At 38.4% G+C, this 144,179-nt stretch overlaps 1 protein-coding gene across 1 annotated transcript; it reads left to right on the top strand.

Annotated features, from left to right (window-relative positions):
- Positions 1-24,658: 24,658 nt before the first annotated feature.
- Positions 24,659-57,642, top strand: SLC38A4 (solute carrier family 38 member 4; the record flags this gene model as incomplete). Its single annotated transcript, XM_080705183.1, has 15 exons — positions 24,659-24,777; positions 32,941-33,031; positions 33,511-33,626; positions 37,006-37,079; positions 37,817-37,909; positions 42,954-43,035; positions 43,126-43,208; positions 43,318-43,376; positions 44,601-44,876; positions 45,009-45,088; positions 46,589-46,689; positions 48,337-48,461; positions 54,010-54,154; positions 55,667-55,764; positions 57,541-57,642. 15 exons carry the CDS (start codon positions 24,659-24,661, stop codon positions 57,640-57,642), a joined length of 1,644 nt encoding a protein of 547 aa, XP_080561309.1.
- Between the last annotated feature and the right edge of the window lie 86,537 nt (positions 57,643-144,179).

Below are 144,179 nucleotides of genomic sequence, written 5' to 3' on the forward strand. Positions count from 1 at the left end.
CCCCTAGCCAAGGTCTCACTGAGTTGCTGAGAGCCTCACTAAATTGCTAAGGCTGGCTTCACACCTGTGAGCTTCCTGTGTCAGCTTCCCAAGTACTGGGATTATAATTGTGTACCACCACACCCGGCGTGTCCAACATACATCTAATAGACAACCACTTTATTTCTTTGACCACTATATAAGTATAGTTTCCACTGACTTACATTGCTAGAATTTTTAGTCCGAATAGTGGCTAAAGGGACTCCATGGAAAGAAATTGTTGGATAAGTTTGAACTTCCATTGAGCTTATTGTGTATTTTAGTTATAAATTTCATGTTTTTATGTATTAAAATTGCCCCCGCACATAATAAGCCTGCAGGAAATAAGCATGTGAATTCCACTTCTCCCCCAGTGGTCTGTGGTAGCTCTAGGAATCATATATTTTTTTGTGAATGAGGGAAGGAAGGCTCAGGGAGTTTATTGACTTGACAGCCATCTAGTAACTGGGAGAGCGGGAGTCAAAGCCCGGGTCCAACGCTGAGTGTCGGCATGGCAAGGGGAGAACTCGCGCGGGCATTCGGCTCCTTACACAGCCGGGGGAGCCTCTCCTGACAGTAGAAGGGGTGAACAGAGGCAGTCTCAGAACCAAAGCACTGGAGCGCCTCTCAGTCGTCATCAGAAAAAGTTAATGCTGAAAATTTTGGGGTGAACTTTAAAGGAAATGCCAACAGGCTTTTAAAGAGGAAGGTAAGACACAATGTAAACTATGTGAGTGAATGTGATTGTCTTTTGCACATGTAAAAATATGATCACCCATTCCGAAAAAGGAGGTGTCAGTCATCCAGTTAGTACTCATCATATTATGCTATGTCTCATAAAAAAGGATAAAAGCTTGGCATGGTGACACACTCCTGTCATCCTGTAATCTCAGTTCTTGAGGAGGCTGAGGCAGGAGGATTGCAGATTTAAGACCAGTCTCAGCAAAACAGTGAGACTCTCAGCTACCTAGAGAGACCCTGTTTCAAAACAAAAATTTTAAAAAGCTGAGGATGTAGCTTAGAGTTAGATAGCTCCTGGGTTAAATCCCTAGTACCACAGAGGAAAGAAAGAAAGAAAGAAAGAAAGAAAGAAAGAAAGAAAGAAAGAAAGAAAGAAAGAAAGAAAGAAAGAAAGAAAGAAGGAAGAGAGAGAGAGAGAAAGGGGTACTGATGTTTGTAAAGTAAAACACTAATGCTACTAGATAAATTATTCATATAATGTACTTAGGCATCAATATTTAGGTAAGTTTTAAAATAAATTGGAAAAGCTTAAATATGTGGAATCTTAGATTCTTGAAAAATAATCTTCAATTATCTAGGAAGAAATAGTCATAATATCTGTCATTGAATATTCAGTTCTTGCAAGACTTGTAATTAGCTCCTTTTAGTATATAATATTTTACTTTTTTATTACAATGGTGTAAAAGGGATGTACATTTTGTAGAAACCATACGTCTTTGTTCTTGTCCCAGACTAGCAACCTATGCAATGACACTCTTAGAATGGCCTAACTGTAAGCCAGAGTATGTGTTCTGAGCATATTTAAGGTCAGTGCAGCTAAGCTATGATAGTTGGTATGTTAAGTGTATTAAATGCATTTTCAATATACTGTACTTTTGTAAGGATCTGACTCATAATTCAAGAAGCACATGTACCTACCTCATGATCCTGAACTTTCTATCCTTAGCCAAATTTTAGTCCAATAATCCCTCCGGTCCATTTCTTTCCAAAGATGCACAGCAGGGACAAATTACCCCATGCTACCCTACATGATGTTTACTGTTGGCAGGAACCTTTATTATTATAATTTCTAACAAAACCAAAGCACATTTTCTTGATTTCTTGATTTGGTACTATTAACCTTTATTATCACAATTTCTAGCAAAGCCAAAGCACTTTTTTCTTTAATGTGACACTGGTGGGTGCTTTTTGTTGTTGTTGTTCCTGATTTGCCTGTTTGTTTGTTTGTTTGTTTGTTTGTTTTTAAGAATTCCTTTTAGTTGAGAAAAGAAAGGACATGCTATCCAAATCCACTCCAGTAGCCGGGCATGATGGCGCATGCTTGCAATCCCAGCATTTGAGAGGTTGAGACGGGAGGGTCACGGTCCAAAGACAGCCTCAGCTACTACTTAGTGAGACCCTTTGCAACTCAGTGAGACCCTGTTTCAAAATAAAAAATAAAGAATAGGGCTGGGGGTGTAGCTTGGAGGTAGAATGGCTCTGAGTTCTATTCCCAGTATCATAAATAAATAAATAAATAAATAAATAAATAAATAAATAAATAAATCCACTCCAGTGACCTCTCCCTTTCCATGTCTCATTCCAGGAACACCCTTGCCTCCTGGCCTTGCTGGTGCTTCTTCTCTAAGGTCTGCTCTCTATCCCATTTCTCCTGCCATGCCCTGTTTACTTTTTCAGCTTGAGCCCATCTGTCACCTCTTCTAGAAAGTCTTGCCCATTCATTCAAGCAAGATTGGGCACCATGTTTCCCTCACCCCTCAGATTCCATGGGCATCTCACACAGCGCTCTATGTCATCATGACCTGTTTAATAATGGATTCACTTGAGAGACCAGGTCTGGAGCGCAGGAACTGCTTTGTGTTTTGTTTTGCTCTTTAAAAAAAAAATCTCTGTTATGTTAGCCCCTGGCATAGAGTATGGCACATGTAGAATAATATTAATCTTATTTATTGAATGAATTCATAGAGATGTCTCTGTCTTATGCCATAACTGAAATTTATTTTCTTGCAACATTATGAAAAAAATGACTTCCACTTTTCTCAACAATACTTTGAGATTTTGTAAAGAAATAATCTATCCTTTCAGAAAAAACTAGATATGTATAATTTTATCTAGACTCTAAATAGCTCATAAGTGCCACTTGGAATCCAAGAATGTTTAAGAGAGTTGATGGCTTACTAGTTAAATACCCCAAATATTCTCACTAAAAATAGAGATTTTAGCCAGTGGCTGATGGCTATGATGGATTAACAATTGTCAACAAAACTAAAAGAGGAGCTCTTTGTTTTTGTTGCTTTTGTTTCTAATTGTCTTTATTGCTTTTTTAAAAATAAAAGTAATTTATATGTTTAAAAGGTCTGTCAACAAATACAGATGAGAAAAGATTATCTACCTTTCTACAGTCTGAAAATAACTACTAGTGATATTTTGAAATTTGTTATTTCAGGCTCTTTTCCTTTGTATATATATTTTATTTTGTATATATAATTTTTAAAACAACATAGAGTCATGTTATTATTAGGTTTTGGCTCTTGCCTTTTACCACTTATAATTCCTCATGTACACATGATTTTTTAATGATTGCTTAATATTCCAGGAAGGCACCCTTCTTTAGAAAAACTAATGAGTCCTTGCCATATAAGCATGAGTGTTTACCCTTTCACAATTGGTTCTGCATATATATAAGGGATCTACTGTGTTTTAATATGACAGGACCCATCAATTAGAGTAATTATTAGAATGTCTTGTAGCAACCTTATAAATAAGTTCTAAAGAAAGGTTTTGGACACATACTTTGAGTCAGTGTTTTTAATAAACACTTAATCCATTCAGCATTTATACAGTACTTCCTATGAACTAGACATAGTTTAATATTAATCAAGGTAAACAAACAAGACAGACTTTTTAAACTGATTTAAATTGGCTGTCTAGACATACCTTGAATCTGTTCTCAACCTAAATATACCATCTGCCTGAATGTCTCCCTTCTGCTGTTGTTCCTCTGAATAAGGTCAAGACATTCATTCTTTTCTGAGTCAGCTTTGCCATATTTTAAAAAAGACTGGCGCTACCATTTTTATACCCAGCCCTCCAGGAATTACAATTTCCAACTAAAGAAAGTCACAAAGCACAAAAATCTGAGCTAATTTGCCAGGTGGGGCATTGCCAACTTTTATAGCAAAGAACATGTACATCAGCCAACAAGTAGCGCTATGGAGAGCTCTAGGTGGGCCAGGTCCCCACACAGGAGATGCTTGGAGTCTAATAGGAGAAGCGAGCTCCCTGCCCAGAAAGCTGTCCTCTCCTCTCCTTTGCTGAAAAGAGCTGACTCAGGAAGCCCTAAATTCACTAGAAAATGACCGAGGTAATGCCAATGATACTATTATTTATCTATCTCTGCTCAGATTTCTTTAAAGAATGCTTTCTGGTGAGCAAGTTTTCCTTATTTCAGCATTTCATTAGGTTGCTAAGAAGACCAGCCTGAGTGTATCTTTGGTTAATAGGAATGCTGATTCTTTTACAAACTGTGTTGTTACCATCTCATCTAGAATAGGCCCTTCTTTTAAAAGCCCTGCCAAGCGATCCCAGTCTAGCTACTCAATAACAGTTTTTTGGGTTACAGAGTTCAAATTCAAGCCAGATGACACCAAGCTTGCAAAGTCCAATCACTAATAAAGTTACAAAATCAAAATTGCTCTGGTACAAAATTTGGTTTTTAAAGAAAGAGGACAGGTGGGACTCTAAAAGGGAATGATGAGAATTAATATATTGTGATCCAAGAAGAATACAAATTTTATAAACCATCAATTGCAACTCATTAGAAAAGCAGTCGACTCAACCAGCACTGTATTCATTCATATTGCATTCAGTATGAAGAACTGAAATTGACAAGGTGGTTTAGCTCTTTAGGACATGTCACTATAAATATCAGTATAATTATACATCTTAGCCATGCTATTTTTCTCTAGTAGGCATCTTAAAAGATGGCAGTTATTCTTTAAAGCAAAATTTTATGAGCTTTAAGTTAACATTTACAATTTCAGTATTTTAAAATATGCTTTTAATGGTGCTAATGTCTCACATCATAACATAAATCATGTTGACAGGGACATACATGCACACAGCAATTGGTGGGTGACCTCCTCTGGCGGCCTCCCCATCTTTCCCCTTTCCCTGTACAGAGTACTAAGATTTTTTTGAAGTCTTTTTATTTTCTTGTTTCTTTTTTTTTTAAGGTGAAACTATCATACATTAATTTATTTTTTCAGAAAAAAATCTATCCTAATATGAAATATGAACTCTAAGCAACCAAAACAATCTTGAAAAAGAACACAGCTAGAAGATGTACATTTTCTGATTTCAAACCTTATAAAGCTACAATAATTGAAACAGTGTAGTACTGCTATAAAGGCAGATATATAAACCAGTGGAGTAAAATAAAAAAGCCTAGAAATAAATTCTTCCATATATGGTCAAGTTATTTTTGACAAGGTTTCCAAGGACATTTGGTGAAGGAAATAATAATTTTTTCTCTTAGTATTGTTGCAAAATAATAATTACATGAAAAAGAATAAAATTGGACTCTTACCTAACACCATATACACATATTAACTCAAAATAGATAAAAGACCTAAATGTAAATTTTAAGGCTATAAACTTTTAGAGAAAACCTGGGTCATAAAACTTCACAACATTGAAATTGGCAGTGATTTTTTGGATATGACTCCAAAGGAACAGGCAACAAAAGAATAAACAAACAAACTTCCTAAAAAATAAAAAAAACATTGTACATCCAAAGAAAATGTAAACAGAATTAAAAGTTACTGATAGAATGGGATAAAATATTTCCAAATGCTATATCTGAAGGTATATTAATATTCCAAATAGAAATCCTAAAAATTAGCAACAATAAAAGCAAACAATACAATTTAGATATAGATAAAAGACTAAAATTGATAATGAATCTCCAAAGATTTTTATATGACAATAAACACATGAATATCACTCATCATTATCATATTATAACTAACCATTAAGTAAATACAAATAAAAACTATAGTGAAATACTACTTCATGTTTGTTAGGATGGCTATTTAACATGAATTATCTTGCTCCAGCTCTTTACCTTGAGTTTGTTACTATCTTTACTTGTAAAGTGTGTTTCTTATAAGCAGCAGATGGATGGATTCTGGTTTTTAATCCATTTTGTCACTGAATTGAGGCCATTTACATTCAGTGTGATTATTGAGAGATAACTTTTAATTCCTAACATGTTAAGATTTTATTCCTGTTTGAAATATTGTTTATTCTTCTTTGCTTAGTTGTCTGCTGGATGGAAACTCTTATTTCTCTGGTTCTGGTGTGTATTACCTATTTCTTCTTTGTAGTTAATCTCCTTGAGTATTTTCTCTAGCGCTGGTTTTGAAGACATAAATTCCTTCAGTTTCTGTTTGTCATGGAAGCTTCTTATTTCCCCATCTAATGTGATAGATAGTTGGGTAGAAAATTATTGGCTGGAAATTGTTTTCTTTCAGAGTTTGGAATATGTTACTTCAAGCCCTTCTGGCTTTCATGACTCGGTTTAGGAAGTCTGGAGTGATTCTAATTGGTTTGCCTCTGAATGTCACTTGGCCTTTTGTTTTTGTTGCCTTTAAGATTCTCTGCTTGGCTTCTACATTGATCATTTTGACAGTTATGTGGTGTGGGGAACCTCTTCTCTGATCCTGTCTAAAGGGAGTTCCCTAAGTTTCCTGTACCTGTGTATCGACCTCTTGCTCTATGTTTGGAAAATTTTCTGCTATTACTTCTTTGAAGAGATTATTGATCCCTTTAGTTTCACCTTCTTTCCCCTCCTCTATTCCAATTATTCTCAGGTTAGCTCTCTTAAAATGCCCCCATATTTCTTCAATGTCAGATCCTGCTATCTGAGTTTTTTTATACGTTATAAATTATGCATTTGTTTTTGGAGTGATCATTTTCTAGGAGCAAGATTCTATTCTCCATGTGGTCTAATTGATTGTTTATAGTTTGAATTTATGCCTTTACTTCAATGATTGCATCCTTTATTTCTTTTAGACTCTTTCTAATTCTTTTTGAAGGTCCTGTATTATTTCTACAGTTATTTTCCTGATTTGATCTTCTGGAGATCTCTGAATTTCTGTGTTATCAGGTTCTGATATTATGGGGTTGTGGACATTCATTGCTCTATTGTTGTTCCTCTTTCCCATGATTTCAGAAGTTTGTGCCTTCTCTGGGTTCTTCCCCGGGTCACCACGACTTCACTTAGGTTGCTCTGTCTAGAGTTTGTGGTAATCTCAGCCGCCACTACTCCTTTACTAGGTTGTATCATAAAGTCTCAGACCCAGGGAGTTAATCGAGGCTGTGCAAGACCATGGGGCTGCTGAGCTGGGTGTTTTTCCACGGGGAGCTGTGACTAGGGTGTGGTATCTTTGCCACCACTACTCCTTCATGGGTTGAACTTCAAGATCTCAGACCCTGGGAGATTATCAAAGCTGCGCAAGTCCCTGGAGGTGCAGCGCTGGAATTTCTCCTTTATGCACTGCAATTTCACTTACAATTATTGTGCGGGCTGATCTGGAGCTGTCATGAGCATGGTGAACTAGCCACTGCTGCTGGCAATATGGCACCTTTGCCACGCCCTCGACCTTGAGGCTGGTGTATTTCTTTTCTGGTTTTGAGCTCTGTTCTGAGTCCCTGGAAGGCGTGATGAGCTTGGCCACTGGGAATTTTAAATGTTTTTTACACTGAAGGAACTGCTGAATTATACCTGAATGATCTGCAGCTGCTCACTTCAGTTCCTTGTTTACCTTTCCTCTCTGGAGCCTGGTGCTGTGAGGCAAGATGGCGCAAGTGCAGCTCCGCTGCCACAATGCAGACTGGTTTCTTTTCTGGCCTATGGCCGTTCTTATAGTCTTCTTCTTTGTCCCTTGTGTTTACATTTTTTTATTTCTCTACTGATAGTGTTTTCTGGCTATGAAATGCACTGACTTTGTGGCAATAGAGATCGAGTGTTAGCAGGACTTGTAAACACTGCTTTTCTTGGTCACCATCTTACTGGAAATCCCAGAGTACTAAGATTGACACTGGTATTTTCACATATGTACACATAGCCGATGGTAGTAGTTCCTTCAATGGACCTCACTCGTACCCCTCCCCTCCCTTAGAGCTCCTCCTTGGCTCCACTGAGGTTTCTCCTCCATCATCTGGGGACCCTTTGGTATCCCAGTTACTCCCTAGCTTTCGCAGTTTCACAGATTGCATAATCCTTCTCCACCATAATATACCTGCTTAGACAGAAGCATGACATGTGCTTATGACACTTTCCTTTGCAACATTTCAATGTGGGATCAAGAAATGATATGGACCCAGACGGCTCCATTTCAAAGAAGAAAGGCAGAGACAAAATAACATTGTCATGGGTTAATAAAAAAAAAATTTTGTTTCTTGGTCAACTGAAGCAAATGTAATTTTCTATCTGGGTCTATGATGGAAAAGTCAGTAAATTTATCAACTGTTTGTTTGCTAATTTTGCAACAGAGTAGTTGACTATTCAAACAGTTCCCAAATGTGCCATTGTATAACTATAGAGGTGGTTTCGATTGAGTGAAGGGAGAGGCGTGCCACCGAAAATTTCCTTAGAACTAATGGATCATTGCATTTACCTTACCCTGGGTGAACAGCCTTTTGGGGGCTCATATTTGGAAGGATCTTAAATTTAGGTTTTTTTTTTTTAAGTATCAACAGTTGTGGCTATTTATATAGTCATTTTAGTACATATGTGTTTAGATCTTATTTTAAAAGCATTGATGTAGCCAGGTATAGTGGTACATGCCTATAATCTCTGTACTTGGGAGGTTGAAGCAGTAGAATCACGGGTTCGAGGCCAGTCTCAGCTAGCTAGTGAAACCCTATTTCAAAGTAAAAATGACTGGGAATGCAGCTCAGTGGTAGAGCGCCCCTGGTTTCAATCCCCAGTACCACAAAAAAAGGGGAAGAAGCCATTGATGTAGATGAAAGTATTATAGGCTCATTCTTGGTTTCTGCCTAAGCAGATATAGTCTGGTAAGGAAGGATATAACAAGGTTGTGTGTTATAACTTATGTGTTTGATAACAATTTAAATCATGTACAGAAATTCTAAATCTCAAATGAAACCTTTAAAATACACTTCAGTTTTGAAATCTTATTTTAGATTTTTAAAATGTTAAATAAAGTCTGCTGTGGTGGCACATATCTGTAATTCTCCTTGGGCATCTGAGACAGGAGGGTCACAGGTTCAAGGCCAGCCTCAGCAACTTAGCAAAAACATGTTTTAAAATAAAAAGGTCCAAAGTTCAACCTTGAGCACAATATGTGTGTGTGTGTGTGTGTGTGTGTAAATATGTATATGTATATAAATATGTATATATAAATACGTATATATATTTGGTGCCTTAAAAAATAGAAGTGACCCAAGTTTCCATGGACATCTCAAAGGTTCTGCTGAAGAAGAGTTAGACAATTATTAAAACTATTCTCTTTACAATTGACTTAATATGTAGCTCTTTGGGGGGTACTATCTATTCAATTTTATCTTATTTGGCTTCTTTTTTATTTTGTTTAACTGGGAATTGAACCCAGGGATCTTCTTCTACCTCTTAGCCACACCAGAGCCCTTTGTTTTGAAACAGTCTTGCTAGGATGCTGAGAGTATCCTTTGCTGGGGCTGCTTTGAAGCTGAGATCTTCCTGTCTCAGCTTTTCAAGCACTAGTATTACAGGCCTGCACCATTGTGCCTATCTTGATTTTTATTTTTTATCCTGTAAGTTGAGACAAATAATTGCAGAACCATGAAGAGAGATCCCCATAGTATACAGAAGCTTTCATCACTCTGCTTAGGATGCAGAGAATGTGGAGCATGAGTATGAAACTTTTCTGTTGGAATAATTTAGGAAGATTTGGGTAACATTTCTCTATGGATTTTTTCTTTTGTATGAATCAATAGTTTAAAAGAGATAATATAAAGAATTTGTAGTGCCTAAGTTATGACATCCAAAAACAATCACAAAATCTTTTTAACACTGTATGCCAGAAAACCCAAAGACAGACAGTAAGTCCTCTGTTCAAAAGAAGTATTCAAAATGTTGTTTCTAATAGCAGTTCATCCATGTTTTTAAAAAGACCTGATGTGTCAGACATTTACCTACATTACTATAAAAATCAGTGGAATTAATGTGTTTTCCATATTTGGAAGCACAAATATTACTTGTAAAATGACAACAGACATGGAGTCTAGGGACTTGATCTACTTTCTTAGATCTGAGTTTATAAGTCTAAGAACTGAGAATAGGTAACTCTTTTTGGAGAATAAGGCACCATAAACGAAGTGCAATGTAGGGAAGTTAAAAAGAAACAGAAGCAAGAGAAAAAGTAGCTAAGTAAAGGGAACTTAAAATGAAAGCAAAGAAAGCAAGCAACTGCAGAAATAAAGGCAGTATAAAATCACTAAAATTTGGTTATTTGTTTTCCACGTTGCCACTATTTCTACACATTTTCTTCCCATTTGGCTGTAACCACGTTTTCTATTTCCAAGTGTTATTTTGTCCCATGACTAAAACCAGAGATTTGGGGACAGTCAAGATGAGAACAAGAGGTTATCTTTTCCAGCACCATTGCAAAATGCCATGCTGATCTGACTAAGGATTTTTCTTTTAATTGTTGACTAACTTTAACTTGATCCAGGTGCTGGTTTCTCATTGAGGACATCACTGCTGAAGGTAGGAATAGGCAGGATGACCAGTGATTTTAAATATGAATGAGAAAAATTCTAATTCAATGGATAGGTAAGTGCACGGGTACTTTGAGGCAGCAGTTTTATACTGTAAAACGGAGCAATCATTCCAAGGGCGCTCTACACCTCCAGCTGTTCTGTTTTGTGAAACAGGGTCTTGCTAAGCTGCTGCTGAGGATCTGGGGCTGGCCTGGGAACTACAATCTCCTATCTCAGCCTCACAGGTACTGGGATTACAGGTATGTACCTCCATGCCCAGAAGTCTTATGCTTAGAATAGATAACATAGTAGGACCTTCTCTATACTATTTGAAGATGATAACCAGACATTGAGGGAAAGGTGCTTGCTGAAATGAATGAATGATCACATTTTCTCTTTCTCTAAATAAAGAAAAGTGAAGATTTTCAGACAAGTTTCTTGTTTCTCATTAAGTGATCACATAAGAGTTAATAGCATGTATCGTAGGCTACTGGAAGTGATGAGAAGTAGTAGTAACGCAAGAAAAAGGCTCTAGCTGTCTGCCTTTCCTTCAGCCATCACTGGCAAGTATTCCCAAGCCTCCTCCCCATCCTCCCCTGCTGCATCCCTGTCCTGCTTGTTGCATAAGTTTCTTCAGAAACTTTAAAGAGATCCTCATTACTGAAAATCTGTGTCCCAGAGCCAGGCATGGTGGTGCATGCCTGTAATTCCAGTACTTGGGAGGCTGAGACAGGAGGGTCACAGGTTCAAGGACAGCCTCAGAAGTGTACAGAGACTCTCAGTAACTTAGTGAGAGACCTGTTTCAAAACAAGCAAAAATAAAATAAAGTTCTGAGGCTGTGGCATGGAGGTAAAATGCCTCCCGGGTTCCATCCCCAGGAAAGAAAGAAAGAGAAAGAAAGAAAGAAAGAAAGAAAGAAAGAAAGAAAGAAAGAAAGAAAGAAAGAGGGAGAAGTCTCTAGCCCTATGCATACACAAGTCCAAATCTTACACACTATTTGTGGTGGTATTTATTTGAATTTCTCCTATGAAAGATCAGGTAAAGTGTATATCATCTAATTGCCTAAAGTTCCTTTCATTATTCACTACCTGTTTTTTATTTTATTCATATTATTTAATTAATTACTATCTTTCAGCTATAGGGGTTGAACCCAGGGACATTCCACCTCTAAGCTATATCCTCAGTCCTTTATATTTTTTATATTTATTTATTTTTGGTGATACTGGGATGGAACCCAGGAGCTTTCTACCTCCAGGATACAATCCCAGACCTATTTCATATTTAATTGGAAACAGAGTCTCACTAAGTTGCTGAGAGCCTCACTAAGTAGCTGTGGCTGGCTTCAAACCTGTGCGATCCTCCTGTCTCAGCCTCCCAAGTACTGGGATTACAAGCATGCGCCACCATGCCAGCTTTTTATATCTTTTACTTTTAAAACAGGGTCTCATGCTGGGTGTAGTGGTACACACTTGTAATCCCTGCACTTGGGAGGCAGAGACAGGAGGATCACGCAGGTTTGAAGCCAGCCGCGCTGGCTTAAGAGACCCTGTTTCCAAATAAAAAAGTATAAAAAATAGGTCTGGGAGTGTGTAGCCCAGAGGTAGAATGGTTTCCAGGAACCCCAGTACCATTAAAAAAAAAAAAAAAAAAAAAAAAAAAACAGGGTCTCACTAAGTCGCTGAGGCTGGACTCTTGTCTCAACCTCTCAGGTACCAGGATTACAAGCATACACTCCTATGCCCAGGTATTTTATTTATTTATTTTTTGAGGCTGTGTATATTGTGGACCATTTCCTCTTTCTATAGTGATACTTGAACCAAATTAGAGTCTGACTAAGTAAGTTGCATTTGCTGTGCTTTAAAACTCAAACGAGCATAAATCTATTGCCAAATATATGTGGAACTAATAATGGAATGTTTTTAGGAAATATTCAGGACATTAAATTATCATGTTTGAGCCTGTGTTTTTCTTATGGAGAATTACTGTGAGATTGGTGAAGACCAGATTGTATGTTTCTTCATTAATTTTGCCCATGCCAAAATGATTGAGGATAAAAAAAAAGAATCCAACAACAAATCAGTATCTTAGCTATTTGAATTTATTTAACTTTTGTCAAATTATTTTTCATGTGTATATATATATTATATACATATATATGTATATATACACATGAAATATATGTATACACATGAAATATGTATATATATGTGTATATATATATATAATTTTGAATCACTGTTAAGAAATTTTTGTGATAAAAGAATTTTGTTATGTAGAATAGGTTCAAAACAAATAGGAGACCTTTCACAGAAATATTTTATGTGTTTTAATTTTAATCTTGCATGCTAATTTAGAACAATTATTTATTGTACTTGAAGATCAGAATAACAAGAAAGATAATCTTAAAATTTTTAAAAAGGTAAAAGTTTCTAAGTATTTATGCACTTATCTCCTCCCTATTTAATATGAAGATGTTTTAGAATAAAATTCACATATATCCATATATCAATTTTGGTTCCGTTGACCCACCATTAACTGTAATTTTGCCAGAAGTATTTAATTTTCTAAAAATTATGGAAAATTTTTATGGTTCAATCTCATACTTGCCAGGTAGTTTTGCAGACTGAATAAAATATTAAATTAGAAAGATCACAACTAAATGATGGGAAGAGTAACTTTTATATATACTTTTATGTGCATTGTGGTCTCACATAATAATGCAGTTCAGAGTGCTAGGAGCATCCGCAGGCACAGCACGTGGTGAGCTCCCCTCTGCTCCACCCACCACCTCCCCTTCCCCATACGTGATCATGAGATTGGCATTCAGAAATTCACATATGTAGATAACATCGGTGGAAGTTGGAAAAAGTAATTTGAGAAGGAGTATTCTTTCCCTTTCTCTGAAATTAAAGTTAGTACATTTGTCGCTACCATTCTTTTCTCTAGACCATAATAATTTTCTTCTGAGAAAAGACAAAAACCACCAGATAACTCTAAAAACTGAGAACAGGCTGAGAGACAAAAAGTAAACATACACACTGTAGTTAATAGACCAAGTGGCCACAGTTTGGAAAGGAGAGGTGACTAGACATTTTGTTTAACATTTAATGTATTACGGCCACTTAAGAATTTCTTACTGCCGGGCGTGGTGGCGCACGCTTGTAATCCCCGTGCTTGGGAGGCAGAGACAGGAGGATCGCGCTGGTTCGGAGCCAGCCTCGCTGGCTTAAGAGACCCTGTTTCCACATAAAGTTAAAAAATAGGTCTGGGAGTGTAGCCCGTGGGAGTGTAGCCCGGAGGTAGAAGGGCTTCCAGGAACCCCAGTACCACCACCAAAAAAGAAAAAAAGAATTTCTTACTGAGATTAGCCAATCACAGAGAGTGAAGGGTCAGATGTTTTCTTTAATATGTGCAGGATAGGAAGTAATTGGGATGCAAGAGAGACTCCAGATGATGATGAGAAACCTCTGGGGAGCTAGGGAGGAGATAGAAGGGTAGGTAGGGGTGGAGGAAGACTTAGGTTCATTAATAGAAATACTACCATAGACTATGTGTATACCTGTGAGTATATACCAACGTCAATCTGGATATTCTGAACTGGAGAGAAGGAAATGGGGAGAGGAGGACACCGAGAGTGTGCGCGTGTCTGTCTTTGTCAACATGATGGACATCATGATGCGAGGCTCTAAGGCACCAATAAAGGCACACAAAAAAGAATTTCTTAATCAAAGAACATTTGTTTTTTATATATGGAAATAGGAATTGACCATAACCATGGTGACCTAGCATTGTTTCTGATTGGTTATCAGATTGTTCATTCATGTCATAAATATTTAAAAGGCAAAGAATACTTAATTTTAGATGGATTTCTAATATGTTTTTCTCACCTTACTTTCAGAATAGTTTCTAGTTGACAAATTTTCCTAGCAGAATAGATTTTTGGGGGGAGGGGAGGCAGCACATTTTAACTCATCCTTGGATGTGTGGAGAGCTAAGCAGGTATTTTTTTTATCTTAAGAGGAGAAAATATCCATTTGGAAATTCTCTAAAAACACCAAACAACCTTTTGCTTACTCACCACACTGCCTTCGAAGTGGTAGCTGTGGCTGACAGTGGCATGTGCTTTCCAGCCTCCCACTATCTTGAATAACTTCGTATCATCTGAAGTGTCTATCATTCTGTCGAAATTTCCTCTGAACAAGTCCACGATTCTAAAGAAAATAACTCTTCCACGATATAATCAATATTTTCTATACATTCTGATTATGATATTTCATTAAATAATCTGACTTAATCAGTTGGCTTGTTTTATGCTGACTTCAATTCATAATCTCCTGAAGAATGACCATTTCTCGCTTTGCCAGTGAACCGACTTACAGGATCTTGGTACAGAACATCACCACAGCAAAACTGTGTATTTTGTCATGTTAAAGCCAAAATTCTAAAAGCAAATAGAAATTGGTGTGACCAATGTTTAATCCAAATGAACAAGAGTTAACTAACTTAGCTTCTCTCTTTTTAAAAAAAAAAAAAAAAAAAAAGCTTACGCAAGTTGTAGAGAGAGAAGTGTTGGGGGAGGTAGTGGTGGTGATTGGCTTGGTTGTTCACGCCCACTGGTCTTTAAATCATTGCCTAGATTTCCAAAAGTTCAAATGAGCCTACTCTGTTCCAGAAGCCTGCCATGCCAAACAAGTCAGGAAAGACTGCACAGGACTGGATAAACAAGTAAGGTACAGCTGTCTTTACATAAATGTTCACAGGGTTAAAACAGTGCTTTCTTTTTTTTATTGTGTTGATTTTTTTAATTCCAAATTAAAATATTTGAAAATACTACTTGGCTAACTTCTCTAAATTTTTAGAAAAGACCATTCAGTGTCAAACACTAATATACTTACCCAGATCCTGACTTCAGTTTTTTGTTTTTTGTTTTTGTTTTTGCAGATAATTTGAGGTTTGACATAAAATTAGTCCAATTTATAATGGGAAAAGGAAACATTACAAAGACAGTGGGTTTAGATTTAGTTATTTATGTCCTTGGGTTTATCATTGAATGTAATAAAGAGTTGACATAATCTGACTTAGGAAGAAAAATGAAGTTACAGAAGTATAGTCTCAGTATTATACCATTAAATATTTTTCCACATATTGAAAACAAAACAAAAGGTCCAAACAAAAAAATCGGAAGAAGAAACGTACCATGAATACAGAAGATGTGAATGGCTGAGGGTTTGTGTTGTTGTGTTATTGAAGGAAGAAAGCCTTATCTTACCTGTCTTCTTAATTTGACCATTTTAAAGCAGTACATTTAGAGCAAAGTTACTAGAAGAAACTGGGGGATTAAATAGAGTATAAACATTGACTTGCATTTTGAAGGACTAGAATCAGTTATCTAAAGGTCCTCTTCAAATTTATTAATCACACACAGGGAGAATTCCTACTGGCTTAAGTATACTTATATCTTGAGCATCATACAGAGCATATGCTGATGGTTTTTATTAAAGCGCATATACAAAAAAACTAAGTGTTTTGTAATTAAGTGGGAAGATATTTGAACTAAGAAAGATATCCATGGACACTGATTTACAATGTTCTCTTTTGACAAACTAAAGAAATTTAGATGTGTATGTTTGGTGTTTTTTAACAGATTGCCATTATTTTACAGTTCAAGATTCTTCAGTTCAGAATTATATTTAGATTACATTCTGGGATTTTCTTGATAGCATTTACATGTACATAACTAAGAAGTATATCAGCAATAATTTATGTCCTGAAAATGTGGTTTTGACGACCAAACTCTAGCATTTTCTCCTTAACCATGATATACCTTATACAATATGATTTACATGTTATTGAAGTGATTATTTTTACTATATGAATTACTTTTAAAGAGAATAGCAATAATTTATCTTAAAAAAAAACTAATGCTTCCGAGATGACCCAGTCTCTATTCTGTATAGTGTAGACATATTGGAATTTACTGCATCCACAGTGCATGGCAGGTTATTGAGTATCATGCATTAAGATCAAGAGCAGAAAGAATTCTCTTTGATAGTATCGTATATGGTATGTATCCCTGTATGTTCTGCAAGCCAACTACTGTTTAAGAAAACATGAAGTCAATGGAGTGATGGAGAGGGCTTAGGGGACAAAAGAGGGAGGATAGAGATGTAAAGAAGGTAGAAGCTTAAATAATACTGTGTATGTATATGAAACTACCAATGTCAACATCAATGACATGTATGGGAAAGGGAAGGGAGGGGTGGGATCCAGTGTACAAGTATACTCCTATCACTCTATACCTTAGTATGATGTCTAATTACAATGCACCAATAAAAGTACATAAAAAGAAAATATGAAGTCAAATTTATTTGGAAATTTGTGTTTAAAATGACTAGAGAGCCAGGCGTGGTGGCACACGCTTGTGATCCCCTCGCCTGGGAGGCAGAGACAGGAGGATCGCGCAGGTTTGAAGCCAGCTGTGCGCGCTGGCTTAGGAGACCCTGTTTCCAAATAAAAATGTAAATATAGGTCTGGGAGTGTAGCCCGGAGGTAGAAGGGCTTCCAGGAACCCCATATCACCAAAAAAATAAAAAAATTAAAAAATAAAATAAAATGACTAGTGAATGAATGTCTTCTAAGAACAGAGGTAGAAAATGCATGTATGCCTCTACCATCTTGTACTCTATTAAGATGTATGACTACAATATACCAATAATAAAAGAATAGTCCTTCATACCTCATAAAATAATTGCTTAAGAATGTAATATTATTAGCTTAGAGAAAGGACCTCAGCATAAGGTTATTTGTTATACCTCTTCTAGTTCTTCTTAGATGTTATTTCTAAGCTATGTCTTAGTAGAGAAAAGAAACGGAAAAGTTAAATATTAACACGAGCACTAAGAAATAGTCATGTGAACATGATTCTATTGTTATTGGCAATTTCTTCTTTAAGAGGTAAATGTCTTAAATTTTACATATGTTACAAAGACATTCAGATTGAATGTCTTTATGGCTAATTTTTATGAAAATCCATGCCATAGACTAACAGTCTGCCTTCCTGTTGAAGTGTAACTAGAATGGTATTGTTGGGAAATGAGAGTTTAATACAAAGGTCATATTAGTTCTTTTTTTTTAGGTTAAATCTATAGTTACCTATCTCAAGTGAATTTAATGTGTGGCTTTAAATCAGTCCCTTGGATATAAGATAATTTAACATTTGAAGTTGCAAGACATGCTTCTACTCACTTTTTTAAAGGGCAAATGCCCTGTGAGGCTGGCTACTCCCTAAACCCAGATGTCAGAGTAGATTCACCAGTGTTGGGTTAGCATAGAAGACCAGACCAATAGGGATGTGGAGAATCTGCTCTGATGATGTTAACTTCCTTTCCACTTTTACTTATCAGATAAAATAAATGTCTGCAGTATTGATATAAGGTCATAACTTCTGCTTTTTGACTCAAGGACAGTTTTGCTTACCAGATTGGATGTCTCTCTTTGAAGTTGAGCCATCTATGTAAAATTTGAGAAATAAACTGTTTTGAGTATCTTCTATTTTGAGTGTCTTAGGTAACCATGCAAAGAATGAGACATTAAGATGTTTAATAACTAAAATCTAGATGTAAAGTCGGGCATGGTGGCGCACACTTGTAATCCCAGCACTTGGGAGACGGAGACAGGAGGATTGCCCAGGTTCGAAGCCATCCTCAGCTACTTAGTGAGGCTCTCAGCAACTTAGTGAGACCTTGTTCCAATAAAATATAAAATAGGTCTGGGAGCGTAGCCTAGGGGTAGAAAGCCTCTGGGTTCCATCCCAGTACTGTGTGGTGTTTGGAATGGAACCCAGGCCTTCACACATGCTAGGCCAGTGCCCCACCACTAAGCAACATCCCGAGCCCCTAGATTACTCTTTATAAGTGTGATGAAACTTTCTAAAACTTTCGAGTTTGATTTTGTATTCTCATGACTGACTGAATTGAATTAATGGTACTATTGAACACTGCACTGGACTATCCAGTCTGTTTCTATAAGACCTCTTTGTTTCGCTGAGAACTTAACTTCAGTGAGCAGGAAGGCTGAACTACAGTTCTATCAAAACAAATCTGATTTTTCTTTTAGAAACATTTTGAACATAATTTGGGCAAGAGAATTATTCTTATTTCCTGATAAACAGAGGAGAACATTTCCACTTCATTTTGAAATATTAACCCCTAAAATAATAACAGGAATGGAGCTCATATCAAGTTGATGATGAAACTGGAGGAGTTTTTGGTACATGTATCAATCAGGGTACTCTAGAGGAGCAGAATAAATGGGAGATAGATGACAGACAAATAGATATAAAGTCAAGATGTCTTATGGGCACTGGCTTATGTGATTATGGAGGCCTAGAGGCCACACAATTTGTCATCTTCAAGCCAGAGAACCCGGAAAGTTGTTGGTAAAATAAACCAGTCTAAAGCTGAAAGCCTCAGGATGTAAGCCCCTGGATCTGAATTCCTGAGAACCAGGAACTCCAATGTCCAAGTGCAAAAAAGGGAGGTCCCAGCTTAAGAGGAAAGAGTGGTTTGCCCTTGCTCCCCCGTTTTGTTCTGTTCAGGCCCTCGGTGCATTCAGTGGGCGATGCCTATCCACACTGTGAGGCTGGGTCTTCTTTACTCAGTCTACTGATTCGAATGCCCATCTCTCAGAACACCCTCACAGACTCATGCAGCAATAATGTCTTACCTGCTTTCTGGCCATCCCTTACCTCGGTCAAGTTGACACGTAAAATTAACCATCACAGTATATAAAGTCTTGGAAGTAGATTGAGAGAAGAGTGCCTGGTCTCTAGCCTTGAGGAAGTCAAACAGTGAAACTTCAAACAAAATTATGCTTTTTAAAAGGACAGAGCCACAAAAACTGTGAAAAATAATAACTGTCATCAACAAAAACCAGAAACCAGAAAGCGTTTAAGTTTAGAAAATTTGAGACAAAGAAATGGAACCAGGGTGTTTGTTTTTGTTTCTGTTTTCTTGTGGTACAAGGGATAGAACCCAAGGGCATTCTACCTCTGAGCTATACTTCCAGTCCAACTTTATTTTTTTATTTTATTTTATTTTTTTGCAGTACCGGGGCTGGAACCCAGTGGCACTGTACCTCCAAGCTACACCCCAGCCCTATTTTTTAGTCTTTTTATCTTTGAAACAGGGTCTCACTGAGTTGCGAAGGGCATTACTAAGTAGCCGAGGATGTCTGTGAACCACGATCCTCTGATCTCCGTCTCCTGAATGCTGAGATTACAAGTGTGTGCCACCTCACCTGGCTTATTATTTTTAATTTTGAAAGAGTGTCTCACTAAATTTCAGAGGGCCTCACTAAGTTGCTCAGGCTGGCTACAAACCTGTGATCCTCCTGTCTCAACCTTCGCAAGTACTAGATTAAAAGTATGAACCACCACACCCAGCTTGTTTTTAAGATGGAGCTCTACAGCAGCTCTGAATTAAGTCAGTATATTCAAAGAGGAGGCGTAGGTCGTGAGTACCCAGTGGCAGTTCCATCAAGGAGGTCCTGGTTTGTTTGGGCTGCCATCTTGTTCCATAAGATAAACTGGGATCTAGTCTGTGAAGAAAGTCTGAGAAGAAACTCTACAATAAGCATTAGGGCCTCTAATCAAGCAAGAATGGAAACCCCAGGAAAACAAAGTTCACCCCCAGAATTACCTGCTAGTGTGGCAGCTATGCCTGGTAGTGGGGTCCTGCAGAATACACCTAAATCAAGCACAAGTCACAAAGGAGCCACATAGGCAGACCTGAATGACAGCAGTCTATCAGTGAAATGGTCTGACACAATGTCAGAGAAGCCCTGGGCACTGACTATCTAAGCTAACCTTCACTCCGCCACTCATGTGTATGAATGGGCAGCTTAGGAGCACAAGAATTTAAGGAAAGTCAGTAGCGTGAGGGAGAAGGACCAAGATAAGCAAAGAGAGTAAACCACCTCCAGAAAAAAACACATAATTTAGAGAACAAAAGAAACTTCCGAAAACCCCGATTTAATATTCTTAGATTTGGGAAAATACGCATCAATGAAACAAAACAACAATGGTGACATGAAGAGACAATAATATGAATTATTAGTAGGAATTAAAAACATGATTAAAAATTATTTGAATAGTTAGATTGAAAAGTAAACTGGAGATAGCTAAAAATAAATTTGTTATTTTGGAAGTGATGTGGAGGATTTTCCCTGAACAGGGATCAGTAAGAAAAAGAGACAAAAGATATAGCTGCTCCTTGACTTACAGAGGAGCTACATCTTGGTAAACCCACCATCAGCTGAAAATATCATTATTAAAGATTAATACATTTAACCTACTATGCTAGTCAATTTTGTTTCTGTCACAAAATGCCTGAGGTAATGAACTTAAAAGAGGAAATGTTCTCTGGCTCAGTTTCAGTCCATAGTCACTTGGCTCTATTGCTTTGGGCCTATGGTAGCATATTACATCATGTTGGGATCATATGGCAGAGGCCTGTTTACCTCATGGTAGCCAGGAAGCAAAAAGAAAGACAAGAAGAGGCTAGGGTCCTAATATTCCCTTCAAGGCACACCTCTAATGATCCAGCTTCTTTCTATTAGGTTCTGCCGACTAAAAATTCCACCATATGCCAATAGCACCATAGGCTGGGGACCAAGCTCACTCAACACATGGACCTTTGGGGGATAGTCAGTATCCAAGCTACGACACCAATCAAACTTGGCAACACAGTGCACTGTAGAGCAATGGTCCTTTACTTTTCCTGATTGCATGGCTGCCTGGAAGCTGTGCTTAGTGCATCGGTGCAGTGTCTCAAGAGACTGTCTTATCAATAGCCTGGGAAAAGATCAAAATTCAAAGTATAGTTTCTACTGAATACATATCAATTTTGCATCATCTTGAAGTAAAAAAAAAAAAAAGGTCAGGAAGAAATTTAGCAATATGGATCAAAAGATTCAACACCTGATTAATAAATTTTAGCAGTAATTATAGGGAAATAAATAGTTTTAGAAAACACTAGCCGGGCGTGGTGGCGCACGCTTGTAATCCCCGCGCTTGGGAGGCAGAAACAGGAGGATCGCGCAGGTTCGAAGCCAGCCTCGCTGGCTTAGGAGACCCTGTTTCCAAATAAAAATGCAAAAATAGGTCTGGGAGTGTAGCCCGGAGGTAGAAGGGCTTCCAGGAACCCCAGTACCACCAAAAAAAAAAAAAAAAAAAAAAAAAAAAAGAAAAGAAAACACTAGAGCATTTTTCTGGCTTTCTGGCTTGAAGAAAACCACTAGATTTTTTTTTTTTTTTTTTGTACTGGGGTTCCTGGAAACCCTTCTACCTCTGGACTACACTCCCAGACCTATTTTATATTTTTATTTGGAAACAGGGTCTCTTAAGCCAGCGAGGCTGGCTTCGAACCAGCGTGATCCTCCTATCTCTGCCTCCCCAGCCTACCAGTAGACTTTTGATTGAATAGATTCTCCATATAATGAGTAAGGTGAATTTTATTTTTCCCTTACTGGGGATGGAACCCAGGTGCATTCTACCTCCAAACTATACCCTTAGCCCTATTTTTTATTCTTTATTTTGAGACAGGGTCTCACTGAGTTGCAAAGGGCCTCACTAAGTAGCTGAGGCTGTCTGAGAACCTCGATCCTCCTGTCTCAGCCTCCCAAGTGCTGGGATTACAAGCGTGCGCCACCACGTCCAATGAGTAAGGTGAATTTAAAAAGCTATTCACATCTACTTGCATACTGGTGAAATTTCTGAGAAAAATCCTAAAATCTTTCAGAGCCTATATTTAGCTATGAGGAAGTGAGAATCAGCCTCATCCGAATCATCAGTAGAAGATGGAAATCAGGGGGAAAGTATCTTAAACACTGAGAGAAAATGGTTCTGAATCTAGAATTCAAGCAATCCACAAAGTTTGAAGGCAAAATACAAACTTTTTTTCAACATGAAACAACAAAGACATTCTGTTTGTAACTGCACTTTGGAGAAAAAAAATCATTCAAGATGGTATTTCAGGACAATGCCAAATGAATGGAAAAAGGAGGATGAAATAAATAGCTGAGTGAGATCAGGAGTTGGAGGGGGAGCCATTCAGGAAGTTAAAGAGCATAGAAAATTTGCCTTCAAAGTCTTGGTAATATGGGGTAGTATTTAGTTGGATAGTTACATACGCCATTTGGTTCTTTGGGGCATGCTGTTCACACCCTCATAGTATAAATGCTGATTATTAGCTGGGTGTGGTGGCGCACACCTGTGATCCCAACACTCGACAGGCTGAGACAGGAGGATCACAGATTTGAGACCAGCCTCAGCGACTTAGCAAGACTCCCGGCAACCTAGCGAGGCCCTGTTTCCAAACAAAAAATACAATGGACGTGGGATGTAGCTCAGAGGTATGAGCATGCCCCTGGGTTTGGTACCCAATATCAGAAAGAAAAAAAATGTCCATTATTGATTTTCTTTGTTTAGAAACAGTCTACAAGTGATGGATTTAATTGTTTTACACAACAGTATTTTTATAACTTTTTATTATGCAAATTAAACATTCTCTTTTAAATCGCTTAGCTATTATAATCATACAGGAGTTTCCATGTGTGTAACTTTTGCAACTTGCGTAATTTGGGGATTGTGAACTCATCTCAGGTGTGAGCTGCCTCCAGGTGCACCCCCTGGAGCTGCATTGTAGAGAGTCCTCATTTGGGAGTGTTGTGTTTGTCAGAGGAAGTGGGAGGTTCTGGAGTATGGTTTTTTTTATGTAAGTTTCTCTAATTTAGGATTTATCACATGGGAAGTGCACATTTCAGATCTACTCCTTTCAGTGGTGTCTATATATATATATGTGTGTGTATGTATGTATGTATGTATATGTATATACATATATATACACACACATATATATGTATATTTGTTTTGCACCATATGGTGCAAAACAAATGGAATGAATCCAATAGCAAAAATTTCAGAAGAAATTGTAGCAGTAATATATGTAAAAGACACCTGGTGTTTTAAAAAACCATAAAGCCAGTCCCCCCTCTTTAACCTTACAGTTGAGGAAAATGTGGCCCCAAATTTAGATGACTTTGCTGATGGCCAATGAATATAAAGCAGAGCAGAGCCTAAAAGCTGAATCTCAGCCAGGTATGGTAGGTAGTACACACCAGTCATTTCAGTACTGGGGAGGTTGAGATAGGAGAATCGCAAGCTTGAGGCCAGCCTCAGCAACTTAGTGAGACCTTATTTTAAAACAAAAAATATTGCTGAGAGTGTAGCTCAGAGGTAGAAAACTCCTGGATTCAATCTCCAATTACCTCCCTCCAAAAAAAAGCCCCAAACTGCATGTCTTTGTTGTTAAATACACCTTAACAGAACTAAAGTAAAATACACCTTAACTAACTTTCATTGGCTATGGATGGCGACTACCGCGGATCCACGGGTAATCCTTGCTTATGTTGCTGGTCTTCACTTTGGCTTCGGGATCCAGGTTCCTAGAGAGTGTTTTCCTGACCGTTTTGCTACCCTGCCTTGCATAGTATCAAGCATCTGGGTGGTTTCATTCTTTCATGCCCAATTAAATCAAAGCAGTAATTTTCTTTCTAGTTACTACAGCCGAGACGCTTGGCAGATCCTTTGTCAACAATTTACTTTCATTTCCCCTTCTTTGAAATCATGCAGTCTGCTTGCAGATTGCTAAATCTTTGTGACAACTGCTGCCACATCTTGATTTCTTTTTCCTCCCATGGTTAACTAGCAAAGCATCTGACATCTTCATTATGTTATGCACTTTATAAATATCTACTGGTTTAGCAATTTTTAGTAATATGTTTTGTTTTTCTTATTTGTATGGAATAAGGGAAACTTTCAGAACACATTTCAGCAAAGTTTTTTAGGTGTTTACTTCCTTTTCATATTTTATAGAAAGCATATGCAACATAGTTGATTGGTATTCATTTATTCAATTTAAAGAAATGTATCGTGATTTATTTTGTGTTCTGTTTGCAGAACAGAGTGTTCTGAACATCAACAGGAAGTTAGAAGCACCTTAGGCTAAAGGGACAGTATATTGTTTACACTGAAGGAGCTCGCGTGTGGACGGGAAAGCGCTGACAGGTCAAATGGATCCCATGGAGATGAGAAATGTCAACATGGAGCCTGAAGAGGAGAGTAGCAGTGGGGAGAGTGTGCAAGACAGCTACACAGGCATGAGGAGTTCTGAAAAGGCAGCGATCAGCAGGTATGGGGTTAAGAACCACCAGGGTCCATGGGAAAATGGAACAAGCTCTGGATGCAGAAACGATGGGTCTAATTGGAGAGAACTGGATTTGTTACCGATAAACCAGAGATAACAGTGACATTGATGCTAACACACCAATTCCCTGATCCTGAAATTCAGTAATAATGTCAGTATTTTGTGTGACTAACTTGGGATCAAGGTTGCAATGTTATTGTCTCCGTTAACAATGTGGCCTGTGATTTAATTATATTAGCCTACTGTTTCTTTGCTTTTTGGACTATGCTTTCTCAGATTTCTTTTCCTTTGACTGACTTTTGGATTTGCAAACCTCCAGGCCTCTCTAGTGGCACTTTTCTTTCTAACTGTCCTCCGAGCAAGCTCATTACAACTCTTATGAGATCAGCCGCTTACATGGCATATCCTCAGTCTCTTAGTTTCAGATCATTATATCCAACAGTCTGCCGCATATCTCTACTAGAGGACTAATATGTCTGAATCACCTCATTTCTAAAGTCAAACTTGTAAATCTAATATTGAATTTCTATTATTCCCTTCAAAATCCACTCCCCTTCTGGTTATCCTCATCCTAGTAAAAATCATCATCATTCACAATTCAATCAAAAGACCATGTCGTCTTTGACTCATACTTTCTCACAACCCACCCATCCAATGCACTCTATAAATAGTTGTTTTTTACCTTATTACTGTTTCAGATCCACCTTCTTCTGTTTATCCATTCTATCTCCATCTTTAGGCCTTCATCCTCCCTCACTTGTTTATTAGAACACCTCTGATTTGTCTACCTATTTGACATTTGGTTCTCCTCTGTCTAGCCCTCTATACTTTTACAATAGGATTCTTTTATATTTGCAAATTAAATCCCATCCCATCCCTGGACAAAACTCTTCCATGAGTGTACATTAATGTTAGGTACAGATTAGACTCTACATTGCTTGGCACGTAAGACCCTTCCCAGTCTGTCCCTGACCTACCTTACCTGCTCTGTTCTCACCTGGCTCCCTTTCTGTACTCTTGCCTTCACTCTTTCTGCTCCATCTGCTAGAATCACCAGATCTTTCCCTTTTTCTCTCTATTTATATGGTTCATCTTTCCAGAATGAGCTCAATGTCAAGTCTCCTACTCTCCGAGAGCACCCTCCTCTGTGCTCCCTTTCCTGCTCAGGTGTGGATCATACCACTAGCACAGATGAATGGCCTCTGCTGACCATTCACTGCCTGGGGCGTAGCAGGTGCACTGCAGTTATGTGAAAAGTTAGTTAATTTTTCACAAAATGTTATACAACACAAATTGTGCATTATTAAAGATGCTCAGAAGGAAACTTTTTTTTACCAAATATAGGCCCGGAGTAAAAAATGTTAACCTCAAATAAGGACTTCTCATCTCATTCACATCATCCTAGAAGGGCTTTCTGGAGGAAGCACTGCTCTTCTTCCAAGCAGATCAATGCAATGAATCAGAGGGTTGGTAAACTGGAAAGGCCATGGAGATAGAAATCGCACCAGCTTCCGAATTGGGTATCACTTAAGGAAACAAAATATAGTAGAGCACAAGTCGGTGGAGTCTGCTGAGTGATTTGACTGCAAAATATTTATCTTCTTTGAACTTTAGTAAAAAATGTAGAACGGCAAACCAACATCTACTTTCCTAGGGATTAAGTGAGTGCATGGAATGTCGAATATCAATACATTTTTGTTCTTTCTCCACCACGTCATCACCCTTAGTAAACTGATTCAAATCTGAAGGCATTTTTGGTTCTGAGTGACACATACACAAATACGAACTCCACAGAGGTTGGCAGAGCTGAAGGGGACGCTTCTCAAAAACAGTCCTAGAGTGATTCAGTTGGCCCTCGAAAAGCTGCAATAGAACGAGCGACAATACTTTTGTTAAGCTTTATACAAGGTCTTTTGGACCACACACAATGACCAACCTTTTAATTCCTGGCTCGAACACAGGTCCTCATTTTGCAATTTTATAATCACTTTAAAAGAACGGGTTTTAATTGTGTGTGATTTGGCTTGAAATTTTACATGTAATTTTTTTTTTTAGAAATTCAGCATATTGCATTTATTTGGAATAATTTTACCCATGTTTTTAATACATTCTGGGTTTAATATCAAAACATGTAGTACACTGGGGACATTTCTCATATATTTTATGTAATCTTGGCATGCTTTAGGCCTATAACTCATCCATGCCAAAATAAACCATCCAAATGTCTAAAAGAACAAAGACAATCTGTTTACTTTCATATCCTAAAATTTTTAATTTATTTATTTATTTGGTGGTACTGGGGTTCCTGGAAGCCCTTCTACCTCCGGGCTATACTCCCAGACCTACTTTTTTTTAATATATTTTTATTTGGAAACAGGGTCTCTTAAGCCAGTGCGGCTGGCTTTGAACCTATGCGATCCTCCTGTCTCCGCCTCCCAAGTGCAGGGATTACAAGCGTGTGCCACCACGCCCGGCCCGTATTCTAAATTTTAAAAATTACTCATAAAATAGAAATTCAGTTGATTTACTGTAGTGAAAAATAGAGGGCTGGATATCCCCGAGTGTAGATCCCCCCCCCTTTTTTTTCGGTATCAGGAATGGAACCTAGGGGCATTGTACCTCAGAGCTACACAAACTGTAGATTCCACTTTCTTTTAATTTTTTTTTATTGGTGCACTGTATTCATACATCATAATGAAATAAAAAATCTTTTGTAGACATACATGCACACATCGCCCAGTTAGCCCCTACCCAAACCCCACCCCACTTCCTCCCCATCCCTCCTTCCTGTGCTTGGCTTAGTGGTTGACATCTAGTATTAAAGCAATTTATCCAAAATTAACAATGATAATCTCACATAACAGATTCATTTGTCTGATACCAAGCTTTTGATGACTTAGAGATAACATTTCAATATTTCTTTTTGCTTTCTTTCTTACCAGAGGATATTTTTTTCTTTTTTTTAAGGTGAAACTATTATACATTTATTTATTTATTTTTCAGAAAAAATCTATCCTAACATGAAATATGAACTCTAAGCAACCAAAACAATCTCGAAAAAGAACACAGCTAGAAGATGTACATTTTCTGATTTCAAACCTTATAAAGCTACAAAAATTGAAACAGTGGAGATATATAAACCAGTGGAGTAAAATAAAAAGCCTAGAAATAAATTCTTCCAGATAAGGTCAAGTTATTTTTGACAAGGTTTCCAAGAACATTTGGTGAAGGAAATAATAATCTTTTCACTAAATATTGTTGAAAAATAATAATTACATGGAAAAGAATAAAGTTGGACCGTTACCTAACACCATATACAAATATTAACTCAAAATAGATAAAAGACCTAAATATAAATCTTAAGACTATAAACTTTTAGAAGAAAATCTGGGTCATAAAACTTCACAGCACTAAAATTGGCAGTGATTTCTTGGATATGATTTTAAAGGCACAAGCAACAAAAGGGTAAACAAACTTTCTAAAAAATAAAAAAAATATTGTATATCCAAAGACAATGTAAACCAAGTTAAAAGTTACTGATAGAATGGGATAAAATATTTCCAAATGCTATATCTGAAGGTATATTAATATTCCAAATAGAAATCCTAAAAATTAGCAACAATAAAAGCAAACAATACAATTTAGATATAGGTAAAAGACTAAAATAGATAATGAATCTCCCAAGATAACCAGTTTCAGTTGTCTGTTGGATGGAAAATCTTGTTTCTCTGGTTCTGGTGTATTACCTATTTCTTCTTTGTAGTTAATCTCTTTGAGTATTTTCTCTAGTGCTGGTTTTGAAGACATAAATTCCCTCAGTTTCTGTTTGTCATGGAAGCTTCTTGTTTCCCTATCTAATTTGATAGAAAGTTTTGCTGGGTAGGAAATTTTTGGCTGGGAGTTGTTTTCTTTGTTTGGAATATGTTACGCCAAGCCCTTCTGGCTCTCATGACTTGGTTTGGGAAGTCTGGAGTGATTCTAATTGGTTTGCCTCTGAATGTCACTTGGCCCTTTGTTTTTGTTGCCTTTAAGATTCTTTGCTTGGCTTCCACATTGGTCATTTTGACAGTTATGTGCTGTGGGGAACCTCTTCTCTGATCCTGTCTAAAGGGAGTTCTATAAGTTTCCTGGACCTGTGTATTGACCTCTTGCTCTATGTTTGGAAAATTTTCTGTTATTACTTCCTTGTAGAGATTGTTGATCCCTTTGGTTTCACCTTCTTTCCCCTCCTCTATTCCGATTATTCTTAGGTTAGCTCTCTTAAAATGGGCCTATATTTCTTTAATGTCAGATTCCTGCTGTCTGATTTTTTTTTTCAACATTATAAATTATGCATTCGTTTCTGGAGTGATCATCTTCTAGGAGCGAGATTCTATTCTCCATGTGGTCTAATTGATTGTTTATACTTTGAATTGAGACCTTTACCTCAATGATTGCATCCTTTATGTCTTTTAAAGTCTCTCTAAATTCTTTTAGAAGGTCCTGTATTATTTCTACAGTTATTTTCCTGATTTGATCTTCTAGAGATCTCTGAATTTCTTTGTTATCAGGTTCTGATAATATGGGGTTGTGGGCATTCATTGTTCTATTGTTGTTCCTCTTTCCCATGATTTCAGAATTTTGTGCCTTCCCTAGGTCACTACGACTTCACTTAGGGTGCTCTGGATCTCGAGTCTGTGGTAATCTCAGTCATCACTACTCCTTTACTAGGTTGTATCTCAAAGTCTCTGACCCATGGAGTTAATCGAGGCTATGCTAGACCGTGGGGGTGCCGGGCTGGGTGTTTTCCCACGGGGAGCTGTTACTAGAGTGTGGTATCTCTGCTACTGCTACTCCTTCACTGAGTTGGACTGCAAAATCTCAAACCCAGGGAGATTATCAAAGTCCCTGGGCATGCAGTACAGGATTTTTTTCCTTTAGGGGCTGCAATTTCACTCACAGTTATTGTGCATGTTGATCAGGAGCTGTTGAGGGCACGGTGAACTCGCTGTCTGCTGCTGGCAATATGGCGCTTGTGCCACGCCCTCGGCCGTGAGGCTGGAGCTGCTGGCAATATGGTGCCGCTGCCACACCCTCAGCTGTGAGGCTGGTGTATTTCTTTTCTGGTTTTGAGCTCTGTTCTGAGACCCTGGAAGGCGTAATGAACTTGTCCACTGGGAGTTTTAGACGTTCGTTGCACTGAAAGAACTGCTGAATTACACCCAATTGATCCGCAGATGCTCACTTCAGCTCCTTGTTTACCTTTCCTCTCTGGATCCTGGTGCTGTGAGGGAAGATGGTGCCACCGTAGCCCCACTGCTGCATTGTGGGCTTGATTTTTGGTCTCTGGTTGTTCTTCTAGTCTTTTTTTCCTCTGTCCTTTGTGTTTACATTTTTTATTTCTCTGCTGATGGAGTTTTCTGGCTATGAAAAGCGCTGATTTTGTGACAATAGAGATCGAGTTTTAGCAGGGCTTGTAAACGCCGCTTTTCTCAGTCACCATCTTCCTGGAGGTCTTCTAGATTCCACTTTTAAGTGACACTGCTTTCACAGTCCTTAGTCCCATTTTATCCTATCGTCTCAGTTTTCAACTATGTACATGATGTCCCAGTCCTCACATAGCAAGTATATTAACTACAGGCTATTAAAGTAAATCTCAAAAAGGTGATAGAAGGAGTGTGGAAATGCAAGAGACCACAAGTGTGGGGGCATTATGTTTCCTATGAGAAATACAGGTGCCAGGAAATGCTTTTAACTTGAATATTGAGAACTGTTTATTCCTTGAGTTCTAAAAAAGCACATAAAAACATGTGATTTGGCCTGTAGTTTCTATCTACACCTTATATTGCTCTTTATTCTCAAGGAATGATCATGCCATCCTTCTTCTTCATCAGGTTATTTTCAGGATTAGCTCCTATGAAGAAAGATAATTTGTAGCTGGGCATGGTGGTACACGCCTATGATCATAGTACTTCAGTACATGGGAGGCTGAGACAAGAGAATCACAGGTTTGAGGGCAGCCTCAGGAATACAGCGAGATTCTCAGCAACCTAGTGACATCTTTTTTCAAAGCAAAACACTAAAAAAAGGCTGAAGGTTTAGCTCAGAAGTAGAATACCCTAGGTTAAATCCCCAGTACCACCACCACCAAAAAACAGATAATTTGTACATGTTCCTCTATAATAATTTATCCCACTTTATTTCTAAAGATTATTTAAGTAAAAGGTAGAAGATTCATACAATCTTAAGGTTTATTTTAATAAAATGCTCCCAATTATTTTATCTAACTCTTAATTGCAATCTATCTATTTAGAAAGTACTTTTAAGATGCATGTGTAGAGCCGGGCGTGGTGGCGCATGCTTTTAATCCCCGCGCTTGGGAGGCTGAAACAAGATCGCACAAGTTCGAAGCCAGCCTCAGCTACTTAGTGAGGCTCTCAGCAACTTAGTGAGATCCTGTTTCCAAATAAAATATAAAATGGGTTTGGGAGTATAAACTGGAAGTAGAAAGCCTCTGGGTTCCACGCCCAGTAGCCCCCCCAAAAAATGATGCATGCGTAGTTGAGTATTTTATATAACAGCAACAAAAAGCCTGTGTAATATCTTACTGGGTAAAAATACAACTCTGTACTATATAAATGTCTGCATAACCATGCTTGTAGCAGCATAATTTACAATATCCAAGTTATGGAACCAATCTAGGAATCCACCAAAAGATTAATGGATAAAGAAAATGTGATACACACACACACACACACACACACACACACACACACACACACCCCACACGTGCACGCGTGCGAAGGAATTTTATCTAGTCATAAAGAATAACAAAATCATATAATTTACAGAAAAATGGATGGAACTGGAGAGCATTATCTTAAGTAAAATAAGCCAGACTAAGAAAGCCAAGGGTCATATGTTTCCTCTCATATGTGATACTAGAGATTGAATTGGATAAAAATAAAAACACAGTGCTGGCAACTTATCTCACTAGTTAACCTTTGGGGACTCTGGCTGGCCCTCCGTCCCTAGTTCAAAGCTCCTTCCAGGTAACTGCAGGCGTTGTGAGTTACGGTCTAAGCTGGCACTCTGACCAATTTGTGCAGCTTCCAGCCTGTGCCCCAGTAGACCACAGTCACAATGTTCTGTGATAGTGATGTTTTGATACCCCTCTCTCTCCCAACTCTCGAGCCAATTCATTGCGTTTCTTTAACAATTTTCTTAGTTTCATCCACTAGTAGTAACCCAGGTACATTTGTCATGAACACACATACGCATAAAAGCACCCAAACATAACACAGAGATACCATTAAAGTAGGAGTATGTCTAAATGGAACCAGAAAAGAGGAATCACCAACTACAGGACTGCCTGAGATGCCCCAATGCCAAGGAAGACCATGGGCTTGGAGTCTGGCAGGTGGAACAGGCTTCTTTGCATTTCTGAGTCACTGATATCTCATCTTACAGTAGAACCATGAAAATACCCCGTATGGGGCAATTTTGAGCGTCAAACGAGATGAGTATCACAGAGCCTAGGCATTTAACAAATATTTTTCAAATTCATACAATCATCTGTTTATGGCATGGTAATGGATTAGAAATTTTAGAGTCATGATCCCATATCGTTTATGTGGAAGGGATATATATAAGCAGGAACAAAATTAGTTTCAATTAGTCTCTTCCATGCATAATGTGGAAAAGAAGAAATGTGGCACAATTTTTCAACTAAAAGTATTATTTTCTTTATAACATCTGCCCTTCTAAAGTCTCTTCATAAATGGAGCATGGTAACTGGTCTGAAAGGAACACTAGTATGAAGGAGGAGAAGAAAAACAGTTTTAGAGCCGGGAGCAGAGGTACCTACCTGTAATCCCAGTACTTGGGAGGCTGAGACAGGAGGATCACAAGTTTAAAGCCAGCCTCAGCAACTTAACAAGATGCTGTTTTAAAAATATAAAATAAGGCTGGGGAAAGTAGCTCAGGGGCAGAATGCCCCTGGATTCAATCCCTAGTATCACGTGTCCGTGCACAGTTTAGCGTTTTTTTCCCCTAAGTTAGTTTTTGCTTCTCTAAATCAGTTACTTAGAGAATCTGAAACATAAATATAATATACAGCATTGCCTTAGATGTTCTTAATTCTTATTTTACTTTTGTGCATGTGTTCAGTCAATTTGCTAATGAAGATGCAGAAAGCCAAAAGTTCCTGACAAATGGATTTCTGGGGGGAAAAAAGCTGGCCGATTATGATGAGGAACATGTAAGTGAATCTATGCTTTCAAGCAATAAACAGGGTGTCTGATCAGGTCTCTGTGGGAAAACAATGTGACTGAAATTTTCCAAGCCTCAATCAGCACATTCTCTGTTTATTCAGGCCCTTACTGGAATAAGGGCTTGTTTTTCCTGTTCGCCATATGGCTGCATAAATCATTTATGAAATTTATTTGTTTTCTGGAGAAATTCTAACCCCAATTTAATCTGTAGCCATACATGTTTTTCCCTTCTTTATATTACTCTACCTGTATTTTTTTTATTTATACCAAGATCTATGTTGAAATCAAGCACTAAATTCCATCGAAAATTACATGCTTGTGTTTAAGTTGAGTAATGTTTTTACTCCCTATGATTTTCCCTTAATCTTTTTTGGACTGTAATCTTCAGGAGAGATAATGTGAGAATAAGAAAAGCTTGGTCCTTTGACAAATGATGACTTATATAGAGCACCTCTTTTTCTTTCAGCATCCTGGAACTACTTCCTTCGGGATGTCTTCATTCAACCTCAGTAATGCTATCATGGGCAGTGGAATTCTGGGCTTATCCTATGCCATGGCCAACACAGGGATCATACTTTTTATGTAAGTAAACATACATACCTGTGTTTGGTGATGAAGTCCATTGGTAGCCTGTGCCTTTTCAGTTAACATTCTTTGTGAACAGGAAGAATTTGGGAATATTCATAAATTCCTCTTGCTTTTAGATAAAACAGCAACCTCTGGGGTAACTAGAGGAGTCTAATGATGGCACTTTCTTACCCAACCACCTAGAGAACCAAGTGGTAGTTTATGCTCAACTATCTACAGTGTTGGAGCAGCCCCATCTGTCCACAGAAACCAACTTACAAAGTATCTCAGTGTTTAATAGATGCTTAAAATAATTTAGCATCCAGTAGTGAAAAAGATCTTTCCCAAAAGCATATCTGATTTTATCACACCTTTAGAGAACATAACCCTTTTTATCCAGGCTCAAGAGCTCTGTGTGCCCTATTTTCATCTCAGGTGCTGTTCTCAAGTCCCCTGGAGGTCAGATAGACTGAGCGCCCTGGCCTTTTTCCCATCCCACAAGGAGCCATGTTCCCCTCACTACTGGGCCTTTGAACATGGTGTTGGGCCCCTTCTTCATCGAGTTCACTCTTCCCGTCTCACTTCAGCCTCACCTTAGTGCTGCCTTCCCTGACCTTCACGCTCAGGACAAATATGCTGTATATTTACTGCAGTTTTGATATTTTAGTATGCTTATCTGACCCATTTGAGTAATGTCCGTCTCCCTATCCCCAAGATCTAGCGCTGTGCCTGACACAGAGAATCTTTGTTGACTGACCACATCATCTGTGACAGACAACCACAGATGGTTTGTGTGCATTACGTACAGCCTGGTATTTTCTAGACACAGCTGGCAGCAGTGAATTCTTCACAAAAATTAAGTCTAATGTTGGACTTTGATGCCAAACAGATCCTGAACCCAAATGCACCGCTAGAGAGTTAAATAACTGTCAAAGAATGCAACATTTATATTATAAATATATGCTATTTATGTTCCAAATAACAGGTATGATTAGATAATCACACAGCTATTTGAGGGCTGAGGATCAAGACTATAAATATTTATCTTGTGTCAGCACTCTGATTGAATTGTTTTATGCATATTATTCTTTAGCTGAATGGATATTTATATCAACTTTACTTTTATAAGCCATATTTAGAAAAAACTAGCTTTTTAATTTTCTGATTCTTACTAGCTAGAAATGTATTTCTATATTTGAATGCTTTTACAATGTGTGTTACCTCTGAGGCCAAAAAGACTGCCTTTTCCTTATTTATTTATACATCCCACTAAAATTAATTAGAAACTTGGCATAGAATACTGATGAGTAGAGATAAGGAAACACTTCTTGTCCTAAAGCCATAGATCATTTTCATGGAAGGAAAATACTACACTTTTAAACAAGGGCCTCATTTCAGGCCCATAAACATTTAGAAAAAATTTGGCCAGAGCAATTAAATCACTGAACACAATAGATGCACTGCTTATGTCTAAGCAGCAAGAATGGGTTTCACTATTGCCCTCAATTCACAGCAAGTGATGCAATATTACATTCATTTTGCTCTTAGTATTTTTCTGCCAAAGTAAATACGTGTTTAGAATACAGGGAATGCTTATTATTTTTCCAGGGAACAAAATCATATAATCCTAATTATCTAATTCTTTAAAAAACAGGTAAGCTCACAAGGCATTTGGGAACTATGTGAATAATTCATTGAATAAACAATTTTGGTAGGCATTTTCTGGAAAATAAGAACACCAATAGAGCTAACATAGTTATAAAATGTATAATTCATGGGCCCAATGCAGCATTGATTTCATTAGAATTACCAAAGGATTAGATCAATTGTGGGGAAAATGTTTGATGTGTTCTCATCATACAAAATAAGCTAAAATATATTTTTCAAATTTTAGGTAAAGATTAGTGTTATCCCTTCATTTATAATGCAGATGCTTATATGCTTATTTTTGTATTCTAATTCTTGTTTTTAGAGAAATACTGATCGATCAGCATACACATAAAGAAACTATACATGTATGTGGACTTGCAGGAGTCCTGATATCAGAAATGGCTCTCAAATTACAAAAAAGGAATTTTTCTGCCCCCTATATTTCTCTTTCTCTGCTTTCTCTATTACACACGCAACTGCCTGATGCTCTGGTTGACAAAGCAGGCTTCCCTTCTAAAATAAGATCAATAGTAACAAAACTGATACTGCATGCTTTGGTTTCAGGATTCCTAAGTTTTAGATTGAGGTCTAGAAAGATTTTTTGAATAGTCCTTCAATTCTAAATGTTGATGCAAATATTATGTATAAGACAGACATGGTGGCACATGCCTGTAATCCCAGTATTCAGGAGGCTGAGATAGGAAAATTGCAGGTTCAAGGCAGCCTTAGCAACTTATTGAAACCCTTAGCAACTTAGTGAGACTCAAGGGCTGGGGAGAGTAGCTTGAAAGTAACAGCGTCTAGGTTCAATTCCCAGTACCCTTCACCCCCCCAAAAAAGAAAGATAAAACAAATATTATATATATATATATATATATATATATATATATATATATATATATATATTTTACACTAAGTAAGTAGATGTAATATTTACTTTTTTTATTGTTGTTGTTGGTACTGAAGGTTAAACCCAGGGGCAGTCTACCTCTAAGCTATACCCCCAGCCCTATTTTATGTATGTATGTATGTATGTACATATGTATGTTGGTATGTATGTATGTATTTTGCAGTACTAGGGATGGAACCCAGGAGCATTGTACTTTTGAGACACACTCCTACCCCTATTTTTTAGTCTTTTTATTCTTGAAACAGGGTCTCACTGAGTTGCAAAGGGCCTCACTAAGTAGCTGAGGCTGTCCATGAACCGTGATCCTCTGGTCTCAGCCTCCCGAATGCTGGGATTACAAGCATGCGACACCATGCCTGGCTTCCTATTTTATTTTTTTATTTTGAAACAGTAAGGGTCTTAGTAAGTTGCAGAGTGCCTTGCTAAATTGCTGAGACTGGCCATGAACTTGCAAGCCTCCAGTCTCAGCCTCCCAAGTACTGATATTACGAGCATGCACCACCACACCTTGCTGTATTTGCTAATTTTGTTGTATCCTTAGCATCTAAGTTATAAAACAGATTCCATAACTGTGTAATCCTTAAAGAAGATGTTAGGAACTTCAGGTAGTAGATTAGACATATAAAAGAGAGAAAATTCTAGTCCTGTGACATAAAAGGATACATGTGGCTTTCTGAAAAGATTTTCTCAGCCTTCCTGAATATACATACTTTTGGAAAGTTAATGATTAAAAGGACTGATGTATCACTTATTTTCACATCTAACATTATGATGTATTACTTCTTATTACTTTTTAATAGAAATTTTATTTTCTACTCTCTGTTCCTTTTATAGAATCATGCTGTTTGCTGTGGCAATATTATCACTCTATTCAGTACACCTTTTACTAAAGACGGCCAAGGAAGGAGGTATGCTATCCATTAAGTCCATATCTTAAAATAATGTCTTCCCTTTTTTTTTTTTTTTGCAGTTCCAGAGATCAAACCCAAGGGTATTCTACCTCTAAGCTATACCTCCAGCCTTATTTTTTATTCTTTATTTTGAAACAGGGTCTCACTAAGTTGCAAAGAGCCTCACAAAGTAGCTAAAGCTGGCTGCGAACCTGTGATCCTCCTATCTCAGCCTCCCGAAGGCTGGAATTACAAGCATGTACCACCACGCCTGGCTCCTATCTTTTTAAAATATGCTTTTATTGGTGCTAGTCTCACATCATAATGTAATATCTTTTTATCTTGATTATCAGATGAGTATTTCAGTCTATGTAGCTTTCAGGCCTGAGGATGATTTTGTTCTGTTTCATATTTCATTTCACTGGCCACAGCAACTTGGTCTCTAAAGGCTTTGAGTTATTTGGACAAGTGAGAAGCAGGAATAAAAGCTGACTGGCTCTAGTCCAAGCCAAATAAGAAAAGAGATTTTTGGTAGATGATAGAAATAACTCCATCTCCTGCTACAAGGAGATCAAATAAAGCCTTTGCTTCCTGTCTGGAGAAATTTTTACTATATTGATTATTGGCTTTTAGATCTATAATTTCTATGCAATGTCTATCTACGTGATTGAGACTTCAATTGAAGAATTATATAACAGAAGTATTTTAGTCATTAAAACAATCCTGTAAAATGGTTATTTTATCTTTCATTGTAGGGTCGTTGATTTATGAAAAATTAGGGGAAAAGGCATTTGGATGGCCTGGAAAATTTGGAGCTTTTTTTTCCATTACAATACAGAACATTGGAGGTAAGGAGATACGGGTTTCAATGGACCACTTAAACTTTCTATAGAGTGTTCAATAGCTAAGAAACTTTTTATGGTAATAGAAAGCGGTTTAAATGCAGAAAAAATAAGTACTTTATGGTTATTAAATTTTAGAAAGTCTTAAATAGCTTTGTTGTGAGTCCATAATTAAAAATTCCAACACACACACACAAAATGAAGTAATATATAAAGCCCCACCACATAAATTCTGAAATTGAAATATAGGGTAAAACCTTTGTCAATTTCCAATGCTATTATAGCATTAATTATTGCCTCAGAAATAAAAGTATTTGTGCTGATTCCTGTGAGCACCAGAACAGTTCATTTTTCATAGCTATGATTGTTCATTTCATAAAGTTGAAAAGTAAGGGGGATGGCACAGCCTGCACGGAGCCAGCCCACTGGAGAGGCCGTCTAGAAGTTGTTCTAGGGCTGTCTAGACATCAGAAGCACTTTAAACCACACCTTCCTTGGTTCTACAGAATTTTATAATTCCTACTGAATTCTAATTTCCATAGAAGAGCCCAGTAGCAGTGTTCTAGGTGGCTCCCACTAGCCACATATAGCTCTATTATGTTTGACCCACAGAAGGTCCTCACCAGATTTCACACAAGTCTCCTGTGTGCCCCGCGCAGTGGCTCTCATTTCCTCGCCTCTCACGCAGTCCTCTAATCTACAGTTTTAATGCTCTGTTCTCTCTTCTCTCTGTGAGTACTACCAGTGGCCATCCAGCTTCTTAAGCCAGAAAGATTATACTTTTCCCTCTTTTTCTAATACTGAACGTCCAAATCTTGTTTACGCGGCCTCCTACTCATTGAGTCTCTCCTGTCCTTCTATCCTCATGACAAAAGCTCAGATGACACCATTTTTCAGCTCAGGCTATTGCAGTCGTTCTCTGATCTCCCAGCCTTGAGTTTCCCATCCTCCATGTCTAACACATCCTCCAGACACTTTCTCAAATACAAATTGAGTCCTGCTTCTCTCGTGTATGAAATTCATCAGCACGCCTCCATTATTTTCAAGGAAAAATTTAAAAGTCATGAACCTCAACACCAGAATCCTCATCACACATCATATTCCTCTGCCTACCTTTCTATATCTTTTCTACAAATACCTAAATCTATTTATCAGTCACCAACCCCATACATGTCCTGCATCCGTCAAGTTACATTCATTACAAATTGCATTCATTCCCTAATTATTTTAAATTTTTTAAAAATCCTCTATGCCGCCAGGCGTGGCGGCGCACGCTTGTAATCCCCGCGCTTGGGAGGCAGAGACAGGAGGATCGCGCAGGTTCGAAGCCAGCCGCGCGCGCTGGCTTAGGAGACCCTGTTTCCAAATAAAAATGTAAAAATAGGTCTGGGAGTGTAGCCTGGAGGTCAAGGGCTTCCAGGAACCCCAGTACCACCAAAAAAAAAAAAAAAAATCCTCTATGCCTTCTTTGCAAATGCTATTTTCACCCCTTGAATGTCTCTCAAAAACCTCCAATCCTACCACAAATTCTTTCTTTCTCCCCCATTGCTAATCTAGATGGTAAGGTTTCTTTGGACTCTCTTCAATACATCCACATTTGTTTTATATGTATGTTACTCTTTTAAAAGGTATTTTAAAACCCTTAAGTAAAGATAAGTTTTTGGAGTCTGTTGTATCTGAACCTGAGTCTGTTCCCATCATTGTCTGTGGCCTTGAGAAAATAATTTTATTCCTTTGAGTCTAATTTTTCCATCTATAAATCTGAGAGTAATGCTGTACCCTCAGGAGGCCATCCTAAGGAGGAGATGTGATAACACCTGGCACACAGCAAGAATGGAGGGCTAGCTGCATTCCTCCCCGGTTCGTAGCTTCAACAGTCACATCTCTGGAGCCCCCCTTCCCGTTATTTTTAAATGGCCACTTTTACAGTTACAAAAACAAATATATGTTCATTGAGAATAACTAAAACTCATCCTCAGTACCACTATATATATATTTGTGGTAGGATTGGAGGTTTTTGAGAGACATTCAAGGGGTGAAAAGAGCATTTGCAAAGAAGGCATAGAGGATTTAAAAAAAAATATATATATATATATATATATATATATATATATATATATATATATATATATATATATATATCTCCAAGAAAAGTTTATATAAGTCACCCTCAGCAATAATGTTCTGGGTTTTCCTCAATGCCAAACTTAACAAATATATTGATGTTATTAAAACTGGGTAATCCTATACTACTGATTTGTAGCTTGCTTTTTGTTTTTTTTAGCAATGCACTTTGAGCCAGGTATAGTGGCACATGCATTTAATCCCAGTACTTGAGAGGCTGAGACAGGAGGATCAAATGTTTAAAGCTAGCCTCAGCAACTTAATGAGACCCTGTTTCTAAAGAAAAAAAATATATATAAATAAAAAGGGCTGGGGATGTAGCTCAGAGGTAGACTGCCTCTGGGTTCAATTTCCAACACCCCACACACACACACACACACTTTAGTGCATTTACATGTTATTTTTTAGTGGCTTTAAAGTTTTCCATTATAAATATTACCATTATTGATTTACCACAGTCTTATTGGTGAATAGTTGGATCGTTTCCAGTATTTCATATTACCAATAATGCTGCAATAAATAAACTTGCACGGAGACCTTGAAAGAAGGCAACCCCGTTGATAAATGAACTCTCTGAAGTTATCTGGGATTTCTGCAATTCTATTAATAACTTTACCTACCTATACTTGCCCTTGATAATGGATAGTTGGTAAGCAGATAAATCAAGTTTAGTCCTATCTTAATTATTTGTCTTTTTCTTTTTGATGATGAGGATTGAACCCAGGGCCTTATACATGCGAAGCACACACTCTACCACTGAGCTACAACCCAGACCCCGATTTGTGTTTGTTTCTCTTCATATTTTTGCAGGTTAAAATTGCAGTCTTAGGTCAAATTTGGCGTTAACATCAAGATAGTCTCATTCATTTTACTGAATTTGAGCTACAGACATCAAAGCCCCTGAATCTCACTAAATAGGCTACCTTACTTTTGATTCAAAGATTCTCCCTTATCAAGATGTAAAGTATCAAGCATTTCACGGAATCAACTCATAGTTGATCTCGTTTACTTGTTTTGATAACTAAAGCATCCAGACATAAGCCTATTTAGCTATGAACTCACTCTGCTGCGTTCTGTGGCTTATAGACACAAAGGCAGACATACTTGGCCAGCAGCACTGGTTGTTCAAAGTGTAATCCACAATTACGCTTCTGATATGGAATAAACTATAAACCGGGCTATGTGTCAAGCCATGCACAAGTAAGAAATGTAGCCTTAAGGGAATTAGATGAAATTTGACAATACCAGATGTTCTTCCTCCTATTAATTTTATATGATCGGTGACTATTTGCATAGGGGAAACTACTTGTATTTCTTGATTAAGCACCTCTACATTTCTCAACCCCCTGAAAACTCAACGTTCACTATGAATGTTTTAACATTAGTGGAATAATGTTGACATTACCCAAAGAGGGCTGGATAATTCTCAACTTTCAAAGACCAAACACATTAACAGTGGTGACATCATGAAAGTCAGCAATTAATAGCTCTAAAATCAAATGGCACCTCACTGAGCCAATTAATCAGAAATATCTCCTGGTTATGATCTGTAAGATTCAGCTATAGCCAAGGTCTTTGTAAAGATTAACCAAATAATATGTACAGAAGATGTCTCAGGTAGCATAGAAATCATCCCTCTTTGACAACATAGAAGCATTGGTCCAGCAGTCAGGGAACTAGCATTTTAGATATGGTCTGCCCTTTTCAAGCCGGATGATCTTGGCCACGCCATTGGACTTTCAAAATCTCCATGTCATTAGCTGTGGGAGAGGATAAATGTCATACACTTCTTCATCTCAGGGGACTCTTCAGATCAGCAAATGAAGTAATATACGGAACTAAACAATGCAAGGAGTTTTTATCACCAATATTACTTTCATTTGAAGTTAAGGAAATATTTTTAAACTATTAGTCCAACTTATAACTTAGATACCTGTTTCAAATGCCTGTTAACAAAATATTCACCAAAAGGGAATAGCGTGCACTTAATGCTTCCTTATAAAATTTGTCATTTCGTTTTTAATTGAGCCCTTTAACCATGTGTCAAATAACAGATTAGCATTATACTTCACCGAATGGATGACTGGTCCTGGCCAAAAAAAAAAAAAAAAAAAAAAAAAAAAAAAAAAAAAAAAATTGCAGAAATCCCTGTAATTGTAGCAAAGCTGTAATGTTATGCAAATGTATACATGCTCATTTTTTTAAGAAGAGAGTTTATAGATTTCATCAGATTTTAAAACAGTATTTTATTACCCATTATATTACTTACCAAGATGCTCATAAAGTTTTGCCACTTTGTGTAATTGCTTAGTTGAACAAAGGGAGATTAGAATATTGAGGGGGAAAAGCAAAAAACTTAATTGACAAAGATGGGGGAGAAGTTGTCATTGCTTGTATTCTTCTATCGATTCAAGAAGACTCCAGTTTTAACAACCAGCAGTCAGAGACTTTGTGTGCACCTTGAGCAGATTACACAGGACCAGATGGGTGCTCACTTGAGGAAAGACAGGTGATGTAGAATCTACTCAGCTCTGCCCTACAATTCTGCCTTCTCTCTTTGGGCCTGTGCTTTTTGTTGCCAGAATGTGGCCTATAGACACAAAAAGAGGCACACTCAATACAGGCCATGATGATTTATAACAATGAGGGTAAAACTTTGAAACTGAAATTTTCCTGAAAACTTGGGAGCTGGACCCAACATTGCTACCATTAGAAACTGTCCACATATAAGAAGTAAAAGGCCGTGTCTATTTTTAAAAGGAACTTGGAAGTGTTGCAGAATACAGGATGGCTTCCCTTTCTGCTTAGGGGATTAGATGCTCATCTTACCAAGAAGAAGGCATGTTCCAAATGTCATGAGTTCTTGCAACTTGCACATGACTTTAGTGTTATGTACACCACTAAACTGTCAAATTTTCCATTTTAGCCATGTCCAGCTACCTCTTTATCATTAAATATGAACTACCTGAAGTAATCAGAGCATTTATGGGGCTTGAAGAAAATTCTGGGTATGTTTTATGTTCTTTCTATAATATCAAGTGATTGATTCCTTTCCATCTTTTCTGATCTTAACATTCTTGTCTCCTTTTGTCTCCTAGAGAATGGTACCTCAATGGCAACTACCTCGTCATATTTGTGTCTGTTGGGATTATTCTTCCACTTTCTCTTCTTAAAAATTTAGGTAAAGTAATTTTTTAACTGAAATACTTTTTCAAAAATTTCATATCCTAATAGCTGAGCTGTTTGTAGATGCCATCTCTACCTTCTGAAATATTTTTGCTAACTTCTAGGTTACCTTGGTTATACCAGTGGATTTTCTCTAATCTGCATGGTGTTTTTTGTAAGTGTGGTAAGTAAGTAATTTGTGGACATGACCCTTGTAGCTTGGTGAACATGATTTTAGTGCTGAATTCATGTCCTTGTTTTTGTGTGAGCAGATCACTAGCAAGAAATAGTTCTTGCATCACAAACAATTCTATTGTATTCCAATTTGGAATGAGGAAAGAATAGTCAAGGGTTTAAAAATAGTCAAGTAAGAATCTCAAGGCCATTGTTAATAGTGTGTTCTAGGCTAACTGGGTGAATATTAGGACAAGCAAAGATGGCAATAATCTAGTATTTAGAGCAAGGAAAGAAGAAATAAAGAGGCCCAGAAGAGACATGAGTGTGTAGCAACCATATCCACACCAAGCAGCTACTTTATTTTCCACACTCTACCCAGTCAGAGAGGGCAACTACAATGAGATTAAAGAAGTTCTACCTTTTACCAAGAAAGAAGAAATTTCTTGCAATATCATGAATGAAAAACTTGCAAAGCATTTTCCCCTCATAAAAGCAAAGGAGGAGGGAATTTTTGATGATCTATGTCATCAGTTTGAACACATACAAGATAAGAAATGTAGCAAGGAAATGATCACCTCCGTCCATCATTGAGATGGACCTACAGTCCTGTTGATGCTATGGGACAGCACTGCCAAACATCGTGTCCACCTTCCCTTAGAAGAGAGGCTAAGCCGGTCATGGTGGTGCACGCTTGTAATCCCAGCACTTGAGAGCCTGAGACAGGAGGATTGTGCAGGTTCGAAACCAGCCTCAGCTACTTCGTGAGGCTCTCAGCAACTTAGTGAGACCCTGCTTCCAAATAAAATATAAAATAGGTCTGGAAGTGTATCACAGGGGTAGAAATCCCCTGGGTTCCATCTCCAGTACTACATACACACAAAAATAAAATAAAATAAAATAAAATAAAATAAAATAAAATAAAATGAAAGCAAGCAAAATTAAAATGCTAAAAACAATAGGGCTGGAGGTATAGCTCAGAGGTACAATGACCCTGGGTTCCATCTCCAGTACTGCGAGAGAGAGAGAGAGAGAGAGAGAGAGAGAGAGAGAGAGAGAGGCTAGATGGTAGATGGTAGATGGTAGATGGTAGATGGAGCCTCTGTGGTCTGCTAGTCTAAAAAGAATCTTCATTTGAATTCCTTCACCTTCACTCCATGAACCACACATACAGACTTTGATTTCATTGTTCTTCCTCAATAGCTTGGCTTTTTTTTTTTTTAACTGGGTCTAGGTGATTTACAAGAAATTTCAAATACCTTGCCCTCTGCCTGTTCTGGATCACGATGTTGGAAATCTGACATTTAACAATACGCTTCCGATGCATGTGATCATGCTACCCAACAACTCCGAAATTGCTGATGTGAACTTCATGATGGATTACACCCACCGCAGTCCCTCAGGAATGGATGAGAACCAAGCCAAGGGCTCTCTTCATGGCAGCGGTGTAGAGTATGAAGCCCACAGTGATGACAAGTGTCAGCCCAAATACTTTGTATTCAACTCCCGGGTGAGTGAGAGACCCAGGCCTCTCATGAGCCCAGTATTGTAGCCTCTGAGTTTTTATTTCATGAGGTGAGGTGGCCTGGGATTGCCATCTCTGCTGAAATGCTAACTGTATGGTATTATCTTTGTTTTGCAGACGGCCTATACAATTCCCATCCTAGCATTTGCTTTTGTCTGCCACCCTGAGGTCCTTCCCATCTACAGTGAACTTAAAGAGTAAGATGGATGTCCTTCTAGCATCCTAATTTGCTTTGAAAATGTGCTCCTATGTTCGAGGGTGCTATATGAAGAAGCACAGTCTTATAGCTTTCTCTTTAAAGAAAGTCAGTGTTATAACCACTCATCAGTAACGTGCTTTACATGGCAAAGTATCAACACAAATGCTATGTTGCCTTATTTGCTTCCTTGTCTCCTAGCCCTCCTAGCTCAGAGGAGGGGTTGGGTGGATAGAGGAGGAGCCAATAGGTGCGATGATCTTGGCAGGTACAGGGAATCTGAATGAGAATTTTAGTGGGAAGAAAGGTATCACCTAGATGGGAATGGCAATACCTTGCTCAGCCATGGAGGCCACTGTGATCAGTGATCAGTTCTTAACCTTTGTCTAAAACATATTCACCATGAGAGATGACCGATATCTGTAAACCACGATCTCCCTGTCTCAGCCTCCCAAATTCTGGGATTACAAGCATGCACCACCACGCCCGGATGATTCTCAACTTTTTTTTAACTCAGACAATAGCAATACCTTTGTCCGTAAATTCTAATTTCCCTCATAATGTTGTCTTTTATTTAATTTGAAAATCACATGTAACACATACTTCAGAAGCTTGATAATTCACCATAGGCAGGTGGGTGCCCTCCAGAAGGTATCCAGGTAACAGTATCAAGCTTTCTAGTAGTCTGAACTCTTGACAATAGTGTTTTACTAATTCTAATAGGTTCTTTTCCTCATAAAACCCATCTCACTGTGTAATATAAAAAGGGCCACTTTTGCCAGACATGGTGGTGCACACTTGTAATCCCAGCATTTGGGAGGCTGAGACCAGAGGTTCATGGTTCACAGACAGCCTCAGCTACTTAGTGAGGCCCTCTGCAACTTAGTGAGACCCTGTTTCAAAATTATGAATAAAAAACAGGGCAGGGGGTGTATGTAGCTCAGAGGTCAAATGCCCCTGGGTTCCATCCCCAGACTCACACACACAAAAGAAGAGCCTGTTTGATCCTTATGTTAATTATATTCTTTTTTTCTTAGTGATGGGGATTGAACCCAGAGGCACCTCTGAGATACAACCCCCACCTTTTTACTTTGAAACGAGGTCTCACTAAGTTGCTAAGAGTCTTGCTAAGTTGCTGAGATTGTCCTCAAACCTGCACCCCTCCTGTCAGCCTCCCCAGTACAGGAATTACAGGCATATGCCACATTGCCCAGCTCTTTATTTTAATTGCATTCTTAATTATTCAGTAGATAAGCTTACTTATTGATGTGAAATTGACTGTTCCTCTTCTAGGGAAATGATTTTTTTAAGACTAAAAGAATAGTGTTTAAGAAAAATAGAAACAATACCTTAGCTCTTTAAATGTAAATCAGCTCTATGTTTATGTTCAAGAAATGTGGTTATGGAATGAACAACAGATATATTCCCTCCTTGATTCTTATTTTAAAACATGACGTTTTCGTGTTTATAAAATAAAATGAAATGCTCTCCTTATTTTCAGTCGGTCCCGGAGGAAGATGCAAACAGTGTCAAATCTTTCCATCACAGGAATGCTTGTCATGTACCTGATTGCTTCCCTCTTTGGTTACCTAACCTTTTATGGTAGGTCATTCTGTCAATGTCATTCTCTTTGGGGAAATCCTGGTTAGACTAATAATTTACATAGATAGATAGAATTATTTTTAATTACCCTCTTATAAGCAGTCTGATCTATAGATGACATATATCTAACATGCACTATATCTTTGTCACTTGACCTAAAGAAATGAGCCCTGAACCAGCCTGACTAACAGGTTACAACACTTTGGGAGTTCATGTGTATTTTGTTTTTTAAAGTTCCTCAAATCAGTTTTCTTCAAATACAGGTTGTATTTCTTTGGCTCAATATTCCCTGGTGCATCTCAGGCTAAAAGCAATGAGAATGAATCCATTGCATGTGATGTCGCTCTGTTGCTGGAATAACTGCCAAGCAAAGAGCAAAAAAAAAATTCACAAATCCTCAAGTTTAAACTTTATTTGAAGCTTCTTATTTATCAGACAAGTCAAATCTGGGGGTTTGGAGCATTAAGTTAAATTTCTGGTTAATCATATTCTATTTTGTTATAGTGAATGGTTTCCTATGAAAGAGAAGAATATAGAATTTCCTTCAATCTGAGAATGTTCTACAAAAAATAAAAAGCTGATTATATTCTGCATTGCACATTTTCTCTCTGGTATCTTAATAATACACAAAAGGAGTAGCATTGTTGTATTCCTTGTATTCCTCACATAAAGTGTGGATCAACAGATGTCCTAACATTGGATCTTTTTGTTTTTTTGTTTTTCCTGGCTGACTTATTAAACTAAATTGATTGCATGATGATCTGGGGTCATGCAGGTGAAGGAAGGTGACTCAGGAATAGGCCACCATTTGCTTAGGTTTGTTTTCTGTTTAAGAGATATTTGATTCTTAATCAAGCACTTGCTTTAGGTTGTGCATTAACTTAATGTTGGTTATGGGTTGATAAAAGTCAAGGTCAATACCATTAAAGATATTTTTTACCCTTTTTTATCCTTTTTTGTCTGATTTTGGGAGAGATAGTGGGAAGATCTAAGTTCATCTGTTTCCATAATTATCTCCTCACCATTTGCATATAGAATTCTGTTTGAATGTGTTTTCAAGGGCGGCATTGTCTGAATCTTAGAGCAATATTCGTTGGCAACCCTATAAAAATGTTATACTTATTCATACCTAAATGTTGCTACTTGGTGAGTTTAAGACAACAAAAACTTGAAAAACTCCAAGAGAAGGTATTTCATTGTCAAGATGGAGTTAACTAGTGAGTGTGAGACTATGTTAGAGCTCACTAGTCCTGGAATCTCCATACTGGGTTTAGAAAAATTGAATCAAGGATAGCTGGGCAGATGAGGTCAGAGGGGGATGGGGTAGGATGGGAGGGTCATTGTGGTGGGGCTTGGACCTTTCCTCCCCTCTAACGTGAGCACCTCAGTCTGGTTTGTGATACTTCTCTATCGTAGAGATAGATTTATTATTATGAAAAGTAGCTTGCTGAGCATATTAACAATTTTCTGTTAGATCCTGCAACATTCATAACTGATAAGTTCAGAGATTAGATAAGAAACAGAGGTGTCCAGGTTCCCAGAACTGAGTCTTTTCCATTCTCCTATGTTTCCTCCATAAAATGTTTCTATAAGTAATCAGTGCCAAGGAGGCCACACCAAGTCAGCTCATTCTTCCCTCTCTTGTAGGAGAAGTTGAGGATGAATTGCTTCATGCTTACAGCAAAGTGTATACATTCGACATCCCTCTTCTTATGGTTCGTCTGGCAGTCCTGGTAGCAGTAACACTAACTGTGCCCATTGTCCTGTTCCCAGTAAGTATATAAGTCTCCAATAAAAGAAACCTATTTAACTCGTAGATTCACACTGTTGTGACTTGATGTGAATCCAATTATAATGTAAGTTATGTTTGCAATGCCCAAGTACATTATTATTTTCACATAGCATTTTGGAGACACTTAAAACTGATCACTTACTAGGTAGATATAGCAAGTTTTTTCAAGTGATATTTTTAAAGTGTAGGAAGGAAATCACAAAATGTCTTCTTAAATTCAAATTTAAAACTCAGAGCTCAAACTGCTATCTTGTGGGTAGTAAAAATGAATAGGCATTCATATAATGTCTAAAGCTTGAAGGCCACGTCACTTTAACTTGCCATCATATTGTCACGGTTTTGAAGCTATTTCATTTTCTCTTTTGCAGTTTGTTGCACTGGAATAGCATCAAAAGTCATCTTATTTAATATGATGTCTGGAAGGCTAATGAGAAGGGGATTAGTGTAAAGTAAAAACAAAACAAGATTTCTGAAAAAAATCACAATTAGCTGTGTTATCCATCATACATCTCTTCTACACTTCCCCCACCAAAATGATACATGCCTTGTGGCTGACTCAGACCATCTCTGCTTGGCATCTGCCATTGGCATCGATGTTCTGGGGGACCCCAGAGCCAAGCTGGCAGTGAAGATTTGGGATGCATGAGCTAAAACCAACATGTATGGGTAAACACAGGTCTTTGCCAGCCAGCCCACTCTTCTTTTATAAACACAATTTATTCATTCATTTAGAGCAAAAAACTAACACAGTAACCAGCACTGTTATATACAAAATGTTCCATCCAGGGCCCAGGCATATGAGAACCACTTTTATAATGACACTGTGGTTGCTTTAAATGCAGCTTCTGTGATAAAATATATTTGGGCACATTCCTTTTTCATGACTGCATGAAATCAGATCGTTCTTGCTAGGGTGGCTAATAATTTACTCTTAAGTAATGTCTTGCCTTTAATGTATCTGAAAGTATTTCAAATGACGTACACATAGCTTTAGCCTAACATCAGCCCCAGAGTGGGTACAAGACAGAAGACAGCTGTAAACCAGAAGGTGTACTGTGCGATCAAATGTCTAAGCAAGCAGTTTCACTAAGAATATCTGGTTTTCCTCTTCTTGCAGGGCCAGATATCACTAACTAAATTTTGGGAGGTAGGAGCACTCACATCATTGTTAAATCAAAGCATTTTATGAAGGATATCTGTGATGTGCTTCTGTATTGCTTTATTCCTAAGGCCTAAATATAGGGTTTTCAAGCCAGTTTCAAGAGGTTGATGGATTTTGGTTGTGGCCACACAGCTAGTAAGCAGGACTGACTCATACATGATAACACTGATGGCGACCACCTTGGGAGGGAAGTAAAGCCAACCTTTCAGTTAATGATGTGTATTTTACCTCAATTTCAAATCCAAGTCTTCCTTTAGAAACTCCTACCCTATGTGAGAAAGTCCTGGAAGAATTCTAATCATGAGAAATAGCAATAGTTTTTAAACATCAGAATCCAAATTGACCACAAGAATCAAAATTGAGAAAAATAACTGCTATTCATCCCATGTATTTTCACTCAATATTAGCATCCAATGAAACATTTTGTGCATAACACTGCCTTTACCCTTCCAGTGTTGTCTGCATAAGTGCCCCCTTCCTCACTGCCTTGTAAGTCCCTGGAGGCTGCATATGTGCTTGGCTACCAGCACGTAAGATAAACCCAGTAATGCCTGCTAAGAAATAATGGTCTTTAACCTTGTATTTTCTTGAAATGCATATATTTCTTTTCTCACAAAAGCACAAGCTATTTCCCTTGCCATGTGCCATAAATTTGATTTGGGTGAGGATCTGGGCTATATGAATAGAGTCTTCATGCATGTGATGGATATATCCATGAGTGGTGGTGACAAGTATCCCAATCAAGTCCTACAAGGCTAAATTCAGATACCTTTTTGCCAAAGTGATAGAAGTTGTTAGTGAGTGGTGTCATTGTTTGATTCTGCAATGATTCTGAACTAATTAAAAACAATGATTCTTATAATTCAGAGCCAAGATTTTCAGTACGTCAAATGCTGAGTCACAGCTTGGTTCTCCTGATAGATTTCTTTGCATTAAGAAACACTTGACCAGCTGAGCCTGATGGCACATGCCTAAGATCCCAGTACTTGGGAGGCTGGGATAGGAGAATCTTGAGCTGAAGGCCAGCCTTAGCAACTCAGTGAGACACTGTTTCAAAATAGAAAAATAAAATGTGGCTGAGTTTAGCTCAGAGATAAAATGCCCCTTGGTTCAATCCCCATTACCACCAGAAAGAAAGAAAGGAAAAGAAGAGACTTGACCACTAAGAAGTTTATTCTTTTATATTCCCATGTACAAATAATATAACAAATAAGCCCTGTCTGAATTGAAATCTGTCATTTTTAACTATTATTTTGCATTTCCCTTCACCAGCAAATGATAACTAGGTTGTCTTTCTTAGGAGCTCAAAAAGATACGATAAAGGCTTATTTGCTTTTTCCTTTGACTGTATTCATTATCTTTTCTCCTGTTAGATTGGTTTCTTTTTCCTTCTAAGTCAAAGGCATATAGTAACTCACTGGTATAATATTTGTTAAACAGATGTGTAAGTGAAGGGAAAGGAGGTGATCTTTTCCCCAGCAGTCCAACATTTATTTCCTTAGCAGTTTGGGGGTCTATTATGGAACTTCATTTCCAGAGGACCCATAGCAGAGGACATTATCCGAAAGCTGATAATGCCATTTTCAGCTTGTGCCTCTTTTTATGTTGTAAAGTTCATATATCACCATGAAAAGAAAAAACACTGCATAATCCTTATGGTTGATCGTGAACATACAGACTCCAATTCCACTTTCTGTGCCTTTTGAAAAAGCAAGCCAATGCCTCAGATTTTTTTTTTTTTTTTTTTTTTGCTGCTTCTATTTCTTATTCCCCTAGTAAAAATCGCTCATCTCACTTGGATTGCCCCCAACCTCCCATTTTGAAGCAGACATGGACATAGGTATAGAAATATGGCAGAGGTGGCCATGAACCGCAGTACAGTAGATATTTCTAACACCCTCGCCTGAAGCAGTCTTGCACCTTGGAAGAGTTTCCAAGTCATTTCTCAGCAATGAAGGAATTAACTAATTTATTTATACAGAGCTCAGCGTTAAGGCTCTCACTTCCTCCCCTGCCTCCATTCAGTCCACATGGGAACCAGCATCTCCTAACAACCTGTGTCCAGGACACTCTCTGGAAATAGCCTGCTTTCACCAGCAATACATAGAACCTTTCTGGAATAAAGCTGGGTCAGAGGCCCTGGCTGTCACTGGGAACTTCCCCCACCCACCACATCTGCCCCACATTTCCAGATTCTTATCAGTTTGTGTATGAAAAGGAAAGGGCACGTGGACAAGTGAGCACGCGACAAGCTTTGTGGGTCATAAGCTAGAGTCGTCGCCTCTGTCCTGACTTGGGGGATTAGAGCTGCTGAGGTCCGTCTGATCCCAGGCTCAGCCCTAAGACAGCACCTTAACTTGGAATGCACTGCAAGATTCCTTCTTCCGCTCTTCCGGGGCCAGGCCACCGCAGACTCCCTCCATCTTTGCTCTGTTGCCCTCTTCAGGAATGTTTTGGCAACAGTACATTCTGTTTGGGATTTTCTTAATCCTTATTTACCGTGAGGGCAGAGCTTTCCCATTTACTCCAAGCATTCTACCTATTATTCCTCAAATCTTCTTTTACATCAATTAGCAAAACTTTAGTCTTTCCAGAAGCCATGATATCTTAGGAAATTGTGTTTCCCCTGAGAGGTCCCTTACATACAGGATCACCTCTAACTCAGCTTACTGAATTAAATGCACCATTTTATCAAAGGGCTAAATAGTGCATAAGTGTGAGATCTGCCTGAAAAATGAACCTGTCTTCGACTTACTTATTCCATAAGTCTAGCACTGTCAGACGAGCCCTTAAATGCAATGTATGTATCATAGAAGGCTTGTGTTAAGACCACTTCAAACAATACTGAATAAACCCTAATTGTAGGTCATAATAAAAAAAAAAAAACAACTTAGAGGCTGCTGGGAGTAACATCAAACCATTTGCATTCCTTGGAATCCTTTTCAAAATGAGTTTCATAATTTTCATTAATCCAATTTTTCAAATCTTTTAGAAAGTCATCATTAAACCTTTTTCAGGTCCTATCTGGTTTGCCGTTCCAGAAATGAAATTCCCTTTTCAACCTAAGCAGATGGTTTTAATTTGTTGGTGGAGTGGTATGAAAGGAATGTGACAGGAGAACTGCAAGCAATTTGCAGGCGTGTTTTGGTGATCATACATGTTTCACAATAAATCTTATGCTTTGCTCTTTTAAATGGTTCCCATCTCTGCACCACTAAGAGACCTCAGAGCTAATATCTTAAAATAAAAATCAAACCCAGCATTTCTAAAAATGTGAAGTATTTGCTTATTGAAAAGCCAATGGAGTAATTCCACTAAGTAAAAAAAAGTAAAAAAAAAAAAAAAGTGTCTTCCAACAGATAAGCGTGTGCTTAGAGCACCCCCTCCCTCTGCCCAAGGGATCTCTATCGGGTTACAGCACCAGAAACTTGAGAAGCTGCTGCAAAGGCAGCCTCTCTGGACCCTTCACCTACTTATGTTAGCTACTAAACCCGGGCTAAAATCTGCCAAGGACTTGAAGCAGAAAAAAGAATCTTATCAATTTGATTCAAAAGTTACATTTGCCTGCTATTTAAGATATAACACTAGCAACTCTGAGGGATGTTGAAATGATTAAATTCAATTTCTTGCCCTTTGTGGATTTATAATCTATTGGTGGGGAAAGTAAAAGGGGAAGAAGAGAAAGGAATAAAACAAAAAGTGTCATATTGCTTTATATATCTAGTGGGAGGATATAGAGAGTGAGAAATTAAGAAGGACCCAGGTTTGTAGCCAAAAAACCTAAAAACTAAGCAAATGAACATATAATATACTACCCAGGAAAAATGACACTATCTCAGACATCAAAAATCAGCATGAAAATTGCACAGCAACCTTCATGAATGAATCACTTTATGAGTGAATTAACTTAATACTACTTAAATAAGGTTAATACCATTAAAAATGGATACAGTGGCAAATTATGCGAGTGTGTGTGTGTGTGTGTGTGTGTGTGTGTGTGTGTGTGTGTATGTTACTGGGGATTGAATCCAGAAGCATTCTACCTCTGAGCTACACCCCCAGCCCTTTTGGTTTTGATTTTGAAACAGTGTCTCATTAAGTTGGTGAGAGTCTAGCTAAATTGCTGAGGCTGGCCTCAAGCCTGTGATTCTCCTGCCTCAGCATCCCAAATATGGGATTATAAGCATGTATCACCACACCCACCTGTTATGTGTGTTTTAACACAAAAAATATTGGGGAAAAGCATCAAGATCTTTTGGGGGCATCAAAAAAGAAAGAAAATACTATAGAAGGATGAGAATATAAAGAATAATACGAAAAGTCAAAAACAAAGTAGTGACCTCACCCTTGTGTGTCCGTGTTGCAGATCCGCACATCAGTGATCACGCTGTTATTTCCCAGAAGACCCTTCAGCTGGATCAGACATTTCCTGATTGCAGCTGTGATTATTGCATTTAATAATGTCCTGGTCATCCTTGTGCCAACTATAAAATACATCTTTGGATTCATAGGTAAGTTTCAAAGAGTCTCTTATTCAGCCAAATCCTACTTCCTTGAGTGGTTGTCAAGGAGCCACTGCTGGGTAGTCAGGACCTTCCCTCCCTCTTAAATCACATTGGGAGCTGCCTTGAAGGTCAGTTAGTTCAAATTGCCCTTTTTTGTTGGGGGGAGGGGTCAGGAGAACTGGAGCTGGAACATAAGAGAATTCTACCTCCAATCTACATCCCAGCTTTTTTTTTTTTTTTTTTCTGATACAAAATTCTGAGAGTCTTTCTCACTTGTTACTGATGATGCTACCCACACTACTCTACCATCACCCTGTCTCAGCTTCCCAAGCACTGGGATTATAGGCATGCGCCACTACTCCCAGCTTCAGCTTCTTTTTCTGACAGATGAGGAAACTGAGCTCAAAGAAGTCAAGTGAAATACCTTGGGGCATACCCAAATTTTGGAAGTGAGTCATACCTCTGTCATTAAGGAGTCAGGAAAAAGCCATGCATGGTGGCACATGCTTGTAATCCCAGCATTTGGGAGGCTGAGATAGGAGGATTGTAGTTTGTGGATGGCCTCAGCTCTTTAGTGAGGCCCTTTGCAACTAAGTGAGACCCTGTTTCAAAAATAAAGAATAAAAAATAAGGCTGGGGTATAGCTTGAAGGCAGAATGCCTCTGGGTTCCATCCCCAGTACTGAAAAAAAAAAAAAAAAAAAACAAGAGTCAGGAAGACAAGAGGAATGCAGTGGTATACCCCTCTAATCCTAGTACTTGGGAGGCTGTGACCAAAGGATCATAGGTTCAAGGGTAGCCTCAGCAACTTACCAAGATCCTCAATGACTTAGCAGCCAGACCTTGTTTCAAAATAAAAAAACAAAAAGGATTGGGGGTATAGCTTGGAGGTAGAATGCCCCTGGGTTCAATTCCAAGTACCACCCCCACCAAGAAGATAAAAAAAGAGGAAGACAGATTTTACCTACCAAAAGTTCTCTCAGTTCTGAGTCTTAACTGAGAATTAAAAGATATATTTGAAGGAATGCGGGGTTTATTTTAAAAACATTTTCTTTCTCTTAACTACATGATCTACTAAGGTATTTAATTTTTCATCCTACTGATTGAGGATTTACTTACATTTTTAACACAATGCAAAACTTTCAAAAGAATCGGCCAGGTATAGGCAACCTGAAAAGTAAGAGGTGGCTAGGAAGAGTATGCGATGGGTTTGAACTTCTTAGTAAGCACTTATATTACTAATGTTTTCTATATTTGTGTTATTTGGGGCTTTTAATGCTTATTTTACAACAGTATAATTATGCAGATATGATGTTGTGTGTGTTTTAATTTTCTCTATAAACATACTTACTATGAATAGTTAGACAAGCTCAGCTTATGGGATCTCAGTATGTGCTTTTAGTGCTAAGAAGAGTAGGATCGCTTTGTGTCTGGTTCCTCTGAGGTGCATGGTCTCTGGTGCTATTCTGGAAAGACTTACCATGCACAACATTGACCTGCCCTGCATCTCTCTCCTCAGGAGCTTCTTCTGCCACTATGCTGGTTTTCATCCTTCCAGCCGCTTTTTATCTGAAGCTTGTCAAGAAAGAACCTCTGAGGTCACCCCAAAAGGTTGGGGTAAGTAAGACTTGCAGTTTCTCCCGTTAGAAGTTGCACTTCCACTACTTAGAGTGAACCAGACAATACACATGCTTCAGAAAAATGAAATGATTATGAATTGTGCTATTATCCACCAGTAAAAGATTAATAAAAGCAAAATGAAATGAAAGAGAAATGAAACAATGAGCAAAAACCAAAATCCAAAGATGGGCTAGAGCTCTTTGATAGAATTAAAAAGGGCTGATTTCTGGAACTTGGATAATTTTAGGATTTCTTCTCTTCAAATAGCAAATGTTTTGCATTGAGTCCTCTTGTATCAAATGCTAATGTTTTTCCCCCCACAGGCTTGTGCATTAGGTGCATCCTAGTCTCCAGTGCCAAGCTCTAGCTGTTCAATCTGTGTGGAATTATCAGGAAGGACTTAGGCTCCCTACCAGAGTTACAGAATGTGCAAGCACTTTGGTCCAACTAGTTAGGTTTACAAGGGCAAAGGGCTGCTCTGATTTTGCTCTTCCACCATACCCTGCAGTCTCCTAGTTTGGACTGAGATCCAGAACAGAACTACTTATATTCCAGTTAACTACTTTAAGATATAAAATATCTTATTAAATAACAAAATACATATTTCTCTTCCATACTAATACGACAGAACCATACATTAGAAATAATTATTCCTCCAATAAATAAATATTACTAGTGACTGCTTAGGAAGGTCTTTTTATTAAGGCTTACAAAGAATGCTTCTTCCTAAGACTGAGGTTCATTAATGGAAATACTAGCATCAAATGTGTGTACATATGTGACTATACCAACATCAGTCTTCCCAATAGGAACTAGTTTGTATTGGGAAGGGGGAAAATGGTGAGGTAGGGTGCACCAAGTGCTGTGTGCATATATGTCACATGATTTATATTATGATGTGAAACCATAATGTACCAATAAAAACATAGTATATATAAAAAAGAATGTTTCATCCTAAATTACTCTGAATTTTTACCTTGAAGTTAATCACCTCTTCAGATAATTCAGGGATTTCAGGATAATTTGATAGCAAAATCTCTTCCCATTATATTGCCCCAGGCCTTTCACTCCAACCCATCTTGTCTGGACTCCTATAGCAATGTGACGTGGTCAAGTGCCTTGTCCTGTTTATGATCCATTATTTCTTTGGTCAGTTGTAAAATTCTCTCTTAGACTCTCGCTAGTAAAAAATATGAGCCTTATTTCTCATATATAGAATTAGAGCAATATGATAATTAATGCTTCTAGTATTAAAATTCTAAAGTATTATATATACTATACATATAGTATGTATATATAAATTTCATATATACAAAGATGTATATTACACCTTTTTTGTCTTTTTTCAGAAATGTGCAATATATATTAGGCTTTTCTGTTTATTTTTATTTTTATTTATTTACCTTATAAAATTAGAGTAATATACACTACTGTTCTATGGCTAGCACTTTTTCACCTAAAAGATTGTATTTCATAGGTTATTAGATCTCTTCCTATCACTTAATTTTTTTAAAGATCACAAGGCATTCATTTTGAGGTACCAAATCAATTAACCATTACTCTATTGTTGAAATTTTAGATTATATTTCTCCACTGTATTCCCCCTCTTTTCCCAACTTGGGTTAAAAATTGACTGATTTGTTGGATATCTGAGTTATTAAGAATGTTATAATTTAATATGAAGGTGGGATTGTCATCTTACATAAATAACTTATAAAACAAACTGTGAAGCATGGTCTCGGTGTTCCCTAACAAGTTCTCCCTGAATTACAGGCTTTGATATTTCTTGTGATTGGAATTATCTTCATGATTGGAAGTATGACACTCATTATAATGGACTGGATTTACGATCCTCCCAATTCCAAGCATCATTAACTCAAGGGAAAATGCTTTCTTTTCCTGTTGGAAATGGTTGCAAGTTGTGCCCCAAAAGACAATTGAGTTATTGTGATGGGAATGTTATTCATAGAAAATAACAGCAAGATTCCAAAGACATTTGCTAGTAATATCACTAGACACCTACAAAAGAGAAAATCATGGCTTTTGTCAAAATGGCTGTTGATGTATTTAGAATCTTCTGTGCACATTTCCACCCAGGTTTTAATAAGACAGTGTGAGATGACCAAGGTGCATTTTTGCTGCTGTACAAGCAGAATCAGGATGGCTGCGTGTAATGATCCTCAGTGCCTGCTGACTCCCCATCTTCCACTTTCTAAAAAAAGTAACAAGTAGTTGTATTCTCAAAACATCAAATAAAGTGCCCTGGTGGCTGTTACTACTTAATAACTTTCCCCAGCATGCACCAAATACTCTGGGGCCATTGACCAACAGAGGCAAAAGACGTGGCCTGTAACTTGTCTCCATACGGTTATGAATGATCAGACAGCAGGAATTGTAGGTTTGAAGCCAGCCTCAGCAATTTACTGTCAACGCTAAAGGAATATTTTGCCCATTCTGTTTTTTATGTTGAATTAGTGACTTCTTCATTCAACGGATTTTTTTTGTAAATGTTAAAACATTATATAAAACTCAGAGAGGGGCTTTATTTAAATTTTCAGCAACAACAACCACGAAAAATAATGCTTATAGCTAAGCTGCCTGTCACTGAAGCATCTGCTTTTTAGTGTTGTTTCTAGTCCTCTTCTCATACTTCTGTCCCTGAGCAAGGGCCTCCCTCTCGTCTTCCAGTCTCACTCAACAGAACGTCTAGAAGACCATAGGTCACTTGGAGATGCACTACCCAGTATTGTCTGGTACATTTTTATTTGATAAATATTCAGTGCAGGAAACTGTGATTTGCTCTGTGTTTATGTACATAATCGTATTCTCTGGTCATCAGAATGTTAACATATGGTACATTTGATTTTTATTTTTTACATGTGTAGTTTTCTTTCTTCACAGTCAAAGCATTTACATTATTGGGATGGGAGCAGGGAATTGAGTTGGTGGGCTCAAAAATCCATTTGTATGTATCTGTCTACCGAGGATATCTTAATTTTGAAACCTAAGTTATATATAGTTTAGTAATGCTCTTCTTCAATGTTTACAATAATATAATCATCTTAAGAAAACAAGTACTTTATTCATGAATAATTATCAGTGCTGAGGTGGTTCTTTTAATTTAGCATGCTTAAAATAGAATTTAGTTCATTTTAGCTTGACAGTTGTTTGCTGGCATTTATTTGTCATTTAATAAAATGTTGAGTGATTCTCCATTAAAATAAAAGTGCTAGCGCTACAAAGAAATGCAAACTATCATTCTCTCTTATTTCTAAAACATACTTACATGGGAAAGATTTAAAAGTGACTACTCAACGCCTGGGATTTCTGGAGTTCACAACTTCCTTGTCAACTCAGTAGCAAGATCATTTGCTGTATATTTTATATTTTAGTAAAGCCAAATATGAAACATAATTATTATACAAATATGACATACTAAATCATATTTCAGTAGTTTGGGGGATTATGCCTAAGAAAATACATATTTCTTTTATGTATTATTTTCTAGAGACATAATGCTGTAAAATGGTGCACTTTGTTATGAAAATTGAGCATTACTAGAAACTATCATAACTTTTAAGTTACTATTATTTGGAAAAATCTTGCCAAATGTCATTTTTAAGATACACATCTATTTCATTTATCTAAAAAGTATATCAAAATAGGAAGTAAATAAAGGTAGCTTCTTAATGTTAGAAATGTTTAATCTAAATGTAATTATACGTACAGATTAAAGACTAATCAAAAATATTGGAAAACTGTAAAATCTGTATATGTTTTGAATTCTTCACATTTAAAATACTAACTTGAACATATCAGTGTAATACTATAAATATTCAAGAGCAATACTACAGTGCCACAAATAAAGCACCATTTTTTTCTCACAGACATTTTCAGGATTCAAATTTATGTGTACCGCAGGGCAGACATACAGATGGTATCTTGTGCTGGTTAGTTTAACCCCATTTGTAAACAGATGAAAAGTTTATTTTCTTATTTCATTTATAAGATGGTTCGATGTGTTGGGAGGCTTTTTTATTACAGAAAGTGTGTATTGGTATATAATAAAAGAATTTTTCAAATGTCCATGATATTTTTTGTAATGTTAAAAATAGGCTGTGAGTTATTTGTATATAAAGCAAAACTTAAGATCTGATTATCACCTCTCTTGTATCATTTGGTAGTGTCGTATATTCATTGTATACAAGCACAAAGGCATGATTCCTCTACCCTGTATGCACACAAACACATAGGCACATTCACCACACACACACCCTGCATTATATCCTATTGCAGCTGTAACAAATCACCACCAACTTGGTGGTGGAATAGAACACAAATGATCTATCACCTTACAGTGCTGGAGGTCAGAAGTTCCCAAATCAAGGTGTTGGTAGGGCGGCCTTCTTTCTAGAAGCTCTAAGAAAGAATCTGTTTCTTTGCCTTTTTCCTTCTTTAACAGGCCACTTAATTCTTTGGCTCATAGCTCTTTCTCCATCTTCAGAGTTAACAGTACAGCATCATTAAATTCAAATGTCTCTCCTTCTCTGACTCTCTTGCCTCCCTCTTGTACTTTTAAGGATTCCTGTGATTACCTGGGGTCCACCCAGATAATAAATAATAATCTCCCCTTGCAAAGGCCCTTGATCACACCTATGTAGTCCCTTTTTCTTCATAAGGTTACATGTTGACAGGTTTCCAGGATCAGAACATGAACATCTTTGGTGGGGCCTTTATTCTATCTATGTACCACATGCACACCACACATCACAAGCACATAGGCCACCACACACACATTCGCATTCACATATGCTCATACCACTTGACACATGATCCCAGAGGCAGCGGATGCCATGAAAGAAAAAGTGAAAGAGAGAGAAGGAAAGGAAGGAAGAAGGGGGAGAAAGCAGACAGGCAGTCATTAAAAACAGTTGGCATTTGGTGAGCCATGAAGTACATCAAGAGCAATTATTCTAATTCCTTCATTCTGTTTTAAATTGGATTCTCTAATTTTTTTAGTAATTTTCCAGAGATATTTTTCTAGAATATTTCATATTTAATGCATATTTGTTTAAAATTATAATTAAACTGAAGGAAGAAACAAACTAATATAAGAATAACACATATGACCTGAGCATGGTGATGCACAGTTGTAATCCCAGCATTCGGGAGGCTGAGACCAGAGGATTGCAGTTTGCGGACAGCCTCAGCCAATTAGTGAGGCCCTCTGCAATGTAGTGAGACCCTGGTTCAAAATAAAGAATAAAAAATAGGGCAGGGGGTGTAGCTCAGAGGTAGAATGCCCCTGGATTCCATCCACAGACCCACCAAAAAAAAAAAAAAAAAAAAAAGAAGAAGAATACATATGAGTCTAAGCACTATTTTTCACATTTTAACATCTTGGAAATTGGGAGACATCTTACAGTGACTTTTGGCAAGTGGCACTTATGACACAGTCATCACAACTATCTCTAAATGTGTACCCAAACTTGTAAAGTGGCTTGGAAGAAAATCTTAGTGATTAGTGATAACTGTGTGGTGTGTGTGTGTGTGTGTGTGTGTGTGTGTGTGTGTGTGTGTACACATGTGCAGGCATGTGCACTGTATGGAAGATTGACTTTAAGGGCATTATACCTCTGAGCTATACTCCCAGAACTTTTTTTTTTTTCAAATATGACCTTTTTTTTTTTTTATGTGGATCATATTGAAAATGGCATACATTCAGACTGTGCTTGGTGCCCTCTCCTTTCTGCACTACCCTTCTCCCTCCCCAACAAAGAGTGTCCAGGTCAACCATGTTATATTCATACTTTTTTTACATAATCAAATGTAGCTCTTCCATTTTTATTTTGAAATAGAGCCTTTTGTGGGAAGCACTCTCTGACCTCTGCAAACAGCCAGAAAAGTTCCATGGATTTGGAGCCTCTCCAGTGGGAACCTCTAACAGGCACACAGAACTTGCATGAGGGACCCAACCACTGGAAACTGCCATGCCCAAAAGTCTTTGCCTGCCAGGGAGCCTGAGACACCCCTCCTCTGGCAAGAGACACTGAAGGATCTGGGGTTCAGCCACAGGGGAGATCCTGTTACAACATGCTCCCACATAGAAAACCCCCTTAATTCTTGGAGGCTAGAAATATCCTTCCCAACTAAGGCACCTGCATCCTGGCTTAGAAAAGCAGCAGGATCAGTGGATGCCCCAGCTAAGCGATATAAACCCATCAGAGCAAATAACACAACAAAGATTCCAAAACTAAACTGTAGTTAGTACTACACCCCACAAAGAAGGCCAAGAACTATGTGCTGAATCTAAGAGAGTGATTATTTGCTACAATAAAGATTTAAATAGGTGTACAGGTACTTGGGATACTGAGACAGAAGGATGGCAGGCTCAAGGCCAGTGCACAGTAACTTAGTGAGACTTTGTTTCAAATTTAAAAAAATAAAAAGGGCCTGGGGTATAGCTAAGAGGAAGTACTCCCCTGGGTTCAATCTCTGGTACAACATGCAAAAAATAAGCAAAATTTAAATAGACATATTGTGAGGCAGGACCCTCAGCTTCATCCTTAAAACTATTTTTGTCTAAAAGCAAAATGAAAAATATAAAGCTTTTCACATTTCCCCCTCAGATGTAAGCAAGCAGGCAGATAAGACACATTCTCCCTCACACATAAACAGAGTCACCCTGTTTCCAAGAACAGGCCCTCTCAAATAGAAACAAAGCAGTGCTGAAAAGAAAAACAATATAATGATTAACATGATTAATTGCTTGGGCGGCTTCCATCATCATACTTACCCTGGGAAATGCACGCCTCATGCCTACCCCTCCTCTCCTAATAGCACAAAACCAGATGCCTAAAAGAGCTCATATTTTCAGTAATGGGGCTCAGACCCAAAGCTGAGCCTTCACTAGTGAATAAAGTAACCTGCTTCCAACTCCTATCCCTGTCTCCTGACTTCAGTGACCTAAATTCCTGCAACAATTGGACAGAATGTCCAGCATATAATTGAAAATTATCCATCATATCAAGAACCAGTAAGTCAGGTGTAGTGGTTACACACTTATATTCCCAGTATTTGGGGGATTGAGATAGGAGGATCGCATTTTGAGGACAGCCTCAGCTACTTACTTAGTGAGGCCCTTTGCAATTCAGTGAACCCCTGTTTCAAATAAAAAATAGGACCGGGGATGTAGCTCAGAGGTAGAATGCCCCTGGGTTCCATCTCCAATGTTGCAAAAATAAATGAATGAATAAATAAATACACAAATTAATAAGTAAAATTACAACTTGAAAAGACAATCAACTGATGCTAACACCAAGATGAAGCAAATGGTATTATAAGAATTTTAAGCCAGGTGTGGTGGTGCACACTTGTAATCCCCCCACTTGGGAAGCTGAGACAGGAGGATCACACAGGTTCAAAGCCAGCCTCAGCTACTTAGTGAGGCTCTCAGCAACTTAGTGAGACCCTGTTTCCAAATAAAATATAAAAACAATAGGTCTGGGAGTATATCCCAGAGGTAGAAAGCCCCCCTGGGCTCTACTCCCAGTACCACCAAAAAAAAAAGAAAAAAAGAATTTTAAAGTAACTATCCTAAAAATGCTTCAACAACTAATTACAAATTTAATTTAAAAAAAGAAAAAACATTTTAGCAAAGATATAAAAAATAGAAATTATAGAACTGAAACATGCAATAACATAATTTTAAAGATAAAATCATTGGATGTGTTTAATAGTAATAGGTGGAGATGTAGAAGGATAAAATCAGTGAAGTTGAGTAAGTAGTATTATAATTCTATCTGCACAATAGAAAGGAGATAAAAAAAATAAAATAAAATAAAATAAAATTTCTCCAAAATGCAACAGTGCTATGTGCCTGTGGGATAAAAACTAAAATAATAAATAAATTAAAACTTTTAGTATGACATTACCAGAAGGAAAAGAGATTTAAGCTGAAAGATAATTTGAAGCAATCATGCTAAAAATGTTTCCAATTTGGCAAAAGACACAAAGCCACATACTCAAAAAGCTAAGTATATCCCAAATAGTAAAAACCCAAAGAACTCCATGGTTAAGCCTCTCAGAAGTAAAAAGAAAAAGTTTTGAAAGTATCCTGAAAAAAACAAACAAACAAAAAAGCACATTACCTATCGGGGAACAAATGTCAGAGGATTTCTCATAAAAAAAAAAAAAAAACAATGCAGATCAGAGCCAGACGTGGTAGCACATACCTGTAATCCCAGTACTTGGGAGACCTAGAAAGGAAGATTGCACACAGGTTTGAGGCTAACCTCAGGAATTTAGCAAGGCCCCCAGCAACTTAGTGAGACTCTGTTTCAAAATAAAAAATAAAATGGCGCTGTGGGTGTAGCTCTGAAGTAGAATGCTCCTGAGTCCAATCCTTGGTACAACCACACAAAAAATATAGAGATAGAAAAGAACTAACACAGCATTTTTCAAGTGTTGAAAGAAAAAACTGTCAACCACAAATTCTATATCTAGCAAAACTATATTTTAGAGAAGAAAGTAGAATAATTGCACTCCCGGACAAAGAAAACTAAAAGAACTTGTTGCAGACCTCAAATAATTTGTTTAAGGAAAATGATAAAGAACAAATGTTGGGACTTTAGAAAAGAAGTAGAAACAGAAGAAAGATTGGAAATATGAGGCATTGTAATAGAGTATCCTTTTTTTATTAATTTTATAAACACATTTTTAATTAAAAAATAATTCGATACTCCAGGCACATATTTTTGTTTGTTTGTTTAATGGGGAAGGTAAAGGACCTGAACAGAAGTGCTACATCCAGAGCTCTTCCGGGAAGATGGCAACCTAGAAAAGCAGCGTTTACGAGTCCTGCTAAAACTCGATCTCTGTTGCCACAAAATCAGTGCTTTTCATAGCCAGAACACACCATTAGCAGAAAAATAAAAAATGTAAACACAAGGGACAGAGAAAAAAAAGACTAGAAGAACAACCAGAGACCAGAAATCAAGCCCGCGATGCAGCAGCGGAGCCGCACTGGCGCCATCTTCCCTCACATCAGCAGGCTCCAGAGAGGAAAGGTAAACAAGGAGCTGAAGTGAGCAGCTGCAGATCACTTGGGTGTAATTCAGCAGTTCTTTCAGTGCAATGAACTTCTAAAACTCCCAGTGGCCAAGCTCATCACGCCATCCAGGGACTCAGAACAGAGCTCAAAACAAGAAAAGAAATATGCCAGCCTCACGGCCGAGGGTGTAACAGCAGCACCATATTGCCAGCAGCAACGGTGAGTTCTCCACACCGTGCCACAGCTCCAGATCTGTACACACAATGGTGAGTGTAATTGCAGCTCCTAAAGGAGAAATCCCTGTACTGTACTCCCAGGGACTTGAGTAGCTTTGATAATCTCCTTGGGTGAGATATTTTGCAGTCCAACCCAGTGAAGGAGTAGCAGTGGCAGAGATACCACACCGTAGCTGCAGCTCCCTGTGGGAAAACGCCCAGCCCAGCACCCCCACAGTCTCGCGCAGCCTCAGTTAACTTCCTGGATATAAGACTTTGCAATAAAACCCAGTAAAGGAGTAGTGGCGGCTGAGATTACAACAGACTAAAGATACAGAGCACCCTAAGTGAGATCGTAGTGACCCAGGGAAGGCACAAAATTCTGAAATCATGGGAAAGAGGAACAACAATAGAGCAATGAATGCCCACAACCCCATAATATCAGAACCTGATAACACAGAAATTCAGAGATCTCCAAAAGGTCAAATCAGGAATATAACTGTAGAAATAATACAGGACCTTCTAAAAGAATTTAGAGAGAGTTTAAAAAAAATAAAGGAAGCAATCACTGAGGTAAAGGCCTCAATTCAAAGTATAAACAATCAATTAGACAACATGGAGAATAGAATCTCGCTCCTAGAAGATGATCACTCAAAAAACAAATGCATAATTTATAACATTGAAAAAAAAATCAGACAGCAGGAATCTGACATTGAAAAAATATGGGCCCATTTTAAGAGAGCTAACCTAAGAATAATTGGAATAGAGGAGGGAAAAGAAAGTGAAACCAAAGGGATCAACAATCTCTTCAAAGAAATAATAGCAGAAAATTTTCAAAACATAGAGCAAAAGGTTGATACACAGGTCCAGGAAACTTATAGAACTCCCTTTAGACAGGATCAGAGAAGAGGTTCTTCACACCACATAATCGTCAAAATGACCAATGTGGAAGCCAAGCAGAGAATCTTAAAGGCAACAAAAACAAAGGGCCAGGTGACATTCAGAGGCAAATGAATTAGAATCACTCCAGACTTCCCAAACTGAGTCATGAAAGCCAGAAGGGCTTGGCATAACATATTCCAAACTCTGAAAGAAAACAACTTCCAGCCAAAAATTTCCTATCCAGCAAAGCTATCTATCAAATTAGATGGGGAAATAAGAAGCTTCCATGACAAACAGAAACTGAAGGAATTTATGTCTTCAAAACCAGCGCTAGAGAAAATACTCAAAGAGATTAACTACAAAGAAGAAATAGGTAATACACACCAGAACCAGAGAAACAAGATTTTCTATCCAGCAGACAACTAAGCAAAGAAAAATATATTCATGTGTTTATAGGTTAAAACCTATGGAGATTCATTATTTATTTTAGTCTTTTACCTATTTTTAAATTGTATTGTTTGCTTTTATTGTTGCTAATTTTTAGGATTTCTATTTAGAATATTAATATACCTTCAGATATAGCATTTGGAAATATTTTATCCCATTCTATCAGTAACTTTTAACTCTGTTTACATTGCACAATTTTTTTATTTTTTTAGGAAGTTTGTTTATTCTTTTGTTGCCTGTACCTTTGAAATCATATCCAGGAAATCACTGCCAATTTCAATGTTGTGAAGTGTTATGACCCAGGTTTTCTTCTAAAAGTTTATAGTCTTAAGACTTACAGTTAGATCTTTTATCTAGTTTGAGTTAATATTTGTATATGGTGTTAGGTAAGGGTCCAATCTTATTATTTTTCATGTAATTATCATCGTTTAACTATTTAGTGAAAAGATTACTATTTCCTTCACCAAATGTTCTTGGAAACTTTGTCAAAAATAGCTTGACCATATATGGAAGAATTTATTTCTAGGCTTTTTATTTTACTCCACTGGTTTATATATCTGCCTCTATAGCAGTACCACACTGTTTCAATTATCGTAGCTCTAAAAGGTTTGAAATCAGAAAATGTACATCTTCTAGCTTTCTTCTTCTTCTTCTTCTTCTTCTTCTTCTTCTTCTTCTTCTTCTTCTTCTTCTTCTTCTTCTTCTTCTTCTTCTTCTTTTGGTGGTACTGGGGTTCCTGGAAGCCCTTCTACCTCTGGGCTACACTCCCAGACCTATTTTTACATTTTTATTTGGAAACAGGGTCTCCTAAGCCAGCGTGTGCGACTGGCTTCAAACCTACATGATCCTCCTGTCTCTGCCTCCCAAGCACGGGGATTACAAGCATGCCCCACCACACCCATCTCAGCTTTATTATATTTTGAGATTGTTTGGGGTATTTAAAGTTCATATGTCATCTTAGGACAGACTTTTTCTGGAAAAAAAATGTACGATAGTTTTACCTTAAAAAAATATCCTCTGGTAAGAAAGAAAGCAAAAAGAAATACTTTAATGTTATCTCTAAGTGATCAGAAGTTTGATATCAGACAGATGAATCTGTTATGTGAGATTATCATTGTTAATTTTGGATAAATTGCTATATTAGATGTCAACCACTAAGCCAAGCATGGGAAGGAGGGATGGGGAGGGAATTGGGTGAGGATTGGGTAGTGGCTAACTGGGTGATATGTGCATGTATGTCTACATAAGTTTTTATCCCATTATAATGTATGAATACAGTGCACCAATAAAAAAATTTTTTTAAAAGAAGTGCTACAGCCGGGCGTGGTGGCGCACGCTTGTAATCCCCGAGCTTGGGAGGCGGAGACAGGAGGATCGCGCAGGTTCGAAGCCAGCCGCGCACGCTGGCTTAGGAGACCCTGTTTCTAAATAAAAATATAAAAATAGGTCTGGGAGTGTAGCCCAGAGGTAGAAGGGCTTCCAGGAACCCCAGTACCACCAAAAAAAAAAAAAAAAAGAAGTGCTACATCCACTCCAAGTGGTTAAACTTTGATTCCATTAGACCTTGATAAGTCACATGTGGATAATGTAATATTTATCATATCCACCATAACAAATATAGAAAGAGATATATTCAACAACACTATAAATAAATTAAGAGGAACTTACAAAAATACATTCAAGTAATCCACTAGAACCCGAGAAAACGAAAAACTGAGGAATAAGAAACAAAGAAAATAAATAATGAAGTAGCAGACTTAAGAATGGATATATCAATAATTACTTATAGGCAGTATGGCTTAAATACATAGAACAATCAACAGACACTGGAAGAGTAAAAACCATGACTTAACTGTAAGCTGTTCATAAGACACTCACTTTAAACTCAACAATATAGATAAATCAAAAGCAAAACATATACATATAAATATTAATAATATTAATAACAGAAAAGGGGTGGCTATATTAATGTCAGATTAAGGAGACTTAAAAGAACAGAAAATAACTAGAGCTAATATATGTCCTTTTGTCTACATCATGTAAACAATGACAAAATAATCTAGTAAGAAGAGATAAGTTTTAAGTATGTACACACTCAATAACAGACCTTCAAAATACATGAAATAAGAACCAACAGAGGTGAAAAGATAAATTAATGAACCTATAATTATATTTGGAAACTTCAACACTTAACTTTTGGAATGGACAAAACTACTATCCACAGAACACCAGCAAAGTTACAGAAGATATGAACAACACAATCAACCAACAGGTTCTAATTGATATATGTAGGACATTCTCCTGTAAATAGTAAACAATAAATAAGAAAGAAAGAAAAAAGGAAAAACTGATTTTTTAATTTCCCATGGTAGATTTACCAACCATATCCTGGGAAATAAAACAAATTTGAAAGGATTGAAATCATATACAATGTGTTTTCTAACAATAATAATGGAATTAATTAGAAATCAATAGCAGAAAGGCAATAGAAAAATTTCTAAATAACAAATAAATGAAAATTAAACATCACTCTATATAATCCATGGGTCAAAGAAAAAGGATCAAAGGAAATTTAAAAATATAAAGAACTGAATGAAAATTTAAAAACAAGCCAAAATTGGTGAGATGCATCTAGTGCAGTGCTCAGAGAGAAGTTTATAGCACTAAGATTCACTAGAAATAAGGAAAAGTCTTAAGTCAATAATCTATATTCTAGCATCAAGAAACTAAAAGAAGAGCAAAATAAACCTAATGTAAGCATAAGAAAACTAATGAGTTAATGGGACTGAAAATAGAGAAAATCAGTGAAATGAAAGCAGATTCTTAAAATTTTAAATAATATTAATAAACTTTAGCAAGACTAAAATAAATTTTAAGACAAAAATAAAGAGACCACTGTGTCTATTTAACTGGCAGAAGTTTTTTTCTTCTAAATCTTTAATTCAACAAAATGTTGTTTTTTTAAAAAAACAAAACAATGTTCTGTGGTTAAAAGGATATGGTCCCCACTTCTACGGGGTGTGTGTGTGTGTGTGTGTGTGTGTGTGTGTGTGTTGTGTGTGTGTGTTGTGTGGTGCTGGGGATTGAACCCAGAGGCATTCTATTCCCAAGATACACCCCAATCCCAATTTTTAAAAATTTTTTCCCCAGTACTGGGGATAGAACCCAGGGGCATTCTACCTCCAAGCTACACCCCCAGTATTATTCTTTCTTTTTGAAACAGAGTCTCACTAAGTTGTGGAGGGCCTAAGTAATTGAGGCTGGCCTCCAACCCGGATCTTCCTATCTCAGCCTCTCAAGAACTGGAATTACAAGCGTGCACCACCATGCCCAGCACTTCTACAGTTTTTTCATGAATGGTCATACAAAATGGTATGGTTATCATCATTCAGATGGTAATATGTCTGTTTTGGAGGTAAGATGATGTGAAACCTAAATAACTCCATTTTGTTTTCTCCACCATTTTGTAACTATGGAGTTGAGAATCAAGACATGTGGTTCTTGTTGTCTAGCTAACCGCAATATTCTGGTTGGCCTCAGTAATCACCATATATGGCTTGCAGCTCTGTATTCCCACCCTAACCCCCTGTTAATGGCTAACTGGCTTCTGTATAGCTCTTGTGGTGATTGGGTTAATCTGATTGGTCCTCTGTTATTATAAAAGGTTACTGTTGCCTGGCTTTGGGTTGCCCCTCCAGTAAGATTTCTAGACTGAGGGTACCACCTCTGGCAGGCTAATAAAGGCTTCAGTTGCCATATACCCCCCTAGACTCTCGAGTCTCTCATTTCTCACTAAACCTGCATACAACATTTTGGAGACCCCAGCAAGACTTTTGAGGAAAATTCAGAGTTCCCAGTGGGATCAAATTTTGCTTCCTCTCATGGTTCTCTGGGCTGGCCAAGGGGGTAGAAGGGAGCTCCTGAGAAGACGTTCCTCAGCCTAACTCTCCAACGCCACCCTGTGCCCACGATCGGATGCCCTCTGGTGAAGCCACCTGGATTTCTGGTAAATTGACCATCTGGGGAGTCTGGCAGGCTGGACGCGGCCACTCAGTCTGACTCCAGGGACAGGACAAGACATCATCCTGGCCCTATGTCAGGACTGTCTAGTCTTCCATGTTGTTCAAATATCTGTTGTATCTCTGTGTTTGTCCTAATTCTTATTTTGTGGTTTGTTTTCATCCTGGTCTGTGATCTCACTTTGCTCAGCTTTATACCCTATTTTTTAATTATGGGTTAGACTCAGTCCATGACTTCACAATGTCCAAACATCTTCAATGTTTTCTTGATCACCTTCAGGACTTCTATCTTGATCGCTCATTCAAAAACCAAGGAGAAATCCCCTTCACCTGTTTAGACCCACCTTCTCCCCCTACTGCCCCTGTTCTACTGGAAGCTCTCTCCTCACCTTTTGACTCCATGTCCTCCTCACTCCCCTCCCCTCCCCATACCCACACGGGATCCTCTTATGGACTCCATTCTCCCTTTACACCAGGCCCCTTTAGCGGCTCATCCCTTTATGGTTTATATACCTTTTACTACCAGCGACTTGTATAATTGGAAAAACTTGTATAATTGGAAAAACCCTTCTTTCTCCAAGTCCTCCCAGGGTCTCATCTCCCTCCTCAAGTTTGTCTTTTTCACCCATCAGCATACTTGGGATGAATGCCAGCAGCTCCTCCAGATTCTATGACCTCCAAAGAGCACAAGCGGATCATCACTAGGCGCATTGAGAAGTCCTTGGCCCTGATGGCCACCCTACTGCCAACCCTGCCCAACTAGAGAATGTCTTTCCAAGTGCCTAGCCCAATTGGGACCCCAATGAGGATGAACGTAAAGAGTCTTTAGACCGGTACCACTAGACTCTCTTGCAAGGGGTCTGGGCAGCCGTCCATAAGCCCACAAATTTGTCCAAGGTGAGTGAAACTATCCAAGCCCTTCAGAAGCACCCAGTGCTTTCTTGGAGTGCCTTCTGGAGGCCTACCAGGTTTATACTCCCAAAGATCCCAAGGCCCCCCAAAATAGGCCATAAATCTGGCTTTTGTTTCTCAGTCAGCCCCAGATATCAGGAAATGTTACAGAAATTAGAAGGATTTGAGAGTAAGGTACTGTTGGAATTAGTAGAAATTGCTCAGTAAGTCTTTAATAACTGGGACCCCCACCCCAGAAGACAGACAAGCAAAGCACCTGGCTAAAATTCTCGCTGATTTGGGGGCAGCCCCTAGTTACAAAAATTCTCTCCCTAAAGGAAAACAGAGGTCCCAGGAAAAACCTCCGCTAGGAAGGAACCAGTGTGCCTACTGTAAGGAAGAAGGCCATTGGAAAAGTGAATGTCCTAACAGAAAGAAGGGCTCAATAACTGTACTCCAGTTACAAAATTAAGAGGACTGAGGAAGTCAGGGCTCCTTTGTAATGAGACCCCGGGAACCCAGGATAACTTTGAATATAGGGGGCACACCTGTCAATTTTCTGGTGAACACTAGAGCCACTTTCTCAGTTCTAACCTAGCCTTCTGGGCCTTTGTCAAAGGATAAAGTGCCTATCCAGGGAGCAATGTGAAAAACTACCCATGGACAAAAGTGAGAATTACTAACCTAGAAAAAGGAATGATCACCCGCTCATTGTTGGTGATTCCAGAGTGTCCCTACCCTCTGCTGGAGCATGATTTGTTGCAGAAACCTCAGGCCACCATTTCCTTCCAAGAGAATGAGGCTTCTTTGAGCTGGCAAGCCTCATTACATATCTTAGTGACTTGTTCCTTGGGGGAAGAATATTTGTTAAATGACTTTTCAAGTAAATTAGATAGACAAGAACAGACTGATCTTTTGGCTGAACTAAAACTCAAGGTCCCTCATGTCTGAATGGACGACAATACCCCAGGATTGGTGAAACATCAGCCCCCTATTGTGGTTCAGTTAGCCAGTAATGCCACCCCAATAAGAATAAGACAATACCCGATTAATAAAAGCCCAGAAGGGAATAACTAAACATATTAATAGACTTCTCAAGGCTGGTATTTTAACTCAGTTCAAGTTTCCATGGAACACTCCTCTACTGCCTGTACAAAAGCCAGGCACTGATGACTATTGACCAGCCCAGATCTGAGGGAAATAAAAGAGTGGAAACTCTATATCCCACTGTGCCCAATCCCTATACTCTTCTCAGCCTCCTGCTGCCAAGCCATGTCATCTACAGTGTTCTAGACTTAAAGGATGTGTTCTTTAGCCTGCCTTTGGCTGAGGGAGTCTGCCCCTCTTTGCCTTTGAATGGATGGATCCTGAAGGGGGATTCTCAGGACCGCTCACATGGATGAGGCTGCTCCAGTGGTTTAAAATCTCACCAACTCTGTTCAATGAAGCACTAAGCCAAGACTTACAACCTTTTAGGCATGCCCATTCAGAAGTTATACTACTTCAGTATGTAGATGATTGCTTTGGCAGCTAGGACTGTGTCTGAGTGCCACACAGCTACTCTGAACCTGTTGAAGACTCTTCAAGAACTGGGTTACCAAGTCTCTGCCAAAAAGGCCCAGATCTGCTGCCCCAGGTAACCTATTTGAGATATTTACTTAGAGTCCAGAGCCTCTCCTTAGATTAAATCCAGGCTATTACACAAATCCCACAACTCAGCACAAAACACCAAATCCATGAGTTCCTGGGGGCTCCCAGATATTGTCAGCTTTGGATTCCAGGGTTTGTGGAAATTGCTATGCCACTTTATAAAGCACAAAAGGAAACAGAGAAGGAATGCAATGGATGAAGGCTGAAGATGAGGCCTTCCAGGCTCTAAAAAGAGCTTTGAACTTCCGGGAAGATGGCGACAGAGGAAAGAGGCACTTACAAGTCCCACTAACAATCCAACTGTACTACCACAAAACCAGCGCCTTTCAGAGCCAGAAACACCACCAGCAAAGAAATAAAAACGGTAAATACAAGGGACAGAGAAAAAGGGCTGGAAAAACAAGACACCGGGGAAAAAAACAGCCTGAAGTGCCGCGCCCGCGCAGCGCAAAGCGGCCGAAAGAGCCGGAGCGGCCAGAGCCGCAGCGCAGATTGGGGGGAGCCACAGAGCGGAGCGGCCCGAGCAGCCAAGCGGAGCAGCCAGAACAGCCAGAGCAGCAAGAGCTGCGTCGCGGAACGGCCGGAGCGGCTGGAGTGGCCAGACCCGCGGTGCAGAGCAGCCGGAGCCGCGGTTCAGAGCAGCCAAGCAGAGCGGCCAGAGCAGCCGAGCAGAGCGGACAGAACAGCCGGAGCAGCCAGAGCCGCAGCGCGGATTGGCCGGAGCGGCGGCGCGAAGTGGCCGGAACCGCGGAGCGGAGCGGCTGGAGCAGCCGGAGCGGAGTGACCAGAACAGCCGGAGCAGCAAGAGCCGTGTCGCGGAACAGCCGGAGCAGCCGGAGTGGCCAGACCCGCGGTGCAGAGCGGCCAGAGTGGCGCGGCCTACATCTCCCCTAGCAGCACCAGGCTCCAGAGAGGAGGGAGACTCAAAACAGAGCTCAAATCCAGAGAGGAGGTACTCTGACCTCGCAGCCTAGGATGCAGAAGCAGCGTCTTACTGCTGGCGGCAGCGGCAAGTTCACCGGACGGCCCTAGACAAACCCACTCAACCAGCCACCAGGCACCTGAGAGGAGGGGTGGACAGCGAATTGAGGTGAGCAGGTGCTGAACAGCTGGGCAGCAGTCAGCAGTTTTGTTGGTGCAGGGAACATCTAAAGCTCCCAAGGGCCAGGCACAGCACAACTGGCAAGGACTCAGAGCGGAGTTCAAAACCAGAGAAGAAATACACCGCATCATGGCCGAGGGCATGGCAGTGGTGCCATATTGCCAGTGGCGGCAGCAGCGAATCCACCGAGTTCACTACAGCTCTATCAGCGCACTCAACAACCGTGAATCAAATTGCGGGCCCCTAGGGGAGAAATCCCAGTACTGCACTCCCAGGGACTTGCGCAGATAGTCTCCCTTGGTCAGAGATTTTAGTAGTGCAGCCCAGTGGGGGAGTGGTGCTGGCAGAGATATCATACCATAGTCACAACTCCCCGCTGGAGAACACCCAAATTGGCACCCCCCACAGTCTAAGCAGCCTTGATTGACTCCCTGGGTCTGAGACTTTGTGATACAACCCAGTAAAGGAGTAGTGGTGACTGAGATACCACAGACTCGAGATCCAGAGCATCTTAAGTGAACTCGTAGTGACTCAGGGAAGAACCCAGAGAAGGCACAAACTTCCAAAATCATGGGAAAGAGAAGTAACAATGGAGCAGTGAATGCCAACAACCCCACAACATCAGAATCTGATAACACAGAAATCCAAAGATCTCTAGAAGATCAAATTAGGAAAATAACTTTAGAAATAATAGAGGACTTTCGAAAAGAATTTAGAGAGAGGCAAAAAGAGATAAAGGATGCAATTAATGAAGTAAAGGCCTCAATTCAAAGTATAAACAACAGATTAGACCACATGGAGAATTGAATCTCGCTTCTTGAAGATGATCATTCTAAAAATGAATGCATAGTTTCTAATTTAGAAAAAAAAAAACCCCGACAGCAGGAATCTGACATTGAAGAAATATGGGCCCATTTCAAGAGAGCTAACCTAAGAATAATTGGAATAGAGGAGGGAAAAGAAGGTGAAACCAAAGGGATCAACAATCTCTTCAAGGAAGTCGTAGCAGAAAATTTTCCAAACATAGAGCAAGAGGTTGATACACAGGTCCAGGAAACTTATAGAACTCCCTTTAGACAGGATCAGAGAAGAGGATCCCCATGCCACATAACTGTCAAAATGACTAATGTGGAAGCCAAGGAGAGAATCTTAAAGGCAACAAAAACAAAAGGCCACGTGACTTACAGAGGCAAACCAATTAGAATCACTCCAGACTTCCCAAACCAAGTTATGAAAGCCAGAAGGGCTTGGAGTAACATATTCCCAATTCTGAAAGAAAACAACATCCAGCCAAAAATTTCCTACCCAGCAAAACTATCCATCAAATTAGATGGGGAAATAAGAAGCTTCCATGACAAGCAGAAACTGAAGGAATTTATGTCTTCAAAACCAGCGCTAGAGAAAATATTCAAGGAGATTAACTGAAAAGAGGAAATGGGTAATACACGCCAGAACCAAAGAAACAAGAATTCCCATCCAGCAGACAACTAAGCAAAGAAGAATAAACAATATCTCAAACAGAAATAAGATCTTAACATGTTGGGAATTAAAAATTATCTCTCTATAATCACAATGAATGCAAACGGCCTCAACTCCCCAATAAAAAGACATAAAGTGGCAAAATGGATTAAAAGCCAGAATCCATCCATCTGCTGCTTACAAGAAACACACCTTACAAGTAAAGATAGGAACAAACTCAAGGTAAAGGGCTGGAGCAAGGTAATCCATGCTAATGGTATTCAAAGACAAGCAGGAGTAGCAACTATGATATCAAACAAGTTAGACTTCAAACCCAAACTTATTAGAAGAGACAAAGAAGGTCACATTTTACTGGTAAAAGGAATAGTCCAGCAAGAGGAAATAACAATAATCAACATCTATGCCCCAAACATAGGGGCAGCTACTTTCATAAATCAAACTCTTTGTGACATGAAGTCACACATAAATCCCAACACAATAATACTGAGAGACTTCAACACACCTCTCACAATACTAGACCGATCTTCCAGACAAAGGGTCAGTAAAGATGCCTCAGAACACCATTAACCAAATGGACCTGTTGGACGCATATAGACTATTTCACCCAACTACAGCAGAGTTTACATTTTTCTCAGTTGCTCACAGAACCTTCTCCAAAATAGATCACATCCTGGGACACAAAATGAGCACTAACAAATTTAAAAAATGTTACATACTTCCCTGTGTCATTTCAGACCATAATGGAATGAAACTAGAAATCAACTATAAGACCCAGAGAAACAACATAAACATATGGAGACTGAACACCACACTTCTGAATGAAGAATGGGTCATAGAAGATGTAAGAGGTGAAATCAAGAAATTTCTAGAAACAAATGAAAATAAACATACAACATATCAAAACCTCTGGGACACTTTGAAGGCAGTATTAAGAGGAAAATTTATAGCACTGAGTGCTCACATAAGAAAAACAGAAAATCTTCAAATAAATAGCCTAACGACAAACCTCAAAGCCCTTGAAAAGCAGGAACAATTGAACCCCAAAGCCAGCAGAAGACGGGAAATTATTAAAATTAGAGCAGAAATTAACGAAATAGGGAATAAAAAAACAATACAGAAAGTCAACAAAACCAAAAGCTGGTTTCTTGAAAAAAATTAACACGATTGATAAACCACTAGCCAACCTAAAACAAAGAGAATCAACCCAAATTATGAAGATAAGGGATGAAAAAGGAGACACTACTACTGACAGCGTAAAAATCCAGAGGATTATCTGAAACTACTTTGAAAAACTATACTCCAACAAAATGGAAAATCTGGAGGAAATCGACAACTTCCTAGATAAATACAACCTTCCTAAACTGAGTCAAGAAGATATAGAACACTTAAACCAACCAATAACAATCAAAGACATTGAAACAGCAATAAAGAGCTTACCATCAAAGAAAAGCCCAGGACCAGATGGTTTCCCAAGTGAATTCTATAAAACCTTTATAGAAAAACTAATCCCAATACTACTCAAACTATTTCGGGAAGTAGAAAAAACCGGGACTCTCCCAAATACATTCTATGAAGCCAACATCACACTAATACCCAAACCGAATAAAGACAGTTCAAGGAAGGAAAACTACAGGCCTCTATCTCTGATGAACTTGGATGCAAAACTATTAAACAAAATACTAGCAACACGCATTCAAAACCACATCAAGAAAATCATTCACCATGACCAGGTAGGGTTCATCCCAGGGATGCAAGGCTGGTTCAATATATGAAAATCAATCCATGTAATTCATCATATAAACAGAATCAAAGATAAAAACCACATGATCATCTCAATAGATGCTGAAAAAGCATTTGATAAAATTCAACATCCATTTATGATAAAAACACTGCAGAGAATTGGAATAGAAGGAACATATCTCAACATTATTAAGGCAGTCTACAATAAGCCCACTGCCAACATCATATTAAATGGGGAAAAACTTCAAGAATTCCCCCTAAAAACTGGAACGAGACAAGGATGTCCACTATCACCACTTCTCTTCAATATAGTACTAGAGACTCTAGCCAGAGCAATAAGGCAAGAAAAGGAAATCAAAGGAGTACAAATAGGAAAAAAAGAACTTAAGCTTTCACTATTTGCAGATGACATGATACTATATTTAGAAAACCCAACAAACTCAACCAAAAGGCTTATAGAACTGATCAACAAATTCAGCAAGGTATCTGGATACAAAATCAATCTTAAAAAGTCAGAAGCTTTCCTGTACACCAACCATAAATCCACTGAAAAAGAAATTCAGAAAACACTTCCACTCAGGATCTCCCACAAAAAAATAAAATACCTAGGAATAAACTTGACCAAGGAGGTAAAAGATCTCTACAAAGAAAATTATAAAACACTGAAAAAAGAAATCGAAGAAGATCTTAGAAGATGGAAAGATCTTCCATGTTCATGGATTGGCAGAATAAATATCGTTAAAATGGCCATCCTCCCAAAAGTGATCTACAGATTTAATGCAATGCCCATTAAACTACCAAGATCATTCCTCACAGACATAGAAAAATCGGTCCTTAAATTTATCTGGAATAACAAAAAGTCCAGAATAGCCAAGGTAGTTCTCAGCAACAAAAACCACGCAGGAGGAATCACAATACCTGACTTTAAACTATACTACAAAGCCATTGTAATAAAAACAGCATGGTACTGGCAAAAGAACAGATATATAGACCAATGGAGCAGAATAGAAGACCCAGAAACAAGTCCACACACTTTCAGACAATTGATTTTTGACAAAGAGGCCAAAAACATACACTGGAACAAATGGTGTTGGCAAAACTGGTCAACCATATGCAGAAAATTGGATGTTAATCTCACTTTTTCACCCTGTACAAAAGTCAACTCACGATGGATCAAAGACTTGGAAATTAAACCAGAGACTTTGAAGCTCCTTGAAGAGGGCATAGGTCCAACACTACAACACATAGGCACAGACAAACATTTCCTCAACAAGACCCCAAAGGCACAACAAATTAAAAGGAGAATCAATACATGGGATTGCATGAAACTGAAGAGCTTCTGTTCAGCAAAGGAAACTATCAAGAATCTCAATCGAGAGCCAACAGAATAGGAGAAGATTTTTGCCACCTACACCACTGATAGAGGACTAATATCTAGAATATACAGAGAACTCAAGAAACTCAACACTAAGAAAACAAAGCATCCAATAACAAAATGGGCAAATGAACTAAATAGACACTTCACAAAAGAAGAAATTCAAATGGCCAATAAATGCATGAAAAAATGCTCAACATCACTGGCAATCAGAGAGATGCAAATCAAAACTACCCTGAGATTTCACCTAACTCCAACTAGAATGGCAATCATTCAAAACACAAACAACAACAGATGCTGGCGAGGATGTGGAGAAGTGGGAACTCTAAGACATTGTTGGTGGGATTGCAAATTAGTGCAACCACTTTGGAAAACAGTATGGAGAATCCTCAGAAGAATGGGAACAAATCTACCATTTGATCCAGCAATACCACTGTTGGGTATCTACCCAAAAGAAAAGAAACCAAACTACCAAACTAATGCATGTGTATCTATGTTCATAGCTGCACAATTCACCATAGCCAAACTATGGAACCAGCCAAGATGTCCATAAACAGATGAATGGATTACAAAACTGTGGGATATGTACACAATGGAATTTTACTCAGCCATCAAAAAAAACTCAATTACATCATTTTCAGGGAAATGGATGGAACTGGAGGACATTATGCTAAGTGAGATTAGTCAGGCACAAAAAAATAAAAAATCAGATGCTTTCCCTAATATGTGAGAGTTAGGGAGAAAAGAGGAGCAAACAAGACAACCTAAAGGAGGAGAAATGAGGGGGGAAGAGGAAAATCTCTAAAGCTCACAATGTACTTAAACATATCGAAGTCAATCACTAAGCCAAGCAAGGGAGGGAGGGACGGGGAGGGAATGGGGTGGGATTTGGGTAGGGGTTAAATCAGCGATGAGTACATGTTTGTACACACAAGTTTTTTACCCCAATAAGTTGTATGAATATAATGCACCAATTTAAAAAATTTTAAAAAAAAGAGCTTTGACTCAGGCACCAACCTTGGCCCTCCCCAATTTTGAGAAGCCTTTTCAACTGCATGTGGATGAAAAGGTCAGGATTGAGAAAGGGGTCCTTACCCAAAGTCTGCAAAGTCTGGGACCTTGGAAGAGGCCAGTTGCTTACCTCTCCAAGAGACTGGACTATGTGGCTTCAGGATGGCCCAACTGCCTAAGGGCTATAGTGGCAACTGCCCTTCTGGTCAAGGAGACTTCAAAATTAGCCATGGGCCAAGAACTTCAAATAATTGCCCCCACATGCCATGGAAGTTGTTCTCCGATCTCCCCCCTTCTGTCCCCCAGATTGGTGGCTCTTCAATGCCCGATTGACTAATTATCAGACCTTACTTCTAGACATACAGAGAGTTAAGTTACTTGCCACTTAACCCAGCCACCTTGCTGCCGGACAGTGCCACTGATGCTGCCTCAGAACATGACTGTCTGATGACCCTGGAAATATTCCAGAGGACAAGACCAGAACTGAAAGATTTGCCCTGATATCAGCTAGACAAAAAACTCTTCACAGATGGCAGCAACTTCATCTTGGATGGTATCTGGTGCGCAGGAGCATATGTGGTAATGGCTACTTAGGTATTATGGGCATAAGCACTGGTGCATGGGACTTCAGCTCAGAAGGTGGAGCTCATTGCTCTGACACAAGCTTTTTGGTATGGCATAAACGAGATCATTAATGTTTATACAGACAGTCACTATGTGTTTGCCACTGCCCATGTCCATGGGTCCATATATAAAGAACAGGGACTCCTGACTTCAGGGAAAAAGGCATCAAAAATGTCTCCAAAATCCTGGCACTCCTGGAAGCCTTCTGGCTCCCTCAAAAGGTGGCTATCATCCACTGTTGAACTCACCAGAAAGATAATTCCTTTGAGGCCCAGGGAAATAATTTGGCTGATCAAACTGCAAAAGAAGCAGCCCTAAAACTGGTGGGGCCATTACAAATCCTGCCTGCATGCCCACACTGTTCAGAACTTGGGATGCCAAGGAGTTGCAAGACAAGGGAGCAAAGACTGACTCGAGCACAGGATGGGTCATGCTGCCAAAAGGACTCTACTCACCTGGGAGAAACTAAGCTTTATTAACTATTAGCAAGCTACAACAGCTTATCCCAGACACTGTGTCAAGATGCTTGATCTGTGTTCAAGTAAATTCCTAGCACCATGGGGCCACCCCCAAACTCCATTGGTAGAGAGGTATTTGTCCAGGAGAACATTGGGAGGTGGACTACATGGAGATAAAGTCCAACAAATATCAGTACAGGTATGTCCTTGTTTTTGTTGATATCTACTCAGGATGGGTAGAAGCCTCTCCCACCAGGACTGAGACTGCCCAGGTAGCAGTAAAAAAAAAGTTAGTCTTAGAAATCATTCCTCGAATTGGCATGCCCTTTACTGTGGGGTCCGACAATGGCCCGGCCTTCATGGCCAAGGTTACAAAAGACTTATCTATATACTTAAAATAGACTGGAAGCTCACTAAGCTTACAGACCCCAGAGTTCAGGGCAAGTGAAAAGGATGAACAGAATCCCCAAGGAAGTCCTCACTAAACTGACTCTGGAGACGGGCAGTAGTTGGGTAGAGCTCCTCCCTTTGCCCTCCTCCAGATACAGTGTACTCCTTATGTAAAGAGAATCACCCCTTGTGAAATCCTATTTGGACATCCACCACTGCCTAAGCTAGATCAAAAAAGGTTTATAAATGTTAATCAAAATTGCTTAGTTCATTACAGACTTCACATAAAATCAGAACTGAAATTCGGACTGCAGTGGCTGCTAGCAGAGCAGATCGGCAGGAGGAGCCTACACAATATCGTTCCATGCCTTCCAACCTGGAGTACGTAAAGAAACTGCCTTCCTCATCTTTGGAGCCATGGTCCCTGGGTGGTTCCCCCTGTCACATCCATCCACCTCTGTTAAGGTCGCTGAAAAATCAGCCTGGATACATTGGATGCACATAAAGCCAGCGCCAGAACAAAATTCTGCAAAGAACACAACATGAAAGGTGGCCCTACAATCAGACCCACTAAGGATGAGACTTTAAAGATCTTGACTGTAATAGATCCTCAAGCCCAGTTATATTTCGTTGCTGGGGTGGTTTTGCAAATTAAGAGGAGTTTGGACCTTCTTACTGTTAAAGAAGGTGGGGCTTGTTTGGTCTTAGGAGAGGAATGTTGCTTTTATGCCAATAAATCTGGTATTGTACAGGATGTTGTGCAAGGTTAAACAGTTACAAGATAAAAAGGAGGGAAAAGTCAGCTAGGTATTCTGCGGACAGGGTTACATGGATGGCTCCCATATCTTTTGCCTTTTTTTGGCCTTGTGCTAGTAATCTACCAAATCGCGCTTATAGGGCCTTGTCTCATCAATTACCTCATTGGGTACATACAAAAGCGCATAAAGTTAATGGCCAATAATCTAGCCATCATGGAGGACCAGGATACAGTATAAACCAAAGATTTGCTTTATAAGTAACAAAAACCAGTGGAGAATGTGAAGCCTGAGTAACTCCATTTTGTTTTCTCCGCCATTTTGTAACTATGGAGTTGATTGTGTGAGGATCGAGACATGTGGTTCTTGTTGTCAAGCTAACCACTACATTCTGGTTGGCCTCAGTAATCACCATATATGGCTTGCAGCTCTGTATTCCCACCCTAGCCCCCTGTTAATGGCTAACTGGCTTCTGTATAGCTCCTGTGGTGACTGGGTTAATCTGATTGGTCCTCTGTTATTATAAAAGGTTACTGTTGCCTGGCTTCAGGTCACCCCTCCAGTCAGATTTCTAGACCGAGGGTACCACTTCTGGCTAGCTAATAAAGGCTTCAATTGGCATATACCCCCTGGACTCTCAAGTCTCTCATTTCTCACTAAACCTGCATACAACAATGAAGGGGGATCCTAACAAATCAAAGAAAGTTTACATAGGATAACTTCGTAAAACTCATATAAATCTGAATGTTTTTTCCCAAAGCGGTCTAATTTTGGTCTAATTTATCAGCTTAGATTTATAGAAATAATATATTACATTCATTTTACTAAAGGAAAATTGAATCCCTAAGGAATAAAGAAGTAGAAAAGTGGTTTTCATATTGCCTATGTCTTCCTGATCTCTAAGTGCTAAACCACAATCCTATCTCAGACAGCATGTAGCTATAGCAATAAGGATCCTACACAACTCTCTTCTTTACTTTTTTTTTTTTTTGGTTGTATTGTGGTTCCTAGAAACCCTTCTACCACCAGTCTACACTCCCAGACCTATTTTTATATTTTTATTTGGAAACAGGGTCTCTTAAGCCAGTGAGGCTGGCTTCGAACCAGCTTGATCCTCCTGTCTCCACCTCCCAAGCGCGGGGATTACAAGCTTGTGCCACCACGCCCAGCTCTTCCTTACTCTTAGTGTCACATTAAATGTTAAGTGTCACCAAGTTGAAATTTTCCCAACAGCCCTAGCCGCACAGGGAGAAAGATAGAAACCTAATTCTTCCCTGTTCAGCATGACTCAAACTCCCTGGCACAGGATCATGAAACATTTTATCAGAGATATTTGTGAGTAAACTGTTTGAGATTAATTGCTTTATGGTTAGATTCCTGATAACTGTCACCTCAAAGGGAAACTTGACTGCTCTCCATAAAGCAATGCGCATGTTTCTGTTACTTTTGCCAACATTTTAACTTAGAATTTTGAAAAATCTCCAAGTTTTACTTAATAAGAGATTGTTTAAAGCTGGTTTGCAGCCCAAACTTGTTCCCAAATGGATAATCAGATTTCTTTTAGCCTATGCTAACTCAACAATTTAGAGAAAACCAGAAAATAATTGCCATTTTGCATTTTATCTCTTTTCTTAAAGGTACAAATCTTGGCTAACATTAACATTGGTAAGGTGCTGGAAAGTATACATGATACTAAAATGGTAGAACTCTTCAACCTTCTATGCAGAAAAAATAATAAAAAGAACAAATTGGATTATTTTATCAATAATTGGTTACCTTTAAAAAGTATTCATCACAGATTATATTATCTTTAATAATGTTATGAAATGAAGAACTGTTTAGAAGAACTTAGGTATTTTAGCTTCTTTAAAATCAGGGGTTAGAACTCCGGGCGTGGTGGCACACGCTTGTAATTCCCACGCTTGGGAGGCGGAGACAGGAGGATCGCGCTGGTTCCAAGCCAGCCACGCTGGCTTAAGAGACCCTGTTTCCAAATATAAATATAAAAATAGGTCTGGGAGTGTAGCCCGGAGGTAGAAGGGCTTCCAGGAACCCCAGTACCACCTAAAAAAATAAAATAAAATAAAGAAAAAAGAAAAAAATAAAATAAAATCAGGGGTTAACTAGATTAAATATTTTACTTCTGACTTGAGTTCTGATGGGAAAAGAGAAATATTATGGACTGAGGCATATATTTCCTTTTTTCAAGGCTGAATAATATCTTGTATGTGTACACATTTTCTTTATTTACTCCTTGACAGATATTTAGATTACTCTCACCTTTTAATTATTTATTTTTATGGTACCAGGGATGAACCCAGGGACATTCTACCTCCAAGCTACAATCCCAGCCTGAGTTTTTTAAATTTTATTTTGAAAGAGGGTCTCACTGAGTTGCAAAGGGCCCCACTAAGTAACTAAGGCTGTCTGTGAACCATGATCCTCCTGTCTCAGCCTCACAAGTGCTGTGATTACAAGCATGTGCCTCCACACCCAGCTCTACTCTAAACTTTGGGCCATTTTAAATAATGCTAATTTTTTTCAGAAAATAATAAGTTGTATTAACCATCACATAGCATATGGTTTTTTTTAACCTGTAGATTTTTAGCTTCATACTGTACAATTCTTGATCATTTCTTTCTCTTAAAAGCATTTTGGAATATTTTCTTTAGAGAAAATAGAAGGATAATTCAGTCTTTGGTATGGTATATAATTTTTATAGGCAGTTAAAATTTTTTTTCTTAATGTAATCTTTATAAAAATTCTTGAGACTTATTCTTCAGAAAAAAAATCTAACCTAACATGAAATATGAACTCTTAACACTCAAAACAATCTTGAAAAAGAACACAGCTAGAAGATGTACATTTTCTGATTTCAAACCTTACAAAGCTACAATAATCGAAACAGGGTAGTGCTGCTATAAACGCAGATATATAAACCAGTGGAGTAAAATAAAAAGCCTAGAAATAAATTCTTCCTTATATGGTCAAGTTATTTTTGACAAGGTTTCCAAGAACATTTGGTGAAGGAAATAATAATCTTTTCACTAAATATTGTTGAAAAATAATAATTACATGAAAAATAATAAGATTGGACCCTTACCTAACACCATATAAAATATTAACTCAAAATAGATAAAAGACCTAAATGTAAATCTGAAGACTATAAACTTTTAGAAGAAAACCTGGATCATAAAATGTCACAACATTGAAATTGGCAGTGATTTCTTGGATATGATTCCAAAGGCACAGGCAACAAAAGAATAAACAAACAAACTTCATAAAAATAATCAGGCATGGTGGCGCATGCTTGTAATCCCCGCGCTTGGGAGGCTGAGACAGGAGGATCACACAGGTTTGAAGCCAGCCGCACTGGTTTAACTGACCCTGTTTCCAAATAAAAATATAAAAAAATAGGTGTCTGGGAGTGTAGCCTGGAGGTAGAAGGGTTTCAGGAACCCCAGTACCACCAAAAAAATAAAAAACTAAAAAAAAAATTTTTTTTATTAAAAAATATTGTACATCTAAATAAAATGTAAACAGAATTAAAAGTTACTGATAGAATGGGATAAAATATTTCCAAATGCTATATATGAAGGTATATTAATATTCCAAATAGAAATCCTAAAAATTAGCAACAATAAAAGCAAACAATACAATTTAGAAATAGGTAAAAGACTAAAATAAATCATGAATCTCCAAAGATTTTTATATGACTAATAAACACATGAATATCACTCATCATTATCATAACATAACTAATCATTAAGGAAATACAAATAAAAACTATAGTGAAATACAATTTCACATTTGTTAGGATGGCTAAATAACATGAATTACCTTGCTCCAGCCATTTACCTTGAGTTTGTTCCTATCTTTACTTGTAAAGTGTGTTTCTTGTAAGCAGCAGATGGGTGGATTCTGGTTTTTGATCCATTTTGCCACTTTATTTCTTCGTATTGGGGAATTGAGGCCATTTACATTCAGTGTGATTATTGAGAGATAACTTTTAATTCCTAACATGTTAAGATTTTATTTCTGTTTGAAATACTGTTTATTCTTCTTTGCTTAGTTGTCTGCTGGATGGAAAATCTTGTTTCTCTGGTTCTGGTGTGTGTTACCTATTTCTTCTTTGTAGTATTTGTAGTACAATACTTTGTAGTACAATACTCTTTGAGTATTTTCTCTAGCACTGGTTTTGAAGACATAAATTCCTTTAGTTTCTGTTTGTCATGGAAGCTTCTTATTTCCCCATCTAATTTGATAGATAGTTTTACAGGATAGGAAATTTTTGGCTGGAAATTGTTTTCTTTCAGAGTTTGGACTATGTTACTCCAAGCCCTTCTGGCTTTCATGACTCGGTTTGGGAAGTCTGTAGTGATTCTAATTGGTTTGCCTCTGAATGTCACTTGGCCTTTTGTTTTTGTTGCCTTTAAGATTCTCTGCTTGGCTTCCACATTGGTCATTTTGACAATTATGTGGCGTGGGGAACCTTTTCTCTTATCCTGTCTAAAGGGAGTTCTATAAGTTTCCTGACCCTATCAGTGTTTGGAAATTTTTCTGCTATTATTTCTTTGAAGAGATTATTGATCTCTTTGGTTTCACCTTCTTTTCCCTCCTCTATTCCAATTATTCTTAGGTTAGCTCTCTTAAAATGGGCCCATATTTCTTCAATGTCAGATTCCTGCTGTCTGATTTTTTTCTAAGTTATAAATTATGCATTTCTTTTTGGAGTGATCATCTTCTAGGAGCAAGATTTTATTCTCCATGTGGTCTAATCGATTTTTTATAGTTTGAATTGAGGCCATTACTTCAATGATTGCATCCTTTATTTCTTTTAGACTCTCTCTAAATTCTTTTTGAAGGTCCTGTATTATTTCTAAAGTTATATTCCTGATTTGATCTTCTGGAGATCTCTGAATTTCCATGTTATCAGGTTCTGATATTATGGGGTTGTGGGTGTTCATTGCTCTATTTTTGTTCCTCTTTCCCATGATTTCAGAAGTTTGTGCCTTTGCTGAGTTCTTCCCCAGGTCACCACTTCACTTAGGGTGTTCTGGATGCACCACTACTCCTTTACTGGGTTGTATCACAAAGTCTCAGACCCAGGGAGTTAACTGAGGCTGCATGAGACCATGGGGGTGCTGAGCTGGGGGTTTACTCATAGAAAACTGCGACTAGGGTTTGGTATTTCTGCCACCACTACTCCTTCACTGGGTTGGACTGCAAAATCTCAGACCCAGGGAGATTATCAAAGCTGCGCAAGTCCCTAGGGGTGCAGAGCTGGGATTTCTCCTTTAGGGGCCACAATTTCACTTACGGCTATTGTGTGCACTTATCTGGAGCTGCTGCGGGCGTGGTGAACTCACCACTTGCTGCTGGCAATACGGCGCAGTTGCCACGCCCTCAGCCATGAGGCTGTCATATTTCTTTTCTGGTTTTGAGCTCTGTTCTGAGTCCCTGGAGGGTGTGATGAGCTTGGCCACTGGGAGTTTTAGACATTTTTTGCACCAAAAGAACTGCTGAATTACACCCGAATGATCCGAAGCTGCTCACTTCAGCTCCTTGTTTACCTTTCCTCTCTGGAGCCTGGTGCTGTGAGGTTAGATGGTGCCGGCGTGGCTCCACTGCTGCAGTGTGGGCTGGTTTCCTTTCTGGTCTCTGGTTGTTCTTCTAAGTCTTCTTTTTCTCTGTCCCTTGTGTTTACATTTTTATTTCTCTGCTGATAGTGTTTTCTGGCTATGAAAAATGCTGATTTTGTGGCAATAGAGATCGAGTGTTAGCAGGACTCATAAACGCTGCTTTTCTCAGTCGCCATCTTCCTGGAAAATAATGCTACAATTAACATAGTTATCCAGATATCTCTTTGAGCTCTTATTTTCAATACTTTTTGATATATTCTTAGTAAGATTACTGGATCATATACTAACTCTGTTTTTAATGTTTTGAGGAAGCCCCATTTTGTTTTCCAGTAATGGCTATATCATTTTACATCTATATCAACTAGCATGTTTCTTATTTACTCATATTATATATCTTAGATAATAATTGTTGTATATTACAAATATTTTCATCAAGTTTTTTCCCAGGTTTTTAGCTTCTTTATTTTCTTTCACATAATAGTTTTGCATTTTATCATAATCTAATATACCATTTTTCTGCTTTCATTTTTCTTCCAAGCTCAAAAAATAAAAATATGGTGTTTTCAACTTTTAAATACACTTAGAAATATTTAGGTATTTATATGTAATTAATCCTTTTTGTATTCTTATTTAGAAACAGGATATCACTAAGTATTCAAGTTGAGTTGATCTCACATACTTACTATGTAGCTGAGGCTGGCTGTGAACCCAGATCCTCCCATTTTAGCCTCCTAAGTACTGGAATTATAAGTGTATGCCATCATGTCCAGCTATAATTAATTTTTTTATTATGGTATCAAAAGGAAATGTTTTTTCTTATAGGTCATTGGTTCTGATTTCAAAATATCCTATCTGTCATACAAAATTCTTAATCATGTTTACTTAGCAGTGATCTTTGCTTGTCTTCTTAGTCTGGGTGGAAATAATTGTGGAAAATGTGAATCAGCGATAGAAACATACTCTAGAGTCACTCGGCAAGGCAAAATTTTTACTTCTGCAGAAGGGTGCAAGTGACTAGCAAGCAAGCATGCTGAGTGGGAAGTCCATCTGGGTTTTATGCCTGACCCAACCCTGACCCATGCCCTGATTGGTGAGGGCTTGGGTTCACAACTCTGTGTGACTGGTTAGCTGAAGGCACAACTCTGCATGACTGGCTAATTTAAAGACAGGCAGGAATTTTGACTTTTGCAGTTTGACAAAGAGAATTAAGGTTCTGGAAAACCAAAAGTTATATAGGCTAAAATGGCTGCTGCCCGACCAAAATGTTTGATATAAAAAACTTTCATACTTCTTACATAATCACTAGGGATTTGTTTTGTTTTGTTTTTATTTTTCCTCCAAGCATTCTCCAAGCATATAATTGAATGTCTTGAGTGGGCAAAGTCAAACATTCCCAACTGCATCGGAGAAGGAACTGAAATGGATGGAGAACACAAAGCCTTGCTTTGAAGAGATTAACATCTATTTGGGGGAATACAAAGAAACCTAGATAATGACTTAATGGTAATAAAGAACATGGTAGGTAATGGGGAGGGAGAGAGCCCATCAAGTGCTGTGTGCACATATGTCAATAATACACCAATAAAAGTATAAATAAACTAAATAATAGTAAGTAAATGTGATTATTTAAACAGTGCCTGGAACTGTTTTATGTGCTTTATAAATACTAATTATGGTGAAGTCAAAAGAAAAATAATGTCAAATATTTCTAACAATGTGAAAATTTTATTCTATTTAGACAGGAAAAAAAAAAAGCTAGCCCAGCATGGTGGCACATGTCTATAATCCCAGTTCTGGGACTCTATTGAAGTGATTCAAATCAGGCCTTCACTTCAAGTTTTAGACTTCTTTTGTCATTCAATGCTGCATTCCCAATAGGACAATTTTGAGGGGGGAAAGGGCCACTAAAAATAATAAAAATTCATACATATTCTTTTAATAAATTGGTGTATTACATTGGCAAAAATATTTAAGAGTTCTAGTCACAACTACGTTTTTTTTTCTTTTGCAGTACTGGAGATGGAACCCAGGGGCATTCTACCTCTGAGCTATACCCCTAGCCCTATTTCATATATATATATATATATATATATATATATATATATATATATATATATAATTTTTTTTTTTTGGAAACAAGGTCTCACTAAGTTGTAGAAGGCCTCTCTAAGTAGCTGAGGCTGTCTGTAAACCTGAGATCCTCCTGTCTCAGCCTTCTTCAAGTACTGGGATTACAAGTGTGTGTCACCACACCCAGCTGAAAGAAAAACTCTTTCTAAAAAATAATTCATGTACTTTCACATATTAAAACAGTATTTAAAAGAAATTTATCTATTTGGGGTATCTAAATATTTAAAAATTATCTAAGTGGGTTGTTGCAGACCAACCATCTCACAAAGAAAAACAAGCAAAGCAGGACTGAACTTTTTGTTGTCTTAATCACAAAAGTTAAATAAGTTTATCTATTTAAAGGAAGAAAATAAGTCTCTGTGCAAAAATTAATTTATATACAAAGATGGAAGCCGCACAAGTTTATGAGAGAAACTTTCTTCAAGACTAGAAGCTTCAAATATTGAGATTTCCACATTATGAACATGGTATCTCTTTCCATTTATTTTTGTTTCCATATTCTTTATTTATTTTTATATTTTGGTGGTACTGGGGTTCCTGGAAGCCATTCTACCTCCAGGCTACACTCCCAGACCTATTTTATATTTTTTATTTATTTGGATACAGGGTCTCTTAAGCCAGCGAGGCTGACTACGAATCTGTGCAATCCTCCTGTCTCGCCTCCCAAGCGTGGGGATTACAAGTGTGCGCCACCACGCCCGGCGTCTCCATGTTCTTTAATGTCTTAAGGTTTTACAGTTTTGTTGGCAGAATTCTTAAGTATTTTTAAATTTATTTCCAGGTAACATTTTTTTGTTGTTGCCACTGAAATGTTACCTGTTTTTACTTTTACCCCGAAATATTTTAAAGTACATTGACATGACACCCTAAAATATTTGACTATGTCTGTCTAAAATAACATTATAATGGAGTTTAATAAGGATTAAACCTCTGAGCTACACACCCATCCTTATTTTATTCATTTTGAAACAAGGTCTTAAGTTGCAGGGGGCCCAACAAAGTTGCTTAGATTGGCTGTAACCTGCAGGACTATCTAGGAGCCCAAGACAGGAGGATCAAGATACCAGAGGGAAGGCAACAGCAGGGAGGAAAGCCCAAGAGTCCACATCCCTTTTTCCTATGAAACATTTGTTTTGCATAAATATCAAGAGCTGAGCAGACGCCATGGATAACAACCAGAGAAGCTGAACAGTGTTCAGAAGCTTCAACCCCTAGAGAGACAAGAATCATAGTTAAGGACCCATAATGAAAGAGGAGCCTGTTACAAACCTCACACTTTTAGGAAGAATCTCTAATGGGCTAAGTCCAGCAGTAAGAGTGAACCAGAAGTAAACAAGTTTTTACAAATGCTGAAGCCCACCTTCTAATTAGATCTGTGTTCTTGATTATATTGATATAACCAACCTTACTGTCTGCCAGAGAAATTAATTTCTTTTCTAGGGAGATGGCATTGTCCTTAATCTCTGTTTTTTTCTTTTTGGTATTGGGAGTTGAACCCAGGGGCATTCTGCTGCCAAGCTATACTCTGAGCCCTTTTAATATTTTTTATTTTGAAACAAGGCCTTACTAAGTTACTATATACACTTAGTTAACATTTGAGGTTTTTGTTTTTTTTTTTAAGTATTAAGCATGGCAGGCAGGCAGGAAGGAAGGATCAAGCCTGTAGGTGATCCAGATATTAGAATATCAGATTGGACTTTAGAGAGATGAAGAATTTTACCAGAGAACTGAAATCTGTGGAAATGTAGACAAAGAATTATAGAATTGTAAATAAAATAACAAAATTTTAATATCACATGGTTAATTTCAGTTTATCATAGCAATATGTAGGATAAGTGAACTGTAATACAGACTACTTGAAATATTGTAAATAAAACATGATTCTGAGCTGGACATGGTGGCACACACTTGTAATCCCAGCACTTGGGAGGCTGAGACAGGAGGATTGTAGTTGGCAGCTACCCTCAGCTACTTAGTGAGAACTTCTGCAATTCAGTGAGTCCTGTTCCAAAATAAAGGATTAAAAAAATAGGCTTGGGAGGTGTAGCATGTAGGTAGAATGCTCCTGGGTTCAATCCTCAGTACCGCAAAACACACACACACACACACACACACACACACACACAAACACACAAATAAAACTTGGTTCTGTGGGTCAGCTGCTTAGGGAGCAAACTGAGATTAGCTTTCCTGGGTCACTACAACTTCACTTAGGGTGCTCTGTATCTCGAGTCTGTTGTAATCTCAGCTGCCACTACTCCTTTACTGGGTTGTATCTCAAAGTCTCATACCCAGGACGTTAATTGTGGCTGCGCAAGACTGTGGGGGTGCCGGGCTGGGTGTTTTCCCACAGGGAGCTGCAGCTAATTACAAACTAGTGGTATCTCTGCCACTGCTACTTCTTCACTGGGTTGGACTGCAAAATATCCAACCCAATGAGATTATCAAAGCTACTCAAGTTCCTGGGAGTGCAGTACAGGGATTTCTCATTTAGGGGCCGCAATTACACTCACGGTTATTGTGCCCGCAGATCTGGAGCTGTGGCAGGGCGTGGCGAACTCGCTGTTGCTGCTGGCAATATGGCGCCGCTGTCACACCCTCGGCCGTGAGGCTGGCGTATTTCTTTTCTGGTTTTGAGCTCCATTCTAAGTCCCTGGAAGGCATGATGAGCTTGGCCACTGGGAGTTTTTGATGTTCTTTGTGTTGAAAGAAATGCTGAATTACACCCAAATGATCCGAAGCTGCTCACTTCAGCTCATTGTTTACCTTTCCTCTCTGGAGCCTGGTGCTGTGAGGAAAGATGGTGCCGGCTTACTCCACCACCACATTGCAGGCTTGATTTCTGGTCTCTGATTGTTCTTCTAGTCATTTTTTTTCTCTGTCCCTTGTGTTTACATTTTTTATTTCTCTGCTGTTGGTGTTATCTGACTATGAAAAGTGCTAATTTTGTGGCAACAGAGATCGAGTTTTAGCAGGACTCTAAAACGCTACTTTTCTCAGTTGCCATCTTCTCGGAAGTCAAGACATCTATTTTCAATGAGACAATACACAAATGTAATCAATCCCTATCATTCCCTCAAAGATTTGTTTTCATAAATTTAATCAAGATTATTCTAAAATGTATGCGGAAAGATAATGACCTTAAACTAATTAAAAGTCTTGTGGAAAAAAATTCATGGAAATCAATGTCTGTTTTTTAAGACTTATGCAGTTACAGCATCCACAATTACAAATAGTGAGTCTGACACTTGGATTACTAGAAGAAAATAGCCTGGCAATAGGTCCACACAAATATGGCTGTCTTTTTACAAAAAGGTAAAAACAATTCAGTGGAGCTAAGTTACCTTTTAAAGAAGGTTTACTAGATGCTTCACCTTGTATAAAAAGTTAAATGGACAATAGACCTAAATATAAAACTCAGAAAAATATTGATGAAATCTTTTTTTAAAATTTTTTATTGGTGCACTGTATTCATACATCATAGTGGGATACAAAAAACTTTTGTAGACATACATGCACACATCGCCCAGTCATCCCCCACCCTATCCCCACCCCATTCCCTACCCATCCCTCCTTGCATGCTTGGCTTAGTGGTTGACATCTAGTATTATAGCAATTTATCCAAAATTAAAAACGATAATCTCACATAACAGTTTCATTTGTCTGATACCAAGCTTTTGATAACTTAAAGATAAAATTTTAATATTTCTTTTTGCTTTCTTTCTTACCAGAGAATATTTTTTTCTTTTTTTTTAGGTGAAACTATCATATATTTATATATTTATTTTTCAGAAAAAATCTATCCTAATATGTAATATGGACTCTAGATACCCAAAACGATCTCAAAAAAGAACAAAGATAGAATATATATATTTTCTAATTTCAAACCATATAAATCTACAATAATTGAAACAGTGTAGTACTGTTCTAAAGGCAGATATATAAACCATTGGAGTTAAATAAAAGCCTAGAGATACATTTTTCCATATATTGTTAAGTTATTTTTGACAAGGTTTCCACGAACATTTGGTGGAGGAAATACTAATCTTTTAACTAAATATTGTTGAAAAATAATAATTACATGAAAAAGAATAAAATTGGACCATTACTTAACACAATATACAAATATTAACTCAAAATAGATAAAAGACCTAAATATAAATCTTAATACTATAAACTTTTAGAAGAAAATCTGGGTCATAAAACCTCACAACATTGAAATTGGCAGTGATTTCTTGGATATGATTTCAATGGCACAGGCAACAGAAGAATATACAAACTCCCTAAAAAATAAAATATTGTATATCCAAAGACAGTGTAAACAGAGTTAAAAGTTACTGATAGAATGGGATAAAATATTTCCAAATGCTATATCTAAAGGTATATTAATATTCCAACTAGAAATCCTAAAAATTAACAATAAAAGCAAACAATACAATTTAGAGATAGGTATAAGACTAGCATAAATAATGAATCTCCACAGATAACTAATCTTATTTGTCTGTTGGATGGAAAATATTGTTTCTCTGGTTCTGGTGTGTGTTACCTATTTCTTCTTTGTAGTTAATCTCTTTGAGTATTTTCTCTAGTGCTGGTTTTGAAGACATAAATTCCTTCAGTTTCTGTTTGTCATAGAAGCTTCTTTTTTCTCCATCTAATTTGATGGATAGTTTTGCTGGGTAGGAAATTTTTGGCTGGAAGTTGTTTTCTTTCAGAGTTTGGAATATGTTACTCCAAGCCCTTCTGGCTCTCATGACTTGGTTTGGGAAGTCTGGAGTGATTCTAATTGGTTTGCCTCTGAATGTCACTTGGCCCTTTGTTTTTGTTGCCTTTAAGATTCTCTGCTTGGCTTCCACATTGGTCATTTTGACAATTATGTGGCATGGGGATCTTCTTCTCCGATCCTGTCTAAAGGGAGTTCTATAAGTTTCCTGGACCTGTGTATCAACCTCTTGCTCTATGTTTGGAAAATTTTCTGCTATTACTTCCTTGAAGAGATTGTTGATCCCTTTGGTTTCACCTTCTTTTCTCTCCTCTATTCCAATTATTCTTAGGTTAGCTCTCTTAAAATGGGCCCATATTTCTTCAATGTCAGATTCCTGCTGTTGGATATTTTTTTCTAGATTAGAAACTATGCGTTCATTTTTGGATTGCTCATCTTCTATGAGCGAGATTCTATTCTCCATGTGGTCTAATCGGTTGTTTGTACTTTGAATTGAAGCCTTTACTTCATTAATTGCATCCTTTATCTCTTTTTGGCTCTCTCTGAATTCTTTTCAAAACACCTCTATTATTTCTGCAGTTATTTTCCTGATTTGATCTTCTAGAAATCTCTGAATTTCTATTTTATTGGGTTCTGATGTTGTGGGATTGTGGGCATTCATTGCTCCATTGTTATTCCTCTTTCCCATGATTTCGGGAGTTTGTGCCTTCTCTGGGTTTTTCCCTTGGGTCACTACGACTTCACTTAAGGTGCTTTGGATCTCGAGTTTGTGGTATCTCAGTCACCACTACACCTTTACTGGGTTATATCGCAAAGTCTCAGACCCAGGGAGTCAATAGAGGCTGCTTTAGACTATGGGGGGGGGTGCCAGGTTGCGCGTTCTCCTATGGTGTGATATCTCTGCCACCGCCACTCCCCCACTGGGACAAGTCCCTGGGAGTCAGTACTGGGATTTCTCCTCGGGGGCCCGCAATTTTACTCACCGTTGTTGAATATGCAGATGGAGCTGTCGTGGACTCGGTGAATTCCTTGCTGCTGCCACTGCCGCTGATGGCAATATGGCGCCGCTGCTACGCCCTCGGCTATGAGGCTGGCATATTTCTTCTCTGTTTTTGAACTCTGCTCTGAGTCCCTGCAGTGTGTGCTGAGCCCAGCCACTGGGAGCTTTAGCTGCCCCCTGAGCCGATAAATCTGCCGAATCCCGCAGGGCTCTTCTGCAGCGGCTCACCTCGGCTCGCTGTCCGGGCTCTTCCACAGTGGCTCACCTCAGCTCGCTGTCTGTTGCTCCTCTCTGGAGCCTGGTGGGCTGCTGAGTGCATCAGTCTGTAGCCGTAGCCCGTCCAGTGAGCTCGCCACTGCCGCCGGCAGTAAGGCGTTGCTGCCACGTCCTCGGCCGTGAGGCCGGCGTTATCTCCTCTGTGGCTCTGAGCACTGTTATGAGACCCCCTCCTCTCTGGGGCTGGTGATTTTTTTGTTTCTCTGGTGATGGTGTTTTCTGGCTATGAAAGGCACTGATTTTGTGGTAATAGAGATTGGTTGTTTGCGGGGCTCTTAAGCCCCGCTTTTCTCGGTCGCCATCTTCCCGGAAGTCATTATTGATGAAATCTTTTGGGTTCAGAAATAGAACAAGGCGACGGAGGAAAGCGGCACTTACAAGTCCCGCTAACAATCGAACTCTATAACCACAAAACCAGCGCCTTTCAGAGTCAGAAAACACCACCAGCAAAGAAATAAAAACTGTAAATACAAGGGACAGAGAAAAAGAGGGCTGGAAAAACAAGACACTAGAAAGAAACCAGCCTGAAGTGCCATGGCTGCCGCAGCATGGAGAAGCTGGAGCTGTGGCACGAAGCGGCAGGAGCGGCTGGAGTGGCCAGAGTCATGGCACAGAGCGGCTGGAGCCGCGGAGGGGAGTGGCATGGCCTACATCTTCCCTAGCAGTACCAGGCTCCAGAGAGGAGGGAAACTCAGAACAGAGCTCAAATCCAGAGAGGAGGTATGCCGGCCTCACGGCCTAGGACTCGGCAGCAGTGCCTTACTGCTGGCGGCAGCGGCGAGTTCACCGGAGGGCTCTAGACCAATGCACTCAACCAGCCACCAGGCACCAGAGAGGAGGGGTGGACAGCAAGCTGAGGTGAGTTGCTGCTGAACAGCCAGGCGGCAGTCAGCAGTTGTGTTGGCACAAGGAGCATCTAAAGCTCCCAAGGGCTGGGATCAGCACACCCCGCAAGGACTCAGCAGAGCTTAAAACCAGAGAAGAACTACGCCAACCTCACGGCCAAGGACGCGACAGCAGCACCTTAATGCCGAGAGCAGTGGCGAGTTCACCAGATGGCTGAAGACCAACGCACTCAAGCAGCCACCAAGCTCCAGAGAGGAGCGGTGGACAGCGAGCCGAGGTGAGCAGGTGCTGAACAGCCAGGCAGAAGTCAGCAGTTTTGTTGGTGCAGGGGACATCTAAAGCTCCCAAGGACTGGGCATAGCACACCTGGCAGGGACTCAGAGCGGAGCTCAAAACCAGAGAAGAAATTCGCCGCACCACAGCGGAGAGCGTGGCATTGGTGCCATATTGCCAGTGGCAGCAGCAGCGAATCCACCGAGTTCAGTACAGCTCCATCAGCGCACTCAACAACCGTGAGTCAAATTGCAACCCCTAGGGGAGAAACCCCAGTACTGCACTCTCAGGGACTTGCACAGATAGTCTCCCTGGGTCGGAGATTTTAGTAGTGCAACCCAGTGGGGGAGTGGCAGTGGCAGAGCTATCATAACATAGTCACAACTCCCCGCTGGAGAACCCCCAACCTGGCACCCTCCAAGGTCTAAGCAGCCTCGATTGACTCCCTGGGTCTGAGACTTTGTGATACAACCCAGTAAAGGAGTAGTGGTGACTAAGATACCACAGACTCAAGATCCAGAGCATCTTAAGTGAACTCGTAGTGACCCAGGGAAGAACCCAGAGAAGGCACAAACTTCCAAAATCATGGGAAAGAGAAGTAACAATGGAGCAGTGAATGCCAACAACCCCATAACATCAGAATCTGATAACACAGAAATTAAAACATCTTTAGAAGATCAAATCAGGAAAATAACTGCAGAAATAATAGAGGTGTTTCGAAAAAAATACAGAGAGAGTCAAAAAGAGATAAAGGATGCAATCATTGAAATAAAGGCCTCAATTCAAAGTACAACCAACAGATTAGACCACATGGAGAATAGAATCTCGCTTCTTGAAGATGATCGTTCCAAAAATGAACGCATAGTTTCTAATTTAGAAAAAATATCCAACAGCAGGAATCTGACATTGAAGAAATATGGGCCCATTTCAAGAGAGCTAACCTAAGAATAATTGGAACAGAGGAGGGGAAAGAAGGTGAAACCAAAGGGATCAATAATCTCTTCAAGGAAGTAATAGCAGAAAATTTTCCAAACATAGAGCAAGAGGTCGATACACAGGTCCAGAAAATGTATAGAACTCCCTTTAGACAGGATCAGAGAAGAGGTTCCCCACATCACATAATTGTCAAAATGACTAATGTGGAAGCCAAGGAGAGAATCTTAAAGGCAACAAAAACAAAGGGCTACATGACATTCAGAGGCAAACCAATTACAATCACTCTAGACTTCCCAAACAAAGTTATGAAAGCCAGAAGGGCATGGAGTAACATATTCCAAACTCTGAAAGAAAACAACTCCCAGCCAAAAATTTCCTACCCAGCAAAACTATCCATCAAATTAGATGGGGAAATAAGAAGCTTCCATGACAAGCAGAAACTGAAGGAATTTATGTCTTTAAAACCAGCGCTAGAGAAAATATTCAAGGAGATTAACTGCAAAGAAGAAATAGGTAATACATGCCAGAACCAAAGAAACAAGATTTCCCATCCAGCAGACAACTAAGCAAGAAGAATAAACAGTATCTCAAACAGAAATAAGATCTTAACATGTTGGAAATTAAAAATTATCTCTCTATAATCACACTGAATGTAAATGGCCTCAACTCCCCAATAAAAAGACATAAAGTGGCAAAATGGATTAAAAGCCAGAATTCATCCATCTGCTGCTTACAAGAAACACACCTTACAAGTAAAGATAGAAACAAACTCAAGTTAAAGGGCTGGAGCAAGGTAATCCATGCTAATGGTACTCGAAGACAAGCAGGAGTAGCAACTATGATATCAGACAAGTTAGACTTGAAACCCAAACTTATTAGAAGAGACAAAGAAGGTCACATTTTACTGGTAAAAGGAATAGTCCAGCAAGAGGAAATAACAATAATCAACATCTATGCCCCAAACATAGGGGCAGCTACTTTCATAAATCAAACTCTTTGTGACATGAAGTCGCACATAAATCCCAACACAGATGGCGACCGAGAAAAGCGGGGCTTAAGGGTCCCGCTAACAACCAATCTCCATTACCACAAAAAGAGCGCCTTTCATAGCCAGAAAACACCATCACCAGAAAAACAAAAAAACCACCAGGCTCCAGAGAGAAAGCGGACTGAGAACAGAGCTCAGGGCCACAGAGGAGACACACGCGCCCGAGGACGCGACAGCAGCGCCATACTGCCGGCGGCAGCGGCGAACTCAGCGGACGGCTACAGCAAGCCAGGTGAGCCGCTGCGGAACAGCCAGGCGGGATCTTTCGGCGCAGACAGCATTTAAAGCTCCCAGTGGCTGAGCTCAGCACACGCTGTAGGGATTCAGAGTGGAAATCAAAACCAGAGAAGAAAAAATACGCCAGCCTCATGGCCGAGGGCGTGGCAGAGGCGCCATATTGCCACCGGTGGCGGCAGCAGCAGTGAATTCACCGAGTCCAGTACAGCTACATCTACGTACTCAAGAACAGTGAGTCAAATTGCGGGCCACAGAGGAGAAATCCCAGTATTGTGCCTCCTGGGACTTGACCCAGTGAGGGAGTGGTGGTGGCAGAGATATCACACCATAGGAGAGCGTGCAACCTGGCACCCCCCATAGTTTAAAGCAGCCTCTATCGACTCCCTGGGTCGGAGACTCTGTGATACAACCCAGTAAAGGAGTAGTAGGGTCTGAGATAATACAGACTCGAGATCCAGAGCACCTTAAGTGAAGCCATAGTGACCCAAGGGAAGAACCCAGAGAAGGCACAAACCTCCGAAATCATGGGAAAGAGGAATAATACTGAAGTAATGAATGTGCACAACCCCACAACATCAGAACCTGATAAAACAGAAAATCAGAGATTTCTAGAAGATCAAATCAGGAAAATAACTATAGAAATAATAGAGGTGCTTCGAAAAGAACTCAGAGAGAGCCAAAAAGAGATAAAGGATGCAATTAACGAAGTAAAGGCCTCAATTCAAAGCACAAACAACCGATTAGGCCACATGGAGAACAGAATCTCGCTCCTAGAAGATGAGCAATCCAAAAATGAATGCATAGTTTCTAATCTAGAAAAAGATATCCAACAGCAGGAATCTGACATTGAAGAAATATGGGCCCATCTTAAGAGAGCTAACCTAAGAATAATTGGAATAGAGGAGGGAAAAGAAAGTGATACCAAAGGGATCAACAATCTCTTCAAGGAAGTAATAGCAGAAAATTTTCCAAATATAGAGCAAGAGGTTGATACACAGATCCAGGAAACTTATAGAACTCCCTTTAGACAGGATCCGAGAAGAGGATCCCCACGCCATATAATTGTCAAAATGACCAATGTGGAAGCCAAGCAGAGAATCTTAAAGGCAACAAAAACAAAGGGCCAAGTGACATTCAGAGGCAAACCAATTAGAATCACTCCAGACTTCCCAAACCAAGTCATGAGAGCCAGAAGGGCTTAGAGTAACATATTCCAAACTCTGAAAGAAAACAACTTCCAGCCAAAAATTTCCTATCCAGCAAAACTTTCTATCAAATTAGATGGAGAAATAAGAAGCTTCCATGACAAACAGAAACTGAAGGAATTTATGTCTTCAAAACCAGCGCTAGAGAAAATACTCAAAGAGATTAACTACAAAGAAGAAATAGGTAACACTCACCAGAACCAGAGAAACAAGAGTTTCCATCCAACAGACAACTAAGATTGGTTATCTGTGGAGATTCATTATTTATGTTAGTCTTTTACCTATCTCTAAATTGTATTGTTTGCCTTTATTGTTGTTAATTTTTAGGATTTCTAGTTGGAATATTAATATACCTTCAGATATAGCATTTGGAAATATTTTATCCAATTCTATTAGTAACTTTTAACCCTGTTTACATTGTCTTTGGATATACAATATTTTCTTTTATTTTTTAGGGAGTTTGTATATTCTTCTGTTGCCTGTGCCATTGAAATCATATCCAAGAAATCACTGCCAATTTCAATGTTGTGAGGCTTTATGACCCAGATTTTCTCCTAAAAGTTTATAGTCTTAAGATTTATATTTAGGTCTTTTATCTAGTTTGAGTTAATACTTGTATGTGGGATTAGGTAAGGGTCCAATTTTATTCTTTTCCATGTAATTATTATTTTTCAACAATATTTAGTTAAAAGATTATTATTTCCACCACCAAATCTTCGTGGAAACCTTGTCAAAAATAACTTGACAATATAGGGAAGAAGTTAGCTCTTGGCTTGTATTTAACTCCAATGGTCTATATATCTGCCTTTAGAACAGTACTACACTGTTTCAATTATTGTAGCTTTATATGGTTTGAAATCAGAAAATATACATCTTCTAGCTTTGTTTTTGCTTCGAGATTGTTTTGGGTATCTAGAGTCCATATTCCATATCAGGATAGATTTTTTCTGAAAAATAAATATATGATAGTTTCACTTAAAAAAAAGAAAAAAAATATTCTCTGGTAAGAAAGAAAGCAAAAAGAAATATTGAAATGTTATCTTTAAGTCATCAAAAGCTTGGTATCAGACAAATGAAACTGTTATGTGAGATTATCATTTTTAATTTTGGATAAATTGCTATAATACTAGATGTCAACCACTAAGCCAAGCATGGGAGGGAGGGATGGGGAGAGAATGGGGTGGGGATCGGGTGGGGGCTGATTGGGCGATGTGTGCATGTATGTCTACAAAAGTTTGTATCCCACTATGATGTATGAATACAGTGCACCAATAAAATAAAATTAAAAAATAAAAAATAAAAAATAAAAAAAAAAAAAAAAAAAAAAAAATCCCAACACAATAATACTGGGAGACTTCAACACACCTCTCACAATACTAGACCGATCTTCCAGACAAAGGGTCAGTAAAGATGTCTCAGAACTAAAGAACACCATTAACCAAATGGACCTGTTGGACACATATAGAATATTTCACCCAACTATAGCAGAGTTTACATTTTTCTCAGCTGCTCACAGAACCTTCTCCAAAATAGATAACATCCTGGGACACAAAATGAGCACTAGCAAATATAAAAAATGTTACATACTTCCCTGTGTCATTTCAGACCATAATGGAATGAAACTAGAAATCAACTATAAGAAGACCCAGAGAAACAACATAAACATATGGAGACTGAACACCACACTTCTGAATGAAGAATGGGTCATAGAAGATGTAAGAGGTGAAATCAAGAAATTTCTAGAAACAAATGAAAATAAAGATACAACATATCAAAACCTCTGGGACACTTTGAAGGCAGTATTAAGAGGAAAATTTATAGCACTGAGTGCTCACATGAGAAAAACAGAAAATCTTCAAATAAATAGCCTAACGACACACCTCAAAGCCCTTGAAAATCAGGAACAATTGAACCCCAAAGCCAGCAGAAGACTGGAAATTATTAAAATTAAAGCAGAAATTAACGAAATAGAGAATAAAAAAACAGAAAATCAACAAAACCAAAAGCTGGTTTCTTGAAAAAATTAACAAGATTGATAAACCACTAGCCAACCTAACTAAAAAAAAGAGAGAATCAACCCAAAAACTTTCTATCAAATTAGATGGGGAAATAAGAAGCTTCCACGACAAAGAGAAACTGAAGGAATTTGTCTTCAAAACCAGCACTAGAGAAAATACTCAAAGAGATTAACTACAAAGAAGAAATAGGTAACACACACCAGAACCAGAGAAACAAGATTTTCTATCCAACAGACAACTAAGAGTGGTTATCTGTGGAGATTCATTATTTATGTTAGTCTTATACCTATCTCTAAATTGTATTGTTTGCTTTTATTGTTGCTAATTTTTAGGATTTCTAGTTGGAATATTAATATACCTTCAGATATAGCATTTAGAAATACTTTATCCCATTCTATCAGTAACTTTTAACTTGGTTTACATTGTCTTTGGATATACAATATTTTTTTATTTTTTAGGGAGTTTGTTTACCCTTTGTTGCCTGTGCCATTAAAATCATATCCAAGAAATCACTGCCAATTTCAATGTTGTGAGGTTTTATGACCCAGATTTTCTTCTAAAAGTTTATAGTATTAAGATATATACTTAGGTCTTTTATCTATTTTGAGTTAATATTTGTATATGTGTTAAGTAAGGGTCCAATTTTATTCTTTTTCATGTAATTATTATTTTTCAACAATACTTAGTTAGAAGATTAGTATTTCCTCCACCAAATGTTTGTGGAAACCTTATCAAAAATAACTTGACAATATATGGAAGAATTTATCTCTAGGCTTTTATTTAACTCCAATGGTTTATATATCTGCCTTTAGAACAGTACTACACTGTTTCAATTATTGTAGCTTTATATGGTTTGAAATCAGAAAATATACATCTTCTAGCTTTGTTCTTCTTTGAGATTGTTTTGGGTATCTAGAGTCCATATTCCATATCAGGATAGATTTTTTTCTGAAAAATAAATAAATAAATGTTTGAGTTTCACCTAAAAAGATATTCTCTGGTAAGAAAGAAAGCAAAAAAAAATATTAAAATGTTATCTTTAAGTCATCAAAAGCTTGGTATCATACAAATGAAACTGTTATGTGAGATTATCATCATTAATATTGGATAAATTGCTATAAAACTCGATGTCAACCACTAAGCCAAGCATGGGAAGGAGGGATGGGGAGGGAACAGGGTGGGGATCGGGTAGGGGCTAATTGGGCGATGTGTGCATGTATGTCTACAAAAGTATTTTCTTTATACCATTATGATGTATGAATATAGTGCACCAATAAAAAAATAAAATAAAAATAAAATTAAAATTAAAAAAGTTAAAAAAATGGAAGATCTCCCTGATATTCAGAAGCTAGGGAGAAAATAGATCATAGAAAGACTCTAGATGAAGAATGATGCATTAATAATTTGAGTAGGTTTACTGGGTGATTCTATAGGCAGGTAGGGCACAGCTGGAGGAGGTATGTCATTGGGCTTATAGCTTTAGGGCTATATATGTCTCTGGTCCCTTCTCCTCTCTGCTTCCAGGCTGTCCAGACCATTTTTCCTCTGCTGTGCCCTGCTGCCACAATATCTCTCCATTGGAGCCAGCCACCTGTGGACTGAACCCCTGAAACCATGAGCCTAAATAAACCTTTCCTCCTCTAGGCTGTCCTTGTCTGGTATTTTGGTCACAGGGCAGAAAAGCTGACTAAAACAGTTAGTTAATCTGATGGGAAGCTCTCAAACTGGATAGCTCTTCAAAATTATAGCAAAGGGTGATGGAGCCAATTTTTTGTGCTTCTGGGTTGATCAATCATTTGTATGTAGGTTGTTTCCAATAAAAAGTCATGTGTTGAGCTTTGTTTGGTTCAGTTCACTTCCTGGAAAAAATTGACACATAAGCACTGTCAGTTCCAGCATTTCCAGAAGCTGGGACCATCAGTCTCCTGGTCCTGACTAGGAGATGTGGGTACTACAGCACAACATCCACTACGCAAGGAAAGGAAAGAGGTGTAAATAAGACGGTAAATGAAATAGGAAGAGAGAGATGACACACAATAGCAGGCTCTAACATACTTAGAACTCAAAAAACCAATGGAGTAGATGCAATATTTGACAGTTTTCTAAAACTGGCCAAAGATGTCAAAACACTATTTTAATGACATGTGAATCCAGGAAAAAAAAATCCTACGCACATCAAATCTACTTGCTGAAACCCAGAAAATTTTAGAAGCAATTAGAAAAAGTCACATTACCTTCAAAGGAACAACAATCATACTGAGATGTGACTATCAATAGAAATGAGGGAATCTAGAAGATAAAATAGGAGACAAAAGTGCTGATGACAACTAACAGCCAAACAATAGTTTTATATTTAGAGGAAATATTTATTTATTTATTTATTTATTTATTTATTTATTATTTTGGTGGTACTGGGGTTCCTGGAAGCCCTTCTACCTCCGGGCTACACTCCCAGACCTATTTTTACATTTTTATTTGGAAACAAGGTCTCCTAAGCCAGCGCACGTGGCTGGCTTCGAACCTGCGCAATCCTCCTGTCTCTGCCTTCCAAGCGCGGGGATTACAAGCGTGCGCCACCATGCCCGGCCGAGGAAAATTGTTTTTAAAAGTAAAAATGAAACAAAGGCATTTTCAGACAAAACCTGAGAGAACTCATTGTCAGTTGAACTTCATTAAAAGAAACAAATTTCTTCAATTAGAAGAAAAAAGGAAAGCTAAGTAAATTTTTTCTATAAAGTATTTATAATAATGTTTTTGAGGGGGTTAGTATATGACTAGAATTAAGATATAAATAAAGGTAAGAAAAGTAACATTACATAATATAAGGGATGAATAAACTTAAAATGTTCTATCATCCTTGCATTATCCAGAAAGTGGTAAAATTGCCAATTTATGTTAGTCATCAGTAAGTCAAGATTACATGGTGTAATTTCTGAGATAACCAGTAGAAGAATAGCAAGAATATATAACCAAGCTAGTAGAACAGAAAAGTAAATAATAAAAATACTTTATTAATCCAGAAAAGGTTAAAAGTAGAGAAATTAAGTAAGTGGGTCATATAGAACAAAAGTAGTAAGATGGTCAGTATCAACCTAAATATATTAGTTAATTTTTTTTTTTTTTTTTTTTTTGGTGGTACTGGGGGTGTGGAACCCAGGGACTTTCCACCTCCGGGCTATACTCCCAGACCTATTTTTATACTTTATTTGGAAACAGGGTCTCACTACGTTGCTGAGAGCCTCACTAAGTAGCTGAGGCTGGCTTTGAACCTGCGTGATCCTCCTGTCTCGGCCTCCCAAGCGCGGGGATTACAAGCTTGCGCCACCATGCCTGGCTAATATATTAGTTAATTACTTTATCACTTTAATTAAGTAAATATAAATAGAACAAATTTTTGAATGAAAAATTATCAGACTTGATTTTAAAAATACACAAATATATGTTAGTAATAAGAGATATATCTTAAATATAAGAACAAAGAAAGGATAAGAATAATAGGAATGATACTATATGTCATGCAAGTACTAGTTAAGATAAAACTGGTAAGGCCAATCAGTATTAAAAGAAAAGTACTTAAAACAAGAAGCATTAAAGACAGAAATATTTCTGCCAGGCGTGGTGACACATGCTTGTAATATATATTTTCTTTCTTTCCTTCTTTCTTTCTTTCTTTCTTTCTTTCTTTCTTTCTTTCTTTCTTTCTTTCTTTCTTTCTTTCTTTTTTCCTTTTTTTCAGAACTGGTGATCAAACCCAGGGACATTCTACCCCTGATCAGCCCTATTTTTTTTCTTTTTTTTTTCTTTTTTTTTTTTTTTTTTTTGCGGGTCTGGGTATGGAACCCAGGGGCATTCAACCTCCGAGCTACACCCCCTGCCCCCCCCTTTTTTTTCTTTATTTTGAAACTGGTCTCACTGAGTTGCAGAGGGCCTCACTGTGATCCTCTGGTCTCAGCCTCCCGAATGCTGGGATTACAAGCATGCGCCACCACACCAGGCTTCTATTTTTTATTCTTTATTTTGAAACAGAGTTTTACTAAGTTGCAGAGGCTCTCACAAGTTGCTGAGGCTGGCTGTGAACCTGCAATCCTCCTATCTCAGCCTCCCAAGTGCTGGGATTATAAGCATGTGCCACCACTCCTGGCTAAAAATAAATATTTCTTAATGATAAAACAATTGACTAGAATATATAAAATACTAAATCTGTAGTTATCTAACATGTTAACTTCAAAGTATATATTCAAAAATCTACAGAATTAAAAGGAAAAATAGATAAATCCACAAACATGATGGAAAATTTTAGTGTACATCTCTAAGTAAATTGATATTATAATCAGATTAAAAATCACTAAGAACATAAGCAATATGAATAACATAACCACAAGTTTTCAAAACCTATGTATACACATCTCCACACAAACCATCACAGAACCCACATTCTTTGCCATCATCCATGAAATATGCATTCAAATTGCTCAATGCCTCAAATATTTTTCAAATACTGAAGTCATGCAAAGTAAGTTTTCAACAAAATGGAATTAATCTCAAAATTAATAACAAAACGAGCAAATTAAACCCTGCAAATATAGACAGGCAAGGTGGTACATGCCTGTAGTCCCAGCTACTTGGGAGGCTGAAGCAGGAGCATCACTTGAGCCCAGGAGTTTTTTGCCATCCTGGGCAATAGAACAAGACCCTTATCTCTAAAAAGAAAAAAAAAACACTTGAAAAAGTATAAAGTAGAAACTGGGGAATATTTTTATTAAAGTTAATGAAATATAGCATATTGAAACGCATGATGGTGCTATAGCTGTGCTTACAAGAAAAATTATAGTTAATGCACACATCAAATAGATAAAGACTTAAAATTAAATTTCTAAGTATCCATGTCAAGATGTTAGAAGAGGGACAGAAAATTATTCCTAAAGTAAGTAGTTAAAAAGATATAAAAAAACTTTATTTAAATAAAAAACTATTGTATTATACAGATAATCAACACATCCAAAAGATAATTCTTTGAAAATACAAATAAAAGAAAAATTCTAAGAAGGCTTATCAAGAGAAGAGAAAAAACAAATTATTATATTGGGAATAGGAAAAGGAACATCACAGATTAAAAGGATGATGAGAAGTTATTATATATATAATATATATTATATATATACATTTGATATATAGATAAACTAGAACTCCTTGAAAATACAACTATAAAAAGTGATACTGAAAATCTAAATAACTGTATACTTATTGAAGAAGTTAGATCTACAATTTGAATACAACCCACACAGAAAATCCCAGGATCAGATAGCTTCACTGGTGAATTCTTTCAAAGATATTAAAAAGCAGCAGCACCGATCTTACATAAAATATTCCAGAGAATAGAAAAAGGAGAGTTTGCTTCCCAGCTTTTTCATGGGATCTCATAATTTGAATATTAAATCTAGGCCTGGACATTAAAAAAAAGAAAGAAAGAAAGAAAGAAAAGAAAAAGCCGGGCGTGGTGGCACACACTTGTAATCCCCACACTTGGGAGGCTGAGACAGGAGGATCGCACAGGTTCAAAGCCAGCCTCAGCTACTTAGTGAGGCTCTCAGCAACTTAGTGAGACCCTGTTTCCAAATCAAATACAAAATAGGTCTGGGAGTATAGCCCGGAGGTAGAAAAGCCCCTGGGTCCCACCCCTAGTACCACTAAAAAATAAAAAAATAAATAAATAAATAAATAGACTAAAAAATAGGGCTGGGGGTGTAGCTCAGAGGTAGAATGCCCCTGGGTTCAGTCCCCAGTGCCACATACATACAAAACAAAAAGGAATGCCCAAATGACCAATAAAAGTAAAAAATGCTCAAGTCCATTAGTCATCAAGGAAATGCAAAGTAAATTCACAATCACCACCCACCCGCCAGGAAGTCAGAGGAGGGAGAAGAGGAGATAGAAGCTGAGGAGAAGAGAAGGCGAGGAGGAGGAAGAGAGAGTCAGATGTGTTTGAGGATGAACTCTGCGCCTGGAACTCTGTTGGGGCTGCAGATGGGCACATGAAGTGGTACTACTGCTCTGGCAAGATGTCTGGCAGCATCTTAAACTGAATAGCTATATACCATGTGACCCAGCAATTCTACTCATAGATTATAGCCAACAGGAAACTGCACATATGCTCATCAAAACTCTTGTACGAGAACACCCTCATTTATAGTATTGTCTATAAAAGCCAAATTTGTAAAACACAGCAAATGTCCATCAACAGTAGAAGGGATAAAAATCTGTAGTGTATTTATATAGTGGGGGGGTATAAACAGTGAGGATAAACAAATTATACACAAAACCACATATGAATCTTGCAAACATAATATTGAGCATAAGAACTCAGACAGAAAAGAATGCATTACCAGAACTCAAGAACAGAGAAGACCATCCTATAGTGCAGAGGCAAGAGTAGGGGTTATCTTGTGGAAAATGGGAGGAGGAATTCTGGGGTCCTGAGGAGGGGTTCCAATTTTTTACTATTTCTGGTTTCAGTTTATAAAAATTCAGTAAACTTCACACTTAGAATTTGTGCTCTTTTTTTGTACTTATGATATTTGTAAGTCATAATTAAAATTAAACATGTTTCCTTGCAAAAACATATCAAAAATTTTAATTTTGCTACATATTGATAAACTATTTTTAATGTCATGTTTTGCTATTCTTTAAAAAAGCTTATCTTTACAAGCCTGGCATGGTGGCACATGCTTGTAATCCCAGGCTTCAGGAGTCTGAGACAAGAGGATCGTGATTTGTGGGCAGCTTCAGCTACTTAGTGAACGCCCTTGCAACTCAGTGAAACACTGTTTCGAAATAAAGAATAAAAAGTAGGGCTTGGATGTAGCTTGGAGGTAGAATGCCCCTGGGTTTCATCCCCAGTACTGAAAAAAAAAAAAAAAAGCTTATCTTTTAAAATATAGGCTTTTAAAAATTAGTGCCTATAATTTCCTCAGACTTATACATTATAGACAATAACTTTGAACATACTGTTACTTTTTTTTATCTTTTAAGATATATCAATGTGCTTTGGTGCATTATAGTCTCACATCATAATGTAATTCGCATTGACAATAACATAAATGCACACACAGAGAACTTGCCCCCCCCAAAATAAACTGTTGTATACTTTGTCTTTTGAGAAAAAAATCTCTGTCTGTAAGCATCAAGATACCTGGTATTTACTAAATCAAGACTATTTTTAATTCATTATTGAAATTGAAGACCAGATATGGTCTCAGATTGTTTTTACCAGAATTCAGGATGTTTATTTGGTAAATAATTTTACAGGACTGAACTCAATTAAGTTTATGATTCTTTGGAGTGTTTTCCCAAAAAAACATATGCTTACTCGATTCACGATAGATGTGGTGGCCGGGGGTTCCGTCCCTGGGGCGTGTTCCTGACCTCTGAGTTTGGTGCTCCTGCTGCCTGCGACATCACAGGAGGAAGCCACTCACTGCAATGGCTGCTGTTCCACCTGATTCTTGCCAGTACTTCTTCAAGCTGGCACCTTTCAAGAGGCCACATCCTAGTGAGTTTCAGACATATTATCAGTCCTCTGATGTCATACTTCACAACTCACATGGCAGCCTCTGGCTGACAGTGTGCTCTTTGCTAGGTCGCATGTATTTCTTAGGGGAAAAGTCTTCCTTCTTTTCCAACCCCCTTCTATAGTTAAGTGGGATTGTAGGAAACCTGCTGGGCTGCCTCAGACCTCTCCAGTCTTGCTCCCTATGCAGCAATCTCCAATTCTGTTGCTTATCATCACTTTAAATGAGTATAGTTGAGTTTAACATGTTGGATGCATGCAGGGCCTGGTGGCGCAGGCCTGCAATCCCAGCACTTGGGAGGATGAGACAAAAGGATCACAGATTCAAGGCCAGCCTTTGCAACTTAGCAAGACCCTGTTTCAAAGTAAGAAATAAAATAGGGCTGGAAGTATACCTCAGAGGTAGAATGTCCCTGTGTTCAATTCTTAGTACCATAAAAAATTATCTTTACCAGTTATGACTACGTAACTTCTCTGTGAATGATAGTTTCCAAATAGTATGCAATTTTGGTTTCAGAAAACCAATCTTCTGCTTCATTGAAATAATATTGTTAATTGTGAATATTTCTGGTTTTTACAGTTTTGTTTATCTTTAGCATATAAATTAATTTTGTTCATAAATTTAGGTAGAAACTATGGGCCAATGAAGTTTGTAACCTATTTTTTTCTTTTTCACTAATGAAAGATACATTACAATAAAAACTATTTGAATTCTCATCAACAACCTCCACACGCAATTCCGTTTCAATGTTCTCACCTGTGAACTCCCAAACACTAAAGAAGAAATAACACTTTTACATAAACTCTTCCAGAAAAGAGAAAAAGAAGCAGCAGTCCCAATAAATTTCTGACACCAAAGACTGTCAAGAACATTGAGATAAAAGAAAACTATAAATCAACTACTCTCATGAACCAAGATGCAAAAATCCTGAAGAAAATATTAGTGAGTTGAATAAAAGAAGATCTCATTATTTGAATTCATGCATCTTTGATATACAGAGGAACCAGACATTTATATTAGAAATTTATTATGGCATAGCGGCTCACGCTTATAATCCTAGCATTCAGGAGGCTGAGACCGAAGGATCACGGTTCGTGAACAGTTTCAGCTACTAAGCGAGGCCCTTCACACCTGAATGAGGCTTCGTTTCAAAATTAGAATAAAAAAATAAGGCTGGGGGTGTCACTCGGAAGTTGAATGCCCCTGGGTCCCATTCCCGGTACCACACAAAAAAGAAATTTATTAATTATTAACATGAGTGCATTTAATAACAAGAAATTCATATTAAAAGTAAATGGTAGAATTTTCTTAGGGAAAATATCATTTAAAAATTTGGATAAAATACATTGAAAGGACATGTTTCTGGAAGGTGAGCAAGTTAAATAAAGAAAAAAATGAACTGCTGTGAATAATAAAAAAAAATTAAAAAGCTGGAGTTCCTTTGGCAGCCTAGAAAGAAAGCTCAGAGATGAGGGAGGGAGAGAGAGAGAGAGACAGAGAGAGACAGAGAGACAGAGAGAGAGAGAGGCAGGCTGAGGCTGAAGAGAGAAAGTCTCGGCAGGCTGCCCATGTAAGACAAAGAAGCAGCCAGGTATACCTTCCTGACAAGGGGATATCCAGTGAGCTTTCAAAAACAGGTGTGTGATATTCCTTGATAAATTTCAGTGCCATAATAGAAGCTGCTTCTCTACCACTCTCTGAGCCTAGTGTACAATTCTTCTAATTGTCTTGTGAAAATATAGGACAGGACACTATGCTGTATATTGATTCATAAAAGGTAGAAAAAGAGAATTGCTGTGGGAGGTGAGAAATCAAAAGAAGATCTTTCAAAGAAAGAAAAATTGGGCAAAAACTGCTGTAATCTATAGAAATGTACATAAATCTTGGGGAGGGCCTGTGGACAGACCCTTTAGCCATTTAATTTAATATCAAGGAACAAGATGTCTCTTTGATGTGAGGACAATTTTGGGCTAAATGTATGTGAAAATAATGCCAATATTAATTGACTTTTCATATATATTTTTTCCAAGCACACTTTACATATATTAATCTATTTAAGTCTTATAACCATATAACTAAGCAAAGTCATTATTTCCATGTCTGCATGAGGCACAGCTAGGTTAAGCTAAGATCACACCTCTTGTGGTGAAGATGGGATTTTTTTTTTTTTTTGGTAGTACTGGGGGTGGAATCCAGAGGCTTTCTGCCTCCGGGCTATACTCCCAGACCTTTTTTATATTTTATTTGGAAACAGGGACTCACTAAGTTGCTGGAAGCCTCACTAAGTAGCTGAGGCTGCCTTTGAACCCATGCGATCCTCCTGTTTCAGCCTCCCAAGCGCGGGGATTACAAGCGTGCGCCACCACGCCTGGCTTGGAGATGGGATTTGAACCTAGAGAGTTGACTTCGCAAAGTGTGTGTTTTTGCCCATCATCTCCTACTGCGTCTTAAAAATGATATGTCTTCATTTTTTTCTTTTGAGGATTCAGTTGTACATTAACACACACATGCAACCAAAACATTACAATCAAACCTTTGTGTTGGCTTTAAAAATTCTGATTTATATCCTAATTAACATTGCCTTAGACCAGAGCCTTATCTTTTGCACAGACTAAGCTAAAATGTGAGCTAAGTGCATCCTCTTCCCTAGGTATTTTATTGGTGATCATATAATTGGGTTTATGTGTTTTAAAGCCACTCCTCTTATTCAGACCATCAGAATTAGGGCAAGAGAAAGAGGGCTGGCATCTTGAAACTGTTTTTACAGCCCCTGACTCTCAGCCCTTGGTGTCAGGAGAGAGGAAATGGCAGCAGGGGGTTGAAAAGAAAAGTGTTTTGTTTATTTTGGTTCTTTTTTTTTTTTTTTTTTTTTGGAACTCAAGATCCGGCAGTGGTAAAATAGATGTGGTGTCTTAGACTTCCAACCTAATGACTTAAACAGTCAGCACACAACAGACCCAGGCTAATTAACAGGCAAATTTAAAGAAGACATGTCATATAACAAAAAGAAATTATTCTCTTTCCCACCAGCCATGTAATCTTCCATCTAAGCTGCATTTGTGGTGTTTTAATGTTTCCTGGAACCTCTGAGTGAGGATGTCTTTGCTCCCCGGCTGGTCTGCACAAGCCTATGCAGTCACAGACTGCGCTGCGGGCATGCTATTGGAGTGAGCCCCACATATTTTGGGGACGTGTCATGTCTGAAGGCAAGAGCTTCCTCTTTGGGTGGACTGAGGCACGTAGCCACTTGTTTTGGTTCGCTTCTTCCTTCCCAAAAGGCTTAGCGACTCAAGGAAACTGACAGCTCGTTTTTTAGGAACTTGGAAGAAGCATCAGAGTTGGCGAGACTGAGCATGTCTTCTTGAGCCTTGATCTGGTTTCACTTAATTACACAAATATTTATTAATTGACTTAGGTACAAAAAACTAGGCAGGGAACCTCAGAGATGAAAGGAGCATGACACAATTTTTCCCATCAGAAGTCTTATTATAGGGCTATGACCAAAAAGTACCTATAATAGACAGTTCTGTGAGATGCACTAAGTACTATGTGGGAGGGTCCAGGAAAGGACAGGACACAGTGAGTGCACAAGGTACCTCTGTCACCAGTTCCCCCTTCCCTGGCCAAGAAGGCCACCAGCTCAGGGCCATTTATTATTTGGAAAATGGGAAAATCTATCACCTATCATATGCCAGAGTTAGGTTTGCGGAGTACGTAAAACATTAGCCCAGTACCCACAGAAACTCAGCTGAAGTTAATTTCATTTGCTTTGACGGTATCTTTGAGATGGGCTGTTCTCCAAATAGATGAGAATTGACGGGCAGAGATGGGACAGGAATACAGTTATTTTAGGCAGAGAGGTTTGGAGAGGACACAGAGGTGGGAAAAATGGATTTTGTTCAGAAAAAAAAATGACTGTTCCAGTTCTACTACGGGGAAGTAAATTAATGACTAGGAAAGATGACTGGGGTCATGCTGAAGAGGCAGAAGAATCTGGAGGGGTGGCGAGTGCAGGGTTAAGCCTGGGCTGTGCAGCCAGAGTGCTTAGGTTTAAACCCTGGTGCTTTGATACCTTCTCATTGTGCAACCCAGGCCCAGCTGCTAACTCTCTGTGCCTCAGCCCCTTCATTTATCAAGTGCGTTGTCAAGAGTTTAGCCTTTGCTAAATTCCTGTTCTGCGGATTCAAAATGTTAAGATTTGCAAAACAAGTTAGCACTGTGCCGGGCACTTAGTAAATACCAAATTAATACTAACAAGCTCTTATTAGCCAGCAAAAATATCCATCGTGAAGCAACATAAGCCAGATGGCATGCTACAAGTGTGGACCATTGGCCTTCACAGGCTGACCAAAATCCCGAATCCAAAATGCTCCAAGCCGGGCATGGTGGCGCACGCTTGTAATCCCAGCATTTGGGAGGCTGAGACAGGAGGATGGCAGTTTGCGGGCAGCCTCAGCTACTTAGGCCCTTTGCAACTCAGTGAGAACCTGTTTCAAAATAAAGAATAAAAAATAGGGCTGAGGGTGTAGCTTGGAAGTAGGTTCCATCCTCAGCAACCACCCCCCCAAAAAGGAAAAGCTCCAAAATCTGAAACTGTTTGAATGCTGACATGATGCTACAGGTGGGAAATTCCACACCATGAAACTTTGTTTCATACACAAAATTATTAAAAATATTGTATATGAGGGCTGAGAGTGTGGCTCAGTGGTAAGGTACTTGCCTAATATGCATGCGATCCTGGATTGGATCCTCAGCACTAAAAATATATATAAAATTATTATCAACTGATATTTATAAGTTATATATAACATCTACATAAATTTTACATTTAGACTTCGGTCCCATTCCCAGGATATCTCATTTATTATTTACACATGCAAATATTTCCAAATCCAAAAATATCCAAAATCTGAAACCCTTCTGGTCCCAAGTATTGCAAAGGAGGGTATTCAACTTGGTACTAAGGGAACTAATAAAAATGGGGTTCTTAGCTGAGAAACGGCCCCTGCCTATTTACCTGACTGGCCTGTCTCGTGGCTTATAGCAGAAGACAAAGAATAGGTGTGAAAGATTCTCTTAGACTTCCTAATCTGTGGATGATACCTGCAGGCTCCATAAGGATCTCTAGTTCTGTCCAATTAAGTTCCGCTGCCAGTGGCCACCCTGGGACTTCCTGCCAACAGCAGACATCTCTCCTCATGCTGGCTGGCCATGGGAGGAGTAATTGCATCATGCTGGACAGAAAAATGTCTGAGTGGCCAGAGACAAGCTTGGCTACTCAGTGATAATGGTTCAATATTTAGAGACCTCTAAAATTCACCTTCACGGCTAGGCGTGGTGGTACACGATTGTAATCTCAGTACTTGGGAGGCTGAGATGGGAGGATCGCAGGTTTGAAGCTAGCCCCAGCAACTCAGTGAGGCTCTCAGCAATTTAGCAAGACCTTGTTTTGAAATTAAAAAATTAAAAAATAGGTCTGGGGGTTTAGTCCAGAGGTAGAAGTCCCCTGGGTTCTATTCCTAGTACCATACCCACACACACAAAAAAAATTTCACCTTCACAAAATAACTACCAGAGCCTCTGGGCTCAGGGATTAACAATCTGTATAAACACGCCCCAGCCCCAGCCCCAGCCCCAGTCCAGCCCTGCTTGGCTGCAGTTCAGAGAAGAGAGGATCCTCCCAAAGAGGACACCTTCCTGCAGGCCTGGGAGGATCCTAAACCTCCTCTCTCCAGACCTTATCTTCAGCTGTCAGGAGTATTTGTGAGGTCACACCATGTCCTTTTGGTTAAGAGCATGTAGACCCTCCTAAGTAAGGTGGTTGGGATTGATATTCTCTCTCTCTCTCTCTCTCTCTCTCTCTCTCTCTCTCTCTCTCTCTCTCTCTCTCCCTCTGTCCCTCTGTCTCCCTCCCTCCCTCCCTCCCTCCTTCCTGGCTGCCATAAGGTGAACAGCCTTTCTCCAGCGCTCTGCCTGCCAACCTCACCATAGGTCTAGAAAAATGGAGGCAGGTGACCATGGACTGAACCTCTGAAACCATGAGCCAAAATATGTCTTTCCCTCCTCTGACTTGTTTTCCTCAGGTACTTTTCCACAGCAATGGAAAGCAACCAACACACCCTTCCTAGCAATTTCCAAGAATTTCATAATATTTTTTCCTTCACCATAGAAATAAATCAGAGCTTGTAACATGTGCCCTCCAGATACCAGCCTCTCAGCAATCATGCTGCCGGTATGTGAGAACATGTGCCTTCCAAGATCAACGCCAGCCTCTTCAATATTTTAAGAGAAAAGGTCAAGTCCCTGAATTCATTTAACAGACTTCTCCACAGTCTGGAGACATCTCTAATTTGGAGCTTTAAAAGTAGTGACAAAAATCAAATGTGTTGAATCACAAATTAATCTGAATTCATGGTAACAATAGCTTTGACTCTTCACCACTTTTACAAGCCAACATTTCCATTAATGATTGACAATCTACACTCATCAATTTCCTTGTCAAATAAGCCAGAATCCTCTTCTTTCAAGCATAAAAGACAGAGTGACTTGTGATGGATCTGTTATTTGCCAGTCTGTCAGTTATATTTTACTGCCTAACAATATATGAATCCAACTGAGTGGCTGAAGATAATATCTACTGAATTGTTACAGGGTGCTAAACTATCACTCACTACCTGAGACAAACAAACAAAATCTATGAAGATGAACTTACTGATGGTATGGTGTGGGAAAGCTCTGCTTACCAAATCTCTCTAGCACAGCAGAACGCTGACCATAAAGAAAGGTTGGGGATCATGCAGTTCAAAGACTCTGGGTCATAAGTGACCCAGTAACTATGTAACTATGGTTACATAACACCTAAAGTAACCATAGTTACTTAGGTGAAACTTTGGTTGATGGATTGGTGTACTCAGAGGTATGCAAATTCAGGTGGACTAAATCCTTTGTTTTTTATTTAAAGAAATGGGTTAAATTGATTAGTTCTGACTGAAAATGAGGCAAGTTGTAGTTGATCTATTAAATGGGTTTAAAATTTTATGGCAACTCCTTTTTTTTTTTTTTTTTTTTTTTTGCGGTCCTGGGGATGGAACCTAGGGGCACATTGTACCTCCAAACTACACCCCCCAGCCCTATTCTTTATTCTTTGTTTTGAAACAGGGGCTCACTGAGTTGCAGAGGTCCTCACTAAATAGCTGAGGCTGTCTGCGAACTGCAATCCTCCTGTCTAAGCCTCCCAAATGCCGGGATTACAAGCATGCACCACCATGCCTGGCTGGCAACTATTTATTTGCTGTAGAAAAATCAGTCTTTTTCTAAGAGCATATGGAGTAGGCAGCCTCAAAAATGTTCCCTAATGACTCGGCCTCCTATTGTCTTGCCCTTGTCTACAAGCTCTCTCCTTAGTCACTGGATTTAGTGGATCATTTCTAACAAATATATTTGGTAGAAATGATGAGCTATCACATCCAAGATTTTACAACAAGAAGGCTGTGGCTTCTGGTTTTGGGGATTCGTTCATCTGCTCTTGTCAGGCTCTTGCTCCTGGGGAAGCAGGCTGCCATGCTGTGAGCAGCTTGTGGAGAAGCACGTGTGCAAATTGTTATTTCCAGCCATTAGCCAGTGAGTTTGCCAACACACATGTGAATGAAAGAGGAACTGGATCCTTCCTCAGTCAAGTTTTGACAGGACTACAACTTGAGTCAGCACTTTGACCTTAGCCCCATAAAAGACCTTGAGCCAAAGATACCCAGATAAGCCATGTTTGGAGTCCTCTATGCAAAACAGAAGAAAATACATGTTTGCTGTTTAACTGATTTGGGAGTAATTTATTACATAGCAACAGATACTCAGTACAGTATGGGAAGTTTTTTAATCCTCATGATTGAACATAACATTCTGTGAGTCAACTGGGTGGTTGTCTTGGCCGATGCATGTTTACCTGGTCTCTTTTGGGCTTTCTCGTGCATCTGTGGTAAGCTGATCGATATATTTGATGTCGACTGCATACTTTTCGATGGCCTCAACCACATCTGATGACTGGCAAGCCATCCATTGGCCAGGGCCCCACTCATCTTTAATCTTCCAGAAGGTTAACTTGGGTTGTTCACTTGGAGGTCTGCTATGGGGCCCCCAACCCAGCAAGAACACAAGTGCTTGTATGGAGTTGCTTTTCAGGCCTCTGTTTGCATTAAGTTTTCTAATGTTCTATTGGCCAAAGTAAGTCAGATGACTAAACCACATTTAAAGGGTGCAAACAGACTAACCCTCGTGAAGGAAGGATCTGCATTGTCACACTATAACGATTTGTATGCAGAGGGAGTATAGATTTGTGGTCATTTAAATAATCTACCATACAGAGAAGACCTAGTAAAATTAAGCAATAAAAATGGTGTTCCCTTTTTCTTTATATTTGCCAAGGAAGAGAAGAGATGAAAATTCCAGCAAATCTACTAAGTATTTATAAATATATAAGAAAGAATTCAGAGAAGAGAAAAATCAAGTAACTATAGGGATGCTATTAAAGGTTAGATGCTATAAAAGATTAGATGAGAAACATTTTTTAATTTGGAAAATAAAGAGCAAGTGGAGTGCCTGTAAAGGAGGAGGACCTGCACTGGCCCTGTGTATAGAGTTTGCATGCATATAACCACGTGATCATGAAATCACAAAGCAAAATTCAGCCTATCAAGAAACCCATCTTCTGGCTGGGCGTGGTGGCGCACGCTTGTAATCCCCGCGCTTGGGAGGCAGAGACAGGAGGATCGCACAGGTTCGAAGCCAGCCACGCGCGCTGGTTTAGGAGACCCTGTTTCCAAATAAAAATGTAAAAGTAGATCTGGGAGTGTAGCCTGGAGATAGAGGGGCTTCCAGGAACCCCAGTACCACCAAAAAAAAGAAACCCATCTTCCAAGTGGGTTCTTCCTGGTTATTACTAAACAATCTCTGCCATTAATAAATGTTACATTTCAATAACTTTTGTTTCAGAAATACATGGCAAGTTTTCTGCATTTGAATCTAAGGATCACATTTCAACTTCACACATTTAGGGACTAAGAAAAGATTCCAGTGAGTCACCCTTTGGGATCTTCATCTAACCTATCTATGACTTCAGGTTTTCCTCCTAACTCACATGTAACTTTACCGATGCTGCAACTGGACAAGGAACCCAGGGATCTAGATGCATACGCATCACTGTCAATTATAGTTTGTATCATATCTGTTTTCTCAAGTTGCCATGTTTCAGAGTCATATTTATCTGTTTGGTTTTCTGGAATCTCGTCCAATCAACCACTCATACTAGAGTTCTTAATAACACCTTCCCATTGACCATGCCGGCTTCACTCTCACACGATGGCTTTTTCATATTCTTTGTGCTCATATTTACAGAAGCAATGACTTCTGATACCTCCCATAGCAAAAGACAAAAACATGATCCTGAAATTCACCATAAGGAAAAAGCAGAATATACAATATTGAATCCTCTTCTCCAACTTTGTAAAGACATTTCTTTATCTTCATGTTTGTTATGTTAAAAAATTGTCTGAAATTAAGAGCTGAGATGTTTACTATGAGATGAGATTATTAAATATAACTGTTGTGTAACTAATTATTATAATGCCTTATTAGCCTCCTTCAAACACTTTCTGAAGGAATACCCATCAATTATTACATAATATAAAGGAATGTCATTATTAGGTAAGAATGGAGTTTGTGACTTATTCAGTAAAAAGCTGGGCAACCAGTTCTTTTTCGGAAAAATAACCAAAGTTCAGTTCTGTTTCTATGAGGAAAAATGTTCAGTCTGCATCTGAGAATATCTTTTCCAGAAATAAAAATGAATGAGGACACTTTATAACTTGTCAGTTACTATTTGTTTTGTTTATGGATATGAAGCTTTAACTATAGAGAAGGAAGAAGTGAGCTGATTATTACTTAGAAATTTCAGGTAAAAAAAAAATGTTCCTTTTGTATCAGTATTATAGAGGAACTCTTCTTAAAGGATGTCCATTAGCCCATACTATAAAATTAAGATTATAAACACTTAGATTTAGATAAAGTCCACCATAAACTAAATAAGTGCATTCCACACAGTAGTTATATTTTTGTACATGGTATATTGTAAGTTTTATGTTTACAGTGTATTATGTATGCATGTGCTTCATAATGTTTTTTTTTAAAAAAGAGGAGGTAAGATAATGGTAGAGTCTCATAAGATCAGAATTTTCTGGTAGTGTCTGTTCATCAATTCAGCTTATACTTCAAATATGTTATGAAAGCCACAAGCTAATATTTCTATGGTACATTAGGATTACAAAGGCCTTTTTTCCATAACAGCCATACAGTGTTTTGTCTAAAGTCCCATTTTATAGGAAGGAATTTGAGTCTCAGAGGGCTCTGGCTTGGCACTAAGTGGCATAACCAGAACCACACTTAGGTCTTCTCCTTCTAAGTCATATTCTCTCCATTTCATCATTAGACTTTCTTTAGCGTTTCCCATGTACAAAAGGCACTGGAGCAGTTAAATGAGGACAGGACATGAGAAACTGTCTCAATGAATGCTTGCTCTCTGCCCCTCAGCAATTAAAGAGCCAGTGTGCCGTCACAGCTCAATTACTTGTTCATCAGTTATATTGTCAGGTATTTGGGAGTATGAAAAGTCACAAGCACTTCCAAAATACATCCATAGTAATTAAACGCAAATCCAAAGAATAATCAGAAAATTCCTCAGGTGTAGGAGAAAGAAGCTCTACATACTTCTCTGTCAGTATAAACATGCTTATTTATTTATCGTTTATATTCTCCTGAATTTTTTAATAATCATGTTTTCAAAAGCTTATAAGAGTTGTTTGATTTGTATAGTATTTTATAGCTGATAAAGCAATTTTAAATTCATTATTTATTCAATTGCCCCAACCGAAGTTTTGAGGTAAGCAGGATTATTATTATCCCCATTTTAAAGACCTAAAAGTGAAGCTTAGAGAATTTAAAAGAATCTCTGCAGGTTAGAAGACAAATCAACTCAGACATTAGAGCTGGAAGAGTCTTCCTGAGATATTATGTAGGACAGCATTTCCCAGCACATGTTCTTTACCACACTAGTCTTGAGAGATGCTCTATAAAAATCAGTTCAGCACTCAAATAAATGTACGAAACACTGCATATTGTTAATCAAGAAACCCTATTGGAAAATGATGATGTAGGATAACTTGCATATCATGTAAAAGAGGGAACTGATGTTCAAACATATAAAACACTTAAAGTCACATGATAGTCGGGTGTGATAGCACAGGCTTGTGATCCCAGTACTTTGGAGGCTGAGACAGGAGGATCATGGGTTCGTGACCAGCCTCAGCAACGTAGGCTCTCTGCAATTTAGTGAGACTGTGTTTCAAACTAAAAAATAAAATAGAGCTGGAAGTGTAGCTCAGAGAGCCCCTGGGTTCCATCCCCAGTACCACAAAGAAGAAAAAAAAAGTCACATGATTACATGCATCAGAATCACAGGTGGAACTCAAGTGTCTAAATCCCAACACAATATTCATTCTAATGCCCCATAGGGCTCTCTATACTTAAATGGTTACCTATTCTAGATAAATAATTTGGTAAGATTTTATATTCAAACCAGAGGCATAATATGAATAAAAATCTTATAAAAAGACTCTTCAGTTCTTAATTCACCTTTGTATTATCAAAATCATCTTGATAAAAATAATAGCTACCATTCCTGTACTCCAAGTTTATAAATAATTTTTAAAGATTTTAACAGATTTGCAAGCTAAATGCTTTGACAGATGAAAATATTAAAGCTCAGAAAAATATGAAAATAAAGTAATTTAAAGATCACTCAAGAGGAAAGCCCATGATATAAATTTGAATCTTAGCCAGGCGTGGTGGCACACGCTTGTAATCTCAGCACTTGGGAGGATGAGACAGGAGGATTGCGGTTCTCAGCCAGCCTCAGCTACTTAGTGAGGCCCTCTGCAACTTAGTGAGACCCTGTTTCAAAACAAAGAATAGAAAATAGGGCAGGGGGTATAGCTCGGAGGTCTAATGCCCCTGGGTTCCATCCTCAGACCTGCAAAAAAAAATAAATAAATAATAAATAAATAAATAAATTTGAATCTGACTCAAAACTTTAAGCCTTTTCAGAAAACATCCTGAACATCCTGAGGGTCGTCCCCTTCATTCTCGGGTCGTCCCCTTCATTCTCATTCTCTCTCTCTCTCTCTCTCTCTCTCTCTCTCTCTCTCTCTCTCTCTCTCTCCTCTTTCATATGTGTGTGGTACTGAGGGTTGAACCCAATGGCATTCTACATCTGAGCTACATCCCCAGTCATAATATATATATATTTGCAGTGCTAGGGATGAAACCCAGAGGCATTCGACTTCCAAGCCACACACCCTGCCCTATTTTTTATTCTTTATTTTGAAACAGGGTCTCACTAAGTTGTGGAGGGCCTCACAAAGTAGCTGAGGCTGTCCCTGAACCGTGATCCTCCTGTCTCAGGTTCCCAAATGCTGGGATTACAAGCGTGTGCCACCATGCCTGCCTCTATTTTTTATTCTTTACTTTGAAACAGGGATTCACTGAATTCCAAAGGGTGTCATTAAGTAGTTGGGGCTGTCCACAAACTGTGATTCTCCTGCCTCAGCCACCCAGATGCTGGGATTACAAGCGTGTGCCACCACGCCTGGCTTCCTAGCCCTATTTTATTTTGAAAAACAGAATCTCACTAAGTTGCTGGGGATCCCTCTAGATTGCTGGCCTCTAGCCTATGATCCTCCTGTCTTAGCCTCCCAAATACTGGGATTATAGGTGTGTGCTACCACCCCCAGTTTTTATTTTATTTTTTTATTTTTGAAATAGTGTGTAGCTGGGTGTGGTGGCAGCAGGTTTGAAGCCAGCCTCAGCTACTTAGTGAGGCTCTCAGCAACTTATCTTTTATACTTTATTTGGAAACAGGGTCTCACTAAGTATAAAGTATAAAAGATAAAATAAAGTTTACACACACACACACACACACACACACACACAGTGTCTAAGTTGGCTAAGTTGCTGAGGTTGGCCACAAACCTGCAATCTTTCTGTGTTAGCCTCCCATGTACTGGGATTATAGGAATGCACCGCCACACAGTTTCTGGTTTTTGTTGTTGTTTTTGTTTGTTTGTTTGTTTCTTAAAGAGACCCTTGAGCTATGACCACTCTTCCTCTTGAATCATGACTACTAAGATAATTAATAAACAGGCAAGTTATACAGGCAAAACAAAACAATAAAACCTAGACATAGACTGAGCAGGCTGGGCATAAACACAGTGTGTGCAAGGAAAAGAAGTAGGTTAGTTATCATTGCAACTGACACCATATATACTCTCATTAAAGCCTCCAGTTCTGTAATGAGTATCTTTAAAATATAGGATCAGAGTCCAGATACACTCTAATTGTTTTTACTACCAAAACTAATCTAGCAACCATTGGCATATTACTGAGGCTTGTCAGAATATCAGAATTCAAGTCAAATGAAGACACAGAAGACATGGGCAGTTACCAGGACTTCAATCCCATCTACAGTATCCCAACGGTCAGCAACTCTGCCTCTGCCTCAACCCTTGGTATTGGGAGGGCTTTATAATGACCCGAGGGAAGAGCATCTTTCTACTGGACTGCTCCAGCTGTAGGAAGGTGTCTGGACTGCATGCCACTCAAAAGCAGGGTCCATTTGTCTTGTTGAAATGATAACCCTAGTGTTTAGCAAGAGAGAACCCATCACTGAGTATTTTCTTTTTAAACAATTAAATTAAACTGACATGATAGTCTTTATCCTGATGTTCTAACTCTGTACTCTGAGCAGAAGTTAAATGACTTTCCAGAGGGTATTCAATGGGCAAGGCTTTTAGAAAACAAAACAAATTACAGTTGTATTTTTAAAGAACTGAAATATAACTTAAATGCCATTATATGCACCCATCTAAAATACGCAATTCATCTGTTTTTAGTATAGTCACAAGGTTGTTCAGTCATTACCAATTGTTTTTATGGGCCATGAATTATTTATTACTCAGATATGCAATTTTTGTGGCACTCTTTGTTGCAAAGCTTTTCCACCCCACCTTTAATTTTATTGACATTTATCTCAAAAATCAAATAACTACCCTTTGCACAGCAAAGAAAACAATGAAAAGACAATCCACAGATTGGTAATTCCAGAACATTCCTTACCAGCCAGAAAAGAACCCTGTGTTCATCCGCAGTTATATAGCAGTTACTGCTATTTTCTGTTCTGTGACGTTCTTCAGGACATTGCACGTAAATGGAATCCTAGCATGCGCAGCCTTTCGTGCCTCGATTCCTCACCTAGCACAGCTTTCAAGGCCATGCCTGTTATATCAGGTACTGCAATGTCAGTTTATGGCATGTGGGTTACCTTCACTTGGGAGCTATTATGCACAGTGTTTTTAAGAACATTATTGTACTAGATTTGTGTGATACATGTTTTCAATTCTCTTGAGACTATAACCAGGATTAGAATTACAAGGATATATGGTAACTATATTACCACAGTTAGACTGTTCAACTTTTTAATACAACATCACTTTCCAATACCACCAGCAATGTAGGAGGCTTCCAATTTCTGCATATTTTTTTTATCAACTTGTTACTTTCCTTTTAAAAAATCAAATTATAGCCAGTGGTATCGCATAGGGTTTTATGTGCATTTCCCTGATGACTACAGACACTTCATTTATTTATTGGCCACTGGTATATCTTCATGCATGGACATGATCAATGTGTAATATATGCATGTATGGAAATATAGCAGTGAATTCCACTAATCTGTACAATTAATATGTGTTAATAATTATAAATAAAAAAGAAAGCTCTAAAACAGGTTTTCCAAGCACACACAGGAGGGGTACAGGAAGGGGGAGGTATCTGTCCTTCCAGCCCCAGCTTATGTAGTTTTGATAGCATTAAAGGTCTGATGTTAAAAAAAAAAAAGATAGCTGAGATTTTAGAAGATTATACTTAATCCTTAGGTCAACCTGGGGAGCACTGCCATTTTAACAGGTATTCCAATTAATGATTATGGTATGCCTATTTATGTATTTAGGTATTCTTTACTTTCAACACTGCTTTGTAGTTTTCTATAGGCATGTCTTTCATTCTTTTGTTAAATTTAAGTATTTTGTTCTTTTTGATACTATTAAAAATGGAATTCTTCATTATTTCAGTTTGGGATTGAACATTGTTACTACACAGAAATACAATCGACAGATTTTGTATTCTGCAACCTTGCTGAACTTATTAGACTTAATAATTTTATTGTAGTTTTGTTAGCAAATTCTTTACATAAGATAATGCTATTGGGAAATAGAAATGCTTTTACTTCCTTCTTCCTAACTTGGGTGTCTGTTCTTTCTACATGAATAATTTCTCTGACTAAAACCTTCAGTATTATGTTGAATAAAAGAGATGAGAGCAGATATCCTTGTATTGTTCCTGATGTTAGGAGGAAATTTTTATTCTTTCAATTTAAAGTATATATTGTAGACGTTTTATATATGTTCCTTATCATGCTAAGAAAATTACTTTATATTCCTAGTTTGCTGAATATTTTATCATGAGCAAATAATATTGAATTTTTATCATGCTTTTTTGCATCTATTCAAATAGTAATACTTTTTCTTTATTCTATTAATATGATGTATATACTTGATTGATTTTCATATATTGAACCAATTATTGAATTTCATGTGCTGATGGTTTGTAATAACTTTGCCTTATTATTAAATTGCTAGCATTTTTGCTAGTATTCTGTTGACTTCTGCATCTATATGCCTATGGAATATTTATCTATAGCTTTCTTTTCCTGGGATATCTCCATCAGATTTTGACAACACAGCACTTCTTTCTGTTGTTAGAGTTTGTGAAAGATTGTGTCAGTTTTTTACAATTCACTGGTGAAGTCACCTAGACTTGGGGTTTCTGTTGTAGAAAAATTTTGACTGCTAATGCAGTCTCTTGAGGATATTCAGATTTTCTGTTTCTCTTCCATCAGTCTTGGTAGTTTGTGTTTTAGAAATGTTTCAATTTTATCTCTGTTAACCAGTTTATTGGCATAAAGTTGTTCCCTTATAAACCTTTAAACTTCTCTAAGTTCAGTGTGTTCCTGTTTTACTATTAATTTTTAAGAGTCATATCTATCTCTTGGTCACTTTATCCAAAAGTTTATTGATTTTGTTGTTCTCTTAAAAGCAGCAATTTTTGGTTTTGCTGAATTTTCTCTATTTTTCTGCTTGTTTTGGGTTTACTATTTCTAGTTTTGTGTGTGTGTGTGTGTGTGTGTGTGTGTGTGTGTGTTGCTGAGGATTGGAACCGAGGACATTCTATCTCACCCCCAGCATTACTTTTACTTCTTATTGGGAAATAGGGTCTAAATTGCTGAGAGCCTCACTAAGTTGCTGAGGCTAGTCTCAAACCTGTGCTCCTCCTGTCTCAGCCTCCCAAGTACCCGGATTACAGGTGTGTGTCACCACATTTGGTGGTCTTATTTCTAGTTTCTTAAGGTAGTAGGTTAGACTACTGATTTGAGAGCTCATTTCTTTTGTAGATAGGCATTACAGTTACACAATTTCTTCTGCTCCCTGCTTTAGCTATATCCCACAAGTTTGCTATATTGTTTTGTTTTAAAATGCTAAATAAGTGTTCATGGACATAGGACATATAAAGATGTAATCTGTATGTGAATATCTTAAAAAGGAGTAGAGCAGAAATGAAGCTTTTGGGAAACAAATATTTATTGCTATAAGATTTATAAATGTTATGCTGTTGTCCTTTATATCCAATATTTATGGTTTCTTGTATATTTACTTTTGTAGTTTCCTTTAGTGGTTCTTTTTATTTCTTCATATGGATTTAAGTTACTGATTTGCATTTCATTTCTTTCACTTTATCCTAAAGGAAGCCCCTTTTTGGGGGGAGTGGTACTGGGGATGGAATCCTTCTACCTCCAGGCTATACTCCCAGACCTATTTTATAGTTTTATTTGGAAATAGGGTCTCTTAAGCCAGCACGGCTGGCTTTGAACCTGCACGATCCTCCTGTCTCCAACTCCCAAGCACAGGGATTACAAGCATGTGCCACCATGCCTGGCTTAAAGGAAGCCTATTTTTATATCATTTATCGTAAGGTATATATGCTAGTGAAAAGTTCAATTTTTATTAGTCTGCAAATGTCTTGACCTTTCCTTTACTATCATACAGTTTTGCTGAATATAGTATTCTGGGTTGACAAGTTTTTTCTTTCAGCATTTTATTTTTTATTTTTTTTAATTTTTTATTGGTGCACTGTATTCATACATCATAGTGGGATACAAACTTTTGTAGACATACATGCACACATCACCCAGTCAGCCCCCACCCGATCCCCACCCCATTTTCTCCCCATCACTCCCTCCCATGCTTGGCTTAGTGGTTGACATCTAGTATTATAGCAATTTATCCAAACTTAAAAATGATAATCTCACATAACAGTTTCATTTGTCTGATACCAAGCTTTTGATGACTTAAAGATAACATTTCAATATTTCTTTTTACTTTCTTTCTTACCAGAGAATTTTTTTTCTATTTTTTTTGTAAAACTATCATATATTTATATATTTATTTTTCAGGGAAAAAAATCTATCGTAATATGGAATATGGACTCTAGATACCCACAACGATCTTGAAAAAGAACAAAGCTAGCAGATATATATTTTCTGATTTCAAACCATATAAAGCTACAATAATTGAAACAGTGTAGTACTGTTCTAAAGGCAGATATATAAACCATTGGAGTTAAATACAAGCCTAGAGCTAAACTCTTCCCTATATTGTCAAGTTATTTTTGACAAGGTTTCCACAAACATTTGGTGGTGGAAAAAATAATCTTTTAACTAAATATTGTTGAAAAATAATAATTACATGGAAAAGAATAAAATTGGACCCTTACCTAATTCCATATACAAATATTAACTCAAAATAGATAAAAGACCTAAATATAAATCTTAAGACTATAAACTTTTAGGAGAAAATCTAGGTCATAAAACCTCACAACATTGAAATTGGCAGTGATTTCTTGGATATGATTTCAATGGCACAGGCAACAGAAGAGTATACAAATTCCCTAAAAAATAAAAAATATATATATATATTGTATATCCAAAGACAATGTAAACAGAGTTAAAAGTTACTAATAGAATGGGATAAAATATTTCCAAATGCTATATCTGAAGGTATATTAATATTCCAACTAGGAATCCTAAAAATTAACAACAATAAAGGCAAACAATACCATTTAGAGATAGGTAAAAGACTAACATAAATAATGAATCTCCACAGATAACCAATCTTAGTTGTCTGTTGGATGGAAAATCTTATTTCTCTGGTTCTGATGTGTGTTACCTATTTCTTCTTTGTAGTTAATCTCTTTGAGTGTTTTCTCTAGCGCTGGTTTTGAAGACAAATTCCTTCAGTTTCTGTTTGTCATGGAAGCTTCTTATTTCTCCATCTAATTTGATAGAAAGTTTTGCTGGGTAGGAAATTTTTGGCTGGAAGTTGTTTTCTTTCAGAGTTTGGAATATGTTACTCCAAGCCCTTCTGGCTCTCATGACTTGGTTTGGGAAGTCTGGAGTGATTCTAATTGGTTTGCCTCTGAATGTCACTTGGCCCTTTGTTTTTGTTGCCTTTAAGATTCTCTGCCTGGCTTCCACATTGGTCATTTTGACAATTATGTGGCGTGGGGATCCTCTTCTCCGATCCTGTCTAAAGGGAGTTCTATAAGTTTCCTGGACCTGTGTATCAACCTTTTGCTCTATGTTTGGAAAATTTTCTGCTATTACTTCCTTGAAGAGATTGTTGATCCCTTTGGTTTCACTTTCTTTTCCCTCCTCTATTCCAATTATTCTTAGGTTAGCTCTCTTAAAATGGGCCCATATTTCTTCAATATCAGATTCCTGCTGTCAGATATTTTTTTCTAGATTAGAAACTATGCATTCATTTTTGGAATGATCATCTTCTAAGAGTGAGATTCTGTTCTCCATGTGGTCTAATCGGTTGTTTGTGCTTTGAATTGAGGCCTTTACTACATTAATTGCATCCTTTATCTCTTTTTGGCTCTCTCTGAATTCTTTTCGAAACACCTCTATTATTTCTACAATTATTTTCCTGATTTGATCTTCTAGAAATCTCTGATTTTCTGTTTTATTGGGTTCTGATGTTGTGGGGTTGTGGGCATTCATTGCTCTAGTATTATTCCTCTTTCCCATGATTTCAGAAGTTTGTGCCTTCTCTGGGTTCTTCCCTTGGGTCACTATGACTTCGCTTGAGGTGCTCTGGATCTCGAGTCTGTAGTATCTCAGACCCCACTACTCCTTTACTGGGTTGTATCACAGAGTCTACGACCCAGAGAGTCAATAGAGGCTGCTTTAGACTGTGGGCGGTGCCAGGTTGCACGTTCTCCTATGGTGTGATATCTCTGCCACCGCCACTCCCCCACTGCTTCAAGTCCCAGGGAGTACAGTACTGGGATTTCTCCGCTGTGGCCCGCAATTTGACTCACTGTTCTTGAGTACGCAGATGTAGCCGTACTGGACTCGGTGAATTCGATGCTGCTGCCGCTGGTGGCAACATGGCGCCGCTGCCACACCCTCGGCCGTGAGGCTGGCGTATTTCTTCTTTGTTTTGATTTCCACTCTGAATCCCTGCAGCATGTGCTGAGCTCAGCCACTGGGAGCTTTAGATGTTCCTTCGCTGAGAAATCCCGCCTCGCTGTTCTGCAGCGGCTCACCTTGGCTTGCTGTAGCTGTCCGGTGAAATCGCCGCTGCCGCCGGCAGTATGGCGCTGCTGCCGCGTCCTCGGGCGTGAGGCCGGTGTATCTCCTCTGTTGCTCTCAGCTCTGTTCTCAGTCCGCTTTCTCTCTGGAGCTTGGTGATTTTTTTGTTTCTCTGGTGATGGTGTTTTCTGGCTATGAAAGGCGCTGATTTTGTGGTACTGGAGATTGGTTGTTAGCGGGGCTCTTAAGCCCCGCTTTTCTCGGTCGCCATCTTCCCGGAAGTTGCTCTCTTTCAGCATTTTAAATACATCATTTTTCTGCCCTCTGACCTCCATGGTTTCTGATGAGTAACTGTCAATCCTGTTCAGGTGACATGTTGGTGACAACATGGCAAGTTGTTTTCTCTCTTGCTTTCAAGATTCTCTTTGTTTGGGTTTCTAGAAATAAAAATGTGGTGAACTGTGGATCTCACTAGTTTTTTCCCCCTAGTTGGAGTTTTTTTTTGTTATTTATCAAATTTGGAAAGTTTGGTCTATTTTTTCTTCAAATATTCTGTCCCATTCCCTCTCTTCTCTTTCTGGAATTCCCTTCACGATTATACTGATATGCTTGGTTGTGTCCTACAGGTCTGAGACCCTTCATACTTCATCACTCTTTTCCTCTTTCTCTGACTGGAAGATCTCAACTGACCCAGTTGCAAGTTCACTGGTTTTTTATTCGCCAGATCTGACATACAGGACCTCTAGGAAATTTTACATTTAAGCTATTTTACTTTTCAATTGCATAATTTCTATTTGATTTTTATAGCTCTATATTGATATTTTTATTTGGCAGTATATCATTTCATACTTTCCTCTAATCCATTACCCATAGATTTCTTAGTTCTTTGAACATATTTAAAATACCTTATTTAAAGCTGGGCATGGAAGCACATGCTTATAATCCTAATACTTGGGAGGCTGAGACAGGAGAATCACAGTTTCACAGTCAGCCTCAACTTCTTAGTAAGGCCATCTGCAACTTAGTGAGACCCTGTTCCAAAATAAAGAAAAAACATAGGCATAGGGGTGTAGCTAAGAGGTAGAATGCCTCAGTACCACAAAATATAAATATATATTTTATTTATTTATTTATTTATTTATTTATTTATTTATTTATTTTGGTGGTACTGGGGTGGCTGGAAGCCCTTCTACCTCTGGGCTACACTCCCAGACTTATTTTATATATTTTTTTAAATTTGGAAACAGGGTCTCTTAAGCCAGCAAGGCTGGCTCTGAACCAGCGCGATCCTCCTGTCTCCGCCTCCCAAGCGTGGGGATTACAAGCGTGTGCCACCATGCCTGGCTATATATTGTATTTAAATTAATAAGCAGGTGTACTTCCTCAAGGACAGTCATAATTTGTTGATTTTTTACTCCTGTGTATGGAACATATGTTCTTGTTATATATCTTATATATTTTTTCATTTAGGCCTGGGCATTTTAAATAATAGAATGTGACATCTCTAGAAATAAGACCTTTCTCAGATCTATCATTATTGATGATGATGATGGTTATTTATTATTATTATTATTATTATTATTATTATTATTATTGCAGTACTGGGGACTGAACCCAGGGGCATTCTACCTCTGAGCTACACCCCCAGCCCTATTTTTTATTCTTTATTTTGAAACAGGGTCTCACTGGGTTGCAAATGGCCTAAGTAGCTGAGGATGTCTGAAAACCATGATCCTTTTGTCTTAGCCTCCCAAATGCTGGGATTACAAGCATTTGTCACCATACCCGGCTCTGATTATTATTACTACTGATGTTGCTGGTGCTGATTCTTGGCTTAGTGACTGTCCTTAACTTATTCAATAAAGTCTCTGTAATTTGCCTTGTTTGGTTACTGAAGATTTTGCTAGGTTAACTTAGTGGTCAGTTAATAAATAGAGAGATTTCCTTAAATTACATAGGCCACTAAACCTACTAGCCTTTGACAAAGGGCTCTGTGTGCATGTTTGGCTGTATCTTCAACTTTCAGGCAAGCAACAGGTCCCTGACTTGGCCTTCACTTTCTGCATATATGACGGGTCCAGCCCGTCAGTGGTGGGGCTAAGCGGGAAGGACTGCTGACTGCCCGAACAGAAGCACACGATGAGCCGGGAGTCAAGTCAAGCAGGATCTCGTTTATTTCTCTCAGGCAACCCATTTTAAAGCAAAAACACTGCAAGGGGGATTTCCAACAGGAAACTATTCTAACCTATCAAGCTAAAGGTCACTCTTGCATGTGCAAAGCACATAACTTGCAGCCAATCATTATCCAATGCACAAGGGGTTCACAAGCACAGAAGCATTATTTGAGCCAATAAGGCTCAACATTACCAAACTGGGCTAGCAGGGGGCAAGGGGAGTAGTTACGCCCTCCATATGCGTTCAGTGCTACATGTAGCTGATTCATCAGAAGTTTTGTCAGGCGGTTGAGCAGACCCCAACACATATACAAAAACTCCACATCAGTCAGAAGCAAACACTTAGGGCCCTCTTAGGTCTCCTGGGCATGCACACACACATGATCTTTCTAGACTCCCAGAATGAATCTAGAGAGTTGGAACTTTCCAAAGACCTCTATGTACATCTTATTGTCCAGTTTTTCCTGTAAGCATTTTGGTTAGCTTCTTGATTGCCCCAATGGTTACTGGCACCTTAGACAGTTTCTATGCTAAGTGATTTCTGCTAATTATTTTCATCCAATATCTTATGGAAAGACTTTTCACACTGAGCTCTGAGTCAAGTCAAATAAAGAAAAGTCCTGCAAGTGGGGAATTCTAGGGAACTTCCAGGCTGGTCTAATAATGACAGTTCTCTAAGAATGGTTCTTTTGGCCATCCCCATTTTTTCCTCTTGCAAAGGCTACAAGGCTGATAGGTTTCACCATAATCCCAAGCATATTGATTTTTTAAGGATATCATGAAGCTGGGGACAAGAGAGTGGAAACAGGTCACATTAAAACAGAACAAAGCTTACCTTTTTTATTCAGACTCAGCTAATTTTCTTGGAGAAGAAAAAAACAAACCTTTGATTAATTCCCAAGGTTCTTAAAAAGTCAATTTTGAAACATTTTCTTCCAGTGGTCTGACTGCTTTTATCAAAAGTTAGATTCTTGTAAGTCCTCATTCAACCATTCTCCTAACATCCTGGGCACATCATATTTTTTAAAAGAAGGAAGAATCCAGAGAAGATGCAGATCACAAATTACTATTAAAAGATAAGAAGGAATAATTGGGGTAAGAGAGAAGAGCATGAGCAGGCTGGAAACTTGGAGGAGGCAGAGATAATAAATACAAGCCAGCCCTCAGCCCTTCTGTGAGCACTCTTACAGAGAACATTCTGACAGCTTACTCTGTTCCTGTGTTTCTCCATTCTTGCATTCCCTTCAGCCTCTATTCCCAGTCCCTTTCCTTAATCACTATCTATAGAAAGCCATGCTCTCTTCTGGGCTACACCTCTTTCCTTTTATACATGCTTGATTCTCTTTCTGTAATTTCCTTCAGCCTTCTCTACAGTAAAATTACACTCATTGTATAAGGTCTCCCATAGATGTCTCCTCTGGAAATCCTTTCCTATCTTCCCTATGTGATAGAAGCCATTCCATTCTTTGTGTATCCCTGTAACTTTTTTTATTTTAAGTTTTTCCTCTTTAAAAAGTTGATATATATTAGCTATACAAAAGAATGGTTTTCACTGTGACATATTGATGTTAAAGTGTAATTTGATCAATTCCATTTTTCTAATCTTCACTTAACCAAAAAGTCCTGAAGCAATGTTTCTCCATCTTTAATATACAAAAAAATTATTGTAAAATGCTTGATGAATATGCAGATTTTTAAGCCCCATGCACAGAAATTCTGATTCAGAGAGTCTGAGGAAAAATTCATGAATCTGTATGAAATCAAAATAGATGGTTTACAATGTAAGTGGTGTGTGAATCACATTATAAGAGATAGAAATCTCTAGCTGGTTCCTTATTAAATTTGCTGGCAGAAATGATGTTTAATAAATGCTTATTGAATTAAATTAATAAAAATTTCCCCAGATATCAGGCTCAACATAGTATGTTATTGTTATGGCTTGGGTCTAGAATGACCCCCAAAGTCCCCTGTGTTCTGAGGTGGGCTTCTGGGAAGTGACCGGATCATGAGCATTATGACTTCATCAGTAGACTGATTCATAGATGGCTGAGTAGACTTTGGGAGGGGGACCTAGTTGGAGGCAATAGTTCACTGTTGGCATTCCCTGGAAGAGTTTATCTCTGGTTCCTTTCCCTCTTGCTCTCTGCTTCCAAATGGCCACAGATGAGTGATTTTTCTCCACCATGCCCTTCCACCATGGTGTTCTGCCTCAACTCTAGAGCAATGGAGCCAGCCAACCATGGACTGAATCCTATGAAACCAGGAACCAAAATACATTTTTTATTCTCCAAATTCTTCTTGTCAGACACTTTGTTCACAATAATAAAAAGCTGTCTCATGTACTTATACATGTAGAGCAATAAAAAATATTTTGAAAATATGAAAATCTATACTTTATACCCATGCTTTACAAACTTTACTGGTAATCAAAATCATCTGGGAAGTATTTTAAAACTGGTGACCATGCCATAGTTGGGCACTACTGATGGGGTCTACCCTGCGTGGTTCCACTTCAGACCTGCTGAACAGGAGCCCACCTCTTTACATTTCAACATTTCCAACAACTACACTATACTTCCTGTCTCTTAAATATTGTCCTTAAAAGGTCTAAAGTTACTTTTGACTCGTATTAAATAACTTCTTTGTTTCTTTTCTTCTTTTTTTTTTTCCTTTTTCTTTTGTTACTGAGGACTTAACCCAAGGGCATTCTAACTCTGAGCTACACCCAAGCCCCTTAAAACATATATTTTTGAAACAGGCCCTTGCTAGATGGTTGAGAATCTTGCTATGTTTCTGAGGCTGCCCTTGAACCTGAGAGCCTCTTGTCTCAGCCTCCCAAGTACTCCTCTCAGTCAGGAATGCACCATCAGCCCTGACTTCAAATGACTTTTAAATCCATAAAACCCACAGAATGTGATTCTAATTTATTGTTGACAAAGTTTAGAGGTATAATATTCCAAGCTAACACATAACGCCATAACATTTTAAGAAATATTTATGTAGACCTTAAGAAAGTTTTAAACAAGCACATAAGATTGTTTCTTCATAACTAAAAAGTAAATGTGTTACCAATCTATGCCTTTACTGTATTGGTGGAAAGAAAGAAAACAATGGGAACACACTGAATGAAAGTGAATTCTGTTTGGGACATGGCTATTGAGGGGAATAAAATACAGCTCAAATTCTCTAAACCAGTCCTAATTTTAAATGTTTTTCCCACTGAGTTTCTTCTACACCTCTGAAGTGAGCTGAAGGTCTCAACACTTTAAAATTCTAACTATCTCCTAGGCCGCATCTTAAACAATATGTTTTCAACTTATAGCTACTGCCCCTCTATTTAGAAAACAGAGTCACCACAGTATTCAGATAACCAATTTTCTATCTTGAGAGAAAATAGTGATTCTGCTTTTATTCATTTTTCTTAACCTGTGTTACAGAAAAAGCCTGAGACTATGCCAAGAAAAAATAAAGGAAGTCGTGACAGAATACAAAAGAAAACTATCTAGAATTACTAGATGCAATTTTGTTTTCTTTCCAGCTGTAAGATGTGACATTTATAAGAGATAACTATAGAAAAATAAGTATGACTGAGTGCTTATCAACACTGTGAGGAAGATATTCTCAAACTTTTTTTAAATCTCAAAACAGATTCATATATGAAACATTTTTATGAGCCTTAGATACCGATGAAAATGCTTCTGAGCTGGCCTGAGAATTATTTATAATTCACCTCCATCCCTGCCAGACATCACAACAAATATTATCATATTTATATTTTCAGCACCAGCTGAGAATTGCTGTAGAATAAAAGAAGGAAAGGCCACTAGGATTTACTGTAAGCCTATTATGTATCCAGCTCTCTATATCATACCCAAATTAGATTCTTTTTGTAATTAATTTATAATCATCATTACCCTAAAGAACTATTTTGTGCCATACTGGATAGGATATGTAAGATACTGGTCTAGGGTTATATAACCTAGTTATTCACAGTATGAAATGCAGATCACTGCAGTACATGTTTCGCTGCACAGCTGGGTTCTGAGTGCCTCCAAGGGACTCATTTATGGGACTGTATTCTGCCTTTGTTGGTGGTTTTATTATTTTTTAAAATAATGCAAAATTTTCTCTCACAGAAATATCAAGACTCCTGATGCCTATCAGCCAAGTTTCCCATTCATTACTATTGCTTTTATCATCCTCTTTCTTTGTCCTCCTCCCCAAACACTTCAGTGGATATTTTCTAAAACACCAGGAATTTTAGCATTGTATGATACTATTTTTCTAATTTTAATCTTTATTTAAATTTCTCCAATTTTCTCAGTAGCATCTTCATTGAACCTCCCTGTGATGCATTCAGTTTTCATATCTTCCTAGCTTTCTTTAATGTGGAATGAATCTTAGCCTTTGTGTTTCATGACATTCACATTTTAGTCTCTTTTTTAGGAAACATGAAAGATTAATATATGCAGTTATATGCAATAACTTTTCAACATTGATCAATTCAACTTACTTATTGTTTTATGTCACTAAGATTTCATATCTACAGTATAAAACAATACCAAACAAAATAAGTACTTAAAAGCTGGCTACATTTATCAATTTTTTTTTTTAATTTTATTTTATTGGTGCACTGTATTCATACATCATAGTGGGATACAAACTTTTGTAGACATACATGCACACATCGCCCAATCAGCCCCCACCCGATCCCCACCCCATTCTCTCCCCATCCCTCCCTCCCATGCTTGGCTTAGTGGTTGACATCTAGTATTATGGCAATTTATCCAAAATTAAAAATGATAATCTCACATAACAGTTTCATTTGTCTGATACCAAGCTTTTGATGACTTAAAGATAACATTTCAATATTTCTTTTTGCTTTCTTTCTTACCAGAGAATATTTTTTTCTTTTTTTTAGGTGAAACTATCATATATTTATTTTTCAGAAAAAAATCTATCCTGATATGGAATATGGACTCTAGATACCCAAAACAATCTCGAAGCAAAAACAAAGCTAGAAGATGTATATTTTCTGATTTCAAACCATATAAAGCTACAATAATTGAAACAGTGTAGTACTGTTCTAAAGGCAGATATATAGACCATTGGAGTTAAATACAAGCCTAGAGCTAACTTCTTCCCTATATTGTCAAGTTATTTTTGACAATGTTTCCACGAAGATTTGGTGGTGGAAATAATAATCTTTTAACTAAATATTGTTGAAAAATAATAATTATATGGAAAAGAATAAAATTGGACCCTTACCTAATCCCACATACAAGTATTAACTCAAACTAGATAAAAGACCTAAATATAAATCTTAAGACTATAAACTTTTAGGAGAAAATCTGGGTCATAAAACCTCACAACATTGAAATTGGCAGTGATTTCTTGGATATGATTTCAATGGCACAGGCAACAGAAGAATATACAAACTCCCTAAAAAATAAAAGAAAATATTGTATATCCAAAGACAATGTAAACAGAGTTAAAAGTTACTAATAGAATTGGATAAAATATTTCCAAATGCTATATCTGAAGGTATATTAATATTCCAACTAGAAATCCTAAAAATTAACAACAATAAAGACAAACAATACCATTTAGAGATAGGTAAAAGACTAACATAAATAATGAATCTCCACAGATAACCAATCTTAGTTGTCTGTTGGATGGAAACTCTTGTTTCTCTGGTTCTGGTGAGTGTTACCTATTTCTTCTTTGTAGTTAATCTCTTTGAGTATTTTCTCTAGCGCTGGTTTTGAAGACATAAATTCCTTCAGTTTCTGTTTGTCATGGAAGCTTCTTATTTCTCCATCTAATTTGATAGAAAGTTTTGCTGGATAGGAAATTTTTGGCTGGAAGTTGTTTTCTTTCAGAGTTTGGAATATGTTACTCCAAGCCCTTCTGGCTCTCATGACTTGGTTTGGGAAGTCTGGAGTGATTCTAATTGGTTTGCCTCTGAATGTCACTTGGCCCTTTGTTTTTGTTGCCTTTAAGATTCTCTGCTTGGCTTCCACATTGGTCATTTTGACAATTATATGGCGTGGGGATCCTCTTCTCGGATCCTGTCTAAAGGGAGTTCTATAAGTTTCCTGGATCTGTGTATCAACCTCTTGCTCTATATTTGGAAAATTTTCTGCTATTACTTCCTTGAAGAGATTGTTGATCCCTTTGGTATCACTTTCTTTTCCCTCCTCTATTCCAATTATTCTTAGGTTAGCTCTCTTAAGATGGGCCCATATTTCTTCAATGTCAGATTCCTGCTGTTGGATATCTTTTTCTAGATTAGAAACTATGCATTCATTTTTGGAATGATCATCTTCTAAGAGCGAGATTCTGTTCTCCATGTGGTCTAATCGGTTGTTTATGCTTTGAATTGAGGCCTTTACTTCATTAATTGCATCCTTTATCTCTTTTTGGCTCTCTCTGAGTTCTTTTCGAAGCACCTCTATTATTTCTACAGTTATTTTCCTGATTTGATCTTCTAGAAATCTCTGATTTTCTGTTTTATCAGGTTCTGATGTTGTGGGGTTGTGGGCATTCATTGCTCCAGTATTATTCCTCTTTCCCATGATTTCGGAAGTTTGTGCCTTCTCTGGGTTCTTCCCTTGGGTCACTATGACTTCACTTAAGGTGCTCTGGATCTCGAGTCTGTATTATCTCAGACCCTACTACTCCTTTACTGGGTTGTATCACAGAGTCTCCGACCCAGGGAGTCGATAGAGGCTGCTTTAAACTATGGGGGGTGCCAGGTTGCACGCTCTCCTATGGTGTGATATCTCTGCCACCACCACTCCCTCACTGGGTCAAGTCCCAGAAGGCACAATACTGGGATTTCTCCTCTGTGGCCCGCAATTTGACTCACTGTTCTTGAGTACGTAGATGTAGCTGTACTGGACTCGGTGAATTCACTGCTGCTGCCGCCGCCGGTGGCAATATGGCGCCTCTGCCACGCCCTCGGCCATGAGGCTGGCGTATTTTTTCTTCTCTGGTTTTGATTTCCACTCTGAATCCCTGCAGCGTGTGCTGAGCTCAGCCACTGGGAGCTTTAAATGCCGTCTGCGCCGAAAGATCCCGCTTGGCTGTTCCGCATCGGCTCACCTCGGCTTGCTGTAGCCGTCCGCTGTGTTCGCCGCTGCCGCCGGCAGTATGGCGCTGCTGCCGTGTCCTCGGGCGCGTGTGTCTCCTCTGTGGCCCTGAGCTCTGTTCTCAGTCCGCTTTCTCTCTGGAGCCTGGTGGTTTTTTTGTTTTTCTGGTGATGGTGTTTTCTGGCTATGAAAGGCGCTCTTTTTGTGGTAATGGAGATTGGTTGTTAGCGGGACTCTTAAGCCCCGCTTTTCTCGGTCGCCATCTTCCCGGAAGTCTCATTTATCAATTTTTTTAAGTCCAGAGGTTTTTAAAAAATTGGGTTTACAAAAGCTCTCCCTATAATTAAATCGATGGGTGTTTTCTTTGTTGCCTGGAGACTTAGTTTATTGATCTAATTTTCATTGTTTTATAATGAGTAGGAATAAAAAGATTACATAAATCAAAATATTCAGACTTCAAGGTTATTTGTTACTAGATACTGATTAGAAAGAAACCTCACAGGACTAAGAACAAAGAAAAAGTCATCTTGCCTTATTAAAATATTTTAAAGAAGCCCTATAGAAAGTCAAAATATTAAGTTTGCTTCTTGATTTAATCATAGATATTTAAATAAAATAACTATCTAATAGATGAATGAAAAAGCAATGAAAACTACTCAGAATGAGACAAGGCTAAGGGCTCTAAAAAGGTTAACTCAAACATTGTACCTGCAGCAGATACTCTCAGTGTCCCACCCCGCATCCTCATCCTAGAGATCATGGGACTCTGAGGGACAATTTTCATGCACACAAGTGACTTTCTCTTCAGGCCTTGGTGTCTCGCTTCCTGAGAATCTTCTGTACCTACATACAGGACAGGCCGCGATAAGGAGAAGTTGACTGCCCCGGGAGCCAGCCTCAACCAATTAGAGATAAGGGTTGGTAGATATATGCTCTTAGGGTAAGTCATTTGTGTTATGTGAACCTCATATGGTGCCTGGAACAAATTAATGGCTCAATTTGCTTTAAAAATGCTACTGAATAGGACTTGGAGGGAAAGCCTTCACTAGTGCAATGATCCAGGCATTGGAATCACTCAAAAAATATGTAGAAAATAATGTATACAAAGACAATAAAATCAGTCAATTATATTATAGTGCACTGATGCCTTACAAAAAAATTATAACAAACAAGGATATGATGGGTTTAACAAGGGAGAAAATATACACCACAAAATTTGCTGAAGAGTTTTATCTAACAGGGACCAGCTGGAGTCAAAAGAGTGCCCCCTGGACTGTATTTTAATAGTGTAGATCTAGGGGTCTCAATATAAACTCACTCAATTTAAGGGCACTATCTGGGGATATGAAATCTAAAGAGAGATTCTCTTCTAAATCTAGAAGAGAGAGGAAAAACTTCACAACTAGGCAAGCTCTTGGAATCCAGGAGAAAGCAATGGTCCATGCTGAGTGAAAATGAAATGACTGAGCTGCCATGGCAGACAGTGGAGAAGAAACTAAAACTATTCAGAAAGTGAGTGCACTTTAATGGACCTCTTATGTGAAGCCAGAAGATCCACCAGAGGATTACATCGTACAGGAGGGCGCTCACCAGGAAGCACTGGCGGGAGGTGCACCAGCATTGCTAAGAAGCTCAGTGGTGGCTGCCTTCTTGTGCAGGTAGGAGAATCAATCTCAGAGTGTGGATCATTAGTAGCAGTGAAGATGACAGCAACCCCCATCCCCACATACAAAAACAAAAAAAACAAAAACCCAGAAGGCGGGTGGCAGCGCTTAACCACAAGAAGCCGGAGCAGGGTCAGAGGAGCAGCCCCAGACAGCTCAACCAGAGTAAATAGTAGATTAAGAAACAGAGCAAGTATATAAAATCAAAATAAAAAAGAAAGTATAAAGCTGGGTGTGGTGGCGTATACTTGTAATCCCAGCACTTAGGAGGCTGAGACAGGAGAATTGTGGTTTGAAGACAGCCTCAGCTACTTAGGCCCTTTGCAACTCAATGAGACCCTGTTTCAAAATAAAGAATAAAAAATAGGGCTGGGGGTGTAGCTTGGAGGTAAAATGTTCTTGGGTTCCTTCCCTAGCACCACAAGAAGAAAGAAAGGACAGAAAGAAAAAAAAAGAAAGAGAAAGAGAGAGAGAGAAAGGAAGAAGAAAGAAAGAAAGAAAGAAAGAAAGAAAGAAAGAAAGAAAGAAAGAAGGAGAGAAAGAAAAGGACGCATCCATGGAGGTTCACCACATGGTTCTCTTCAAAAGAGAACCTGCCATAGGAATACAGCCACCTTCGGGATCTGGCCAGCCCTAAGCTGAGTCTGTGCACCTGGGCTGTCACTGGCCAATGAGTGACAGCGGCGGTACGCGTGCTCGCCTTTCCTTGTTAGTGTGGGATGACTCAAGCAACCTTTGTCCCACATCTTCAGTCTGAACAGCCTCCTCTCCAGTCCTCTTCCTCTCCCCTCCCCTTCCACCTGGCACACCTATATTGAAGTTCGGAAGTTTTCCTTGCCAGTCCTGTTCTTTGTCCTTTTTCTTCACTGGTACTATCCTTTCCAAATCTCTCACACTTGTGACACTGCTTTGCTATCTAATTTCTAGAGGACCCAGCAGACACAGACAGGCTTGTACAACAACTTTAGCATTAAAAACATACGAAGCAATTATTACTATAAGGATTGTGAATTTATTGCGGGTTTGTTAAAAGATAAAGCCTTATATGACAAGCTGATGTCATCCAACTGTCAACCCAGGGCAAGATATAAAGGTCAGAACCCCTTCACATCAGTATCCTTAAGGACCCTAAAATCCTGCAGCCAGAAAATCAGGTCCAAGATGTGATCAGGAAGTTGGCAAGAGGTGCAAAAACACTGATAATCCTGGTAAGGTTTTTCAGAAAGCGAGGCCCTCCTAGAAAAGGAAAGAACTCTGAGTCTGAGAGGTCAAATGTCTGCTTTGGTTGGATAACCCTGAGATTCCTTGGACTCTCTGCAGAAGGAGCATTCTTCTCTTTTCTAAAGCAGCAGCTTCCTATTTTCTAGAGACCATGCAAAGACCTCATCTGAGGCAAATTTCTTGCAAGATCATTGTTGTCCTCTTCCAGTTCTGCTACCCACCTTTCTCTAATGTTTTTAGACCAATAATTAAGGTCAAGTCTCATCATGACCTGAGTGGAAATGTACAGTCTCTACTCTGGGAGGAAACGAGCGTAGCTAACATGTACTAAAAGGATCCAGGATGACATTCATGGGAATAAGTCCCCAGGGTGTTGGATTAAGGGGCTGGAATGTAAGAAGAGACACAGGAGAACTGATTGATTTCGGGGCCCTCTCCCATGACTCAGAGTTTAAAGTCTTGGCAAGGATACCCCATGTCAGTTCTAATTACCAGTAAAATGGGCTAGAGATGCCAAAATTTCCTTGTCAGGTTTTGTGGAAGTGACTGAAAGAATCAGAGGAGTGAGAGTGTTAGATTGGATTTATGGTAGAGGACTAGAGAACTCGCCTGGAAAAACCACTTTTAAAAGAGGTATTTGAGAAACAGGAAAACCAAACAAAATGAAATACAATAAAAAGAAACAAAAAGACTAGCAAACATGCAGGAAAATATAGAAAATATGACTAAAATATAACGATGAGTAATTTGTATATATAAACAAGATACAATTAAAACACTAGGTGACCAAAACAAAGGTCCATGTTATATTCAGGATTAATTGTTATCTAAAATATGTAAAAACAGATCCACAACTCAGTAAAATAAATACTATAAGCCATACAAAAATTAGTTGAATAGAAAAGACTTGAACAGACATTTCAGAAAAGAGACCCGGAAGGCAAATAAATATACAGAAAGGTGCTATACTTATTACTTAGTATTACTTAGATAGTTATTACTTATACACTTTTCTACACTTACTATTCACCAGTTAAATGCAAACTAAAGCCACATACATTATTCCTGGGAGGTTCAAGTGGACATTGAGCAAGACTGGAACACCAAGGACATTCATCTACTCCTCGTGGAAGTTGATTAGGACCACCAGGTTTCACACCACTTTGGAAACCCATTTGGTATCATCTACTACAAACAAACAAACGCAATGGCCCAACAATTCCACTTCTAGGTATGAACTTCAGAGAAATGTACGGTACAAATATAAGTACAATCAAGTCCATAGAGCCACTCACCATAATCATACCGTACTGAATTCTTAATATTTTTAAATTTCTTTAGCATTCCTTCTGAATAGAAGCTAAACTTCCTCCTACCAGAAGCAGGGCTCAATCATTCTTGACACGATTTCTACCTCCTTGCAGTTCCTGGGTGTGATCTATCAAGACACCTGCTTTATACAGTTTCCTCTGGTGAGAACCTTCCTGGGGGATGGCTTGTTACAACCTACTTGACTGGCCTCACTGACCCTTGCACCCTACAGTGTCCACCTTTCAGTAACAGTGAGACCTCCTGGAGACCATGCATGCTCATTTTAAACCCATCAATTAAAATTCCCCCTTGGGAAACCTGTTTGGATAATACCCTGCACCAGGATGGGCATTGTCTCATAGGTCCCTATTTCTGCTCCTTCTCCACCAGCTCTGTGTACATGGCCTCCAAGTATGCCATGCTTCTCCACCCCAGGATCTATAAGTTAAAACATCTTTATTTACACCTTGTAAGTAAAGGTGTAGAGAGGTGATTTCTATCTCAAAAATCCTGAATTAAAACACATATAAACCTAGAAATAATCCAAAAGCTCATAGATGTTATATAATCACACAGCAGAATGCTATACAACAATTATAAAAAAGTAAATGAATCTCACAACTTAATGTTGAGTGTAAAGATTCAGGTATAAAACACTAGCTGCAGGACAATTTCTTTCTTTCTTTTTTGGTGGTACTGGGGTTCCTGGAAGCCCTTCTATCTCTGGGCTACACTCTCAGACCTATTATATATATATATATATGTATATATATATATATATATATTTTTTTTTTTTTTAATTTGGAAACAGGATCTCTTAAGCCAGTGAGGCAGGCTCCAAACCAGCGTGATCCTCTTGTCTCTGTCTCCCAAGCGCGCGGATTACAAGCGTGCGCTACCACGCCTGGCGCTGCAGGACAATTTCATATATGTAAAATTCAAAAGTAGACAATGTTAATCTGTAATTCTAGAGGTCATGTTTGTTGCTATGCGTTGGAGAAGAAGATGGTAGGGCTGTATGGAAAGGAAATGCAGAGGGCTTCTGGGGTTGGGGAAATGTTCAGATTAGGTACCTGGATGCTAATTAGTTTGTGAAAATTCACTGAGGTGTTTACTTAATGTGAAATGTTGTACATACATGCTATA

The sequence above is a fragment of the Muscardinus avellanarius genome (assembly GCF_963383645.1).
Source record: "Muscardinus avellanarius genome assembly, chromosome: 11".
Classification (NCBI taxonomy): Eukaryota; Metazoa; Chordata; class Mammalia; order Rodentia; family Gliridae; genus Muscardinus; species Muscardinus avellanarius.